This window comes from Salarias fasciatus, chromosome 20 (assembly GCF_902148845.1).
Source record: "Salarias fasciatus chromosome 20, fSalaFa1.1, whole genome shotgun sequence".
NCBI classification, from domain to species: Eukaryota; Metazoa; Chordata; class Actinopteri; order Blenniiformes; family Blenniidae; genus Salarias; species Salarias fasciatus.
The window spans coordinates 178,488-317,668 of NC_043764.1; the positions used below are offsets into that span (position 1 = coordinate 178,488).

Genomic DNA, 139,181 nt, shown 5'->3' on the forward strand with positions numbered 1-139,181 from the left:
TGTATCTGACCGATGTCATGTTTTGGTGCTCATTGTTTGTCTTTGAAGCACATTTCTAACTCTGTGGACAGCTGTGTATTTCTGAGGTCTTTGCTCTCCTCGTTACTCTGTTTGCATCTCCGAAATATTTCGGTCATTTCTGAAAAGCCTTTATGTGGTTTTGTGGACAAGCCTGTGTCTTTTGTAGTTGTTTGATATGTATTTGTGGTCATGATATCTCCATCATTTTGCCATTTAGTGCTGAGAAGACAGTGTTGTGTCAGTGGATTTGAGAGCTGCTGTTTACGAAGGCATGGCTGAATTCTGTTCCACGCTGAAACGTACATATTTCCCAACTCAGTGGTGGCTAAACTCAGCAGCTCTGATTCTTTTATCTGACATGCTGTGGCTAAGCCAGACGTTCTGTCCACTTTATAGAAGAAGTGTTTTCCCCTGCTGCTTACATACTGGAATTTCCCAGGTTGGGGATTAATAAAGTAACACTACTTTACTGGACTTTGCTGGTGAACTGAAGTTGTGCTCTGACTTGTGGTTGCAGCTTGCTGAGCTGAGGCAGGAATGTGAGGCCCGAGCCTTGGAGACCAAGGGAAACAAGGGGGAGCTGATTGCACGACTCCAAGCGTACCTGGAGGAGCATGGTAAGAGCAGCAGCCCTCACACTGTGGTCGTGACCTGCACCAGTCATGGAAGCGCTCAGTTAATGACCCTCTCTTTTGCACTTGTTTCTATTGTAATCAAGCCGTCGCTTCCTGGTTGTTGTCTCTCCTCCCTGTGTTGATCATTTCTCTTCCTTCTTCCCGTCTACAGAAGAGGATGTGGACGTAGACGACGTGCTGGCTGAGGAATCCGGGGTAATGTCACTTTAACCTCTCCAGTTTTGGCTTTGCACGTGTTGCCCCCCCCCCCCCCCCGTTGAAATTCTCACATGGCGGCCCTTCGCCACCTTGCACTCGGCCAGGGAAGCAGTCTGGAGCAGCACTCTGCGAACAGTAACGCCATGTGGCGTCTGCTGGACTCCTCCTGCGGTCACCATGGTAACTCCTGACCTCCCGCCACACTGGGCTGGCCTCTCAGCCCTTCCTGCCGGGGCGGCTGTGGCTCGGTTGGTGGAGTACTCGTCTTGTGAGGTTGTTGGCTCGATTCTCGAGCTCACCCTGTCCATGTGCCAAGAGCAAGACACTGAAGTTTGAACTGCTCCCAGTGAACGGATCGAGCGCCTTGCATGGCAGACGCCTCCGCTGGTGTGTGTGTGTGTGAAGGGGTGAAAGTTAAAGCACTTTGGGCTCTGCTGTAGCAGTGCAGAACATTTAGCACTCTCACAACCCAGAATCACTTTAAAACCATTTTTTGCTACATCAACCAAAATCTGGACTTGAATGACAAGTTTCTTTTAAAATCCCTGTTTTTCCGTTTTGTGTTTAAACAATGTTTTCTGTTTGTTTGCCTCTGTTTCAGGACTTCTCAAAAGTTGAGAGCACCAACAATGTAAATGTCAACAAAAGTGCCGACCCAGCGGACAGTGAGGGGTGAGTTCATCTCCACTCGCTCTGTCCTGGCTGCTGCTTTCTTGTGCAGCCACTTATCAAGAAGGTCCAGGACATAAAACCTGGCAGAAACTACTCCACACCTTGATTCTAGAAAGAAAATGACTGAAGTTTGTTTTTATATCTTGATGGATTTTCCTGTTTTCAGACCTGCTGAGAAGAAAGTGGTGAAAATAACTCCTCCATCATCTTCTAGTGAAGTACGTTCACCTGCACCGAGATCATACAGAACACTGATCTGATTTGGGTTTTGTACTTTAGTAAAGCTGCCGATCGGTACATGTCAGTGCTGAATGAATGCATTTAAAGTCCCACTCCAATGCTCTTTTGTAACTATTTAACGTTCTCAGGAGTGTTTCAGCAGTGGTTATGAAGTTTTTAGCCAAAATCCCTGAACGTTTGTCATTTTCCAGGCCTCTGTGTCTTCAGAGCTCCAGAGGTCATTAGCAGTGGGTGGAAGTGTCATTTGAATGTCTGTCCTGCAGAGACTACAGAAGAGAGCTGAGCGCTTCAACATGCCGGCGTCCTCTGAAAGTAAGAAGGCCATCCGTGCAGCCAGGTGAGGCCTCGCATCACACCGCTCCAGTGTTCTCTGTTTGGATGCGTTGAATCACAATTACCATCGGTAATGACTAGGGGTGTAAATACATGTACTAGTATTGAACCGTTTCGGTACGTGGCGTTCGGTTCGGTACAGGGCGGTGCACGGGTGAGTTCGCAGGCCAGAAGATTTTTTTTTTTCTTCCTTTGGCTCACAGGCCGGACGTTGTGTGTTTACGTTCTGCCGCTAACATGTGCAGCTACACCTGCAGCCCGTGCACGATGCTCCTGCTAGCAGCCTCGTCCTGCTTCACATGTCCGCGTGGCGCGTTGGTCCCGGGACGTGAAAACTGTCAGGAATTCCTGTCCGGACGTCCGTGCGCAGGACAGATTTTTGTGACGCGTTGCACGTGCGCATCGGTGGTGCGCGGCAAAGCAGACACAGACATGGGAAGCATGGACAACAACAAGAAAATGTAGGTTTTGCATTTTGTTCCCGTACCGTGTCGAACCGAACCGAACCGTGACCTCTGAACCGAAGTGCGCATCGAACTGACATTTTTGTGTATCGTTACACCCCGAGTCATGACACACTGAGGTGCTGCAGGTTGCTGTCCATCCATCTGCTACACCACCTCAGCCTGTTGGGGGCTGTGGTGAGAGCAGGCGAGGGTGGGATCACCTGGATAGGTCTCCAGTATTCACCAACATGCATGTCAGTGGTTTGTGGGAGGAAACCAGAGGAAACAGACACATGGAGGGAACATGCAAACTCCAGGCAGAAGGCCTACGTCAGCGTTTGAGCCTGAACCTTGTGGCTGTTGTTGGTGAGCTGCTGCAGAGACGCGCTGCTGGAACTCACTCTGTCGGATCGCCTCGGTGATCACATGAACCTAAACGCACTGGTCGTCTGCCAAGGTGAAAACTGTCACAGACTCCAGTCCTTTTCAACTGTATGATTTGTAGGCGAGTTTCAGAGTGGAAATGCAACAGCCGGGCTCAGAAATGTGTTTCCTCTCCGTGTACATCAGTGGCACTAACTCAGTCTGACCATGAATGTCCGCATGGTATTTGTTGGGATTCATTAAAGAGCTTTTGTAAAGTCCAGAAGCTCCTCTACATGCCCACAGTGTGTGTGTGTGTGTGTGTGTGTGGGTGGATGGATAAAATATCTCTGTCTCTCTCATTCTCTCTCTCTCTCTGTCTCTCTCTCTCTCTCTCAGGTTTGGGTTACCCACAGATGCCTCCAGTCCCTCTCCTGGTCAAGTGGCAAACAGTAAACCTGGAGTAAGTGCTCAGAAACGCTGCTGTGGTTCTGAGGAGGAGGCCGTGCTGACTCAGCTGTGTTTTGGTCTTCTGAAGGTGAATGTGGATCTGCTGAAGAAGAGAGCTGAAAGGTTTGGTGTGAACGTCTCCTCTGTTTCCCAGAAGGTAACTCTCGGTCTGTGGTCCAGTTGGAATGTCTTCCTGTGGTGGTGCAGTGCTGCTGCCAGCTGCATGTTTCAGAGGGCCTTTCAGGGATGGTTTTCTGGGTTTCTGTTCTGAGGTGTGAAGAGAAGTCATGGAATGTTGATACTTTGAGCTTCTAGAGCAGGGGTCACCAACACAGTGCCCGCGGGCACCAGGTCGCCCCAAGGACCACATAAGTCGCCCGCGGACCTGTTCTAAAAATAGCACAAGTCATGGTGAGCTGCGTCTAAAAAATGTTTTTTTTATTCGGGTGCTATTATTTTTTTAATCACACTTGCATTTATATTATATAGATTCAAAAATTACAATATTTTAAAAATATTTTCATTATAGTGACCTTTAGTTCATACGTCAGTGTTGTGTGCGTGACAAAACTAGAGGTTCCCCGACTAAGAATTTCCATAGTCGAATCTGATTCGTCCGATTCTGCCAATAGTCGACTGATAGTCCAATCTATCATCTTGTTTGGAGCAGCGCAGCACAGTGCAGAGCGGTGCTCACACAGCACACGGAGCGTCGGGGCGCCTATACCCACAGCCGGCCCTGATTGCACTAATAATAATAAAAAATACAAATAATCACAAAAAAAAAAAAAAACAGCGCAGGCAGGTAAAACAACACTTATGTTTTTCCTCCACACTGAAACACAGACGGGAACAAAGTGTCGGTGACTCTAAACATCCAACAAATGAAGTATAGTTCAAATGAGCAGAACCAAACCCTCTTCTAACAAACGGGCTGAAGCATGTCATTTATTTATATCTATAATCTCTGCAGATAAGCTCACATTTTTTGGCTAAACAGTTTCTCACATTATCTGCTCAATTAAATGAAAGGCTTAATTTCACTGTGTCGGTCCGTTTCGCAGCGCAGCATCCATGCAGAAACAAACACTAAATTAAATAGAATTAGCCTTTTAGATGAATAAAAATAATAATATAATACTAACCTAAAATATTACAATTAAACGAAATAAAAGCATCAGCATTAAAAATGAGAATTGAGTAACAGAACCGTCTTTTAATAGCCCAGTTATCTGGCTACTGACCCGTTTCAGGTGGAAAGCCATGTTGCTGTGAAGTGAGATGAAAGGACACAATCTGCATTTGACTTTTTTTGGATCATCTTTGACTTGGTCTGAAGTTCTGTTTGTTTCCCACATTGTAAGACTTTTAAAGTTCAGCCAAATCACCACCGAGACGCTGCTCTGTGACGGAGCTCTGAGCAAAATGGGATTGTGCCACTCCCCATGGTGGTTGATTCACAGACACTAAATAGACAGAATATTGAATAAAACCACAAGTTAAGTAAATTTTTCCACAGTATATTTGATAGGCTAACATGTATATCAAATAGGCTTTATATCATGTTAATTTGGGGGAAAAAACCAAGCAATTCTATGTAAAATCAGTCATTCAGCACCCCCATACAGCTGGAATGGAATGGTCCTCGTTTAATAATCACATTTTTTTCGATGCTTCGACTGCGTGAATCAGGCCCCTTCCAACGAATCGTCAAATCGTCGACTATCTGAGGACACCCCTAGACAAAACCAGTGCGCATGGAGAGTAAGCTAGCGGGCGCAGCGCAGATGGACACTGAATGCAGTTTTTTGACCCAAAAACATGGCAGAAAAAAGAAAAAAACTTATCACTTTCACAACGAATGGGAGGAAGAGTTCTTTTTTACAACTGTGAAAGAAACCTGCGTGTGTCTCATTTGCGGGGCGAGCGTGGCGACGTCAAAGCGGCACAATGTGGAGAGACACTTCACTACGTGTCATAGCAGCTACCATGCTAACTCCCCACCGGGAAGCGCACTTCGGGCGGAAAAAGCCCGTGAGCTAAAGGCGGCTTTGGGTAAGCAACAGTCTTTTTCACCGAAGCCTCGTTCAGAGCTACACACTTTCTGATGAAGAAGAAGGCATTTTCAGAGTTGTGAAAGAAGCAATGATGATAGTTGCTAACACTGTTTTCAAAGACGAGAAAAATGGAAACGATCTAATCTCCACTCTCTCCGACGTCCAACTGGGGGCATCTACGATGACTAGAAGAGTGTCCGCTATGTCCGATAATTTGGCCGATCAGCTGGACCGGGATCTGGCGAAGTGCATGTGGTTTAGCATCCAATGCGACGAGTCCGCAGACGGCAGCAGCACAGCGCAGCTGTTGGTTTTTATCCGGATGGTGTTTGAAGATTTCTCCACAAGAGAAGAGCTCCTGACACTACTGCCCTTAAAGACAACTACGAGGGGAGTTGACATTTATAACACGGTGAAGGAGTTTTTCGTCCAGAGAAAGGTCCCATTGGAAAAGCTGGTAGCTGTGACTACAGACGGGGCTCCTGCTATGATCGGCCGACAAGCAGGTTTCATCGCTGACCCAGACTTCCCGAAGTTTCTGCATTACCACTGCATCATTCACCAGCAGGCGTTATGTGCAAAAGTGATCGGCTTTGAGCACGTGATGACTCCCGTTGTGAAAATCATAAACAACAGCCGCTCCAAAGCGAAACAGCACAGGATTTTCAAGGTGCTATTGGAGGAGATGTCAGCTGAGTATGGAGACCTGCTGCTGCACACAGAAATCTGATGGCTCAGCCGAGGAAGAGTTTTACGTCGTTTTTTTGTCACTTTTGAGTGAAATCAAAGAATTCATGCAATCCAAAGGCGAAGACGTCTCACTGCTAGAGGACACAGAGTGGACACTTGACCTTGCATTTTTGACGGACATTACTGAGAAACTAAACCACTTGAACTGTGAGCTGCAAGGCAAAGACAAGACTGTTGTTGATATGATCAGTGCCTTAAACGCATTTAAAGCCAAGATGGACATTTTCTCTGTGGAGTTACAGAGAAAAAAAGTGCTGCACTTTCCGTCTGTGCAGTCAGTGCTGCAAGACAATCCTTCTGCAGCTGAGACATTTGACAAAGCGGCAGAAAAGTACTGTGGAGTCATAAACAGACTTGGACAAGAGTTTGGGAATAGGTTTTGTGACCTTGATCAGCTTGAGCCGTGTGTGTCATTCATTTCCCATCCTTTTATAAATGTGGACACAATATTCTTTGCTGAGCAACTAAGTGCAACGTTTAACTTGGATGCTGGACAGCTGGAGATGGAAATAATAACATTGCGAAATGACCTCCACCTCAAAGCCCACCAGGCTGCACCAAACTTTTGGTGCCTTGTTGACACAGAGAAGTAGAGTGGTGTGTGCACAGCAGCTATGAAGGTTGCCAGCCTGTTTTGTTCAACCTATCTCTGTGAATCAGCATTTTCTGACATGAACTTCATCAAGAACAAACACAGAACATGCCTCGCTGATGCACATCTGAAAGACTCGCTCACAGTTGCAGTATCAAGTTACACACCAGATTACAATGCACTGGTGAGCAGCATGCAGTGTCAGTCGTCCCACTAACAAAGAAACGGATACCAGATGTTGTCAGTGGCAACATTTCAATGCCGTGGTGAAATTGAATTAAAATATTGAATAATTGTGTTCAATTTAAAAGTGTGTTCAGGACATGTAGCAGTTATGTTGTTAAAAATGCCACAGAATTGATCATTAGTTCAAAATGTGAAAAGATTTATTTAAAAATATGTAAGTTGATTTTTTTCTTTAAAATGACAATTGATAAACATGGTGCAACATAGTGAAAATGGAACATTTTCCTCTAAGTTGTTGTGATAAGTGATCATCTGAAAATTTAACAATTACTGACATTAATAAAGTGCTGATATTGATATGTTTCCCACCTTGTTGTCATTGTTGTTAATTATTGTGTGAAATCATTAACGTGATCAGTGTCTTCACATAGATGAGTTCCATTAATCATTATTAATAATGCATAACTGAAGGCAAACTGAGCAAATTTGGTATTTCAGGAGAAGCCATCAAACTGGTAGCCCTTTGTACGACTCGGTACCCATGAAGTAGCTCTGTTTCAAAAAGGTTGGTGACCCCTGTTCTAGAGCATTTTAGCTGATTCTAAATGTTTCTTCCAATGTTTTCTAGTGCTATTTTTCTGTCCTTTGATCAACTTCCATGAGTTTTTGTGAAGATAGATTGATTTTTGAGAGGTGTGAAGGTGTGGCGTATGAGACAGGCAGTGCACTGACACCAGCCTGTTTCTCCAGATGGAAGAGGATGAAAAGCTGAAAAAGAGGAAGGAGAGGTTCGGGATTTTAACATCTGCTGGAACAGCTGCTGCTGCCGATGTTGAGGTCAGTGACATTCGATTCAAAGATACATCAAGAATAAATTTAGAATGCTGTGTAAAATCAAATCTTAGCATGTTCTTATGTTCATGTTGGTGTTTTCTTCTTGCAGGCAAAGAAAATGAAGCGAGCTGAAAGATTTGGAAAGGTGTAAATAACATTACAGAAGAGTCTTTGTTCTCCCTCCTTCCTACTTTTATTTTGTAAGCAGTTTTCCTGACTATTTGCCAGGGATTCTTGAAGATAAACGCCACAGACAGGGTTCCAATGAATCAAAAGTACATTTAAATACAGCCGAAAGTCCTGGTCTTTCTTTCTGCATCTGTATCGAGACAGCTGATCTGGTAATAATGGTCCTGCAGCATCTTCGCCGCTCCAGATGGGAACTCTCTTCACATGGCTGAGTGATGGCGACAGCCTTCAGACATGAGCAGGGTTCACCGCCACTGGCACATTAATGATGGGCCTTTTTCATGTAGTTACATACAGATCAAACTTCTTTGTTTTTATGCTCATAGTTCTTTAAACATAGTAGTTTGAGCTAATAAGAGAAAGGAACGGTAATTTACATTGGCTGTGTCACACTTTTGAATATTCAAGTATAAATGCCTCGCCAATTTAATTTCTTTATTTAATTGTGCTTCTGATTGATCATTTTTTGTCCAGCTTTTCATTTCTCAGTAGGGACTCTTTTGATACATGGTTTCAGTTGTTCTGTCCATTTTATAACATTTTGTGATTTAAAATAAATGTTTTCAATTTTTGATATTTGCCATCTTTGGTTTCCCGGGTGTTTGCATTGTGTCGTCTGTTTGCTCACATGAAAAGCCAACATGTCTCTGACCTCTCAGCCCTTTGGAAAACAGAAAACAGGAGCACAAGTATTTCATACACTGCAGAATTTGCAGGTTTTCATACTTACAAAGCACGTAGAGGTCTAATTTTTTTATCATCGGTACGCTTCAACAGTGAGAGATGGAATCCAAGATAAAATCCAGACGCACAATGTATGATGTTCGTATTTGATACATCGGAGAAGTGGAACTTAACACCTGGTAAGGAAAGCTTTGTAGTTCCAGAGCTCAGGTGTTTCCTGTTGTTCCTGATCAGGTTTGCATACACTCCTCCGGATCCTTCAGGCTCTGGTTCTGTTTCTGGGCCACGCTGGCTGCTGGGGTGTCTGGACGCTGGCTCGGCCGCTCCGGGCCTCCAGGGGCTCCGTCCTGAATTCCCCTGGTGAAGTGTTTAGGGTTGCTGTCATGCTTGAAGACCCAGCTGCAACCCATCTTCAGTGTTGTAATCCACGATGTTGTAGTGTGCTACATATGCTTTTCTTTGAGACTGGTCCAGCTCTCGGTCCTGGGCTGATCCTTTACCTTCTTCATGATCATTGATGCCCCACAAGGAGAGATCAGGTTGACCGTCATCCTGACTTTCTTCCATGGAGTTGTTACCTTCTCACCAAGCTGTTTGCTTGTTGTCCTGTCGTCCATCCCAGCCCTGTGCAGGTTTACAGCTTTGTCCCTGATGTCCTCACAGAGCTCTGGTCCTGGTGGAGAGGTGTCTTTCATACAGGTTATGGGTTCAAACAGGTGCAGTTATTGCAGGTCATGAGTGGAGAAAAGGAGGGCTTCTTAAAGAAAAACTTAACAGGTGTGTGAGAGCCAGAATTCGTACTTGATGGTAGGTGATCAATATGTGCATGTCATGCAATAAAATGCAAATTGATTTTTTTTTTTAAATTGCACTTTGCGATTTTCTTGATTTTTGTTTAAGATTTCGTCTCCCGCAGTTGAAGTGTACCAATGATAAAAATAAGTCTTGTACGTGGGAGAACCTGCAAAATCTGCAGTGTATCAAGCACTTGTTCTCCCCATTGTGTCTGGAAATGGACATTTTCTTTTGGACTGAAAGAAATGTGCAAGGGACAAATGATAATCCCTTGCTTGATGGAGTTAATGGAAGGCCTGAAACCTCCACGGCCAGAGGGGCATGTTGCCCTCCATCAGTCCAGTTGCACTGGTCAGGATGAGCGTGCACGTCGTGCTGCTCTGGAACGGGGTGGATGTTCCCATTAGTCAGAACCAAATATTGTTGCAGTGGCTCAGGCACAGCAGAAATACTGACAGTCTACAGTTTATTCAGAAATATACTCAAAACTTGTGCAAAAGACAAAATAAATGAATATATTGCAGTTTGATATCAGGACATTTCCAGAAACACAGAAGTCCTGAGGGGAGCCGTCCTGTCAGAGCGTGTGGTTGAAAACAGCTTCAGCACCTTTTGGCAAGAAGGAAGAACCCTGAGAATGAGGATCACCAATATGGTGGGCCGGGAGGTTCTGCTCTAGAGGCCACAGAACCTTGGTTCTGCTCCGGAGGCTGCAGAACCTCGGTGGGCCGGGAGGTTCTGCGGGAGGTTCTGCTCCGTAGGCTGTAGAACCTTGGTAAAATGGGAGGTTCTACTGTAGAACCTTGTTGATTTGGCTGGTTCTGGTCTGTAGGCTGTAGAGCCTTGGTGGGGTGGGAGGTCCTGCTCTGCAGGATCTTCAGCAGTTGCCCAGTGTACTAGCGTTCTTCTCCCGTGAGGAAGGAACCACCATTCCAGTAGTTTGGAGGGTATTTGTTGGAAGCGAGGCGAGCTGCAGCGTTCTGCCTTCTAGATAGATAGATAGATAGATATAGATAGATCTTTATTGTCACTACAAAAACATCTTCGGCAACAGGTACATACAGTGAAATATTGTTTGGCATCCGGCATCCTCTATGGCAGTGTGAGGATATTATAAAAAGCATATATATATATATATATATATATATATATATATATATATATATATATATATATATATATATATATAAAACAAAAGAGCAACCGAGAAATGGTGTGCAGAGCAAAAAGGAGAGCTGACACAAGGTAAATGCACACATGTACAGTGGCTCGGTGCTATATGGGTGACTGGGGGGAGCTGGAGGCAGTTGGGGGGGTAATCAGGCCGGGACGGGGGTGGGGGGGGGCAATGGCTTTCACAGCTTGTGGGTAGAAGCTGTTTCTAAGTCTGTTTGTGTGCCTTTTAATAGTCCGGTATCTTTTTCCTGAGGGGAGGGGAAGACCAGGAGGTGGGCTGGGTGTGTGGGGTCCCCTGCAATGTTGGAGGCCTTCTTCTGTATGCGGCCAGTAAAGGTGTTATTGAGGGGGGGTAGTGTGGTCCTGATGGTCTTCCCGGCTGCCCTGACGACCCTGAAGGTTCCTTCTGTCCTCTGCTGTCCAGCTGCCGGACCGCGCTGTGCAGCAGGACAGGAGGCTCTCCGGGGGGGCTCTCAGGAGCTGATGAGCAGCTGTTGGGGCAGGTGAGCTGCTTCAGCTTCCTGAGGAAATAAAGTCTCTGTTGTGCCGTCCCACCTGGCAGGAGGTGTTAACGGCCCAGGTGAGGTCAGCCGTGATGTGCACACCAGGGAATCTGAAGCTCTGATCGTCTCTACTTCCTCTCCTGATGCAGAGGGCCAGGTGCTCCGGGCGTTTGGTCCTCCTGAAATCCACAATCAGTTCCTTGGTTTTGTGTTCAGGTCCAGATTGTTATTGTGGCACCACCGTACCAGAAGCTGGACCCCCTCTCTGTAGGCCGTCTCGTCATTGTCTGCGACGAGTCCTACGACGGTGGAGTCATCGGCGAACTTGACGATGGTGTTGCTGGAGTGGATGGAGATGCAGTCATGGGTGAAGAGGGAAAAAAGGAGGGGCTGAGGACACATCCCTGTGGTGTCCCTGTGTTCAGGATGAGGGTGGAGGATGTGCGGCCCCCCCATCCTGACATGCTGTGGTCTGTTGCTCAGAAAGTCCCTGATCCATGCGCACAGTGAGCTGCCCAGGCCAGGCTGCTCAGTTTATTGACCAGTTTTTGGGGAACAACAGTATTAAAGGCTGAGCTGAAATCCACAAACAGCATCCTCACATACGTGTCCCTCTGGTCCAGGGGAGTCGGGGCTGTGTGGACAGTTGTGATCACAGCGTCTTCTGTTGACCGGTCTGCCTGATGAGCAGACTGCTGTTGGTCCAGGTCAGCAGGGACGGCGGATCTGATGTGAGAAATGATGAGTTTCTCAAAACACTTTGTGATGATGGGAGTGAGAGCAGCTGGGCCACAGGCATTCAGGCAGCTGACTGTCTTCTTCTGTGGTATTGGGACGATGGGGGCTGTTTTCAGGCAGGTGGGAATTTTGGATTGTTGGAGTGAGAGGTTGAAGATGGAGGTGAAAACCTCAGCTAGCTGATCTGCGCAGTCCTTGAGGATTTTTCCTGAACGCCGTCTGGACCAGGGGCTTTCCTCGTGTTGACTCTACGCAGAGTTGCCCTGACCTGGTTCTGGTGCGGCTGTATGGGGGTCCGCCGCCATCGCTGCAGGCTGAAGGGTGTCTCCCGGGTCGCTGCTCCTCCTGTCAAAGCGAGTGAAGAAGTGGTTCAGGGCGTCCGGATCGGTGCTGTCTGTGGAGGCTGTCGCTGCAGGGCTGTCCTTCATTCCCTGCCACGGGCCTCTGCAGTTGTTACTTTTGAAGTGCTCCTCAACGCGCTGCTGGTACCTGCGCTTGGCCTCTCTGATGCCCTCCTCAGGTTGCTTCGTGCACTCGTGTAGGCCTGCTGGTCCCCAGATCTAAAAAAAAAAAAGCAGCAGCAGCATTCTGCCTTCTTTTGCAGCAGCAGCGTGTTGCTCTTCTTTTTAAAACGTGAAAACTTGCAGTTTGAGCTTATTATTCGGATTCTAGATCTGTGAGCAGGCTGGAGGAGTCCAGGCTCTGATTTGTCTACAGAGAGCAGGATCAGATCCTCTCCTGGAGGCGGGGCTCAGATGGTCAGTGATGCAGTGATGCCTGTTTGTTTTATGTTCAGTTGTTGTTGTTGTTCTTTTTCATGGGCCTTAGAGTCTGAAATAAAGACTGATTGATTATTAGACGTCCAGTCACAGTTGGGTGACAGCTCCTCCCTCTGCTCCCCTGTTGCCATGGAAACCTGTGAATCGGGGCTCCATTGATGCTGTCGTTCCATAGTTCTGGCACATGTGCTAAGTTGAACATAACTAACTCAAATCAGCTGTTCAGGGACTGAAAACTGGTTTCCTGTCTCAGAATTGATCAACACAGATCAGGATTTGACTCAGATTTGTTGAACCGGACCCTGAAATTCACCCGGTGCATCCAACAGGCCTTCCTGAAGACATTTTTATGGACCCATAAAGGTCAAAGGGTGTGGCCATGGCAGCCTGCTGAACCATAGACATAATATAGAGCAGACCCCGCATCGGCCGCTACCACCAATGGGCACTGTCGAGAATTTGCGGCCGCCATCTTGGTCCGGTCGCCCGCCTCACTCTGCACCGCTGTTTGCCCGGAGCAGTGAAGTCTCAGCACATTAAATGAATCATAGTTCGCTCAATACTACGGTTTTTTTTTTTTTTATATAATCTGCAAGCGTCATTCAAAGAGGCATAATAGAGGCCACAATTTTTGGCGTTTTCAAATACTTATAATGAATAAAATAATATTTTAGAAGATGCCGGCAGAGGTGCAGATGAACTAGGTTCCTGCTATGTCTCAATAATTACTAATAACTGCTGGCCCTCAGCCTTAAGCAGCAATGATTTTGTAAACTTCTTTAATGGCAAAATCATAACTATTAGAGATAAAATTGAAAGCACTCTCCCCAAAGTGGTCACAGACCAACCAAACACAGCCTCAGATTTGTCAGTAGAACCTGACTCACAACTACGAGGGGGTACCCAAAAAAAACCGGAATTTGGTCAGAAAACAATAATAATAATGAGTTCCGACTTCTGGCCGTCAGATGTGCTGCAGGTAAGCCTCGTGCACATCTGTGAGAAATTTGAGCTCCGAGGGTGACACTGACGCCTGTCAGGAGCTATTTATAGCAACAGAGTGCAGAGGCAGTCTGCGATTTTTTCCAAAATGGCGACATTGACGGGGAAGCCAGAGCAGCGCGTAAACATTAAATTCTGCTTTCTGCTGGGAAAAAACAGCAGCAGAAACACTCACCTTGTTGCAGCAAGCCTACAAGGATGATGCTCTGGCGAAGAATCAGGTCCATAAGTGGTTCGGGTGGTTTAAAAAGGGCCAGATGTCGGCGCGTCAGGTGCGCTCAGCCGTAAAAACAATGCTGAGCTGCTTTTCCGCTGTCCAGGGTCTCGTCCACAGCAAGTTTGTCCCTCCAGGTCAGACTGTAAACCAGGACTACTACATGGAAGTCCTCAGACGGCTCCGTGAGGAGGAAGCGGCCCGCGGAGTGGAGCCCGGTTGATCCACCACGACAGAGCACCAGCGGACACGGCGCTGCGCGTCACGCAGTTTCTGGTGAAGAATGAGATGAATCTCCTCTCCCATCCGCCTTATTCGCCAGATGGAGCCTCGAGTGACTTTTTCTTGTTACCCAAGCTGAAGAAAGAGCTGAAGGGACAGCGGTTTGCAGATGTGGAGGAGGTGACAGAAAAATCGCAGCCGGCAAAAAATGGCACTTTTACGCGCGGGTCTGACGACGCATTGGTGAAGCGGGAGACACGGCTGGAGCGCTGCATTAATGCAGATGGGGATTATTTTGAAGGTGACGGTGGTGTTTTATTTTGAAATGTCATAAATAAAAAGTTATAATCAAATTCCGGTTTTTTTTGGGTACACCCTCGTACTTAGTTTCCATCCTAATGAACTCTCTGAGTTTTCCTCAGTTGTGGCCTCATCTAAACCTACAACTTGTACATAAGATCCAATCCCAACCAGACTGTTTAAAGACATTTTCCCCCTGATCAGTACATCAATATTAGATCAGATCAACTTATCTTCAGTGACAGGCTATGTTCCACAGGCCTTTAAAGCTGGTGTCCGGAGTTTCCGTTTGTTTCCAATGTATGAATCGTTTTTCAACAGAGCTTCAATGTGTCAGTGTGGTTCGATACTTTACTATAATATTAGCATAAAGCAATATAACCATTTATTTATGAGCTCCGCCTTCGTCTCATAGACCCCCATGTTATCTGAAAAAGCGCCGGTCAGCGTCAGCCAATTGATTTCTAGCTTCCGCCTTGTCCTGCTGTCAGTCAGTGTGGAGCAGCCAGAGAGCACGTCGCTCGCCCAGCAGAGGAGAGTTAGCTCTGCAGCAGATATATCCACCGTCTGCTGAACATCCAGGAAACAGCTCCACCTGGAGGACGCTGCAGGACTGGAGGCTCTCATTTTCACCCCACAGATAATAGCGTGCACAATTAAAGGGGCGTGGCTTGGTCGCTCATGAAAGCAGAGGGAGGGGGAACCTCCAGATGTTGGATTAAAAAAACCTCTCTCTTTCAAAACTCCGGACACGAGCTTTAAGGTTGCTGTGATTAAACCTCTCCTCTAAAGCCCCCCTTGATCCAGGTGTTCTAACGAGTTACAGACCAGTATCCAACCTTCCCTTTATTTCTAAAATCCTAGAGAAAGCTGTTTCGAGTCAGCTTTGTGACCATTTATATAATAATGACCTATTTGAGTCTTTCCAATCAGGTTTCAGAGCTCATCACAGCACAGAGACAGCTCTGGTAAAAGTCACTAATGATCTCCTCACAGCCTCAGATAGAGGACTGGTCTCTGTTCTGGTCTCTGTTCTGGTCTCTGTTCTGGTCCTGTTCTGGTCTCTGTTCTGGTCTCTGTTCTGGTCTCTGTTCTGGTCTCTGTTCTGGTCCTGTTCTGGTCTCTGTTCTGGTCTCTGTTCTGGTCTCTGTTCTGGTCTCTGTTCTGGTCTCTGTTCTGGTCCTGTTCTGGTCTCTGTTCTGGTCTCTGTTCTGGTCTCTGTTCTGGTCTCTGTTCTGGTCTCTGTTCTGGTCCTGTTCTGGTCTCTGTTCTGGTCTCTGTTCTGGTCTCTGTTCTGGTCCTGTTAGACCTCAGTGCTGCATTCCACACTGCTGATCCTGATATTCTACTACAGAGACCAGAATATACTGTTGAGATTAAAGGTTCAGCATTAAACTGGTTTCCATCATATTTAACAGACAGGTTCCACTTTGTTCATATTAATGACGACTCTTCAGCCCGGATCAGAGTTAAATATGGAGTCCCACAGGGTTCTGTTTTAGGACCTATACTCTTCACATTATACATGCTTCCTGTAGGAACATCATCAGGAAACACTCCATTAACGTCCACTGTTAAGCAGATGATCCACAGATCTACCTCTCCCTGAAACCAGACGACACCGATCAGCTGGTCAAACTGGAAGCTTGTCTTAATGACATAAAAACCTGGATGAGTGAATTTTCTCCTCCTAAATTCAGATAAAACAGAAGTTATTTTATTTGGCCCAAAACACCTGAGAGAAAACTGATCTAATCCAATACTGACCCTAGATGGTGTTGCTTTAACTCCCAGTAACACTGTGAGGAACCTGGGAGTGACCTTTGACCTTTAACTCCCACATTAAACAGGTCTGCAGGACCTCCTTCTTTCACCTGGTAATATTTCTAAAATCAGGAACCTGCTGACTCAAAGCCAGGCTGAGAAATGAATCCATCATCTGTTCCTCCAGAGCAGACTACTGGAACTCCTGTTATCAGGAACCAATAACTGCCTAAAAAGTCTCCAACTGGTTCAAAACGCTGCAGCAAGAGTTCTCACAAGAACCAGCAGGAGAGATCATATCAGCCCAATATCAGCTTCCCTTCACTGCTTCCTGTTAAATCTAGAGTAGAATTCAAAATCCTCCTCTGAACCTATAAAGCCCTGAAGAACCAGGAACCACCAGATCCTAAACGGCTGTTAGTCCCAGACCGTCCCAGGAGAACGCTTCCTTCTCAGAGTGCTGGTCTGCTGGAGGTTCCTGGTTCTCTAACAGTAGAACAGGAGGTGGAGCCTTTAGCTATCAGGCTCCTGTTCTGTGGAACCAGCAGAGTCTGGAAGGGAGGCTGACTCAGTCTCTGCTGTAAGACCAGGATGAAGACCTTTCTGTTCAATACAGCTTACAGCTAGGGGTCACACCTGCTCTCTCTCTCTCTCTCTCTCTCTCTCTCTCTCTCTCTCTCTCTCTCTCTCTCTCTCTCTCTCTCTCTCTCTCAACTATTATGTAACTGTTCTGTAAGGTGATGTTGGGAAAATGAGTCGTGAATTTATTGCATAAATCTGTGAACCTGTGTCCACTTCAATGGAAATAAAATGATCTCTCGCCCTCTCTCTCTCTCTCTCTCTCTCTCTCTCTCTCTCTCTCTTTCCACTGTGGGAGACCAAAAAGTCAGAACACCAGAACCCTGGACCAAGAGGCTCTGAGGTGGACTAGAGCCGTGCTTGAGGGATCACAGACAGAACATCAATCAGCTGATCCACTGAGACAGCCTGGATCCAGTGGGTGAATTCTAATTGGGCTTCAATCAAAACAGCTGCTCCCCTGATTAATGGAGGAACCCGGACCCAGTGGGTGTAAGGTTTACTGAACCCCGGGTTCTACCATGTGGAACCGGCTCCCAGTTCTGCTCCGTCTCTCGTTTCATTGTAATTTCATTGTATTGCTACATGTGACTGATGATGGTTCCTCCTGGAGCCTCTGGACCCTGTTTATATATGAACTGGATGTAGAGACAAGAACCTGTCTGTCCCCTCACCCCAACCGGGACAGCAGGAAGACCACCTCTGAGCCTGGTTCTGCAGGTTCCTCCTCCTCTGAGCCTGGTTCTGCAGGGTTCTCCTCTGAGCCTGGTTCTGCAGGGTTCTCCTCCTCTGAGCCTGGTTCTGCAGGGTTCTCCTCTGGGCCTGGTTCTGCAGGGTTCTCCTCTGAGCCTGGTTCTGCAGGGTTCTCCTCTGAGCCTGGTTCTGCAGGGTTCTCCTCCTCTGAGCCTGGTTCTGCAGGGTTCTCCTCCTCTGAGCCTGGTTCTGCAGGGTTCTCCTCTGGGCCTGGTTCTGCAGGGTTCTCCTCCTCTGAGCCTGGTTCTGCAGGGTTCTCCTCTGGGCCTGGTTCTGCAGGGTTCTCCTCCTCTGAGCCTGGTTCTGCAGGGTTCTCCTCTGAGCCTGGTTCTGCAGGGTTCTCCTCTGGGCCTGGTTCTGCAGGGTTCTCCTCCTCTGAGCCTGGTTCTGCAGGGTTCTCCTCTGAGCCTGGTTCTGCAGGGTTCTCCTCCTCTGAGCCTGGTTCTGCAGGGTTCTCCTCTGGGCCTGGTTCTGCAGGGTTCTCCTCCTCTGAGCCTGGTTCTGCAGGGTTCTCCTCTGGGTCTGGTTCTGCAGGGTTCTCCTCCTCTGAGCCTGGTTCTGCAGGGTTCTCCTCTGGGCCTGGTTCTGCAGGGTTCTGCTCCTCTGAGCCTGGTTCTGCAGGGTTCTCCTCCTCTGAGCCTGGTTCTGCAGGGTTCTCCTCCTCTGAGCCTGGTTCTGCAGGGTTCTCCTCTGAGCCTGGTTCTGCAGGGTTCTCCTCCTCTGAGCCTGGTTCTGCAGGGTTCTCCTCTGGGCCTGGTTCTGCAGGGTTCTCCTCCTCTGAGCCTGGTTCTGCAGGGTTCTCCTCCTCTGAGCCTGGTTCTGCAGGGTTCTGCTCCTCTGAGCCTGGTTCTGCAGGGTTCTTCTCTGAGCCTGGTTCTGCAGGGTTCTCCTCTGGGCCTGGTTCTGCAGGGTTCTCCTCCTCTGAGCCTGGTTCTGCAGGGTTCTCCTCCTCTGAGCCTGGTTCTGCAGGGTTCTGCTCCTCTGAGCCTGGTTCTGCAGGGTTCTCCTCTGAGCCTGGTTCTGCAGGGTTCTGCTCCTCTGAGCCTGGTTCTGCAGGGTTCTCCTCCTCTGAGCCTGGTTCTGCAGGGTTCTCCTCCTCTGAGCCTGGTTCTGCAGGGTTCTCCTCTGGGTCTGGTTCTGCAGGGTTCTCCTCCTCTGAGCCTGGTTCTGCATGGTTCTGCTCCTCTGAGCCTGGTTCTGCAGGGTTCTCCTCTGGGCCTGGTTCTGCAGGGTTCTCCTCCTCTGAGCCTGGTTCTGCAGGGTTCTCCTCTGGGCCTGGTTCTGCAGGGTTCTCCTCCTCTGAGCCTGGTTCTGCAGGGTTCTCCTCTGAGCCTGGTTCTGCAGGGTTCTCCTCTGGGCCTGGTTCTGCAGGGTTCTCCTCCTCTGAGCCTGGTTCTGCAGGGTTCTCCTCTGAGCCTGGTTCTGCAGGGTTCTCCTCCTCTGAGCCTGGTTCTGCAGGGTTCTCCTCTGGGCCTGGTTCTGCAGGGTTCTGCTCCTCTGAGCCTGGTTCTGCAGGGTTCTCCTCCTCTGAGCCTGGTTCTGCAGGGTTCTCCTCTGGGTCTGGTTCTGCAGGGTTCTCCTCCTCTGAGCCTGGTTCTGCAGGGTTCTCCTCCTCTGAGCCTGGTTCTGCAGGGTTCTGCTCCTCTGAGCCTGGTTCTGCAGGGTTCTCCTCCTCTGAGCCTGGTTCTGCAGGGTTCTCCTCCTCTGAGCCTGGTTCTGCAGGGTTCTCCTCTGAGCCTGGTTCTGCAGGGTTCTCCTCCTCTGAGCCTGGTTCTGCAGGGTTCTCCTCTGGGCCTGGTTCTGCAGGGTTCTCCTCCTCTGAGCCTGGTTCTGCAGGGTTCTCCTCCTCTGAGCCTGGTTCTGCAGGGTTCTGCTCCTCTGAGCCTGGTTCTGCAGGGTTCTTCTCTGAGCCTGGTTCTGCAGGGTTCTCCTTTGGGCCTGGTTCTGCAGGGTTCTCCTCCTCTGAGCCTGGTTCTGCAGGGTTCTCCTCTGAGCCTGGTTCTGCAGGGTTCTCCTCCTCTGAGCCTGGTTCTGCAGGGTTCTGCTCCTCTGAGCCTGGTTCTGCAGGGTTCTTCTCTGAGCCTGGTTCTGCAGGGTTCTCCTTTGGGCCTGGTTCTGCAGGGTTCTCCTCCTCTGAGCCTGGTTCTGCAGGGTTCTCCTCTGAGCCTGGTTCTGCAGGGTTCTCCTCCTCTGAGCCTGGTTCTGCAGGGTTCTGCTCCTCTGAGCCTGGTTCTGCAGGGTTCTCCTCTGAGCCTGGTTCTGCAGGGTTCTGCTCCTCTGAGCCTGGTTCTGCAGGGTTCTCCTCCTCTGAGCCTGGTTCTGCAGGGTTCTCCTCTGGGTCTGGTTCTGCAGGGTTCTCCTCCTCTGAGCCTGGTTCTGCAGGGTTCTCCTCTGAGCCTGGTTCTGCAGGGTTCTCCTCCTCTGAGCCTGGTTCTGCAGGGTTCTCCTCCTCTGAGCCTGGTTCTGCAGGGTTCTCCTCTGGGCCTGGTTCTGCAGGGTTCTCCTCCTCTGAGCCTGGTTCTGCAGGGTTCTCCTCCTCTGAGCCTGGTTCTGCAGGGTTCTCCTCCTCTGAGCCTGGTTCTGCAGGGTTCTCCTCTGGGTCTGGTTCTGCAGGGTTCTCTTCCTCTGAGCCTGGTTCTGCAGGGTTCTCCTCCTCTGAGCCTGGTTCTGCAGGGTTCTCCTCCTCTGAGCCTGGTTCTGCAGGGTTCTCCTCTGAGCCTGGTTCTGCAGGGTTCTCCTCCTCTGAGCCTGGTTCTGCAGGGTTCTGCTCCTCTGAGCCTGGTTCTGCAGGGTTCTGCTCCTCTGAGCCTGGTTCTGCAGGGTTCTCCTCTGAGCCTGGTTCTGCAGGGTTCTCCTCCTCTGAGCCTGGTTCTGCAGGGTTCTCCTCTGGGCCTGGTTCTGCAGGGTTCTCCTCCTCTGAGCCTGGTTCTGCAGGGTTCTCCTCCTCTGAGCCTGGTTCTGCAGGGTTCTCCTCTGGGCCTGGTTCTGCAGGGTTCTCCTCCTCTGAGCCTGGTTCTGCAGGGTTCTCCTCTGGGCCTGGTTCTGCAGGGTTCTCCTCCTCTGAGCCTGGTTCTGCAGGGTTCTCCTCTGAGCCTGGTTCTGCAGGGTTCTCCTCTGGGCCTGGTTCTGCAGGGTTCTCCTCCTCTGAGCCTGGTTCTGCAGGGTTCTCCTCTGAGCCTGGTTCTGCAGGGTTCTGCTCCTCTGAGCCTGGTTCTGCAGGGTTCTGCTCCTCTGAGCCTGGTTCTGCAGGGTTCTCCTCCTCTGAGCCTGGTTCTGCAGGGTTCTCCTCCTCTGAGCCTGGTTCTGCAGGGTTCTCCTCTGAGCCTGGTTCTGCAGGGTTCTCCTCCTCTGAGCCTGGTTCTGCAGGGTTCTCCTCCTCTGAGCCTGGTTCTGCAGGGTTCTCCTCCTCTGAGCCTGGTTCTGCAGGGTTCTCCTCTGGGCCTGGTTCTGCAGGGTTCTGCTCCTCTGAGCCTGGTTCTGCAGGGTTCTCCTCCTCTGAGCCTGGTTCTGCAGGGTTCTCCTCCTCTGAGCCTGGTTCTGCAGGGTTCTGCTCCTCTGAGCCTGGTTCTGCAGGGTTCTGCTCCTCTGAGCCTGGTTCTGCAGGGTTCTCCTCCTCTGAGCCTGGTTCTGCAGGGTTCTCCTCTGGGCCTGGTTCTGCAGGGTTCTCCTCTTCTGAGCCTGGTTCTGCAGGGTTCTCCTCTGGGCCTGGTTCTGCAGGGTTCTCCTCCTCTGAGCCTGGTTCTGCAGGGTTCTCCTCTGGGCCTGGTTCTGCAGGGTTCTGCTCCTCTGAGCCTGGTTCTGCAGGGTTCTCCTCCTCTGAGCCTGGTTCTGCAGGGTTCTCCTCCTCTGAGCCTGGTTCTGCAGGGTTCTCCTCTGAGCCTGGTTCTGCAGGGTTCTCCTCCTCTGAGCCTGGTTCTGCAGGGTTCTCCTCCTCTGAGCCTGGTTCTGCAGGGTTCTCCTCTGAGCCTGGTTCTGCAGGGTTCTCCTCCTCTGAGCCTGGTTCTGCAGGGTTCACCTCTGGGTCTGGTTCTGCAGGGTTCTCCTCTGAGCCTGGTTCTGCAGGGTTCTCCTCTGAGCCTGGTTCTGCAGGGTTCTCCTCTGAGCCTGGTTCTGCAGGGTTCTCCTCTGAGCCTGGTTCTGCAGGGTTCTCCTCTGGGTCTGGTTCTGCAGGGTTCTCCTCTGAGCCTGGTTCTGCAGGGTTCTCCTCCTCTGAGCCTGGTTCTGCAGGGTTCTCCTCTGAGCCTGGTTCTGCAGGGTTCTCCTCCTCTGAGCCTGGTTCTGCAGGGTTCACCTCTGGGTCTGGTTCTGCAGGGTTCTCCTCTGAGCCTGGTTCTGCAGGGTTCTCCTCTGAGCCTGGTTCTGCAGGGTTCTCCTCTGAGCCTGGTTCTGCAGGGTTCTCCTCTGGGTCTGGTTCTGCAGGGTTCTCCTCTGAGCCTGGTTCTGCAGGGTTCTCCTCTGAGCCTGGTTCTGCAGGGTTCTCCTCCTCTGAGCCTGGTTCTGCAGGGTTCTCCTCCTCTGAGCCTGGTTCTGCAGGGTTCTCCTCCTCTGAGCCTGGTTCTGCAGGGTTCTCCTCCTCTGAGCCTGGTTCTGCAGGGTTCTCCTCTGAGCCTGGTTCTGCAGGGTTCTCCTCCTCTGAGCCTGGTTCTGCAGGGTTCTCCTCCTCTGAGCCTGGTTCTGCAGGGTTCTCCTCCTCTGAGCCTGGTTCTGCAAAGGTTTCTTCCTTTTAAAAGGGAGTTTTTCCTTTCTACAGTCGCTTATGCTGCTCATGTGGATCTGTTGGGTTTCTCTGTAAAAGTGTCTAGAAACGACCATGTTGTAATTGGCACTTCATGAATAAAGCTGAATTGAATTGAATTGGTGGTTTTAATAGGCTAATTTAATATTTTTTATTTATATTTTGTTTAGTTTAAAGGGACTGAAGGCAAGACTTGTGAAAAACTACACATGCATTTCCAGTTTATTCAGTGCTAACGGGCCGTGAAGCCTTAAAAACCTAAAATAACAGGCCAATCAGCGTATCTGTCTGTTGCCTTATACAGGCTGTGTGCCACAGAATTTATTGCAGTTCGGGTTCCGAATTTCCCACGCAATCTTTGGGATGTGACGTAAATTGACGCTGTATGCGTGTTGCCGAAGGCTCTTGAACAGGAAGAACATGGCCGCCATGGACACGGAGTCACTGCTGGGATCAGGGGTGGGGTGGCCATCGGGAGGTTGGGGAGGTTTCCCGAATGGCCGGTGTGTTCCGGGCCGGTGGGGTCTATCTCCAGCTAACTCCAGCTGCATTTGGGAGTGAAAACGGATGCTGACAAAAATCACATAATGCACTGTGGTCCTGCTGTAAACCACGACGTAGTAAACAGCTTTAGTATCCCTGGTGCAGTGCTGTGAAGACACTGTCTGAAGTGTTTGTGCGCTCCCGTGCCGCCTCGGCTGGTGGCTGCAGTTCCCCACAGCGCCTATCGTGGCAGCACTGAGGTACATTTTGTAAAGTTGCCTTAAAGCTCGTGTCCGGAGTTTTGAAAGAGAGAGGTTTTTTTAATCCAACGTCTGGAGGTTCCGCCCTCCCTCGGCTTTCATGAGCGACCAAGCCACGCCCCTTTAATTGTGCACGCTGTTATCTGTGGGGTGAAAATGAGAGCCTCCAGTCCTGCAGCATCCTCCATGCTGAGCTGTTTCCTGGATGTTCAGCAGACAGTGGATATATCTGCTGCAGAGCTAACTCTCCTCTGCTGGGCGAGCGGCCGTGCTCTCTGGCTGCGTGCACACTTTGATTGACAACACGAGAATGCGGAAGCTCGAAATCTATTGGCTGAAGCTGACCGGCGCTTTTTCGGATAACATGGGGGTCTATGAGACCAGGCACCAACCTCCGCTCATAAATCGTGAAGATAATGTGGAAGTGCAAAAAAGCTGTAATTGCAGAGAAATTCCAGCAGGGGGCGATGATGCTGGTTTCAAAAAGAGCCCCGGTTCCCATTGGAACCCATTCAAAAATGCCGATTTTCAGAGTGCAAATAAACATATAAAGCGCCCGGTTTCAGGACACATTTTGGTCTCTATCACTAGTTTCTATAACCTGCTGCTTCACCAGACTCTGATTTTCACATAAATCATCTGATGATTTTATATTACCAGTTAAAGTTTTGCATAAATCGCCCTATCACAGCGCCTCCTCTGTCCACGTGATGCGGTCACGTGACGGGCGGGACCAATCACATTTACATCCGGTTTCAAATATTCAATGTGGAGACGTCCTGCTGGACTCGCTTGTAATCTTCAGAACGGCGGTTGAGAACTCTATGGGTGACGTCACGAAAGGTCTGTCCATTTATATACTGTCTATGTATGAGATGAAGGCGGGGCTCATAAATACATTTTTATATTGCTTTATGCTAATATTATATTGTAGTATGAACCAGACTGACACATTTAAGCTCTGTTAAAAAATGATACATACGTTGGAAATGAACGGAAACTCCGGACACCAGCTTTAAGTCCTTTTAATTGTATATATCTACACATGTTAGAATTTAATATGATGTCATATAGAAGCATGTCTGTCTATTTTAAAATGAAGACAAGACAGAAAGAGAGAGTTAGATAGATAGATAGATGGATGGAGAGAGAATCATAATAAGTCATTTATGTCCTGTAATCAACAGAATATTTCACTTCAACAATGCTAACAGCCTTATTGTGATGCACCTACTCTTTGGAGGAGATCTGGAAAGTTAAACTTAAAGATGGATGGAATGAGAACAAGAACAAGAACAAAAGCTAGGGAGCGTCACAGCACAATAGAAGAAATAACATACAATAACAGAAAAGATGAATACAAAAAGTTTAAGGTGAGAGAGCACCATATGAATGACTGGAGCCTATGGGAAGGTCGACCGGACCAAGACGGTGGCCATATTTCTCGCTACGCAGCACCCCGAGCGGGGTCTACTCTTTATTATGTCTATGTGCTGAACATCTAGTTTTTCACCATGAAACAGGATGTGACGTGTAACTCTGCTCTAGGCTACAACCTGTCCAGAACTTCATATACTGTATTGGCCCGAATATAAGACGATGTTTTTTTCCAGAAACTGCATCCTAAAAAGTGGGGTGGTGTTATAATCGCGGACTTACAGTAGACGGTCAATACGCATCCGCACCACTAGATGGAGCCAAAGTATCACTGAGCAGAGAGCGAGTGGAGCGATGAAATGAGATCAGATGATCTGATGAAAAATGGCGGATCATCTGGAACAAAGGGGCTGAACGCTGGACAACTGAGCAACAGCAGAGGAGAAGTTATGATACCAACTTTAACCTGATGGTGATCAACGCAGCAGAGTCATCAAACTACTGCCAAGCCGCCAGGAGGTCTGGTGGAGCAGAGCCTCGTTCTGACTGGAGAGCACAGAAAAAACACTCCAGATGCTAACGCTATGAGAAAAGCTTTCCTGGTCCTGAGAGACGCTTCAGAGAGACTGATAAAAGGGAGAGAGAAACGTCTCTGAAAGACAGACAGACGGAATGTCCACCACCAGAGCCTGATTCAGCTGAAGGAGCTGGACAGTTATTTACATCATTTATGCAGTTTGGACCCCTTGAGGTTATTTGTTGCTTATTGTTTCTTATTTTGAGAAAGAGAATATATTTTTTTATTTGATATCTCATGAAATGTTATCTCAGTTGCGAGTTTTTGAGTTTATAATAATTGTATAGTAAAAAGTTGTTTTATGAGTGACCGTACTGTATTCAGCATTTTTTTTTTTTTTCACAAAATGATCTTTGAAAAACAGGGTCGTGTTATAATCGGAGTCGTCTTATATTCGGGCCAATACGGTACTTCATCAAAGTCCTGCACTGACCACATCCATTCACTGACATAGTGCCACCTGCTGGCCACAGAAGAGATCACCATTTCCACTTTTATGTACTATTATTATTAGCTAGTTGACTGTATTATTCTGAAATGTGGTGATGTGAGATTCAAGATGAAAATAGTGGGTTTTTGCCAAATTGCAGCCTCTGGACTGTGGTGTGTCAGGGTCTGACAGACAGATCAACAACAACAATTTTACATCACAACAATACCGAATACCTACTTCAAAAATCTGGATAAATTGATATCTAGATTTCTGTGAAACTATAAAACTCCCAGAGTCAAGCCTAAGACTCTCCGTTGACCCACAAAAGGGGAGAGTTACATTTACCAGATTTTCAGTAACAAAAAGCCTTCAGCCTTTGAGAAATGTTTGGGAGGATTTATAATCTTTTTATTGTTGTACCGGTTGGTGACGTCCATGGTCAGAACTGGACATGGCTTGAATCTGCAATTCACTTCATATTTGGGTAAATAACCCAAAAGGTTAGGTATAATGTAACATAATATGCGGTCATGACACAATCTTGTACCAAACCTCCTGTTGTTAATTCTATTTTCCATGTCACCCTCTTTATTTCATCTCTATAATGCTCCTTTCACAGATGTTTGGGTGTTTCCTGGTATTTTATCTCTTTTATTTGTTTTCATTTTTCATTTTTATTTTATTTTATTTTATTTTTATTTCTTATTCATTTATTTTTTCATCTATTTAATTTATGTTTCTTTTGTTTGTATCAATTTAAAAAATTATATTGATATCATTATTGTTGTAGTCATCTTCCTATTGTTGTCTGGGGTGGGGGTGGCGTCACTTGCGTTCACTCTGCAATTCTGTACTCTGTTTAGAACATTTCAATAAATATATTGTTAAAAAATACATTACACACCAAATGTATACATGGGTGTGAGAGAGCGAGTGTTCAGTTCTGCTTGCAACTTGAATTGTTTGTTGATGTTGATGTTTCACAAGTCTGTTTTTCATGAGAATTGTTGACTTATGGGACTTATGATTGTTGATGCTTTACAGGACCTTTATTACCTCCGCCAGGAGGTTATGTAATCATGTCGGTTTGTTGGTTGGTTGGTTGGTTTGTTAGCAAGATCCCGGAAAAAGTAATTGATGGATTGCAATGAAACTTTGTGGAAAGGGGGGTCTTGGGCTAACTTAGAATTGATTCAATTTTGGTGATGATCCGGATCACTGTCTGGATCCAGGAATTTTTTAAAGGATTCTTTATCATTGAGAGACAGGGAGTCTTTCATATGGTTGGGCAGGCCCGCCGACAGGGGGCGACAAACGCCTGGTTCACACAAGACGCGCCGCTTCCAACGCAGAAGTGGAAATCGCTGCGCGCCGACGGTCAGATCGGCCATAGATATCATATAAAAACTAGATGCCTTAAGGCGGAGTCAGCAACGTCGTTCACTGGCGGCCATCGTAGGACAGTGGACCCCTCTGGGGCGCTCTGTGTAATCTAAGGGAAGGTGAGTGATTTACACTAATTAAAATACTCAACTCACTGAATTCTTCATGGATTTACAGACAGTTTGATTCATTACTAACATTACGTTGCTATGATGCAGACTAAATTTTAATATCACAACTTTTCTTTTTGCATGCAGTTAAATGCCTACATGTCTGACGTTTATAACAAACCAAGTCGTTTGAAAATCGATTGGAAATTGAGCAATCTATAGCTATTTCAAAGTTGACGCTCAATTGACATTAATGTGATGAGTGAGTGAGCGGCCCTGTACCAAGATGGCCGCCATGTGACGACGTTAGTCCCCACTGGGTCACAACGCGCATGAGCCATCTAGTGTTTCTATATATATCTATGAGATCGGCGCCCCCAATGACGTATAGAATTACTAGACCGCTCACTGCTCGGCGGACAGCAGCGGCGCCATGGCAAATCGGCGCTGACTTCCGGTAGTGGCAAGAAGCTGTGGGGCGCTGTGGAATCCGGGGTAAATACACTGACTTCAAGGCCTGCTTGTCATCACTGATGGGACAATATGTGTTATATTGTGGCTTTTACTGTTAGCAGACAGTAAATCTCTGTCCTCGGCACGCTGTCATGGCGATCACAGCATTGTTTAGCCCTCACATACAAGAAAAAACAAAGCATGTTTCTATGGCAACCACACTCATATGATAACAAACACAGAGCCTGTATTTAGAAATACAGCTGTATTTGGTATTTAGTATTTCATTTAAATACGACATTGAAACCAAGCGTAACGCAGCCACCGAGTTTCCAGTCAGTAAATAAAAAAAAACATTCAAGGAACAAATGTAAGGATTAAATTAAAGCTTAGTTGATTTTTTTAACCCATTTTGCAATTATCATTTCCGCTCTGTTAATAACTTAGCGACATGCATAATATATAAAATATTGAAACAATGATGTAAATTTTTAAAATAAAGTAACAATAACAAGTTGTGCCTCTCAGTTTAAGTTACACATGGAATCAGATTACATGTTTAGACTATTTACCGAATAATGAATCTAAAGTATCTTGACCTGATGAACACAGAGCCTCTTCAACGTTCTGCCTCCAGGAGGCTGCAGCAGACAGAGACCAGCACACCGTCATGACTGCTGCATGCTGATGAGGGACTGTGCCCAGAACTAATGCTTCATGCTTTCTGGAGCATCAGTGTTTCACTGCATGGGCTCTAAAAATAATTGAACCAATGCCGAATAAGAAAGTTAGTGTGTTAAACAATTTTTCTCCAATTCAAATGATTCAGCTGGACTTTCACAGCGGCTCAGACCCACAGACCTTGGACTGGTTGCTCTTTTCCTCCCACAAATATGCCCATAAAAAGTTTCTGGAGGACCAATTCTTGCAGTCAGAACACACACATTATTGATGCAATACATTAACATACACAGAGGTTTTCCAGAGTAAAATGTAAAAAATAAAGTAAGTAGTGTAATAAAAAATGAAGTCAATTTAATCAGAAGAGGTTCATCGAATACAATGGACACTCATTTCTAGAATAATTAAAACTGACTGAGTGAAACAGCCAAAGGAAGACAAGAAATGGAAAAAATGAAAGCATGAAACACAGTAATTGCAACAAAAAATAGAAAAGTTTATTTACAGGACATGACAGAAGTGCTCACTGACATATTGAACTGAACTGAAAGTCCTTTATTTGTCCCTCATGGGGAAACTGCAGGGTTGCAGCAGCAAAAGAACGCGGAAAGAAAAATAGAAAAATACAAAGCCAACCATACAAGAAAAAGTTAAATGCAATTTGTATGTAAAATTAGGATAGATATAATTAAATAAGTAACAGAAATATACTGACCGACACAACTAAATATTAAATATAAATTAAATATAATGTAAATACAAATTAAGACATATATAATTAATAGATATAAACTGACAGATATAAATTAAATAGAATTTACATAAAGATCTCAGACAGAAATAATGAAATAAATATCAGATATAAGATAACAGATATGGCAAGTGCTACGCAGTAATGTATGTACTTTTCAGTGTCAGATATGATCATGCCGTGCTTTTCACCTTCTCAAACAGATTTCTAGTTCATTTACACTTTCTGATGACAAAAACAGCCTTGTCACCCGTCAGCAGGTCAGGAGCTCCTGAGGAGAACCTGCTCGCTCTGCTCCTCTCTATTTTGTCCGCGAGCCGCGCCCCGTGCACCGCCAGTTGTAAAGCTGGACAGAGCAGATCGCACCACACAGGAAGTCGGGAACAGAAAATACGAGAGAATCCGGTCAATTTTCAAATTAAAATGAAGTAAAATAACATAAATTATGTTGCTTTTCAGTTTTCCTTTTCAGTTAAACAAACACACACACACAGGGAGAGAGGGCGACAGAGAGAGGCACCGAACGCTGCAGCACTTGCCTCCTATCACTCCCCCGATCACAATGTTGTGTGATTATATATATGCTGTTCTTATGGTTGTTGGTGACTGATTTGAGCTGTGGCGGAGGTCTGCGCTCTCTGAGTGCCAATTTCTAGTTTATTAGTTGTTTCCTTTTGAGACTAGTTCTGCGCTCCCCTGTTTTTGGCGCCCCCTGCTGGTCACCATGGAAACGGCGTTGACGTCCCCTCGGCTGTGACGTAGGATCCGGTGACGCGCAGAAATTTTAAACTCTCGTCCTTCTCAGTAATGGCGGCTTCGTTTCGTTCTCTCCCTGCAAGCTGTAACAACAAATGGTACTACACCCGACAGCAGATCGACAACAGCCCCTCTCGGCGAGCTGGACTTGATCCGGACAAGGAACTCTCGTACCGACAGCAAGCGGCGAACCTGCTGCAGGACATGGGCCAGCGGCTCAATGTGTATCTTTTGTCGTCTCGCCGGGTCCGTTAGCCTCTCGGCTAGCTGAATGTAGCTGTTTGTGAAGCCGGTTCTGACCTGTCGCGGGGTCGTTGGGCTTTTTGGTGGTTTTATCCTCGACACTTTCTTGATCTTTTACGTGTTTTGCGTCAGTTTCGGGCACGGATCGCCCGTTTCACTACTTGTATGATGGCTCGTTAGCATTACACCCGAACAGCGCGGTGAAGTGAAGCCACAGGCCCCTGTGGCCGACGGGCCTTCAGGACGTTAGCAGTTAGCTCTTCTGCTTTGCTGGACACACTAGAAGCAAGGAACAATCATAGCACAGTGTGTCACTTTAACTTTCACCACTTCTTAAACATGTGCAATTTTAGGATTTAGCCTTTTGCGTCTCATTTGAAAATGGCAAACGTGCCAAACACTGTCTGCTGTGGTAAGCTAGCTGGTGCTTTAACTTGATTTTTTTCTATTGCTAGGTTGATTATGGAAATAATAAACTAAGGTAATACATGGTTCTGTCTCTCAGTTACACTTGAGTGATCCAGCTTTCCACGTTTTGATTCGGATTTCAAGTCGGCACTCTTGTTGTGTTGTATGTCGTCCTTAACTCCAACACTTCAGGTCCCAGCTCACCATCAACACAGCCATCGTGTACATGCATCGCTTCTACATGGTCCAGTCATTCACCAGGTTCCACAGAAATGTAAGTATTGTTTCTCTCGTGTTCATATAGGCCTTCTAATACAGGTCTGCTTTAGTTTAGTAGATTTAAAAATGGTAAAATCAAACTTGTCATCAACTGTGAAAGATACTGTATGAATGCTTAAACATTGACAGTATTTATTTGGTGTATGTCTATTGTAACAGTTCAGTTTCTCTCAAATGTCTGTGTTTCTACTTTTTGATAGACTGATAAGTCGTTATTATTATTCTTTCAAAATATGCACCACAGGTGCTTGAACATAATTTCATTGCAAATGGCTCAGGCCGCAACACTGTAGGCATATGCATTTAAACAAGTGTGTATAACACTGGTTAAAAACAGCCCAGCAAATATTAGGGAAGTGATAATATGCCTGAAAATACTGTACTGGACTGTTGAGTCTGTAGCGTAGTGGAGCCTGAGCTGTCAAGCTGCATCAGAGCCTGTCTGTTGTTCACCTCAGACTGTTGCTTACGTCAAGCTGTTGTTCACATCTTACTGTTGTTCACCTCGGGCTGTTGTTCACCTCGAGCTGTTGTTCACCTCGAGCTGTTGTTCACCTTGGGCTGTTGTTTACCTCGTGCTGTTGTTTACCTCGTGCTGTTGTTTACCTCGGGCTGTTGTTCACCTCGTGCTGTTGTTTACCTCGTGCTGTTGTTCACGTCAAGCTGTTGTTCACGTCAAGCTGTTGTTCACGTCAAGCTGTTGTTCACCTCGGGCTGTTGTTCACCTCGTGCTGTTGTTCACCTCGTGCTGTTGTTCACCTCGGGCTGTTGTTCACCTCGAGCTGTTGTTCACCTCGAGCTGTTGTTCACCTTGGGCTGTTGTTTACCTCGTGCTGTTGTTTACCTCGTGCTGTTGTTTACCTCGGGCTGTTGTTCACCTCGTGCTGTTGTTTACCTCGTGCTGTTGTTCACGTCAAGCTGTTGTTCACCTCGGGCTGTTGTTCACCTCGTGCTGTTGTTCACCTCGTGCTGTTGTTCACCTCGTGCTGTTGTTTACCTCGGGCTGTTGTTCACCTCGTGCTGTTGTTTACCTCGTGCTGTTGTTCACCTCGGGCTGTTGTTCACCTCGGGCTGTTGCTCACCTCGTGCTGTTGTTTACCTCGTGCTGTTGTTTACCTCGTGCTGTTGTTTACCTCGGGCTGTTGTTCACGTCAAGCTGTTGTTCACCTCGGGCTGTTGTTCACCTCGGGCTGTTGTTCACCTCGGGCTGTTGTTCACCTCGGGCTGTTGTTCACGTCAAGCTGTTGTTCACCTCGGGCTGTTGTTCACCTCGTGCTGTTGTTCACCTCGTGCTGTTGTTTACCTCGTGCTGTTGTTCACCTCGTGCTGTTGTTCACCTCGTGCTGTTGTTTACCTCGGGCTGTTGCTCACGTCAAGCTGATGTTCACCTCGGGCTGTTGTTCACCTCGGGCTGTTGTTCACTTCGGGCTGTTGTTCACCTCGGGCTGTTGTTCACGTCAAGCTGTTGTTCACCTCGGGCTGTTGTTCACCTCGTGCTGTTGTTCACCTCGTGCTGTTGTTTACCTCGTGCTGTTGTTCACCTCGTGCTGTTGTTCACCTCGTGCTGTTGTTCACCTCGGGCTGTTGTTTACCTCGGGCTGTTGCTCACCTCGTGCTGTTGTTTACCTCGTGCTGTTGTTTACCTCGGGCTGTTGTTCACCTCGGGCTGTTGCTCACCTCGGGCTGTTGCTCACCTCGTGCTGTTGTTCACATCGTGCTGTTGTTCACCTCGGGCTGTTGCTCACCTCGGGCTGTTGCTCACCTCGTGCTGTTGTTCACCTCGTGCTGTTGTTCACCTCGGGCTGTTGCTCACCTCGGGCTGTTGCTCACCTCGTGCTGTTGTTTACCTCGTGCTGTTGTTTACCTCGGGCTGTTGTTCACGTCAAGCTGTTGTTCACCTCGGGCTGTTGCTCACGTCGGGCTGTTGTTCACGTCGGGCTGTTGTTCACCTCGGGCTGTTGTTCACCTCGGGCTGTTGCTCACGTCGGGCTGTTGTTCACCTCGGGCTGTTGCTCACGTCGGGCTGTTGTTCACCTCGGGCTGTTGCTCACCTCGGGCTGTTGCTCACCTCGGGCTGTTGCTCACCTCGTGCTGTTGTTTACCTCGTGCTGTTGTTTACCTCGGGCTGTTGCTCACGTCGGGCTGTTGTTCACCTCGGGCTGTTGTTCACGTCGGGCTGTTGCTCACGTCGGGCTGTTGCTCACGTCGGGCTGTTGTTCACGTCGGGCTGTTGTTCACCTCGGGCTGTTGCTCACGTCGGGCTGTTGCTCACGTCGGGCTGTTGCTCACGTCGGGCTGTTGCTCACGTCGGGCTGTTGCTCACGTCGGGCTGTTGCTCACGTCGGGCTGTTGCTCACGTCGGGCTGTTGCTCACGTCGGGCTGTTGCTCACGTCGGGCTGTTGTTCACCTTGGGCTGTTGTTCACGTCGGGCTGTTGCTCACGTCGGGCTGTTGTTCACGTCGGGCTGTTGCTCACGTCGGGCTGTTGCTTACGTCGGGCTGTTGCTTACGTCGGGCTGTTGTTCACGTCGGGCTGTTGTTCACGTCGGGCTGTTGTTCACGTCGGGCTGTTGTTCACCTCGGGCTGTTGCTCACGTCGGGCTGTTGCTCACGTCGGGCTGTTGCTCACGTCGGGCTGTTGCTCACGTCGGGCTGTTGCTCACGTCGGGCTGTTGCTCACGTCGGGCTGTTGCTCACGTCGGGCTGTTGCTCACGTCGGGCTGTTGTTCACCTTGGGCTGTTGCTCACGTCGGGCTGTTGTTCACGTCGGGCTGTTGCTCACGTCGGGCTGTTGCTTACGTCGGGCTGTTGCTCACGTCGGGCTGTTGCTCACGTCGGGCTGTTGCTCACGTCGGGCTGTTGCTGACGTCGGGCTGTTGCTGACGTCGGGCTGTTGCTGACGTCGGGCTGTTGTTCACGTCGGGCTGTTGTTCACGTCGGGCTGTTGCTCACGTCGGGCTGTTGCTGACGTTGGGCTGTTGCTCACGTCGGGCTGTTGTTCACGTCGGGCTGTTGCTCACGTCGGGCTGTTGTCAGCACAGAGGACTGTCTGGGATGTGAGAGTGTGCAGTCTCTAATGTTCTGGGCTCACAGCAGACAGTGTTTGCCGCCACATCTTTGATAGAAGGAAAAGCAGTTCTGGTAATCTTCCCTGCCATCCTCAGCCACTCTCTGGAGGCTCTTTCAGTCTGCAGGGGAACAGCTGCCGCACCATAAGCCCCTTTTCCACTGCGCAGCTGGTGACGGTACGGGTCGGTCTGGTAGGATCGGGTCGGTTAAAGCGTACCAGGCACAAATCACGTGTCGCGTTTCCATTTGCGGGGTTCCTGTTGGAATGTAGGCGGGGTGATGAACGGCCACAGGAAGTGACGTCATTACGCACCGGCAAACGCGCCGGCAAAACAAGACATCAGACGGAGGAGTGGAGGAGCTCTGAGCAGCTCTGCTCAGCTCGTAATGTTTCAGGACAGAATAAAATTACATTTCAGTGGAGCGTGAGGCTGTGTTTTGGTCGTGGAAATTCGGTAATAAATTATGAAGTCATTGAAAATCAGAGGTGAGAAAGTGTCTGAATCCTGTTGACACTATATAGATATTATATTATGGTCACTGTAGAACCCCGAATCAACCATGGACACTTTATTATCCACACATTCTGTTGCTCTAAAACATACCTGAACATATTTCTATACATTATAGCTCCAGTTTTATTTTGGTAGTAGTAGAAGTGTTATAATTTAGATCTGTTGTATATTAAGTTAGATCTTTTCGTCTTTTAGATTTCTATTACTTATTTGCAAATTTCATTTATTAGCAGCCGTTTGTTCTATGAGCCTCCAGAACTGAATGTCTCCATGGTGAGATAAATAGTCCATTCTGTTCTATATGAAGCACAGATCTGCTCACATCTGGGTAAAATCCATTTTTTTCTGACAGACAGAACAGTTTGCTGTTAAAGGTTTAGTTTCAAACCAGTCTTAGGAATTGTGCAGAGACTACATGCTTGTTAACATGAGGCCGGCTCAGAAGAAGAGCTGGTTGATGACGGGAGAATTGTTTTAAAAGGCTGTATTTAGTGACAGTTGTGTTTAAAGCTGTACCAGGGTAATATTGAATCAGTACTGGCTTCTCCCTACATGGAGATGACTCTGGCTCCACCTTACCTTTGGCTCTTCAACCAGCAGTCAGACTTTAGTGTATGTTTCCATAAAGCAGCCTGTTACTGTAACGTGTCGCAGTGCAGAATTGTCTGAATAATCACCATATAAAATATTCAAAACATCACCACGTACAACCTTTACAAATGAGTTATTTCATCTCCATTCAGCACCACTACTTAGAAAAAATGCCAAATGCAAAAACACTGCTGTGCTTGTGTTGAGCAAGAACCAGTGAATTCAGACACATATGGGTGTGAAAACTGTTTTTATTGGAAAGGACATCAACACCACCAGTTGTTGAGTTGCTCCTGTGGGTTCTCGGAGTCTGGACCTGCAGAGAGACCCGCTGCAGGACCGTCTGAAGGCCTGGCTCTGCTGCTGCTGAGAGGCCAAACCAGCCTCATTCAGCCTCGCTGCCCTGCTTCACCTTCAAGGAGCTGCAGGTTGAGACGCCGCTCCTCCTCCTGCTGCTCCTCCTGATGGACATGCCGTTCATCACGCTGCAGCTCCCAGCTCACCTGAAGCCTGAATTTCTCTCAGGGGCTCCGTTGGGTGTGGTTGGTGCTCCAGCCTCCTCCAGGGTAAAAAGCAAAGGGGGAAAGAGAGCAGTTAAGCAAGGCACTGCCACCCACCCCCTGCATCCACTAGGGGTGTAACGGTACACAAAAGCCACGGTACGGTACGTACCTCGGTGTAAGGGTCACGGTTCGGTACGTTTTTCGGTACAGTGGGGAAAAAGTAAAAAAAAGGTCACAAATGTACCAGAACATTTTTCCCAAGCTTTCCCATGCGACACATTATTGGCCCAGTTTACATGGTGTTTTTTCAATCCGATTGTAAACAATAGTATTAAACGCGAGTGTGTTCATGTGCAGCATACAAAGCATCCACCATGAATCCTCGTTTGCAAGGACCCTGTGACATGCGCACAACGTCTCACGAGGAACTTGCAGGTCTTCCTCTCTGCAGCAGCAGTCCTCAGCGCCGAGCAGAGAGTTTTTATCTGCTCAAATAATGTCCCAAAATCTCCATGATCCGCTGCTGAAGGAGCGGCTGCTCCCCTGACCGGAGCACCGCCGAGCGGAGCAGCACGTCTCGGTGTGAGCTCTGCGCCGCATGCCGATGTTTCGAATTAACTGGTGCCCGTGTTAACTTGTGACCAATAATGACTGAAACATCTAGTCGTTCTGGCGAACGTCGGTTATCGACCGTTACAGTGAGTGTATACCTTTAAAGTCTTTTGTGAGTCTTACTTTAACAACTGCTGTAATCAGCAGGTGTTCACACAGACCTCCGCCGTCATTCGTTAACACGGGAACCGGTTAATCCATAACACCAGCCGGCGATGGCTCGTATTCTGCTATGGAGCTCTTTATACAACTCGCTGTTGCGCGATTTGGTTCCATCTCGCCTCTCCAGTGTTTTTTCTGTCGGGGTTTTTCACTGAAAAAGTGTTTTTCCACCACCGTGGCGTTCTCTGCTGGTTTTTTGACTGTGCTGCTTCCTGTTTACTGGCACGTCACACTTCACTCCGTATGAGGGAACGCACGCAGAACAAATACTCCCCCGTTTAATCCGCTCCGCCACACGCTGCAGCTCTCATTCCGCTTGTACTTTCTTCTTTGTTTGTTCATGTTTGGACCTGCTTGTTCTACTTCTTCTTCTTCTGTGGTAATGGTGGTTGCCGGCAGCTTTTAGGCTCATTACCGCAATCTAAGGTTGGATTTTTTTTTTTTTTTTTAACTCACTGGTGTATTCGTCGTGTGATTGTGTGTGCCGAACTGTGACCCCCGTACCGTTACACTCCTAGCATCCACCCATCAGACCCTGTGGTGGCAGGTGGTGGAGACGTTCCTGGACAGTAACTTACATTCCTGGATGTAATTCCCAGGGTGTAAATTATTTTGTTCGCCGTTGTCTTTACCTGTTGTTTGAACCCTAGTTTGCCGTCAACAGTTACTCCTAGATATTTCACTTCATTAACTGTTTCTATTTTAGTTCCCTGTATTAACACAGGAGGATTGATATCATCTCAAGAGGTGCTTTTTGAAAAAAACATACTGACTGTTTTTGATACATTAAGCGCAAGTTGTGAGTTGTGCAGCCACTCTGAAATCTTACACATGGTTGATGACAACTCTTGAGCTGCTAATGATTTGTTTTTTGCATGAACATAGATGACCACGTCGTCAGCATACATCTGGCACTGTACATTAGATGGACAACTATCAGGAAGGTCATTAATATACAGACTGAATAATAATGGTGATAGGGCAGAACCTTGAAGTAGTCCCAGATCATTATTACAAATCGTTGAAGTGGAATTTTGTACTTTAACATGCTGTATTCTATTTATCAAGTATGATTCCATCCACTGTACAGTGCGAGAAGAAAAATTAAATTGAAATAGCTTATTGAGGAGGATCTAATGGTTGACCGTGTCAAATGCTTTCTTAAAGTCCAGAAACACTGCTCCGACAACACCGCCCTTATCCAAGCTCTGTTTGATATTCTCCGGAAGAAAGCACACAGCCGTTTCTGTGGCATAATGCTTTCTGAAGCCGAACTGCATTTGGTTTAGATTAAACACACTTTGATTGAGATGATTCATAAGTTGTTCTGTTACACGTTTTTCTATTAGTTTTGAGACAACTGGTAGAATGCTTATAGGTCTATAATTACTGAGCTCACTGGGATCCCCCGATTTAAAAATCGGTGTAATCGTTGAGATCTTCCAGTAATCTGGGAATGTACTCTTATTTATTGAATCATTTCTAATGCTTGTGAAAGGGGCAATAAGTGGTTGTTTGTGTGTTTTGATGAACATTGTGTTTATCCCAAATGCATATTTAGCCTTAGAATTGCCTAAACCACCAATGAACCTCTCAACATCCATATAACAAACTGCACGCAAATCAAAAGCTGCTGCATTTATATTGGGAGGCTCCACTACAGAGATGGTGCCAGTGTAAGATTGTAAATGGACCCCCATAGAATATGGACCCCCCCGATGGAAAATGGACCCCCCTCCAAATTTAGGGAATGGTTAACTTTTTTTAATTATTTTTGGAATATACACACACACACACACACACACACACACACACACACACATAATGAAAACAAAACATTTAAAAAAACATTTATTGAGGTATATACCGTATTGGCCCGAATATAAGACGACTCCGATTATAACACGACCCCTATTTTTCAAAGATCATTTTGTGAAAAAAAAAAATGCTGAAGACAGTACGGTCACCCATCAAAGAAATTTTTAATATACAATTATTATAAACTCAAAAACTCACTACTGAGATAACATTTCACGAGATATAAAATGAAAAAATAAGAAGGCTCAAGAGGTCAAAACTGCATAAATGATGTAAATATCTTCCCAGGTCCTTCAGCTGAATCAGGCTCTGGTGGTGGACATTCCGTCTTTCCGTCTTTCAGAGACGTATTCACTCACCTAGGGCTGAACGATATATCGTTATCATATCGATATCGGGATATGAACATTCAGGACATTGCTTTCTCAAAATCGACGATATCAAGATTTCCCCTGCTCGCCCTGCATGTCAGCTCGCCCGTGCACAGGTCAGGCCAGCCAACCACAAACCTCGTTTACTGGTTGACAGCTGATGGCAGCCAATGAGAAACATCAGAGGGAGGGGCAGGAGGGAGACGGAGACCACACTCACATGTGCTACAGGCGGCGGAGAAAGCAAAACAACAACATGAGAGCTGAAGAGAGCGCGGCTGCAGAATCTGCACAAACGAATTTGGTGGTAGTGGCAGTGAGTTCTCATACAAAAAAACCCCTGCATTTTTTTTACATCCTTTTGTATTATCAGGGCGCGAAATTCCCAATAAAAAGGTGGCGGGGACCAATTGAGATGGAATCTCCGCCGGTCTGGGCGCCATATCAGCAGGTCCGGACCGCCTGTTGGCTTTTTTTTATCATGAAATTGCGTTGCTTCTCTTTTAATGAATCGATCATAACCAACACGCTTCGTTACTCTGGGATTCCATTTCTGCATTCTTCTTCTCTGTGCTTCACTCTGCACTATGCATCTAACGACCACAATGCGCCCTCTGCTGGACTGAAGGAGGTACTGCTTGATTCCGGCGCTGCTGTGAATTCCAAACAACAAATACTTCAGAACACGATGACAGCAGTGGGTGTAAACAGTAGTAACTGTGAATATGCAAATCTGCCAAAACAGTTATTGATTTACTGCGATACTGCAGTTCCCCAGCCCTGAATGAGGCCGTCACTGCTGCAGAACAACATCAGTGAACATCAGTAAGAGAGGTCCTCCAGGGTCTGATACATACAGAGACAAAACCTGGTCAGATTAAGACCTGAATAGAATCAGAATCTACACCAACATTCACAGCCATCAGCAGGATCTTAGCTAAAATATTTAGTTTCAATTGGATGCAACTACATTATATGAAATGTGGTTTGTGCTGGTATGGATTCCAGGGTTAATGTACCACCACCACCAAAGGAACTAGTCAAAGCTGGGATGCTTCAATCAGCAATTAGCAACATGCATACCTGCACCAAAATAAATAAAAATCATTTTATAAATTTGCAACTGAGGGCGGTCCATATAGCATGAGAAGATAAACCATCCCAGACACAGAGCAGCAGATAGATATCAACAGAACTAAACAAGCACAACAAAATACAACAATTTAATTAAAAAATAATTGTTGGATCCTGTTTTTGATCAGCATTTTACAAAATTGAAAATTAAGGACCTGTGAAAACTTGTGAGGACCTGTTAACATTTTCTGGGGACCTGCTGAAAATATTTGGAGGGCCTGTTAAAATGTTGACGAATTTCATGCCCTGTATGTTTTTATTTTTCTGAAAAATGCTTAACTTTCACTGAATCCATTTTAATATATCGTATCGATATCGAGATATCTGGCATGGATATCGAGATATGAAATTTTGCCCATATCGTTCAGCCCTACACTCACCCTTCTATCAGTCTCTCTGAAGCGTCTCTCAGGACCAGGAAAGCTTTTCTCATAGCGTTAGCATCTGCAGTGTTTTTTCTGTGCTCTCCAGTCAGAGCGAGGCTCTGCTCCACCAGACCTCCTGGCAGCTTGGCAGTAGTTTGATGACTCTGCTGCGTTGATCACCATCAGGTTAAAGTTGGTATCATAACTTCTCCTCTGCTGTTGCTCAGTTGTCCAGCGTTCAGCCCCTTTGTTCCAGATGATCCGCCATCTTTCATCAGATCATCTGATCTCATTTCATCGCTCCACTCGCTCTCTGCTCAGTGATACTTCGGCTCCATCTAGTGGTGCGGATGCGTATTGACCATCTACCGTAAGTCCGCCATTATAACACCACCCCACTTTTGAGGATACAATTTCTGGAAGAAAACATCGTCTTATATTCGGGCCAATACGGTAACAAGTATTATACATAGTATAATATTATACATGCAACGAGATCACTGATATTATGATGAAATATCACACTGAATGGCAAATTACACTGTGCTATACATAGTTCAAAAATACACCAATATCACAGAGATTATAGTGAAGAAATATGACACTGAATGGCAAATTAGAAAGAAAAAAAAATTAAAAAAAGGGCTAGATGTCCTCATCCCAGTTGTCCTGCTGCTCGCTGATGTACTTTACAACTGCATTGCAAAATCTCTGGTTGAATCGCTCAGTCTGGCCGTTCGACTGTGGGTGGTAGGCGGCTGTCTAGCGGTGGTCGATCTTGAGACGTCTGCAGAGCTCTTCGTTGGCACAGTTGCAGAACTCGCGGCCCTGGTCTGTGATGAGGACTTTGGCGTTGGAGTAGCGGCAGACCAACTTCACTAAGACCTTGTAGGGTACGGCCTCCGCTTCAGGCCACTTGGTGAGGCAGTCGGTTATCACAGCGATATACCGGTGACCGCTGGCTGATGGGGGAGGGGCCCAACCAGGTCCATACCAAACTGAGTGAAACTGGTGTCTGGAGGAGCGATGGGCTGTAGGACTGCGGGGACCTGGCGAAGATGGTTGCTGCACTGACAGTCATCACATGAAGCTGTATGAAAAAAAGAAGAAGAACTATAATACACAACAACAACTACATAAATTGACATAGAAAATGGACCCGGGGACTTTCAAACATAAAATACCAGGGGGTACATATTCCATGTCATAGAAAAAGGACCCAGGTACTTTTAAACATTATAAAATACCAGGGGGTACATATCCCATGCCATAGAGAATGGACCTGGGTATTCTAAAACATTATAAAATACCAGGGGGTACATATTCCATGCCATAGAGAATGGACCTGGGTATTCTAAAACATTATAAAATACCAGGGGGTACATATTCCATGTCAGAAAATGGACCTATCTGCAATTACTACATAATTTGACATATTTAACAAGTGGATCCATAGATAAGTATAAAACTCTTACCGATAAAGTTTGTGATGTCGTTGCACTGAGGGCCAGGCCAGAAGTAGCTGCTCATGATGAGGGAAGTGGTCTTGTTGACCCCCTGGTGACCTGCTGTAAGGACAACGTGGCATACCTGGAGGATGGCCTCCTTCTCCGTAACCCTGATGACACGAAGGTGCTTCTTGCTTCGGGTGAATGTAGTGAAGAGTACCATCTAGTAGTACATACTTGTTGACCTTCTTTTTGAACTTTTTGAACTCATTAAAATTAAGAATGACTTATTTTGGGGCAGCTTCAACTGTTGTCATATGACGGGTCTTTGTCATTCAGAGGGTTATATTTTAAAAGTTCATGCAAGAGCTAAAATATACCACAATAAAGAAATCTTGTTTTCAAAATGTAGTTTTGTTTCTATTATATGTGTGTATAATTCAAAACTTAAAAAAATGATTAATTCCCCAAATTTGGAGGGGGGTCCATTTTCCATAGGGGGGGTCCATATTCCGCTGTGGAATGTGGTCCTTTTTCCAGGGGGTCCATATTCCATACTACACCGGCCATTTGTGATGCGCTTTGTGTCAGTTTCTTAACAGAGTCCAGAAAATAGTTGTTAAGAACTGTAGCTATCTGTGTTGGGTCATTGGTCAAATTTCCTGTCAGTTTCCGGATATGTGTCCAAACCTCTTTGGTGTTACATTTTGCATTTTTTATGGCATTTATAAAGAAATTTGCTTTAGCATATCTAATTTCTTTGGCCACTTTATTTCTAATACCCCTTTCCGACTGGCCAAAAAACCTGTTTAAACCCGCTAAGTCGTGGCAGTGGGAAAAGGTTTGACCCGGGATTTCGACCCGGGTCGTTCACCCTGCAATCGACCCGGTAAATTCCCGGGTCAGCTTTCTACCGGCTTTTAGTGGGAGGGACTTACATGATGACGTCGACGCAGCGCGGCTAAGTTAGCGCGCTAGTTGTTGTTTCTGGACACAGCGTGAGATTTCCTTCGTCAAGATGACCCAGCAGTGGCAAGAGAGCGAGACCAGAGAGCTTCCCCTGATCCGTGGGGAGGAGGAGATTCGTCTACAGGTGACAGGGACTGTTTTCCGCTGCATTGTTTACTTTCGTTTTGCTCCGTCGTGCTGATGATGTCATCAACGTGGGACACCATCAGTGCGGGAAAACGCAGCGACGCGGCTCGCCAGCAGGAGGTGAGACGCGGGTCTGCAGGCGGTGGGAAAGGCGTCTAAAAAGGCGACAGTTAGCGGGTCGCAGACACGGGTCGACCCGCTAGCTGCAGTGGGAGAGGGGGATCAGTGAGGTGAAAATTTGCCTATCAGTACTTATTTTTGTTTTGAGAGCAATCTTCAAAGCTTCATCACGTTGCTTCATTAAACCACAAATGTCTTCATTGAGCCAGGGCAGATGTTTTTTCTGAGGTTTGGCTTTAAATGTTTTTTGAAATTGACTTATGGTTTCTTGAGTTGTTTTTGTGAATTTTTTACACTTTTCGTCTAAATTTTCTTGTAAAAGATGTTCAGACCAATTTATTCCATTTAGAGCAGTTTCTAGATTCTTTATTTGTGATTTTGTAATTTTTAGTTGTTCACTGGATTTGTTAAAAGGTCGCATGCATCTATTTCTGGATAATTTTCTTGAAAAAGGATTAGATTATGATCTGATAAACCTGTAATCATATTGTAAGTTTTGTAAATTCTATCTTTGCTATTTGTGAAAATTAAATCAATACAAGTTTCTGTAAATGTACCGATTCTGGTTGGACCCCCTATTACTTGAAAGAAGTCTTGGCTATTTGAAATTGATTTGAGCCTTTTCCGTTTTGATGTCATCATGTCAAACAAATCTCTGTTTTTGTCTAGTTTCAATGTCCCCTGCTGCTCTTCAGTGAGATTTGGAAACATCATGATGTTAATTTTCATTTGAATACTGGTTTTCGGTCAAAGGTGAACATGACAGGAAGCACCGTAGTGGTGTGGGCGGAGCTTATCTGCCAGCTGTTAGCTTATCTTGGGGTTTGGGGCAATTTGTTTCAGTGAATAAATGCTCAAACAGAGATGCTAAAATTAAGGAACCAAAAGAGCAAAGCCCTCTACTCTGATGTAAACTAGGGATGGAACGATTACCGGTAAAAATGGTAAACCGCGGTAAAATGTCTGACGGTTAATACTACTGTTTCAAATTTTAATTACCATGAAACCGTGTTTGATTTCCACAATCTGGAAAATCTCAGAAATAGGCCCACTACTGCTGTGAGAAGTGCAGCAACAGCAGCCGATCGGACACCGCCTCTGCTCAGTAAACAACTGGTCAACATGGCGGAGAGCAGTGCTGCCAGCAGTGCAGAGATTTTTCCACCGACCAAGTTCGAAGTCTGGACGTACTTCGGCTTTTTTAAAGAGGCGGAAGGGAGACTGGTCCAAGACAGCAACCAGTCTGCCGAAAACGCCACAAAAAAGTATCGGCAAAGGGTGGAAACTGGTCCAACATGATGGCTCATCTACGGGACCGCCAGCAGCAGCCGCAGCGAGTTCAAGGTGAGTTAACTTGAAATGAAGCATGCTGGGATCAGGAACTTGAAAATTGAGCGTGTTCGTCTGGTTTCTGCTCCGGCTCAATTCAATGCTAGCTGCGTGGCTAAAGCTAAATGCACCAGCATAGAAACAACAGCAGGTTAATGTTCAGAAGACAGCGTTACGTGTGTGTGTGTGTGTGTGTGTGTGTGTGTGTGTGTGTGTGTGTGTGTGTGTGTGTGTGTGCGCGCGCACGATGATGAATAATTGTAACTATTTAATAATAACCATTCTACATTTGCTGTACTCTTATTTCAGAGGGCTGTAGCAGACAGAACCAGGACGAATCCTCCAGCTTCTACCTCTTCGGTCACGGCCGTTCGAAAGGAAGCTGCTTAAAACTCGCCACAGACCTCACAGCAGCTATCTGATATTTTATTTTATTTTTGTTATTTTGATTGTTCTTTCTACAATAAAATGTTGTTAATTGATTGAAGTGTGCCTGTGAGTACTTTTTTAACATTTTGAACATATTTCACAATACCGTGATAATATCAATAACCGTAATGACTTTGATCACATTTATCGTGATGTCAAATTTTCATATTGTTACATGTCTAATAAAAACACAGCAATCTGATCCAGCAGTAAGAAATATAAAGATGAAGCAGCTCATATGCAAATGATAACTGAATGGCGGTCTGCGATGTGAAGCAGCTGGTGTTGTTCTTCCCTGTCGACCAGGTCATTGCTCCAGCAGCCCTTTTCCTCGCTGCCAAGGTGGAGGAGCAGCCCCGGAAGCTGGAGCATGTGATCAAAGTGGCTCACGCCTGCCTCAATCCTCAGGAGCCTTCCCCAGACGTGCGCAGCGATGTAAGTGTAACTGAAGGACACGTTTGTGTGCATTAAGATGCAGGACTGAGGGATTGAGCAATGCTAACAGCACATTTAATTATTTTCTAACCTGTTCTGTCCAGCATCAGTGCAGCAGAACGGAGGTTCTGCTGCTTGAAGCTTCCAGACTGACTGACTCTTTCAAGAGGAGCTTCTAAGTATAAAGCTCCCCTTGATGACATGATTTCTGAATCATTATATGATTTCTAAACGGAATGTAGAGAGGGAAGAGAGCAAAGATTCCACCATCCTTCAATTAGAACCCACACTGCAGAACCTGAACAGAGAGCTTCCTACAGACTGTAGTTAGAGGATATCGCTGCTCGTTGTTACGGCACGTTTAGAGTTGAGTTAGGCTACGTTCACACTGCGGGCTGAAGTGACCCAAATCCGATTGTTCTGCACCTGTGCGACCTGTATCGGATCTTTTCATGACAGTCTGAACAACACAGATCCGATTTTTTCAAATGCGACCCAGGCCACTTGGATATGTGCTCCTGAATCTGATACGTATCTGATCTTTTGCTATGCGACTTCAGTCTGAACGGCCAGGTCGCATTTATCCGACCTACACGTCTCGATATGGGGCGCCAAAGACGTGAGTCTTACCGTGAGTGTTAAAAAAAAAAGGCGCTCGCACATGTACATTAAAGCTCGTGTCCGGAGTTTTGAAAGAGAGAGGTTTTTTTTTAATCCAATGTCTGGAGGCTCCGCCTCCCTCTGCTTTCATGAGCGACCAAGCCACGCCCCTTTAATTGTGCACGCTATTATCTGTGGGGTGAAAATGAGAGCCTCCAGTCCTGCAGCGTCCTCCAGGTGGAGCTGTTTCCTGGATGTTCAGCAGACGGTGGATATATCTGCTGCAGAGCTAACTCTCCCCTGCTGGGCGAGCGACGTGCTCTCTGGCTGCTCCACATGTTGACTGACAGCAGGACAAGGCGGAAGCCCGAAATCTATTGGCTGACGCTGACCGGCGCTTTTTCGGATAACATGGGGGTCTATGAGACGAAGGCGGGGCTCATTAATACATTTTTATATTGCTTTATGTTAATATTATATTGTAGTATGAACCAGACTGACACATTGAAGCTCTGCTGAAAAATGATTCATACGTTGGAAACGAACAGAAACTCCGGACACCAGCTTTAAGGGAGTTCTTTCATCCGAAAAGTATTATTGAACTCCGTATCATTAAAGCCTCTCATCACTGTCCCACCACTCCCGGCTGCGTTTCTCCGCTGTCCCACAAAACGCCATGCTAAAAAACTCGGCTCTCTTCCTTCTCATTCGCTAAATTCTGCAGCGCCAGGACAACGGGGAGGAAAATAATAATATCAGTACGCGCATTCTCTCTCTCTCTTACTCTCTCTCTCGCTCTCTCTCACACACACTCACACACACACACACACACACACACACACACACACACACACACACACACACACACACACACACACACACACACACACACACACACACAGAAGGAGCTCGGCGCGTCTGATGAGAAGCGCTGCGCTCAAACGATTGCTCAATGTTTCATTGTAAGAACGCATTTGATCAGTTCTTAAATAAATCATTGATGCATGAAAAGCTGCAGATTCTGTATGTTGTTTGTGGATTCCGCAAACACTGAAGTGCTGCTGCGAGACGTCGTTCTGTCCTCTTCTGCGCATGCGGGACACTTTTGGGTTGTGTTCCGTTCAGACGAGAGATCACATACAAGTCGCATTTTATTGTAAATGTGAACGAACTGGCAAAAGAATCGGATTTCACAAAAAATCCGAATTGAGCGTTAAGAAGCGCTGATAAGTTAAGAGCGTTGAACGTAGCCTTAGTGAACTTCTCAGGCGCTTTAGTTTGGATGTGCACAATTTAGCTTCTCATTCCTGAGTTTGACTTTGTGTGCAGTTAATAGTTTAGGGTTGAGACTGTTGATACAGACGGCGGATAAAAAGATGTGCCTGTGCAGATTTGCAGTCATCAGGTAACGTCATGTTGAACACTTCTCAAACAAGAGTGTCTGTACTTGCTGAACGACTGTCATTGTGTCTTCGCTCATTTGTAGACTGCCTCAGCTCACCAACAAAAGGCTTCTTTCAACCTGTGCTTTTCTGCTAACCCTATTTTAACGTCAGCGTCTCCAGCTGTCATGTAACCTGGGAAAACCTTTGAGTGGTGGTTGTTCCTCACACTGACTGTTACTGGACGAAGCTTGCGAGGCCTCTCAGTGAGTAACGTCCTGTCCTCTCAACCTCAGGCCTACCTGCAACAAGCCCAAGACCTGGTCATTCTTGAGAGCATTATTCTCCAGACCCTGGGTAAGTTGGGAAGGAGGGCTGGGCTCCTGATTTCCCTCCAGAGCTACTGTCAAACTAAAGCCAACCTGTTTGGGCTCCCTTAACAGAAAACTGCTGTGCAGCAGTGGAAAGTTCATATTCCACAATCAGGCTTTGTGTTTGTGTCAACATCTGGAACTGTAAAGGCTCGTCCATGCTTCCCATGTCCGCATCCGCTCTGGGGCCTCCGTGCACCACCAATGTGCACGTGCTTCCTCCCATACTGCGTTCTGGGCTCAGCTGTGCCCATTCCATGCAGGGCTCTGATCCAGGCCTCCTCAAGAAGCTTTTCCGGCTCTACAGACAGTTTATCTGCTCCTTTATGATAGATTATTTAGAGAAAATTAAGCACATACATTGTCAGTACGTCATCATTTAGTGTCAGAGTTTATTTAGACTTTTCTTCTGTTTCTGAATCGCGGGGCGGCGCCCGAGCGATCAGATGCTTTCACTTCTGTCACAGACCTTCTCCTCCCTCCAGACAGTCTGCTGTCTCCGTCCTCCAGTGTCTCTCTCTCTCTGGGTGTGTCTGAGTGGAGCCATCAGGCTGGAGCTCCGCCTACCGTCACTTTTACCGTCATGTTCTGTTTGCTGTGGCACTCTGGCACATGCGTATACCGGCACCACCCTCGCAGCGCCATCACAGAATCTGGCTGCTGCGTGGACGTGCACGGATCGGTCCGCTCGGGCCCTAGCTGACAGGAATTCATGACGATTTTTACCTCACGCGGACGACCATGGACATGTGAAGCATGGACGGGCCTTAATACCGCTCATTCACCCTCTTTTCAGTGGTCTTATTTTAATACATTCAGAACACAGAGGACATGTTTCCCAGGCTGTTTGGTGTTGTGGCTTCTTTATTTTCAATGTCAGTGTTAACTTTGTAGGATAGACAGCAGACGCTTGTAAATGACTGAGGTCTACTGCTCATCCTGTAAATGCTCACTTTTGCTTTACAAATATGGGAGAATTTAAAGGTGCATTAAGAAGTTTTTCAACTTTAAAGATACTTATTTTCCACCATAAATATGTTACAAATATTGAATGATGTGCACAATGTGCCCTGACAGATTCATTGCCGGCACCGCTAACAGCGCTAAATTGTCACTAGAAAGTCACAGTGCCGGTCCGGCACCAGAAATTTTTTGGGGAGAATTTGAGAGGAATGACGTAACGCGCCTCCCGCTGGCCTGATATCCTTAGGTTTCGTTTTGTCCGCCATTACTTAGCCAGATGCTTAGTAGCAATAACTGAACAGTTTTGAGGATGGATCTTCCAGAAAGTAAGAAAAGACCGGCTTCTGGCGCCGCAGCGCCACACAGACCCACCAGGCAGGAGAAACCTCAATTTCACTCAAGCGCTACTAAAAGAGAGCAGACCTGCCAACCTGTACGCATTTTGCGTAGCAGGTACGCAATTTGACATCAAAACACGCTGGTACGCTCCGCCTCATTAAAGTACGCAAAAAGCTGCAGACGTCAGTGAGCGCTGTTATAAATGCGGACCGTGGACGTTCTCATGTCTGACAGCACGATGCAGCAGCAGGGCTCTGAAGTGTCACGCATTTCAGTGTGTTGTCACACATTCACGGCACACATTGTATTTGTCACGCTGAAAAAGAATACCGGTAAATTAGGCCGGTGCGCCGCAGCTCTGGAACCGGGAGGAAACACATGTGCTCCCCTCGTAGAGCTGCGACGTTCAATGAACGAGTCGTTCGTTTGAACGGCTCTTTCAAGTGAACGACGAGAGCCGGTTCTCAGCTGTCTGCGAGCTGTTCCTTTGTGCAAATTGTCCTCGCTTCCTTCACGTGTCTCCTGAGTGTCTCCTGAGTGTCTCCTGAGTGTCTCCTGAGTCCCTCCTGAGTCCAGCTGTCTCCGCTGCTTTCGTGTGAACGACCGAGTTTCACTTTTCCGCAGCAGCTCCAGTCACCTGAACGCAGCAGCAAACTAGAGGAGGAGGAGTGTCGCGAAACCGGAGCGGAGCCGGTGTTTGGAATAACTGAGTCCCTTTTAACTGGCGACTGGGTTTCTTTCACGTCCCTTGTTGCTGATAGATGTTAAAAACCAGACAAAAAGCCGTTCAGACCTTTTATGAGTCTGATTTCAACATCTGAGGCTACTAGCAGCAGCAGCAGGAAGTGCTAAAGGAAGTCAGTCACCAGGTAACAAGGACACCAGTTAATTTGAAACACCGTATTCACGGGTTTATAAAGGTTTTAGTAATGGAACACACGCGCACACATGCGCACACACACACAGCAAAAAATGCTTAGATAAAGGACATGTAGCAGCATTTTGAAGCTCTTTTCTGGGGACAACGTGCACGGTCAGCCGCAATGTAATGTGTATCAGAAAAACATCTGCTAAATCTTTGCCAATAAACAAATTAAAGAACCACATGAGAGCTTAAAACTGACAGCCCCCCCCCCCCCCCCCCCCCCCCCCCCCCCTCCCTCCACTCCCTCCGGTCGACAACTGTTCCGGCAAGTGGTACTCAAAAAATTTCACCAAGGTTGGCAGGTCTGAGAGAGTGAGGAAGGAGTTCCCCTCTTCCGTGGACGTACATGGACGCAAGCCACAGACATGAGTGTTTCACTAAGCTGCAGTTACGCCCAAGGCCTGCAGGGGGTGCTGTTTTGCATAAACCGAACAAACCCCTTCATGCACCTTTAAAAATAATCTGCAGTCCTCATATAAGGCAAACAGATGTCTCCGTTTTTTGGGATGCATCTGTTTACGGACTGTAGGGAACGGCAAGGGAAGGTCAGGGAGGGCAGGGGAAGGTCAGCAAGGTCAGGGAGGGCAGGGGAAGGTCAGCAAGGTCAGGGAGGGCAAGGGAAGGTCAGCAAGGTCAGGGAGGGCAAGGGAAGGTCAGGGAGGGCAGGGGAAGGTCAGCAAGGTCAGGGAGGGCAAGGGAAGGTCAGCAAGGTCAGGGAGGGCAAGGGAAGGTCAGGGAGGGCAGGGGAAGGTCAGCAAGGTCAGGGAGGGCAAGGGGAAGGTCAGGGAGGGCAGGGGAAGGTCAGCAAGGTCAGGGAGGGCAAGGGAAGGTCAGGGAGGGCAAGGGAAGGTCAGGGAGGGCAGGGGGAGGTCAGGGAGGGCAAGGGAAGGTCAGGAAGGGCAAGGGAAGGTCAGGGAGGTCAGGGAGGGCAAGGGAAGGTCAGGGAGGGCAAGGGAAGGTCAGGGAGGGCAGGGGGAGGTCAGGGAGGGCAAGGGAAGGTCAGGAAGGTCAGGGAGGGCAGGGGAAGGTCAGCAAGGTCAGGGAGGGCAAGGGGAAGGTCAGGGAGGGCAGAGGAAGGTCAGCAAGGTCAGGGAGGGCAAGGGAAGGTCAGCAAGGTCAGGGAGGGCAAGGGGAAGGTCAGCAAGGTCAGGGAGGGCAAGGGAAGGTCAGGGAGGGCAAGGGAAGGTCAGGGAGGGCAAGGGAAGGTCAGGGAGGGCAGGGGGAGGTCAGGGAGGGCAAGGGAAGGTCAGGAAGGTCAGGGAGGGCAGGGGAAGGTCAGGGAGGGCAGAGGAAGGTCAGCAAGGTCAGGGAGGGCAAGGGAAGGTCAGCAAGGTCAGGGAGGGCAAGGGGAAGGTCAGCAAGGTCAGGGAGGGCAAGGGAAGGTCAGGGAGGGCAGGGGAAGGTCAGCAAGGTCAGGGAGGGCAAGGGAAGGTCAGGGAGGGCAAGGGAAGGTCAGGGAGGGCAAGGGAAGGTCAGGGAGGGCAGGGGGAGGTCAGGGAGGGCAAGGGAAGGTCAGGAAGGTCAGGGAGGGCAGGGGAAGGTCAGCAAGGTCAGGGAGGGCAGGGGAAGGTCAGGGAGGGCAAGGGAAGGTCAGGGAGGGCAAGGGAAGGTCAGGAAGGTCAGGGAGGGCAGGGGAAGGTCAGCAAGGTCAGGGAGGGCAGGGGAAGGTCAGGGAGGGCAAGGGAAGGTCAGAGAAAGCAGGGGAAGGTCAGGGAGGGCAGGGGAAGGTCAGCAAGGTCAGGGAGGGCAAGGGAAGGTCAGGGAGGTCAGGGAGGGCAAGGGAAGGTCAGGGAGGACAGGGAGGGCAAGGGAAGGTCAGGGAGGACAGGGGAAGGTCAGGGAAAGCAGGGGAAGGTCAGGGAGGGCAGGAGGGCCGGTCTCCTCCCATCAGACCGTCAGCTGTTTGCTCTGGCGTTCTGTGGTGTGGGCCGTGTTGAGAGGAATTCTGTTCTAAGGAGAGAGTGTAGCCTGGAGTGTGTGTGGAGCTCCGAGAGGAGCTGAGCTGTCCTGGACCTGAGAGTCGACCTGTATTCACCCCTGATTGGCTGGACAGCGCAGGTCTTAAAAAAAAAAAAAAAAAAATCCCTCCTCAGAGACAGTCTGAGCTCCTCTGCTCAGCAGTGCTGAAAGTGAGGGGCCGTTTTTCCTCCATGAAGACCCGGGCCTCCTCCTCTCCTGCCATAACTCTCAATATTCTCGAAGTTTTCATTCATTCATCTCAACTATTAGTTATGAAAGAAGGGAGAAAGAAGTCCTCATGAACAGAAAGGGAGTCAGTTCAGGAACCATCATGAAAAACAGTGGGTCTGGCCAGGGGTGGGGGAGGGGCGTGAATGAGTGAACTGAGGGATGAGCTCCTCACTGATTCACAGTATGAATGAACACATGCAGATTCCTGAGAGCTGTGGCGGAAAGCCGTTCAACGCCACATTTGACTATGTGAGACTCTGAGTGTGAGGAAGCTAATGCTCTGCTGGAGAACTGACTGGTGTGTGTTCTGCTCCCTTGTACACACACACACACACACACACACACACACACACACACACACACACACCCCAGATCAGAAGAGGAAGCTCTGGTGCAGTCAGTCTTTCGTTGTCTTCAGTGTGTGGTCTGTGGATGGGTGACGGTGTGCCTTGAAATGATCTTTTCCTCATGTGCCATTCCTTGTTTTAAATGAAATTAACGTTGTCTTACAATGATGTGACTTCCTCTTACCAAGTTTCCATTTTCCCTTTTTAATCACAGCTTTTGAAATCACCATTGATCATCCGCATACCCATGTGGTGAAGTGCACTCAGCTGGTCAGAGGTGAGGATCAACTCTTGAATTCCGTTCAGTTGTGGGAGTGTGAGGGAGAGCTGACTCCCAGTTCTGCCACAGCAGTCAAACCTGGCGTGCTTTAAATTCAGCAGCTCCTGATACGAGCAGCTTTGTTTCCTTCCAGATAAACTGACTTTGATTTACGACTTCAGGACTCTGAGCAGCAGTGCTGAACGGGGCTTAAAGAGCTCCGTCATTTGGAACACATGAGGGGGAGAAACCCAGACATGGCACATACCTTACCGGTCGGAGCTGGAATTGTCCAAACCACAAACCTCTGTTGAGGGCAACGACTGCCCAGGATGAGCTTTAAACCTTATTTTAGTAACAACTACTGTTTCTATTACACACAGCACCGTGCACATCTGGACCAGCTGTCAAGTTGTTGTACTTCTGATGTGGCGAGCGCACAGGGAAGCTGCCTTCTCTAAACTCTCCTGTTTTGTTTGATGAGTCTCATGAAATCACAGTAGAACATATTAAAGTGGCTCCTCGACAGCAGCTATCCAAACCAGCGCTATCGGCCGCATTTTGCCAGTGAAAGTCATTATATGGTCCTGAATACTCCTGAGGTCCCAAACCCTCCACCCTGGGCTGCTGTGTGTGCTGTGTGCCATCTGGCCTGTCATCATATATCTGTGGATGTAGATTAGTGCTGGGCACGTTTTTTACTGCGTTAACACGCTGCTTCCTCAACGCCGAAAATTACTTTATCAGGTGTTAACGCTTTTTTTTGTTTTTTCTTGTTATTTTGAAAGTTCATTGCTCACTGGCTCTGGAATGATTATCCTGCCCCAGCCGAGGGTGGGGAATGGACCGTCCTTTCCGGGGTTGAGCGCCTCCCCCCAGCGATCCCGGCAGGAACTCTCCGGCTCCTGCTGAGCGTCAAAAAACACGACCGCAGTGCTTTTTGTAGTGAAACACGGTCCTTTCCTCATGATTTGCAATATTGAACTTGGCAGAGTTGTCAGAAAAATCACTAGGGAAAGGCTGGTATAAGGCACAGACTGAAAGAAGGAGCGCTAATAGGAAAACAAATTCAAATGAAACTTAAATGACGTTTTGCCAGCGCAACGTTTCGGCCCGCTGGGCAGTCTTCAGGCGTGAAAACACGGAAAATGAAGTAAATTTCTCTTCAACACACAATCTGTGAATCGATATAATATACGAGGGGGTACCCAAAAAAAACCGGAATTTGGTCAGAAAACAATAATAATAATGAGTTCCGACTTCTGGCCGTCAGATGTGCTGCAGGTAAGCCTCATGCACATCTGTGAGAAATTTGAGCTCCGAGAGTTACACTGACGCCTGTCAGGAGCTATTTATAGCAACAGAGTGCAGAGGAGGTCTGCGATTTTTTCCAAAATGGCGACATTGACGGGGAAGCCAGAGCAGCGCGTAAACATTAAATTCTGCTTTCTGCTGGGAAAAAACAGCAGCAGAAACACTCACCTTGTTGCAGCAAGCCTACAAGGATGATGCTCTGGCGAAGAATCAGGTCCATGAGTGGTTCGGGTGGTTTAAAAAGGGCCAGATGTCGGCGCGTCAGGTGCGCTCAGCCGTAAAAACAATGCTGAGCTGCTTTTCCGCTGTCCAGGGTATCGTCCACAGCAAGTTTGTCATTCCAGGTCAGACTGTAAACCAGAACTACTACATGGAAGTCCTCAGACGGCTCCGTGAGGAGGAAGCGGCCCGCGGAGTGGCGGAGTGGAGCCGGTTGATCCACCACGACAGTGCGCCAGCGGACACGGCGCTGCGCGTCACGCAGTTTCTGGTGAAGAATAAGATGAATCTCCTCTCCCATCCGCCTGATTCGCCAGATGTAGCCTCGAGTGACTTTTTCTTGTTCCCCAAGCTGAAGAAAGAGCTGAAGGGACAGCGGTTTGCAGATGTGGAGGAGGTGACAGAAAAATCGCAGCCGGCAAAAAATGGCACTTTTACGCGCGGGTCTGACGACGCATTGGTGAAGCGGGAGACACGGCTGAAGCGCTGCATGAATGCAGATGGGGATTATTTTGAAGGCGACGGTGGTGTTTTATTTTGAAATGTCATAAATAAAAAGTTATAATCAAATTCCGGTTTTTTTTGGGTACACCCTCGTAATCAATATAATCAATAAAAGGACTTTCAATTCAATCCGGGCCCAGCGGACCCAGCGGACCTTCTGGGCCCAGCGGACCCAGCGGACCTTCCGGGCCCAGCGGACCTTCCGGGCCCAGCGGACCTTCCGGGCCCAGCGGACCTTCCGGGCCGTGTGTGACTCACCGCTCATGTGCATCACGCCAGCAAACAGCGAGACTCATTCGGTGCACCGCAGGTCTGTTGCCCTGTAACCCCCAAATTCCACAGCCTCCGGTCGGCTCCGTCAGCGGTCCGGTCCGGTCTAGTCTGGTCCGGTCCGGTCTGGTCTGGTCTGCTCCGACCGCCGCAGCAAATGCGTTGCTATTTTAATGACTGTAGCTGATGCCACAGCCTCCGTTTGGCGCCGTCTGGCTCCGCTCAGCTCAGCTCCGCTCCGTCAGTCCAAAATAGAGCAGAGGTCTATTTGTCTCTCCGGTCCGGTCCGTCCAGGTCTCCGGACGCATAAATGTCCACAGTTCAGATGCACCAAACAGGAAAGAGAACTCCAACAACCTCCGGCTTTATACAAAATAAAATCATTTTGTCTTTATTAAAAACTTTAAACTGTTTAAAGACGTTTTATTTGTCCCCACATTAATTTTCAGATATATCAAGAATACACGTACCATACTGATTAAAATATACACTTTGAAAAGCGGGCAAACAAAAACTAAAACACACTTTAAAGTTTTATTTGACAAACTTCTGTTTTGCCTGTAATCAAGCTGTAGTGGAACGTTTCTGAATGTTTACACAGCTGTATATATGACCCGTTTGCAGGCTGTTGTCCATAAATTTCGTGTTTTCTACAAAATACATATTCAGGACCGTGAATGCATTTTATTCTGAAAGGCCCAAATGTCAACATCCTGTCGCACGAAATTCAGCGTGTTGAAGCACAACAGCCAGGATGAAGAGACGCTGATTCTGGAAGTGGAGAATCATAAAGTTTGATCTGACCCCAGTCGTCCTTCCTGCCAGGACGTACAGAGAAAGACGCCGGTGCTTCCCAGACTGCTCAGCTCTGGAGGTCGGTGCTAAATAGCGCACGGCTTCCCTGCTTCTCCGGCCGGCGGAACAGAGACGCAGCGGAGCAAAGCGGAGCGGTGGGGTTTGAACACCCGTAACTGTCCAAAATCAAGTAAACGCTCCCAAACTGGCAACGTGCGTGGCGGGTGCACAGGATGTGAGCAATGAGCACACACCTTCACAAACAGCTAACAAACAGCTAACACCGGCTGAGAAATTACTCACTATTATTTACTTCTTTTTTTTTTTAATACAACAAGAAACCGTTTCCCACAGTTCACAGCAGCAGTTCTCAAACTGGGGTCCCTGGACCCCCAGGAGTCAGCAAACCATAGCTTGAAGCCATAAAAAATGCCAAATTAATAATGAATTAATCTCATGCTGTAATAGTAATGAAAGATGCGTCTCTATGTCTGGGTAGCAGTACACCAATAAACTCCTCCCCCTTAGCTAAGGACCAATGAAAACTCTGACATGATTGCGATGCATCGTATGGTTACGTGTGTTACGGCTCATGTGGTATCTGGTTCATTACTGGCATCGTTCACAGCTCAACTGCACTGCAAAATGTGAGTTAATGGTCTGGAAATAAGACTGGATCTGGATTTCACTGGTGAAGTTAAATGTCTTCTTCTTGGACTTGATCAAAAAAGATTCTGCACCTTCAATAATATTACCAGTAGGGGTGTAACGATAACCGATTTTGGATCGGTTATCTTTTTGTAGCGTAAAAGATCCGAGTGGATCGGACCACGGAGCCGAGATCGGTTCAGATGCATTAAGAACGGTCCGATGGCCCGGATTTATGTCCGCGCATTGGTTTTATAAATTCATTTTTATAAATTAAGTACATGTTGCGCCCAGTATGTATACATAAACGCTGCCTCCGGAGCAAAACGGCGTCTCACGTCGCCGCCATGTTCCTGCTTTATCTCTGATCTGAAAAGAGCCTGATTGTGACTTTGGAACCTGAACGCCTCACAGCTGAGCGACCGTCACCTGCTGCATCCGAGAGCAACACGATGGTCACTGAGCAACAAGCTGCAGATAAAACAACCATCAGAACAGTAAACAGCCACGCTAAACCCAAAAAGGAAACCTACCAGAACAACGTTTCCCTCCTTCTCTCTAAGCCGCCGCTGCGCCGCTCACACACTTCCTCTCAGAACTGAACTGTCTGTCAACAACACCTTTCCCGTTCTGTCTCGAGTTTAAATCTTCTTTCCACCGTCTCAGAACCTGAGATGCGTCCCGTCGACTGATGTTGAAGCATGAAGGAATCGTTCAAATCCAGCTAGTTCGTCTGTGGCTAACAGCTAAGTTAACCTCTGACTGCAACGTTTCGCAGCAGGACGCTTTTGTGAAGTGTCCCTGAACGCAGCACGCCGCAGGCCGTTCACTGAATGGGAGGGTTTCAGGTGTTTCACAGGTGATGAAGGCGGTTCAGGAGGAGCTGGTCCTGACAGGCTCATCGACGGCGTTACTGCCTCTGTGGAGCAGCTGCCTCACATTCTTAAAATCATCTGTTCGGCCAGATATGATTGTTCGCGGGCCACTTTTTATTTATATTTATCATTATTTAATTTATTCATATTTATATATTATTTGTATTTATTTATATAAATGATATTTATTTTATTTTGTAATAATTTCTTTTTTGTATCTATTTTTTCTACCGTAGTTTTTTTCTTTGGGATTGTGTTTTAAGCACAGGCAGAGTTTGAAGTTGTTGAAATGACTGTAGTTGTTGAAGTCTGTTTTGGTTTACTCTGAATACAAAAAATAAACAGAAGCTGTTTTGAAGTTTAATTTCAGTTTTTCTCTCTTAGTTACAGAGTGCCTGACAGTTACAGTAAATTGTCAATTTGAATCGGATTGGATCGAATCGAATCGCTAAATGTTTTTGAGGAATCGCCCTTGAATCGAATCGTAGCCTGTGAATCGAGATGAATCGAACCGTTTTGTGGGTCAAAGATTCACACCCCTAATTACCAAGTAACTCTCATTTAAACTGTTGTATTGGCAAATTCTGTGACGTAGTACTGAAGTGTCCAGATTGGTCGGTCTGGCAGATCACGGTGTGATTTCAGCAGAGCAGGGTCAAGCTCTCATGCCTGCTGGAGCATCATGTCGCCATACTGCTTTTCAGAGTCCTGATTTACTCCGTCAGTGTCAGTTTTATCTGGAAGGAAACTACGCTGTTGGTATCAGAATGTTGAATGTATTGCCGGCCAGGTTTCAGTGCCGTTATCCTTCCTGAGGCAGCCTGGGAACATCCCAGCTCCCCCTCCTGTTTCACAAACATTTGGACCGCTGTGTGTGGAATGGTTTTCTTCGGGGTTTTAAGTGTGTCACTTTGTTTTGTTGTTGTTCCAGCGAGTAAGGATCTGGCTCAAACATCATACTTTATGGCCACCAACAGGTATATTGAGTCTTCTGTGTCAACCGTGAGGACTCGTGTTGTCTCACTGTGTGCAGATAGCGCAGCGCCTGTAAAGTTCTGTTTCCCCTGAAACTCAATATGCTGAATATCTGCTCTGTGCTCCTCTGTTTGCTGCCGCCCTCCCGGACACACCCTGCCATGCAGTCTGCACCTGACCACGTTCTGCCTGCAGTACAGCCCGCCGGTGGTGGCCTGCGTCTGCATCCACCTGGCCTGCAAGTGGTCCAACTGGGAGATCCCCGTGTCCACGGACGGCAAGCACTGGTGGGAGTACGTTGACCCCACGGTGACCCTGGAGCTGCTGGATGGTACGAGCCTGTATCTCATCATTTCTCTGTCGTTACAGCTCCTGCTGCCACCGACTCGTTTTCTAATGAGTCATCTTTCAATCGTTTTATTGATTGACTAATCTAAATGACCATTTTTCTGTAGTTTTTTTTTTTTTTTTTGTACCAAAATGAAGTGATTGCTATTTCCTTTGTCTTCACTGTGTTATGTGTCCAGAGTGTTTTTTTGGTCTGGCATAGAAAGTAGGGCTGCCACAAACGATTATTTTGATAGTCGACTAATCACTGATTATTTTTTCGATTAGTCGACTTATCGCATCATAATAAATTAAATGTAAAACATAGTTTATGGCAACACCATGAAGCTGCTCTTATATAAGCATAATTAGATTTCATCTTTAAGCGTTTAAGGTATATACTAACTGAAGATAAAGACAATTCAGATGATACTTCATTAAACCTTTACTGAAATGCAACAAACACTTGTTTAAAGGGACTTAAAGTGATACTTCAGCATTTTGGCAAATGGGCCCATTGAGCTCAACTCCTCAGTCCTCAGAGCAGCAGACTGACTGTTTCTGTGAGGCGAGCTGTTGTTTATTCAGAGGAGAGTCGGGGAAGGTTTTCAGGACGGACACAATGGAAGTGGACGGTACAGTTGTTTCCCTCGTCAAACTCATCAAACACACAATCCAACAACCCCACAACACTTTGGTGGACACGTTATAATCCTCACATTCACTACGCTGTGGAACACCAACAAATAATACTGCAGCGTTACGACACTGAAGCAAATACTGGGAACTACTTTTTCTTTTGAAATCACTACGCCCAGACGCCATGTTTAGTAAGTAGTTCCGTCTCAGCAATCTTCGCAGAAACAACTCAATCTGGTCATTTTGCATTAATATTTCACAGCAGTGTGCTCTGCGGCGTCGTGGGGAGCAGAAAGTTTTCAGTGCGACTCGATCACAGTGTGAAAATGTCTGAGATGACAGCAGGAGAGGGGCGGAGCCACTGGTGTCTGAAGGAACTGGAGCTCAGCTGTTTGGACTCTGGGTTTGAAAAAAAAGACGTGGAGCCAGATGTAGATGGTGTCGCCGTGCAGCAGCCAGATCCAGAGGAAACACGTCTGATTTGTACCAACACCTGAAGACTCACCGCTACACGTTACAGAAACGTGGACGAGTCATAGGTTATTCTCTCTCACTCGATCGCCCCACAGCTCAGCCTTCATCCAGCATGTGATGCTCTCTCTCTCTCCATGAAAACATGAAGCTGCAGCCCAGGAATGTGAGGGAAGACGACCCAGAGTAGGATTACTAAACTGAGCGTGATCTAAGAATGTTACAGCAAAAAGGATTCATTTTTTTACCCTTTATCTTCAGAGGCTGGCGAGTTTGTTTTTTTTTTTTTTTTTTTGCAGTTGAAGTTGGTTTCACGGTGGTGCCTATTTGCAGTTCTGGATTTTAATTTCCATTTATTTCATGTTGGAAACTGTTTAAGTAATTTTCTGTGAACCATGCAAGCAAGACCAGTATTGAATTACAATTTCGACAGCACTGGGTTTTTATTATTTTATTTCATTTTTAAAACAACGCACTTTGTTTTTCAAACGTGATGCAGACACGCAAGGTGGCGTCTCGCTGCCGCTGCCTGGAGATTTGTCAGGTTAGTTTACATTAGGTTATTTTATGTGTCAATTTGAGCAAGACCATGTAAAAGTAACAAGAATTTTTTTAGACTATAATTTTAGCCGTTTTCCGCATTTGAAAGAATAAAATGTGAAAATCACAAATCGAATGCAATCGCATTATTAATCAGAAAAATCACAATTAGGTTTTTTGTCAAAATCGTGCAGCCGTAGCGCTTACAGCGACAATTTATGTCACATCCCCACGATTGCGTGGGAAATTCGGACCCCGAACTGCAACAAATTCTGTGGCACACCGCCTGTATAAGGCAACAGACAGATACGCTGATTGGATTGTTATTTTAGGTTTTTAATGCTTCACGGCCCGTTAGCACTGAATAAACTGGAAATGCATGTGTAGTTTTTCACAAATCTTGCCTTAAGTCCCTTTAACTGTGTACCATAAAGTGCAAATACTTGACTAAAGTAAGGAAAAGGCACTTGCCTAAACAACAAAAATAAATCCTTCATGTCAATTTTGGGGTTTTTTTGTTTTGTTTTTTTCTGAATTGGCATCAAGCAGAGCAACAATGAGGCAGGCTCCTGTAACTACGGAATTATTGAAGTTTTCATCTCACTGACTCAAAACAAAAGTGCATTTAGTGTTCAGAGCTCAACTGTATCCAACTTTATTCCACTCTGACTCTACATAACCCCAAACTCCACAGGGCTCTGGCTCACCGCCAGGACAGTCAGCATTTCTACATGTTGCAGACAGGCTGCTCTCTGGGAGCAGATGTTCTGCTGCAGAGAGAATCCGCTCCGATGGGGTGAAGCTCTGAAACATAACGGTGGAAAACATCAGCGCCACGTCACTTCTTATTAAAACACATCACTGTTAGAACGTTACAGAAAACATGAAATATGTGCAAAAGGCAGCTGATGAATCAAGTCGTCACCGCTACTGTTAACGTTGACAGCTATGAGTAAACAGCAAGTTAGCGCTCTATGCTAATATCATTAGCTTACCGAGACGACGGTCCCTCTTCATCGTCGTCCCGAGCCACGCCGTGCTTCTGTTTCGGCTGCTCATGCATCGCCGTTGTGCTGCCGTGGAAGGCAGCTTCTGTCCTGCAGACGCTGCATGGCACTTTTCTCTGAGGTTTTCTTGTCATGCTCCCCCACTGTGGAGCTCCGCTGCCGCCGGGCGGCCATGACACCAGTCTGGTGTCGCTGCAGCTGACACGACTGCGCATGTGTGTCAAATACAGAAAGGCAGACGCGGCAGTGGAAGGTACCGCGGCAGTTTCGAGACAAAAACAATAGTAAAAACAAAATAAAAAATGACTCGTCGACTATTAAATTAGTCATCGATGATTTTAATAGTGAACATAATCGTGATTAATCGACCAATTGTGGCAGTCCTAATGGAAAACACTGCACCAGACAGCAGCAGACTGGGTGGATGTGTCACTGGTGGACACCGGCTGGAGTTTACACACATAGTTGTACTTCAACTCCACCTCACAGTTGCAGTGTGTCAGTCAGACTTGAATGGTGTTTTTAACATGTAACATCAGTGGTGTGTGAGCCCTGAAGCTCTGTAGCATGCAGAATGGCTTGGACTTACGCAGCTGCACCTGATTGGACTAACACGTTGCTCTGGAGTTCAAACCAGGCTTCATCACAAACTTCCTCGTTTATGACTAAAACGGCTCAGTTTGTGAAACATCTGACGTGACGTAATTAGGATGAATCGTCTCATTGTGGAGCTGAGACATTTTACCCCAGTTTAGTTTGTCAGGTCTCTCCTCTCTGTGCTCCATTTCCATAAATATGGCAGAATTTAACTTTATACAAATGAACTGAGGGCAACTCTGGAACGACACCGAGGTGAAGGGGATGAGGGAGACTGATGGAATCCCTGCACACAAAACCATGACTTGATAGAAGAGAATTTCTGTTGAAGAATTCTCATTGTCCGTTACACCAAGCATTTGTGGCAACTCTATTGGCAACTTTGGCTGGAAAGCCGTTGTCAGAATAGCTTTGCAGTGGAAGGAGAGAAAGACACGTTCTGAGGAAGACCTGTTAAACTGCACGCTGTTTATCTTCTCCAGAGCTGACACATGAATTCCTTCAAATTTTGGAGAAGACACCAAGTCGGTTGAAGCGGATTCGAAACTGGAAGGTAAACATTTCGCTCTCTGATTGTTTTTGTCATGTGCAAGTGCAGTAATCTACTTTTCAGAGCCAAGGCTACAAGGTCACAGGTTAAAATCACAGGGATCTTTTAAGTTCAGGTCTTTGTGAGACTCTTTGCTGTGAGGTTTGCTTCCAGGCTGTGTTCCATGCCAAAGTTGGACTAGAAGAGTCAGCTCTATTTTTCAAATGATGATGGGAAAACTAACTTATGCAGAGTGACTAAACTCAGCCCGGTGTACAAAACTAAGTGCAACACAGTGTATGCTCCTTTATTGTGGCCTTTGTACCAGCTGAGAACCCACAAGCAGAATGCTGGGCGACATCACGGTCCGTTGTAAATGTATGCAAAGGGCCTTTTGACCTGCTCATAGTCTGGCTCGTCACCCGGGACCCTTTTCCATGGGAGACTAGCAGGGCCGTGAAGCTCCTGGGATCGTGTCACTCGAAGTCCCCCACCAAGATAAGGTGGTGGTTCAGGAGTTTCAATTATTGAGGGAAACACAATTCAGTTGTGGCAGTAGTTTGGGCATCCAGCAGACTCAGTTTCCACTCATAAACATACCAAGGTGGAGAAGTATTTCTTCCCGTGTGACCCTGAGATTATACATCAATAACTGTATGTGGTGATGTGAAGGTTGGCTGATCGACTCTTCCACAGATTGCATTCGTCCGTGCTTTGACAGACAGTGCAACTGAAAGGTGCCGAGTCAGCAGCCAGCAGCAATGGAATGTTGGTACTGCTGCAGTGGTGAACCTGAGCAGTGGGGCGTCACCCGCCCAAACTCCCCTCCACCGCTCCGGATGCCAAGACCCACACCCGCCCAGCTACACCCGAAACCCAGCCGGCTCCAACACTGCCGGGCGGTCTGCCGTTACACTAGGGACGGAGCAGAAACGCCGCATGTCCAGTGTTGCATGTCGTGTTAGCTTTGACAGAAATTATTCACATAAAATAAACATCTTCAGATCTCACTCAAGAATAACGGAACATTTAAAACGGACAAACTGGGGCGGAGTTTTATCTGGTGAGATATTAGATATGGACTACAGATCCAGATTTTTTTCATTGGTCCCACAGCGGGGAAATTGACCGTGCACAGCAGCAAAAGTCAGCATAAAGTCAGCACAAAAAAATGCTAAACACAAAGTCAAATAAAAAATGGTAAAAATATGGAATACACATATAAAAAAAGAACCCAAGAAAAGGTGCAAATGGTGAAAAAGAGTGAACAGATTAATATTAACGGGCAACTCCGGTTTTTTGACGTCTGGACCTTATCTATAGATGTGTCATGCTCATATACTCACTCAGACAGACATGGTGCAGCTCGGAGTCCAGAAGTTATTTAGATCCAACCGATGTAGCGGGGGCCACGGCAGGAGGCTTCAGCGCGGGACATCATCTCTGCAAAATCGCTCATTTCGGCTATATTTCTTCATCCATCACCAGTGTTTTCATAAAGTCAGCTCGTCTACCGTCTACAGGTGGGTCAGCTGACAGTTTTCGCTAACTTAGCCACAATTAGCTCGGATGGGAACGTTGGAGCTCCTCTCCCCAGCAGAGAGGCACTTTGAGTCGGCCTCGGCTGTCTCGGCGCCCCGGCGTCCGACTCGCCGGGAGGCTGCGTAAAGTCAGCAAACAATGTTTGTCTGAATGAGTATATGAGCATGACACACCTAGAAATAAGGTCCAGGTGTCAAAAAACTGGAGTTGCCCTTTCACAGCTTTCATGATATTTTAGTAAGGAAAACAAAATCTGTTATTAGAAGTGGTCCAAACAGAACCAGATATAGGTAAGGTACTTTGTCATTATACAGGGAATGTACAACAAAATTCTTTCTCTGCATTTAACCCATCCTTTGATGCTGCTGAAGCATTCTGTAAGGAGCAGTGGGCTGCGGGGAGCGCCCGGGGACCCATCTCCAGATGTGGAGTCAGGCTAATGGTCAGAATCACCTGACTGGAGGATTGACCTGTCGTGCATGTTATCGGTTGCATGATTAATGTATGTGCGAAGTTTCATTCAGATCGGCGCATGTTCGTCCCACTTCCTGTTTCCAGCAGATGGCGCTGTGATTATTATCATATGGCTGTGATCAGATGTGATCAGACTGCGTTTTGGTGCCAAGTGTGAAGTTTGAGCCCGATTGGACCGAGCGCAGTGTTTTCACAGTTCACTTCCTGTTCCATGGGGGTCTTGATCAGGGCGGGAAGCTGACTGACATCCATTTAAACAATAAAGCTTCCATTTTGAAGGGTTTACCAGCAATTTCCAGTTTACAAGGATTACATGTTATCATAGAAGGACTTATTTGAAGCAGTTCTGTTCTGGACACCCGGGTGAGCTGGGGAGCCAGGTTTAGCTTCACAGCAGCAGGCAGCTCTGGAATGGAGTCACATGACTCGGTGACTGAGTGAAACTGTACTTTTCTTTGTGAAAACAGCTCTCAGGAGCGAAATTTGAGGATGATTTGTTGAAGTTGGATCATTTCTGACAGGGGCGTTTGTTTCCTCTCAGGAAAGTCATTCTTTACCAGGGTCAGTCCGATCTTCAGTCTGAAGCAGCCTCGGTGTGACCAGGTCAAACCTCTCCCTTCAGGTCAGGGGGAGGAGGCTGGCCAAGTCTGAAGTGTGTGCGGCTTTGCAAAGCTGCTCCGGCATTTTGTTCAACACATCTTATTTTCAACATCCTGAGCCATGTTCACCATGGAGGAGATAACGTTCAGAAATATTATGTTCAGAGGAAGACTGCAACTTCCTGCTGGGTGTAGGACGGTGGTGGCAGTGCCTGATTGTTAGGCCCTGATGAGACGAAGTGAGTGACGTTCCTGTGGACGATAGCCTCATAGCCCCCCAGCCTCATAACCTCAAAACCTCATAACCTCACAGCCTCATGACCTCATAGCCTCATAGCCCCACAGCCTCATAACCTCAAAACCTCATAACCTCACAGCCTCATGACCTCAAAATCTCATAACCTCACAGCCTCATGACCTCACAACCTCATAACCTCAAAATCTCATAACCTCACAGCCTCATGACCTCACAGCCTCAAAACCTCACAAGCTCATAACTTCACAGCCTCACAACCTCAAACTCAAAGCCTCATAACCTCACAGCCTCATAACCTCACAGCCTCATAATCTCACAGCCTCATAACCTCACAAGCTCATAACCTCACAGCCTCATAACTTCACAGCCTCACAACCTCACAGCCTCATAACCTCACAGCCTCACAACCTCAAACTCAAAGCCTCACAGCCTCATAACCTCATAGCCTCATAACCTCATAGCCTCATAACCTCACAGCCTCATAACCTCACAGCCTCACAGCCTCACAACCTCACAGCCTCACAACCTCACAGCCTCATAACCTCACAGCCTCACAACCTCAAACTCAAAGCCTCATAGCCTCATAACCTCATAGCCTCATAACCTCACAGCCTCATAGCCCCACAGCCCCACAGCCCCACAGCCTCATAACCTCACAGCCTCATAACCTCACAGCCTCAAAACCTCACAAGCTCATAACCTCACAGCCTCACAACCTCAAACTCAAAGCCTCATAGCCTCATAACCTCATAGCCTCATAACCTCACAGCCTCATAGCCCCACAGCCCCACAGCCCCACAGCCTCATAACCTCACAGCCTCATAACCTCACAGCCTCAAAACCTCACAAGCTCATAACCTCACAGCCTCACAACCTCAAACTCAAAGCCTCATAGCCTCATAACCTCATAGCCTCACAACCTCTCAGCCTCACAACCTCACAGCCTCACAACCTCTCAGCCTCACAACCTCACAGCCTCATAGCCCCACAGCCTCATAACGTCACAGCCTCATGACCTCATAACCTCACAGCCTCATAACCTCAAAGCCTCATAACCTCACAGCCTCATAACCTCACAGCCTCAAACTCAAAGCCTCATAGCCTCATAGCCTCATAGCCTCATAACCTCATAACCTCACAGCCTCAAAGCCTCACAGCCTCAAAGCCTCACAGCCTCACAACCTCACAGCCTCACAACCTCACAGCCTCAAAGCCTCACAGCCTGGAAGAATACGGTAATTCTAACTGATGGTCTTTGTGGCTTCCAGGCTGGAGGTCAGACACCAAAAGTGAAGCCCAAAGTCCAAGAGGAGGGAGACCAGAGAGACGCCATGATCAGCATGATCTCCATGGCCTCGTCCGAGAGCACGGTGGCCGGGCTGATGAGCCTGTCGGCGCCTCCTTCGGCCTCCTCGTCCTCCTCCGGCGGGGAGAAGGACAGGAGCGTGTCCGGCAGCGCTCCGTCGTGGAGCGGGAAAGGTCCCGGAGCCGAGCAGCCCAACCACGAGGTCCACGCCCCGGCCAAGGTCTCGCTCAGCGAGTACCGAGCCAAGAACGCAGACGTCCTGGCCGCACAGAAGAGGAAGCTGGAGAACATGGAGGCCAGCGTAAAGAGAGAGTACGCCAACGCCGCCCAGGCCCTCATCGGTCAGCAGCAGAGGAAGGAGAAGCAGCAGCATCATCACCACCAGCAGGCCAGCTCCTCCTCAGATGGGGCCAACCCTTCCCCCATCATCCTGAAAATCCCCCTGGAGAAGGACAGACATGACCGGAGCTCTTTGAAAGTCCGCTTCCCTCTGGCAGGAGGAGGAGGAGGAGGAGGAGGAGGAGGAGGAGGAGGGGGGGGGCGGCAGTGCCCGAGCAAGTCAGGATCCAGATATTAAAGTGAGGATACGAGTGCCTGAGAAGCAGAGGGGGAATTCTGGGGAGGAGAGCAAGAGCAGGGACAAGCACAGGGAGCGCTCCAACCACCACCACCACCACCACCACCACCACCACCACTCCTCCTCCAGCAGTGCCTCGCTCTCCTCTTCACACAAACACTCATCCAGCTCCGGTGGGGCACTAGGAAGCAGCAAAAAGGTCCCCAGCGACTCCTCCAGAACCAGCTCCTCAACTTCCTCTGCTTCTCGCAAGAGGACGCACTCCCAGGATCCCTCGGCGGGATCCCACCCCCCCTCCAAGGTCAGCAAGTCGTCCAGAAACCCTTACCAGCTCCCGTCCCTGTCTTCCTCCTCGGGGCAAACTGTGGGGCAAGGCCCCGACGTCCTCCCCTCTCTGGGCCTCCCCCACCATCAGGGGAGCTACTCGCACGCTAAAGGCGACAAGACGGACACCAATGGGCACGGCGGTGCGGGCAGCGCCCAGTCCAACGAGTACCAGGACACCTTTGAGATGTTGAACTCCCTGCTGAGCGCGCAGGGTGTCCAGCCGGCCCAGCCGGCCATGTTCGAGTATCGGTCCCAGTACGGGGACTATCGGTACGGCGGCGGCTCCAGAGGCACCAACCCCAGGCCCCCGCCCCTGCCCCTGGAGCCCCCGCCTCCACTGCCACCCTTACCCAAATGAGCTCCCCGCCAGGAGACCTGCTTCACGGACACCATGAACCCATCCTGTTACGTAAAGTACTGTATTCCTGTTCTCAGTTTCACTCACCCAGCAGTTCGATCGGCTTCAGTATGACAGCAGAGAAATGTACCCGTCACTCAAGAGCTTATCCTTTCTCAGTGTACTCATGGGGCAACAAGTGAGGTTTTAAAATTGTGAAGAGAAAAGAATTTACGGGAAAATGTACATATTTTGTTCTGTTCTGCTTAGTTGAACTGAAATGTGATGATGGGACCTGATTTTAGAGGAAGTCAATGTCTTGAAACCGTCTTCTTACAGCTGTCTTCTTTTTATAATGTTTTTATAGTGTGTTATTTATTAATGGAACTCTTTTAAGATTGGAAAAGAAGCTGTCCCCCTTTTCTACCTTTTTAAGGCTCCTCCTCTGTATGTACTTTCAGGGTCAAGGGGCATTTCCTCATCATGACTATACAGGCGGAGGTCAGAGTGCATGTCTCCAAAGCCATCGTTTCAATATGATTCTCCTTTTTTCTCTTTCTTTTACTTTCATGTTTTCAACAAGCAGCCATATAACCTCAAAGGAAATAAATTCCCCTCCCTCTGCCGGTTAAAGTTGGTATTGCTGTATTGTTTCACATGCACAGATTTTAAAATGTAAAAAAAAAAAAAAAAAAAAAAGGGGAAAACAGGTGTAAATTATGGAAGCTCTAGTTTTTGGCTTTCAGTGTTGCAGTCATTGTTTTAAATGGTTGTAAAATAATTTCTCATATTTACACGAAGTTCATACCAAGGACATTTATCTGTTCAGAGGTTTTAAACATATCTACCTGGTGTGATCACAACGAAGGAAGTGCCAACACAAAAAAAAGCCCTAAAGGAACAAAAAGTATCAGGTTTAAGTTTGACAGCTTCGTTTCCTTGAAAGGACAGTGTGTCATAGTTGTAAATTACAAATAAGTTATGAAAAAATAAGCTAATAAATTCTAGGTATGATCATGTAGTTCCACTGTTTCTGCATCTCCTTACATATATTATTGTCGAACTAATCACCTAGCCCCAACCTGTCTTGTCTTATAATCTGGCATTCAGCCAATAAAATAGTAAGTGAACAATAAACGAAGCAGCTTTTTAGAATCAGTAAATAAAAGCTGCACACAGCAGTACAGCGACTCACTGGTGCCACCTAATGTGTAGCGCACACTGCACCTCTGAGGACGTTTCTGGGCTTCCACAACTCGGAGGGAAAAGAGAAACTGTCAGCTTGTGTGGAGAGAGATGTTTAATCTATTTTCACATCAGTGCTACCAAAAAAGTCACCCTGAAGTTCCTTTGAGAACAGATTTGACCCTGTTGAGCACAGTGTGTAGCAGGAACAATATCTGGACAGTGGCTCTATTTACAAGAGTGCAGGTTTTGCAATGTGCACTGTATTCACTATCATGATTTCCTCAAATCAACTGCTTGTTTTTCTTGTTTGGGTTCTTTGGAATATGTCTATTTTCCATGTACCTGTTCATGCCTGTCAGCTCACACAGGTTTGGTTCAGTCCTCCCTGACTTCATATCCTCACATAAAATCAGTGTTTTCAAATTTTAAATTCAACTGCAGTCCATGTCTTCATCCAAAATGTTTGCATGTGCTCTTCTAGATGTGTAAATTTGCATAATATGGCAGAAAAACAGAATATAGATTCACCTCCATATGACAAGGTCTTCAGCATGATGTCCAATACTGTCTAAAAAAGTCTGATTCATTTTTAAAGAATGTTGACAACAAATGCAGGTCATCACCTGTAAATTTAATCCATATTGAGCTTGATATGGGTTTGACTTTGTAGTGTTACTGCTGTTAACCTGCATTCTCGTCATTTGGTAATCAAACTGTTTAGGCAGTTCAGTGTAATGCAGTTCTTCAAACCAGCCATGTAATTGCAAAATATTTTTTCCACTTGATGTCTGGGAACATGCTGGATAATAAAGACAATGTTCCTTGCTCAGGCAGCAGGGGTTTTATTATTTGCTCTTTTCTTATAACAGGGAAACGGTAAATGCACTGAATATTTATGTGAGTGGGTTTACCTACAATGCAATTGACAAAGTATTCCTTGTCTGGCCATTAGGACAGATATCTTTAAAAAATAATTTGTTTTTAAACTTGTTTTTTGATTGGGTCAATTATTCTAGTTGGATAATTAACTCGTTGGAAAGAGATATTAATGAATTTAGGACACTTTTATGATCTGAGAAGAGAACAGGACACTCATACAACTCAACAATGCACAAATCACTACTATAAGTTACATGTGTTTTAGTGACTCTCAGGTCTGAAAAGAAAGGTTTGTTTTTCGGCTGAAAAGGTTTATGTGCACACTGTTCATTTTGATATGTGGTTGCTTTATTCTCAAAGTCAATAAATATTTTACGAAACCTCCTTGCCTGGTTGTTGTGGAGCAACCGGTTTTGATTGGGGATCTTCTGGACCAATGAGCTGCCAATGAGGGCGTTGAATCCTGACCAATCGGAGCTCAGGGTGGGCGGGATTTCAGGGATATTTCGGTGCCTTGTGGAACATCAGACCCAGCGCGAGGAGACGTCTGAGAAGAAGGTAAGATGGCTACATTAAGACACTGAATGGGGCAATCGCATGTGTTCCGATAAGGGATATGGTTCTGGATTCGACAAGGGGAAGTATCTGGGACCACGAGCCGTGAAAGTTCCTATTCCAGCCTCCAGTTGTCAAGATTAGCGTGTTAGCTTGTGTTGGCGTCGTCTGAGCCAAGATGGCGCCTCCGGAGCAGTGACGCAGTCTGGAGGCGGGCTGAAGCGCGCGAGGCTGCCGCTGGAAGCGCCTTTTTATTTAAACCAAAGTTAGTTCCTGCAGGTATGTGGTTGCAGCGACGGTTGTAGGTGTTGCAGTCATTAAAGGGCTAACGGCTGTGAGCTCGTGGTGAACGGGGCCGTTGGCGACACTGTGGAGCTACCTGACACGCGGTTCGGTTTAACGCTCCACTTCTTGCAGACGGAGTCGCGTCATAGGTCATGTGACCGCCCATAGCAACCGTCCTCAAGGGGGGAAACTACAGCCTCGCGCTGTTCACTGTGTCTTGTGCGTTGCGGTTTTAGGTGTTATTGTAGTGTAATTTTACATTTGTTCAGTGCGTGGAAGGTCTTGTCGGCTATAGATGGCCTACACATACTACGACAAGCTTTTTGGGGATAGTTTCGCCCGATATAGAACAAAATTGGACATTGTGGGTGTAAAAGTGCCCCTTCAGACTCCCTGCTGACGAGCAGCTGACGGTATGTGGGATTTTTTTTTGGCAATTCATCTGTGAAGAGGCACTGTGTGAACAGCCCTGTCTGCTCCGCTCCGTCCGTGTGTGTATAATTACCTCATGCAACAAAGTAGTATCATAGTATTGTGAATAGGGCTGTCCCAAACGATTATTTTTCTCCCGATTAATCTATCGACTATCTTTACGATTAGTCTAACGACTAATCTAGTCTAACGACTTTTCACATACTCAAGCTATTATTTTTTTGGTTGATGATTATTAATTCACAAAGACACTTCAGAACAGTGTTTTTAATTATTTGTTTATTAAATAAAAACAATTTGAAATTGAATGAAGAGTCACATCTCTTTTAGGCAGGCATCATGACGTGTGAACAAGAATGAGGTATTTCTGTATGCATTACAGTGAAACAATGTGTGAGCGCATGTTCAGCGGCCCAAGTAAAAGAATTAGCAAAAATAAATAAATAGCTCTTAAACACAAAGTCCAATGAGGTCAAATACTGAAGACATTAACTCCAGTGCAAGTGAATACAAACAGAACTTTTTCCAACAGGATTTACATCAGTTTCTCTTCTCTCAACTCTAGTCTCTCTTGATTGTTCTCTCTCGGCATTGAAGTGAAGGAATGTGAGCACGTCTACATGCTTCGGTGTCAGGCTTGCTCTTTTTTTTGTAACGGTGTTCCCAGCAGCTGAGAAGAGACGCTCAGATGGTGTTGAACATGGCCTGATGATTTGCTTTTCTGTCTTATGCTTATGTGTGATTGATCATGGCCTGTTGGAAAAATTCAATAAAGTTTAAAAAAAAAAAAGAAGTAGTTGCGGGAACAGCCAGGTATGATCTGGCTATCAGAGCCAGGTTGGGAAACGTTTCTTTGTCCCTCCACCACTGCAGTGAGCCGAGGCTCTTATTCTTTTTAAGTGACTGTTGTTCAGTTTGTTTTAACCTGAAAAATAGAGGGATAAAGCAGAGTGCATACTGAAATATTACCACAATGATTTTGAAAAGGCACACATTATATATTAGTGCAGTCTTGGAGACTTTTTTTTTTTCTTAAACCAGCGAGAGCAGCACATCGTCCTAAATAATAATATCTGCATGCTGTGCTGCGCCCGAGGTCTGCACAGAGACGGTGAGGCCGACAGCTGTCCGGAGCAGCAGCGGAGTAGAGATATAAATAGATGCCACATGTTACTGTTTATGGGAGCATAAAGCAGCAGAACCAGTAACGTTACCTATAAGCACCAACACAATTTGACTGGAGTGAAACGGCTCTGCTAACGTTAGCTACATAATGCACAACGCTGAAACACTGTAACTTTGACCGCAACCCGCTGCTTCTAGAAATGAAACTTAACGATGCACGTTAACACGTCATGTTAGTTAGTTAGATGGACTTACGATCCTCCAGCAGTACACCTGGGTGACGTCGCTTCAGGTGTTCGTTCATCGCTGCTGTGCTGCTGTGGTACGCCAACTCGGCTTTGCAAAGGCCACAAACAACCAACTCGTTTGATTTTTCTTTGAGATATGTCCGTACTTTGGACTTTCTTGATCGCTTTTTTCGCTGCGTCGCGGCGTCGCTCTCCTCTTCCCGGCCCGGAGCCTCCGCCATTTCTGCTGTGCGCACTTGTTTACATGTGACGGTGTGCACGTGTCGACGTGTTTACGTCATTCGACGGTATAGTGTGCATGTCGACGTATTTATGTCATTGACGACGTCGACTACGTCGAATAATCGGGACAGCCTTAATTGTGAACAAAGCGCCGGTCAATTTACGTTCAAGTGTAATTGTGCTATAAAAAAAACAGTGAACACCAGACATTTTCCTGAATTTATAAAACCCGCCGGACGCCCCGGACAGGACGTAAAAAGTGGACATGTCCGGGAAAAAGGGGACGCTTGGTCACTGTACTCTGTACTGTATACAGCCCAGGTTAGAGGAGGAGACAGTGCAGGAGGAAGAGGAGGAAGAGGAGGAAGAGGAGGGCAGGGTGGAAGAGACAAAAACACTGAAAAGGTATCAGGAGTAATAAATACATACATGACATAAAGTGAGCTGAGAACACATATGTGTAATGAGATCTTGGGTGCCAAGTTGTTGTGGAGAGGGGTCAGGCCATTTTCTGAATTCCATGTCGACTTTCTATTTATAGCTTGCAGCCACAGTCGGCGCCTTTCTGGTTCCACACATTCATTCACTCGGTATCATATAAAAAGACAGAGTAGGATTTTTTTCTTTGATTGTTGGTGCAGCCGACCACACAACAACTTTTAACCATCTTAGAACTTCCCCCGTATTGTACGTCTTTGCTCTTTCTAAGCGAGCGGAGACGATGGCTTTCCCCTTTGCACTGGTTGCTATGGGCGACGGACCCGGATGTTGGCCAAATGCCCGGCTGTCTGTCTGTATGAATAGTTTCACTTGTTCCTGTGAAACCTGCGTGGATATCACGCGTCTGCTCTGCGGACCGAGTAGAAGAGCGTTGCTGGAGCCCTGCAGCGGGAGTCTTCAGGTGATACCGCTGCGGGCCTTCACCATAGGAACAGTTCTTTAGAGGAACAGCGGAGCTTTGTCCTTTATCAGGCCGCTTGGCTCTCTGACACAGGTCAATCACTTCATTCCTCAATGAACCAAGTGCCACTTTTTAACATGTACACTGTGTTGAGTCTTCATCAGCACTTCTTTCCATTTTGATAGATATTTGTTTTTATTTGCTCGTAAGAAACTCCTCAATTTAACCCCGACTCTCCATTAATACAAACAATAACACTAATGGATTTTATTTATAACGCACTTTACGTTTGTGGGCAAATCTCTAAGAACAACAATCAAGAGGACATTAAAGGCAATAATAGAAGAAACCATTAAGACAGTAAAAACAGTCAAAGCAATCAGCAGTAAAATCACTCAGAAAAGGCAGTGCAAAATACAAAGGTTTTCAGCTCTTTTTTTTTTTTTTTGAAAGAGTTCACCGTCTGGAGCCTGAGGTGGTCAGGGGCGGCGTTCCACGGACGGGGACCCCCGTGGTCCTGAGCCGAGTCCTGGGCGGTGTAGACGGTGCAGCTGGCCGGGCCGGGTTCTGGGTGGAGGAGTTCAGTGAGATGGGTGGGGGCTGCTCCGTGCAGACGGTGGTGGGTGGAGAAGGACTCTGAACTGAATGCGAAGGTGAACAGGAAGCCAGTGCAGAGAGTGAAGGATGCGCTGATGTGGTCTTGTTTACGCCCATCATCAGGACCCGGGCAGCGCTGGTCTGGACATACTGAAGCCTTTGCAGGCTCCGGCCAGGGATCCCGACGAGTGTGTTAGACCTGGTCTCAAAGGGAGGATCGAATCTTTTCCATTCGATGACATTCCTTAAACTTTATTAGAACTGTCTAGGAGACAAAGACATCCTGGACAAAGTCTGGACGGATGCTTTGAGTAATATACACAGATCCAATCCACTTTTATTCATAGAGCACATTACAAAACAGAAAATTAAACTGATAAACCACGTAAAGTGAATAAAAGACATAATTAAACATGGAAAAATAATTAAAGGACATAGAGGACCACAAAAGTCATGCCAGGTTAAGGGCTGTGAAAAAACAACATGGCAGTATATTGTGATGCTCAGCTACCCAATATATCGATTTAACAGTTATTAACACTGTTTTTTATTATAATATTTATGTTTTAAAGGCACTGTGGATACAGCAGGACTTTTGACCCTCTGCTCTCGTGGACTCAGATTAAATCCTTCATGTTTCAGAGACTGGATTAGTTGTACCGGCTGCAGGTGATAACGCTTCGTTGAGCCAATCGGGGAAACGAGGAGAAAACAGTTACTTTGAGACATTTGGAATCTGGTACTTTTGACTCCGTCCGCCCTCTGAATAATCAATATCATCTCGTGTTCCTGTACTGCAACTGGTGTTGTTTCTTTGTTCTCTTTCCAGAATTTCCTAGTTTGGGCTTCAGAGAGTAACACTCCACTGTTTATTTCTCTCTGGTTTTAAAGGTGCTGTAGGCCTAAGCAAGATGGCGATTTGAAACCCAGCACAGCCAATCCTGTCCTGTTTTCTCTGACATCACGCCCTTACGCAAGTTAAGCCCCTCCCACAAGAATGTGCGACGAACGCCCCTCGACTAATCACGGTTAGAGCCTCAGGGGCTCTTCTGATTGGTCAAAGATACCTGGAGCTGTGGAGATTCCTTTTCAGCTCAGAACAGAGACGGATGGAAACGCTGCGCCCTCGCGGTAGAGCAGTGATGCTGCACTCCTAAAGGATTATCACTGGATACTCTGACATTTAATCCAAAGAAAATACAGAAACATTAGCTCTGACTAGCAAAATCCTGCCTACAGCAGCTTTAAGTTAACTATATAATATGATAATGTATCAAGATAAATCACAGTACCTGGATACTACGACTGGTCCCGAATATAGAGCAGCTGACGTCACACACCCGGCCTCGCAATGCACGCTGGGCAGTCGCCGCCATGTTGGAGTGAAAACAGACATTCAGGCTCATGACGCTCTGTCACTATTCCAGAGGATTACTTCCCTAATTTTGGTCAGAGGAGCTGGATAGATGGAAAACGACCACAAAACGGTGAGGACATAAAACATGGTGTGTTTGGTTGAACAGCTGTGAGGTTTGGTGAAGAAGTGTGAGAAACATGATCTGAGCTGCTGCTGTGAATCGTGAAGCTGGGTTCTGGTTGGTTCTGGTCCTTACTGGAGGCGGTCGGCTCAGAAGAGTCCTCCTGCTGTCTCTTGAAGTTTCATATGGGACCCAGCACGTTGGGAGGAGCAGACGGATCTGGCGATTAGAGAACAGTAAATGTCTGCGTTCTCCAGATCGGGAGTTCTGGAGTCTCAGCCATGGATTCGTTGGAGAGCTGTGGGAGGGCGGTTTTTATCTCTGGACCTTTGCCGAACTTCTTCAGGGGCGCTGAAAGCTTCTCCAGACTGCTCAGCCTCAACACCTGGCTCCAGCGCTCCTGCTCAGCCTCCAACTTTTATTTCATTGACAATTTTAACCTTTTCTGGAACCGCCCAGCTTTTTGTCACCAGGACGGCCTTCAGCCGAGCCGCTGGGCAGCTCCAATTTAGCAGGGAACATTCAGCAGGCAGTCCACCCCCCCCCCCCCCCCCCCCCGCTGACTGACTACCTGGAAGCCCCCCCCATCCACCACACACCACACACACACCTTCACTGCCCCCGGACACACCACACACACCCCTCACACACCTTCACTGCCCCCGGACACACCACACACACCCCTCACACACCTTCACTGCCCCCGGACACACCACACACACCCCTCACACACCTTCACTGCCCCCGGACACACCACACACACCCCTCACACACCTTCACTGCCCCCGGACACACCACACACCATCCACAGCGTCCCAGTTATCATCTCCTCCAGACACCACATCCCTCGGACTGTTTTTAAACGAGAAAGGACTCTTTTATCAGTGAAACTTCACCGAGAGCCACATCCAGCCCGCCCACCACCATTAAAATGGCGCTGCTGAATGTGCGCTCTCTCTTAAACAAATCTTTTATTATTAATGATCTTATTTTAGATATAACTTGGACAGTCTGCTTTTAACTGAGACATGGCGGCTCTGATGCACCTGTTCTCCTCACTGAGGCTTCCCCACCAAGTTTTAGCTTTTTATCTTCAACCAGACAGGCTGAGAGGCTGGAGGGACCGCTTCCATTTTAAACAACTCATTTAGTGTGTGTGCAGCGGCTTTTAACAGTGTTAGCTCCTATGAGCACCACGCCTTTGTTTTAGCAGTCCCCCCATCCTGCTGAACAGAGTCCAGACCCCCTCAGTACTCTAGACCCCCTCAGTACTCTAGACCCCCTCAGTACTCCAGACCCCCTCAGTACTCCAGACCCCCTCAGTACTCTAGACCCTCTCAGTACTCCAGACCCCCTCAGTACTCCAGACCCCCTCAGTACTCTAGACCCCCTCAGTACTCTAGACCCCCTCAGTACTCCAGACCCCCTCAGTGCTCTAGACCCCCTCAGTACTCTAGACCCCCTCAGTACTCTAGACCCCCTCAGTACTCTAGACCCCCTCAGTACTCCAGACCCCCTCAGTACTCTAGACCCCCTCAGTACTCTAGACCCCCTCAGTACTCCAGACCCCCTCAGTACTCCAGACCCCCTCAGTACTCCAGACCCCCTCAGTACTCTGGTCTTTTTATCAGTGAATTTTCAGAACTTTTAACAATAATTCATTCTAAATATAACAGAATTTTAATAACTGGTGATTTTAACTTACATGTTGACGACATCTCGGACTCTATGTCCAGAGAATTTTTAAACTGTTTAGATTTGAAACAGCATGTCACACAGCCAGCTCACAACAGAGGACACACCCTGGACCTGGTTCTAACCCGGTCTGTCCATCAGTGTGTCCTCTGGTGTTGACCTGGCTGTGTCTGACCACTGCTGTGTGTTTTTTAACATCACCAGTTTTAACCAGCAGGGGGCCCCGGTGAGAGCAGTGAGGAGACCCACCTTACCTCTGAAGTGGCTGCAGATTCTATAGAGATCTTACAGAGCCCTCCTGCTGTGATTCTACCTGCACCCTGTGATTTTATCGTCGACGATTTTAACAGTAAACTGAAGTCCAGTCTGGACTCAGTCGCTCCACTTTTAACTAAAACTATCAAGGGCCATCCCAAACCCCCGTGGAGGAAGATTGATAAAATCATCACACTGAAAAGAAGCTGCAGGAGAGCTGAAAGAAGGTGGAGGAAATCCAAGTGGACTGTTCATCACCAGATTCTACGTCAACAACTCAAAATCTACAATAATGCAGTGAAACAGGCTGAACTTCCCTCTTCTCTCAACGTATTCCAGACAGTAAAGACAACCCCCGCTTCCTCTTCTCCACCTTCTACATTTTAACTGGCACTAATTTTAATAAAGCTTTTAAGGAGCGACAGACGCTCTCTGTGAAGACTCTGCAGACCACTTCAGAACTAAAATCCTGGACATCAGGTCCAGTCTTTTACCTCAACAGGTTTTATCAGTGAACACAGCTGAACCGTTGTCCATGCCTGAGGACACACTGGACAGTCTGGACCTGGTTGATGAAGGACTCTTGGTCCAGTTTTCTCCCAAGTAAAATCAACAACCTGCCTTTTAGATCCCATCCCCACCACTGTTTGAATCACTTTATGGATTCCTGGAGGAACAGATTTTAAATATCATGAACTGCTCTCTTCAGACGGTGTCTTCCCCACCGCCTTTAGAACGGCGGTGGTGAAGCCCCTTCTGAAGAACAGCAATTTAGACCCCAATGTTCTTAACAACTACAGACCAGCATCCAACTGACCATTTTTAAGTAAAGTTTTAGAAAGACTGGTTTTTAACCAAGTCAATGACTTTTTAATCAATAACATTTTAGAAAGACATCAGTCTGGTTTTAGAGTGAACCACAGTACCGAGACGCCCTTTAAAGATTTTAAATTACATCAGGTGGAACTTAGATAATAGAAAGCTCACAGTGTTGGTTCTGCTGGACCTGAGTGCCGCCTTCGACACAGTAGACCACCACATTTTAATAAACAGATTGAGTCACCTGGTGGGCCTCTCTGGTACTGTTCTTAGCTGGTTCAGGTCTTATCTCACATATCGATGTTTTTATGTAAGTATTAGGGATGGGACGAGATCTCGCGAGATCGAATGCCGCGAGATTAAGTATGTTTATATAAGGCAAAAACTCTTTATTAACTGGAATATTGACAGAATAATACATTACATGGCGCACAGCCATATAAACACGTGCAAAACCCTGAATATGCTCATATTCATATTTAAAAATCCGGTCGAAAAGGACATGAAATACTGTTCTGCGCATGTTCTATCTGCAGGGAATCTTGGTCTTTTGAGTCCACAAACTACTTCTGATACAGTTTAATTGATACGACGTAAAGGAAGTGTGCGGAAACGATCGTTCAGTTCTTCTCTTTATTGAAAAAACGGTGCATCGCATCAATGCACATTTCACCACGTCTTACCGGCTCACACTCTTTTTCTAACAGCATGCAGAGAGCCTGCAGCCTGCAGCCCTTCTTCCTCTGTGGTGTCTGTGTAAAATAAGGTTGAACATGCAAACAGCGCACCTAGTGGCATGAAGTGCAAATGCAGTCATGGCGTCGTCTGTGCGCCGCGGTTTGAATGGGAATAGGGGAACTAGGCGGCCGCCTCGGGCGCAGTGTAGAGCGGAGGGCAACGTGGCCGGACAAGGGGCGCTCCGACCCGACACTCCATGCTCCCACGCTGCATGTGAGTACCGCGCTGCCCCCACACCTCAGCACCAAACCCCCCACACCTCAGCAGCAGCAGCCCCCCCCCCCCGGTGTCGTGTCGTCTCGATCTCGTGGACTCAATCTCGCGAGACATCTCGTCCCGTGAAATTCGTGTCTCGTCCCACCCCTAGTAAGTTTGGATACTTGTTCCTCAGGAATCCATGAAATCAGGTGTGGGGTTCCCCAAGGTTCAATTTTAGGTCCCATAGTTTTTAATCTCTACATGCTTCATCTGGGGACGTCATCAGGAGACACGGCATCAGTTTCCATGGCTACGCTGACGACACTCAGCTGTTCATCGCCGTGTCTCCTGGTGACTCCGGGCCAATAAAAACCCTTTTTAACTGTATTTCAGACATCAAGTCATGGATGCAGTGAATTTCCTGCAGCTCCACCAGGACCAGACTGAGGTTTTCGTTATCGGTCCTGAAGGTCGGAGAGAGAAAATTTTATCTAAATTATCAGATTTTAAACCAGAACAATCGGTTAATAACCTGGGCGTGATGTTTGACTCTGAGCTAAGTTTTATTCCACACATTAAAAACATAACTAAGATTGGATTTTATCATCTGAAGAATAAAGCCAGAGTCGCCCGTTTCTCTCTCAGGCCAGCAGGAGGCGCTAATGCAGCTTTTATCTCCTGTAGATTAGACTGCTGTAATGCCTTGCTCTCTGGTCTTCCCAAAAAGAATATTTCAAACCTACAGTTATTACAAAACTCAGCCTCCGTGCTGATGAGGACCAGGGGGCGGAGCCACATTACACCGGTTTTACAGTCGCTGCATTGGCTCCCTGTCCGCTTCAGGATCGATTTTAAGGTTCTCTTATTAGTTTTTAAATGTGGTTGCTCACAAATGGGTCAAAAGCTATTTAAAAGACAGAAAACAATTTGTTCAAATCAACAATATAAAATCTAAAAATGGAAACGTAACTTGTGGGGTTCCTCAAGGATCCGTCCTTGGACCAGTACTCTTTCTTCTCTATATCAATGACATTGACGCTGCTTCCAGCTTATTGAAATGCATCTTGTTTGCGGATGATACTGCTTTGTATTATGCTGGAGACAATATAAATGAAGTATTAGAAATTGTGGAAAAAGAGTTTCAGAATGTTATAAAATGGTTCAACGCTAACAAACTATCTTTGAACATCAGTAAGACCAAATATATGATTTTCAGTTACAGAAGGACAGACGTTGACACAGCACTGACAGTGGAAGGTATGGAGATCGAAATAACAAAGGAAATTAAGTTTTTAGGTGTATTGCTGGATGAACAACTAACATGGAAATCCCATATAGAGCACGTTAAAACTAAGATTTCTCAAACCATTGCTGTTCTGTACAAATTGAAAGAGTCGCTTCACAATAACTCTTTGTTTCTGTTGTACAGTTCATTGATCATACCATATCTGACCTACTGCGTTGAAGTCTGGGGAAATGCTTGTAAGACCTACATTGAACCACTCTTCCTTTTACAGAAACGAGCGGTTCGTGTGGTGAATGGAAGTGGTTACAGAGACCACACTAACCCAATATTTATAAAATTGAAATCCTTAAAAATTAAAGAATTGGTAGAACTCAACCTTCTTAAAACAATGTATAAAGCTCCCCGGAAAAAGTTACCATTTAATTTACAGAATAGATTTGCAAAGCGAGACAGTCAATATAGATTAAGAGGAACTGAAGTTTTCAAACGACCAGAATCAAGAACCAAATTGAAGGAAAGATGCATCACAACAAAAGGAATCAGTTTATGGAATAAACTTGACAGTGAAATGAAGAGGTCTCAGTCCATTCACATCTTCAAGAAATGTTTAAAAGCGCAGTTATTGGGAGGGAACGACTCTGTTTTAAAGAATGGTCAAACTTAGAATGATTGTTTCTTTTGAAAATATTTCATTAAGGTTTTTTTTTTTGTATTTACATTTTGGGAAATGGTTGTATTTGATCTGTAATTATTTGTGAAATGGTCGTATTTGTATTTTGATTTAGTGAAATGGTTGTATTTAATTTTGTATTTTTTTTTGTGATATGTTAACAAATCTTGATAAATTATGTTGATAGGGGCAGACATCGTAAGTCTCACTCTTTCTGTTCCTTTTCATTTCTTTCTTTTAAAAAGAATGAAACAAATAAAATCAATCAATCAAATGTCTTAATGGCCTTGCGCCTTCTTATCTGGCTGACCTGTTTTTACCCTATCGACCCTCAAGGCCCTGAGGTCCTCTGGCAGCAGCCTATTGCGTGTTCCTAAAGCTAGAACCAAAACCCATGGCGAGGCGGCTTTTCGCCACTGCGGCCCCGCCTGTGGAACAGCCTGCAGCAGAACCTCAGGACCGCAGAGACTGCTGATAGTTTTAAAGGGAGGTTGAAAACACACCTTTTTAATCTGGCTTTTAATTGACCTTTTATACTTCTTATCGCCATCATTTTTATTTTTGGTCATTTTAATTTTTAATATACTTATCCTATAGTGGTGTGTATCGCCTAGTATCTGGCGATACGATTTGTATCACGATTCATGGGTCACGATTCAATATATCCCGATATATCCCGATACCAATGTTCATGACGATTATTGCGATACTTTAGGAACAACAAATTTGTAAACTAGTAGTACTTCATGAGAAACTTGTATGAAACACATTTTATTCATCCCAAATGCAACAGAAGCACTCAAGCAACTATATTTAACAGCAAACAAGTTGCAGGCTACTTTTTCATTTAAACAGTAAATAAAAATAAAGGCTACATATACCTTCAATAATGTAACATGTTTTGAGAAAATAAAGTGTAATCATTGTAAAACTTTGAATTGAATTAAATTGAAATTCCTTTATTTGTCCCACAGGGGGAAATTGCAATGTTAAGCAGCACAGAGAAAAGAAAGAAACAGAAAAGAAATGCAAAATATGAGAATTTACAAGGTCCAACCATACATAGAAAAATTAACTGTAAATTTAGGATCAATATAATTAAATAACAGATACAAACTAAATGACATAATTTAAATATAGTTTAAATGTAAGTTTTAGACAGATATAAAGAAATAACAGATATACACTAACAGATATAAATCAAATATAAATTAAATATACATTTAAGACAGAACACATATGTAAAGTATAATAACAGATGAGTTACATATTTAAATATACATATAGGACAGACATATGTACAATATTATAGAAAAATGTGAGACATGAGAAGACAGACACACAGGAGTGTCATTTAGGACAGTGTGTGGTGTTTGGACTGGTTGGAGCAGTGCTGGCTGTAGAGTCTGATGGCAGCAGGGAGGAAGGACCTGCTGAGGAGGCAACGCTCCTTCTCACACCTGGGGGGACGCAGCCTGTCCCTCACAGCTGTCCAGGTCCCTCAGGGTGTCCTGCATGGGGACATCCTGCTCAAATGCATGTGGGTTGGTGGTGTTTCCGCGGTATTTGACTTTTGCAAAGCACATTTTACAAACGGCGTGGCTCTTATCTGTCCCTCCGTCCTGGTTGTAAAAGCCACAGTGCGTCCAGATTCCAGCTTTATAAATATTCCTCGGAGCGTCTCCCACTTCCTCCGCCACGGGAGACTGTTGTGTGATCAAGTTACCGCGAGACGGTAGTGTAAAGAAACCACCGGGAGAGCTCTGGCGAGATGCTGTTCTTCTCTGGCGGACTGGAGGCTCTGCAAAGCTCTTGGTGTGGTGTGCTGCCAACTAGTGGCCAGGAGTAAAAGTGCAGCACACAAAAAGACGCCGCAATGGATATTTGCCGGGTAAATAATTAAAAATCGATATAGACGTATTTTGAATCGATGCGAGAATCCCGTGACGTCATATCGCGATATATCACCAAATTGATTTTTTTAACACCCCTATTATCCTATTTATTCATTCTATTTTTACTATGTACTTTTAATTTATTTTATTTTCTATTTTATAATCTTATCTTACTTTTTATTTTTTTATTAGCTTTGTATCATGTCTTTTTAACATCTGTTTAACTCCAGTGTTTCCTCAGGGGGGTCCTTCACACCGGGAGTTGGTCCCGGTCCTCTGCTGGGGTCGCTGCGCTCGAGTCCTCTGGTCCTGGCTGGCCTGGGGGGCTCCACACCTTGGTGTGCGGGATCCCGTTGGTCTGACGGGGTCGGGGGTCGAGCACTGGGGCCCCAGTACTAATGACCTTCGCCTTCTCCTGGTGTGAACGGCCCCACTGGTAGTGTTTTCCCATGGTGCTTAGTGCCATGCCATGTCTCCTCTGCCTTGCTATGGACATAAATTGTGTGTGTGTGTGTGTGTGTGTGTGTGTGTGTGTGTGTGTGTGTGTGTGTGTGTGTGGTGTACACTTATTGATGGTGCGGTTTTTATTTTTATTCTTTTGTTTTTTTTTTATGACTGTTTTTTTACCGTTCAGCACTTTGCGTTGTTTTTATTATCATGAAAAGTGCTATACAAATAAAGTTTGATTTGATTTGAAAAGTAAATTATCAATAATGATTAGGGCTGGGTACCGTTTAACGGTACCTCAGTGGTACCGGCCGAAAAACTTCAGTATATACCGGTACCGAACAAGAGACGTGCGTACGGGTATCAGTTCCGGCTCTTAAAGTGACAGCGCGGTCAATAAACATGCGCAGAAACGATGGTTCAGTTCTTCTCTTTTACTGAAAAAACGCTGCATCCATCATTGAACATGAGACCACGTCTTCCGGCTCTCACTCTTTCTAACAGCATGCAGAGAGCCTGCAGCCTGCAGCCCTTCTTCCTCTGTGGTGTCTGTGTAAAATAAGGTTGAACATGCAAACAGCGCACCTAGTGGCAGGAAGTGTAAATGCAGTCATGGCGTCGTCGGTGTGCCGTGAAGGAAGGAACCGAAAAAAAGTGTTGTTCAGGAACCGGTACCGTACGCGAGGCATCGAAAAAGTACTTATACCCGAAAAATATGCACCCGATGATACCCGGCCCTAATAATGATCGATATCGATCAGTATGAATTGTTTTCATGGATATGGTGCAGCCCACATGTCCACTCCTCTGCCAAACTTGCCAATGCATCTTAATCCCAAATGTAGAGGAAGTAGTCACACTTTCCAGCAACGTCAGACTCGTTTCCCATAAACACCTTCAGAACCAAAAAACACCCAAACATAAATGTGTGTCTTGTGATTTCCCTCTAGGCGTGAAATGAACAGGATACGAATCCACGTTTTGCCCTCAAGTCGAAACCGGGTGACCCAGACCCCCCGACCTCAGGAGCCCCTGGCCTGCTCCTTCACACAGCGACCGTGCTCCCAGCCACGCCTGGAGGGCCTGGACTTCTGCATCAAACACATCCTGGAGGACAAGAACGCTCCGTTCAAGCAGTGCAGCTACGTCTCCGCGAAGAACGGCAAGCGCTGCCCCACTGCGGCTCCCAAGGCCGACAGGAAGGACGGGTGAGTGGAACGCCGCCGCCGCCGCCGGTGCCAGGGGGGCTGTTGCCAGTGTTGATGTGGACCTTTAATTCCAGGAGTGGGGGGCGTACTCCAGTACTTCACCCATTTTTCTCTGTCTGTTCTGCAGGGTGACGTTCTGTGCAGAACACGCCCGCAGAAATGCAGTGGCTCTCCGAGCTCAGATGAGAAAGGCGTCCTCCGGTCCTTCCCCAGAGACACTCTTGTCTCAGCTGAGTGGATACAGCCGAGCAGACACCCCCGGTCCGGATGGAGGACACTCGGAAGCTGCTCGCGCTCTGGGTACAGTCCTCTCTCTTCAGTTCTGCTGTGGAAGCGTCTGTAGCCACAGGGCTTGGTGTTGGTATTGACGGTGGGCGTATAGGGCCCTTTTGTTCCGGACCATGGCTCACTTCACGGACTTTCTGGGAAAGTCTGCTTCACTTGCTCCCTGAACTCTGATCTGGATCAAACAAGTGAACTCAGGTTCCCTTGAAAACGTGGCTCCTGGCTCCCTGACGAGCTGTCCTGAGTGGATGTAGCGAGAGGACGTGATGAGGAGTGCAGTGCATGCTGGATAACGAATCAGAAGGAGCAGTGCAAAAAGTGATGTGGTCGGGTGTGAAGTGTTGAGGAAGTGTCAGGGGAGTGCTGGGAGTGTCGGAGTGTTGGGGAAGTGCTGGGAGTGTCGGGGCGTTGGGGGAGTGTCGGAGTGTTGGGGGAGTGCTGGGAGTGTCGGGGCGTTGGGGGAGTGTCGGGGCGTTGGGGGAGTGTCGGGGCGTTGGGGGAGTGTCGGGGCGTTGGGGGAGTGTCGGAGTGTTGGGGAAGTGTCGGAGTGTTGGGGGAGTGCTGGGAGTGTCGGGGCGTTGGGGGAGTGTCGGGGCGTTGGGGAAGTGCTGGGAGTGTCGGAGTGTTGGGGGAGTGTCGGAGTGTTGGGGGAGTGCTGGGAGTGTCGGGGCGTTGGGGGAGTGTCGGGGCGTTGGGGAAGTGCTGGGAGTGTTGGGGAAGTGTTGGGGGAGTGCTGGGAGTGTCGGAGTGTTGGGGGAGTGCTGGGAGTGTCGGAATATTGGGGAAGTGCTGGGAGTGTCGGAGTGTTGGGGGAGTGTCGGAGTGTTGGGGAAGTGTTGGGGGAGTGCTGGGAGTGTTGGGGGAGTGTCGGAGTGTTGGGGAAGTGTTGGGGGAGTGCTGGGAGTGTTGGGGGAGTGTCGGAGTGTTGGGGAAGTGTTGGGGGAGTGTCGGAGTGTTGGGGGAGTGCTGGGAGTGTCGGAGTGTTGGGGGAGTGCTGGGAGTGTCGGAGTGTTGGGGGAGTGCTGGGAGTGTCGGAGTGTTGGGGAAGTGCTGGGAGTGTCGGAGTGTTGGGGGAGTGCTGGGAGTGTCGGAGTGTCGAGGAAATGTCTGGCGAGTGTCGGAGGAGTGTTGGGGGTAGTGTTGGGGGTGTGGGGGCAGTGTTGGGGGAGTGTTGGGGGAGTGTTGGGAGTGTTGGAGGAGTGTCGAGGGAGTGTCGGAGGAGTGTCGAGCACTGCTTGAAAAGACCTGTATTCAGGCCTGATTACAGCAACACACCCCTCCTGTAGTCAGGCATATGAAGTTGTAATGCAGGAGCCTGAGTACACCTGAATACGTACCATGTTAAGGGCTCGCATACAGCCTTGAAAAGGTGTGAAATGTTGACACCTCTTGAGCTCCACAATGGTCAGTTGCCATGGAGAATAATCCCCCGGTTTCTTGCAGGGGGGCATTAGCATCTCACACCTTGGGCCTTATTCTTACATCTGATTGGTTGTTTCGCCCTCACTGGCCCTACCGCCATTGATCAGATATGTAGGGGGATTTGTTTGGTTTGCATATATTAACTTTATTATAGTTAAATTTATCATAAATGATTTAATGTAGTTATAATTCATGTAGTCTTATATAGAGGTCGACCGATACGGGTTTTTTGAGGGCCGATGCCGATGTTTTCCAAATTTGGGCAGCCGACGCCGATATGCATAGCTGATTTTTCCAATTTGATATTTAGGCTGATTTTTTGATAAAAATATATATTTATCACATTTTTGTGAAATGCAGCAATTTCTGAGCAACTAAAAGAAATCTATTACAACAAGTGGTGTCCAGTCCTCTGAACATTTATTCAGCTTTCAAAACAATGAAATATGTTGTCTGAGTGAACACACAATGCAACAAGCAGCAGTAAACATTCACACTCTTCTGAAAGTGTCAAAAAAGAAATTTAAACTTTAATGTAATTTGAACAAAAGCAGTCAGAAACAAGGCTGTAAGAAAAGCCATACATACAAATAAAAACAGAACTCCGGTCAGGCGTTATGTGGAGGAATTTGCGGGTGGCTAATACATGCTTCAGAAAAAGCCCCATGATTGATTATTTACTCTTTTATTTACTCTCGCCATTTCCTCCTATTTACTCTGTTCTGTTGTTAACTCCAGTAGTGGTGTGTTTTCAGCAACAGGGCTGAACACGCACAAGTAGAGTCAGCTCAGACCAGCTGACCTCTACTGCTGAAACTGATCACCAAGTAGCATCTGAAGTTAACGACATGCAGGGTTCCTCCAGACCTTTTCAGTCCGGGCGCCCTGCCCACGCTGAACTGTGCAGCGACCGGACGACGGAGAAAAAGAAGAAAAAAATAACTCTCCGACGGTCGAACACGGCAGCATTAGCAGCGTTAGCAGTGTTAGCACCGCGGCACGACGCGCTCCCCGGCCAAACTTGTTTTTCTGCAGTAAACACTGATCTGCTGCAGACTGGAGCCACAGAGCCGCAAAAACGTTGAAACGTTCAACAAATCCATTCCTCACTGTAGCTGCAACAGATGCAGCTTTTCCCACAGCCTGGATTCCACCGAGCACGCTCCGCTCTGACGTAACTGAATGCAGCAGCGCCACAGGGGTCCTTTCTTGAGCGGCAGCTTTAGCTGCCCGCACATGTGCCTGATCAGAAATTGCGTCATTTTATACAACTGATCAAAAATCGGCTTTTTAAAAGAAAATACGGCCGATGGCCGATGGAGAAAAATGTCCAAATATCGGCCTTATATATCGGCCGGCCGATAAATCGGTCGACCTCTAGTCTTATACACTATATCATAAATAAGAATGACATTATCAGAGCATAAATTTTTATTTTGTGGTTAAAAAAAAACACTGTATACAAATGTGCATCATTACAGTCCGATGCATAAAAACACAATGAAAAAAACAATATAAAAACAATTTACTGTTTACTGACTGTGCTGCAGTGAAAAAAAAAAAAGTATGCACAATCTGTCCCACAGCGCAGAGCCACCACAGGTCACTCCTGTGCTGCTCTGCAGGCGACTCTCTGGTGATGGTCGGCCGCTTATTCTGTATCGGCCTCCAGTCTATTCTGCAGCGCAGCACACAGCGCTGACAACTTTGCTTCGAGGTGGAAGCCGGACCCACACAGGCTTGTCATCCAAGATGGCGTCCTCCTCCTCTGACATGAGGTCAATGGATGCCACTTCCCATACGCCCTCTTCGTCGCCACGGATGACGCCACCTTTGATTTTGAAAAGCTGCCAAAGCACAGAGAAAACAGACATTTTAGCACTGAGCAAATTAGATTGTGGAGAGTCAAAGAAAAGCATGGACAGGTGCAGTCTTCACTTACTCTTCTCCTCCTGTTTAGCTGCTGCAGAAACCCTGCGCCTCCCCGTCTCCTCAGGAGGATCATCTCGGCTCCTGAAAGTCAGCCGGAGTGTTTCAAAATAGGTTTTGCAGCAGGCTAAAGAGGAAAGGGTTCAATTAATAATGCAATTGGTCACATATATTAGAACAGCTCAGTAGATAAGGAGGAAAACTTATGTTCCTTCCTAGTTTAGTTTTAGTGGCATCAGACAGTTTCACTCACCTCCTCAGGCTCCACGTCTGGGTGGCCAATGAAAGGTCCTGTGCCAGAAAGGTGGTCACCTTAGAATAGTGGGGTGAAGACACACTGGAAAACAAATGGAGCCTGTGATTAGGAGGAGGGAATGGCCTGCTGACTGCTGACTGGCTCAGCTGAAACAACACTTTCAGAATTTAATATTACCCAAACACACATTTGTGATCACACCTTAAATGTGCATCATAACATTTGCTGGCATCACGTTGGGCCTTGTGGAGCCTCCTCACAGCTTCCTGAGAAAGAAGAATGAGAAAATGTTAAATACTGAACATGTAGTAAAGTTGCTTAAATAATAAAAGAATCACCGTATAGCTCTCAAAGGCCACTTACAGAAATGGTGCCAGTGTGGAACCACACCGCAGTGTGGGAGGTAAGTTCAGTTGAATTCCTTTTCTTGGTTCCGGCTCGCCTTCGGGTTCCTTGGATCCATCAATTCAGCATTTTCTGAAAAGCCGCCTGGTATTCAGCACTGGTGTCCTCTCACGTCGACTTCTGGTGTCGTTGATGCCCTCTCTCTCTCTCTCTCTCCTCTCTCTCTCTCTCTCTCTCTCTCTCTCTCTCTCTCTCTCTCTCTCTCTCTCTCTCTCTCTCTCTCTCTCTCTCTCTCTCTCTCTCTGCATCAAGCGTCACTTAATCAAATCTTCTCCATCACTGAAAAAAAAAAAAAAACCCTGACCTGTAGGACAGGCCACATTCATTCATTCATTCACTTTAGTTAAATTCACCACAGGCCATAAATCCTTTGCTAAAATAAATAAAACATGACCCGTACAAAAATTCCAATAAAGGTACAAAATAATACTTTCCACTTTTAAACACATCAAATAAACTTACAAAAAAATATTTCTCATGAAAGATAACTTTATCAGTATAAATCAATTAACAATTAACTGAAATTTAACCTGTAAGCATCAATTCCTTGGATAGAATGATGAATAAGTGAGCTTCTTTTTTTCTTTCCTTCACACACACACACACACACACACACACACACACACACACACACACACACACACACACACACACACACACAGCATTACATTAGCAGTTACCTGCTAAGTTACCTCTGCAGCTAGCACGTGTTAGCTCGACGCTCTACGGCCCAAAATGAAGACTAAACTGACCGTGCAGCGGGTGGCTTCAGCTCGAGACTCTGGGGAGTCGGTCTGCAGTGTTCCGAGTATTTCACTCTCTTTCCTGCTCTTTTGAAGATGATTTCAGGAGGAACTCTCCCTGAAGCCGGCGTGGTCTCCTCTGTTGTCTCTGCAGCATGCGCCTGCGCCTGCGTGCAGCTGCAGCCCGTGACGTCATCACGCACTGCGCCGTGGTGCAGTTAACCCCATAAATGCCAGCTCTCACTTTCACATGCAGATATAGAATAAATAAGACTTTTTCTCTTCTTTTCCTTTAAAATCTCCCTGCATTTATTAAACCTGGGTTACACTTCCATTGTTTACTGCAAAATGATCATATATGATCAATAGATTGCAGATGACCTGCATAAATAATGGGTTTTTGGGGACAATGATTCTGTCTGGCAGCCTCTTGTACTCTCCATTGACCTCCCCCACCACACCTCCCATTCCAGAGCATTTGCAAAACAAAGTGTGCCCCTGCATCTCCAAGCCCCCCTTCCCCTCCCCTTCGCTAAGTCAATTTACTGATAGCCCTCTTTAGTTTTAATATAGATATTTATATCTAACATAAGGTTGAGGGCTAGTATGTGTAGAGCATGTGAATTTAAAGTTACAATAGGAAAACATTGTCAGATTTCTCTGGAATACTTCCTTGGAACAGAACTCAAACAGGGCTACAGCAGGGCTGTAACTGGCTGTAACCCTTACATAAAACCATAAAACAAGTTCAAATTTAAATTTTAGGAGACATCTTCAAATACAACTAAGTATGTATGGATTCTAGACAGTGTGATGATCCTGAAACATACCACGTTTAAGCCATTTTACTCCAATTTGATGAATCCAGTCCAATAAAATTGAGTGATTTTGCTCTTTTAAAGTTTTGGGAGAGTGTATGAAGTATTGAACTCAGTGATCAACAGAGTGAGAAATTGGACCCAATGGCAATTTTAATTTTGTAGAACTGCAATAACAAAATATATATATATTGATATAAATTTTTATGGATATTTGAAATGTTGAAATGCTTGTAAGTCTTGGAGACCCCCCCCCCCCCCCCCCCAAAAAAAAAAAAAAGCATATATCTTCAAGTGAATTAAACTATCTCTGCTTTTGGTGCTTTTTTTGTAAATGAAGTGGACCTGTTGATGAGACAAAGAGAGGAAGGATCCATCACACAGCCCCCTGCTGACATTGATCAGCATAAGAAAGACCAAGTCACACCTAGCAAGGCAGACTCCTGAAAGTGGCTGTCTGCAGCCTCTTGCTGGCACATGAGCTGTATACCAGCCGTATCCTCTTCCTGGGTACTCCTGGATACAGCACTTTTTATGCTGTGGAGGGAGTGTCGGGGGAGTGTCGGGGGAGTGTCGGGGGAGTGTCGGAGGAGTGTCGACGGAGTGTCGGAGGAATGTCGAGGGAGTGTCGGGAGTGTCGGGGGAATGTCGAGGGAGTGTCGGGGGTGTGGAGGGAATGTCGGAGGAGTGTCGGAGGAGTGTCGGAGGAGTGTCGGGGGAGTGTCGGGGGAGTGTGGAGGGAGTGTCGGGGGAGTGTTGGGAGTGCGGGTACTGACTGCTGCCCACTCAGACGGCTGCTTGTTTGCTTGGGGTGAGATGTGTGCTTTGGTTTCTTTTTCGTCGGGCTTTGCTTCCTCTCTGCTCCCCGATGGGTTGGTGACGCCTCATGACGTTGGTGGCGGTCGGTGACAGTTGGTGGCGGTACTGTTGGTGGCGGTACGCTTGGTGACGGTCGGTGATGGTTGGTGGCGGTACAGTTGGTGGCGGTACGTGGTGGTGGTGGTACGGTTGGTGGCGGTCGGTGACAGTTGGTGGCGGTACGTGGTGGTGGTACGGTTGGTGGCGGTACGTGGTGGTGGTATGGTTGGTGGCGGTACGGTTGGTGGCGGTACGGTTGGTGGCGGTACTGTTGGTGGCGGTACTGTTGGTGGCAGTACGCTTGGTGACGGTCGGTGATGGTTGGTGGCGGTACAGTTGGTGGTGGTACGGTTGGTGGCGGTACGTGGTGGTGGTGGTACAGTTGGTGGTGGTACGGTTGGTGGCGGTACGTGGTGGTGGTACAGTTGGTGGTGGTACGGTTGGTGGCGGTACTGTTGGTGGTGGTACGGTTGGTGGCGGTACGTGGTGGCGGTATGCTTGGTGACAGTCGGTGATGGTTGGTGGCGGTACGTGGTGGCGGTACGCTTGGTATCAGTCGGTGATGGTTGGTGGCGGTACGTGGTGGCGGTACAGTTGGTGGCGGTACCGTTGGTGGTGGTACAGTTGGTGGCGGTACGCTTGGTATCAGTCGGTGATGGTTGGTGGTGGTACGTGGTGGCGGTACAGTTGGTGGCGGTACGGTTGGTGGCGGTACGGTTGGTGGCGGTACGGTTGGTGGCGGTACTGTTGGTGGCGGTACGTGGTGGTGGTACGGTTGGTGGTGGTACGGTTGGTGGCGGTACGGTTGGTGGTGGTACGGTTGGTGGCGGTACTGTTGGTGGCGGTACGTGGTGGTGGTACAGTTGGTGGCGGTACGGTTGGTGGCGGTACGGTTGGTGGCGGTACGGTTGGTGGCGGTACGGTTGGTGGCGGTACGGTTGGTGGTGGTACGGTTGGTGGCGGTACGGTTGGTGGTGGTACGGTTGGTGGCGGTACTGTTGGTGGCGGTACGTGGTGGTGGTACAGTTGGTGGCGGTACGGTTGGTGGCGGTACGGTTGGTGGCGGTACGGTTGGTGGCGGTACGGTTGGTGGCGGTACGGTTGGTGGTGGTACGGTTGGTGGCGGTACTGTTGGTGGCGGTACGTGGTGGTGGTACGGTTGGTGGTGGTACGCTTGGTGGTGGTACGCTTGGTGGCGGTACGCTTGGTGGCGGTACGCTTGGTGGCGGTACAGTTGGTGGCGGTACTGTTGGTGGCGGTACGCTTGGTGGCGGTACGCTTGGTGGCGGTACGCTTGGTGGCGGTACTGTTGGTGGCGGTACGCTTGGTGGCGGTACGTTGGCGGCGGTACGTTGGCGGCGGTACGCTTGGTATCAGTCGGTGATGGTTGGTGGTGGTACGTTGGCGGCGGTGACCCGGATGAGCAGCTGCTGTAAGGCGTGGTGGTTTCCATGTGGTTGGTTCGTTGGTGTGACAGCAGCCTTCCACAGCTTTGTGTCGCTTCACTTTGTCACTTTCCTTTGTGCAGATGAGGACAGTTTGAGTGAGGAGGAGCAGGGACCTCTGGTGCTGGACCAGACCTGGAGAGGAGATCCAGACAGCGAGGCCGACAGCATCGACAGCGACCATGAAGACCCACTAAAGTAAGCCCAACTACTGCAGGTCTCGTTGTTGTTAAAGGTGCAATAAGGAATACCACGTCACACACCCCCCCCCCCCCCCCCCCCCCCCCCCCCCCCCCGCCCCAAATCTAGAGCTGCAACTCCTGCATTTGGTACTGTTAGCATGCTAGCACCCGTCAGCACACTAGCATAGGGTCTGTTAGCAACTGCAGCCAGCAACAAATTAACATTTATTACCACATGAAGACACAACAGTACCAAAAACTAGTACCGTTGAGTCTCTGATTCCCAGGTACCAGGACTCGATACCGTATCGGTACCTGTCCCTAATGTCCAGGTCACGGTGCTTTCAGGAGATACTGTTGTTCCAGTAACATCTCTGTGGAGGAAATAAGTGTTGAAGTGTAGAGAGAGTGAGAGACTAAACCAGAGCTGTTCCAGGGAAAACCAACATGACTGGCATCATACTGCAAAGAGAAATGCTCTCTCAGCCCTGAGAGAAAAACAGCAACGAAATAGATTTACTGCTGACAAAATACTGTCAGCACTGTCTTCATGTTCATGTGGCTTTTGTCTGCAGCCCTGCGCGTTCAGGTCCTTTCTTCTTCTTTTTCAGTATCGTGCATGATTATCTTTTTTCTTCTTGTGGCGTCACAAGCGTTTCTCTGCACATTCTGCCTTATCAAAGAGATGAATGCAGTCTGTGCCTTGGACATTGAAGACTGGACTTCATTTCTCTCCTGGAGACATGCAGGTGTGTACACCGCAGAGGAAGTGGCGCTCATCACTCGAGAGAAGCTCATCCGGCTGCAGTCACTGTACATCGACCAGTTCAAGCGCCTGCAGCACCTGCTCAAAGAGAAGAAGCGCCGATATCTGCACAACCGCAAGGTGGAGCACGAGATGCTGGGTAAGCTTCCCTTTCTACTGTGTCTGTGTGTGTGTGTGTGTGTGTGTGTGTGTGTGTGTGTGTGTGTGTGTGTGTGTCTTTGTGTGTTTGTGGTCAGCTGTCCTGACTCGGTGTTTGCTGGGTAATGACAGGCAGCAGCTTGCTGACTGGGCCAGAGGGTCTGTCCCTGAAGGAGAGGGACAACCTGAAGAAGCTCAAAGCCCTGCGCCGGTACCGCCGCCGGTACGGCGTGGAGGCCTTGCTGCACCGACAGCTGAGGGAGAGGCGGCAGGCGGTGACCGAGGGAGCTGCTCAGGTGAGGAGCTTTAGTCGTGCCGGAACTCGTGGGAGTTTAGATTGAATTTACTGATGGTTTTTCTTAAAGCTCCCATATGATGCTATTTTCCAGTCACGTCATATAGGTCACAGACGCTCAGGAACATCGTATCTAAGTTTGTTTGCCCCAAATTCATCCTAAGTTGGGAGTTTGAGCGGTCTGAACAGTGGCTCTGAGGAGCCCTGATCGGAACAGCCTGGACTGCACTTGAACGCATCTCAACGCATTTCAGCTTAAAGCTCGTGTCCGGAGTTTTGAAAGAGAGAGGTTTTTTTAATCCAATGTCTGGAGGCTCCGCCCTCCCTCTGCTTTCATGAGCGACCAAGCCACGCCCCTTTAATTTTGCACGCAAATTATCTGTGGGGTGAAAATGAGAGCCTCCAGTCCTGCAGCGTCCTCCAGGTGGAGCTGTTTCCTGGATGTTCAGCAGACGGTGGATATATCTGCTGCAGAGCTAACTCTCCCCTGCTGGGCGAGCGACGTGCTCTCTGGCTGCTCCACACTTTGACTGACAGCAGGACAAGGCGGAAGCTCGAAATCTATTGGCTGACACTGACCGGCGCTTTTTCGGGTAACATGGGGGTCTATGAGACGAAGGCGGGGCTCATAAATACATTTTTATATTGCTTTATGCTGATATTATATTGTAGTATCGAACCAGACTGACACACTGAAGCTCTGCTGAAAAATGATTCATACATTGGAAACGAAACTCCGGACACCAGCTTTAAATTTCACTTTCATTTTCAAAAATGTGGTGCAGCAACACAAGGAGGAAAAAGACAATTTTCAAATGTGAGCGTCTTCATGAGGCTACGGCAACACATACTACTGTAAAAACTCTTCACAAAGTGAAAAAGGCATCATATGTCCCTTAATCAGAGCAGCGTTTGCAAACAGAAACACACAGCATAAGAGGAATGTTCCGGGGCTGTGTGTCACTTGTCTGGGGCGGCGTCACCACCCCGGAGGAGGAGCGATTTGGGCTTTTGACGTCACAAACTAGAGAATTCCCAAACTGCCCGTTTGAGCACACATTTATATGCGGTCATACTTCGGTTTGCGGAGCGGGAGCAAATATATAACATACCGGAGAGCGGCCACGCACACGGCCAGGAGAGCACACACAAATCTTGTGTCATCATTTAAAGTCTGGCACGGCGGCCTGATAACAGACAGTGTTCTCACCATAACAGTCCAGAACACTCCACATCAGGCCATGTCCGGATTCTCCTCCTCCTCCCTGTTTCAGCTGAGCGGCACTTGCTGGTGTTATTCGGACTCGTTTTGAGTCATCATCGCGTTCCCCTTCCTTCTTTTTAAAAAATGACAGTAAATTTAACTGTCTTTTAGACATGTCTGATTCGCCCTTTGCTTCTCTCTTCATGAATAATCTCAGATGCAACAACTTCCTGTCAGAGGCGGGTTTGATTCACTGCGTCAGCAGATCTGCGGCTCTTTTAAATGACTTATTTTTTTAACCTTTAATTGTATTAAACAATCTGAAATTAGTAACAGTTGTTCTGTGAATTAATGTTAGAATATTATTATTTTATGCAGTTAGCGTGATTTCTGAGCACAGGTATGGGGAGCTGAACTCTCCCACAGGCATCTCCCCACTCTTTTCTTAATGTTCTCTCCTGAGGAGAGCTGTGGATGCTCACCACACTTCTTTTAATTCCCTTGTTTTCTCAAAATTACATCCAAAAGTGACGCAATGTGGCATTTTGTTCAGTTGTAGCTGACGAGAGAAGTACTTTGTGAGTAATTTGTGGCTTTGCTCGGTGAACAGACAACTACCTGACGTCATCACTCCCAGAATGCATTGCGCGGCCAAAACATGGCCGCCACCATGTAAGCAATAATCCTATAAACGAGTGGCATTTTATAACTTATGCATTATGTTTATACTTTTCTAACAGCGTATTTTAAGTGGAGACATCAGCGACAACATTTGTAGAGCTAATAGACATTTTAATCGGGGTTCGCTTTAACACTCACAGAGCACATACTGAACTTTCTAACTAACATATTGGATTGTCCATACAATTTACACAGCTGTCGGTGCATGTCCCTGTCATCAGGGAGGTCACTGCAGATACCCAGGTATTTCAGCTCAGTAGTGACATTAAGAACGTCGCCACACAGTGTGAACTTCGGGAATGCTACATATTTTTCATCATTTTTCATTCTCACAATCATTATTGAGCTTTTTGCGGCGTTATATTTGATGTCATTTTCGATGCCATATTGAGAACAAATATTCAGTAGCTCCAGAAGTCCCGCACTGTATGGACAAAACACCACCAGGTCATCTGCGTACATAAGGTGATTCACCACAGAGCCTCCGACAGCACAGCCAGCATTACAATTGGTTAACTAGGTTGAGAGCTGTATCCAGTCTCTCCCAACTAGGGATGAGCCGAATGCTCGTTTTAAACGAGTGCTCGTTACGGATAATGCATTTTTTCCGAATCCGAGTACAGCCCGAGCATTGTCCGTCATGATTCGTCCTCGTGCCGATGGGAGATCCTCACTGGTCCTTCATTCTGCTCCTGCTCCACGAGACGACAGGATCCTGTGAGAGAAGCCAGTCGGAGCTGATAAATTAAAAATGCAGTGTTTTATTTCTTTGTAGCTGCATTGTGCCTGAGGAAACCTTAGAAGGTCGAAACGTCGGGTGATTGTGCTGCTCGGGTTTTTTTTTCGGGGGTTTTTAAGTTTCGTTTTCCCTCGCGTTTTTTTTTCTTTCCTTTTTTCTCTTCTTTTTCATAATAATCTGGGCTTGTGCTCCACTGGGAGGCTGTGATCTGTGGCAGAGAGATGATACCTGGACCGAGGTCCACGTCCCGGTCCACGTCCCGGTCCACGTCCCGGTCCACGTCCCGGTCCACGTCCCGGTCATGTCCTGGCACTGCAGCCGCGGACAGGACCAGGAAGCTCAGCAGGGGGGATGAGAGGTTTCCCTGGACGCCGGGAGATTCCGGTGGGGATCGTGGGGGAGGCATTCATACAACTAAAATATTCATGTTCTGACTCAATAAAAAATACTTTTTCTGTAAATAGTTCCTTTACTATTGTGACCAAAACATTCAAATTTTATTTCTGAGGCTTTTGTGTGAATAAATAAACTTTTATATAACTTTAAAAATATTCATGTTCTGACTAAAATAAGAAAAACAAACATCTGTACACTGTATCACTGAGACTGTTCTGTAAAGAGTTTTCAAAGGAAGAATCAATACAGCAACTTCTGAGCAATCCATATCAATTTCAGACTTAAAATAGTGCAACAATTTCTGCCCCAGCCCGATTCCAGTTAAACCACGCCCACTTCCGGTTTAGGCCACGCCCCCTCCGAGTACAGATACGGATACAGATCATTTGGATGGGTGAACAGATACAGATAGTGGTGTGCTCGCTCTTCCCTCCTCCCAGCTTTATTTGGGCTGAGCTACTATTAGCTCTTGGTTTGCGAGCCTCGTAATATCGCCGGACAAAAGTTCCCTCTGGCCAGAGTTGGGCTTCATATAGTTCAGCTACTTCATGGCACTCTGCTGTTACGCGAAATGGAAGAAAATGGGTTACTGGTAGACTGTTTTCTTACGAGTCACCATCTTGGCCAGTTTCTCTGACAGGTAAGCGCTCAGAGTGTCGGCGTCTATTCAGGAGAAAGTCTAGTGGCAAATACACTCAGCAGTTTAGCTTTGGTCACTGGGATGTTGCTTGAGTTCCCGGGACCAACCACTCCCGTTTTTCTTCGCTGTTCCTTCTTTGGTGGGGTTTGGAGGGCGGAGCCGTGCCGCGTCACCGCTGCAGTTCCCGCCTCTTCAGCACCGTGCTCCACGCCGGTGACCGGGCTGCGGGCTTCGTGTCGTACCCCCCTTCTGCCGGTGGCACAGAGGCAGCTTCTCCCCAGGCTTGTCCGGCGTCTCGGGGCGCTTGGACTGGCGACGCAGCCTCTCCGCCGCCGTCACGCGTAGCTCCATGGCCGCCGCGGACGTCCTCGCACTCTCATTCTCACAAGTCTGAGTTTCCAAAGTCGTCCTCAGGCAGGACACTTCCCGACTCAACTGTTGGACTCTGCTGAATAACGCAGACGCGTCCACATGGTCCAGTCCTACAGGAGGGAGTCCATCCAGATTGTGAGATACAAATCTGGGAATGTTACTGCCACACTCATTTAGCACTTTCAGCCAGTCTTTTATATTGTTCACATCCTTCTGAGGGCCTTTGTGCTTTACGCACCGTGTTGTTGTTGGGCACATTTCAAATGGCGCTCGCTTGGACTCCTCAATCCATTCCGAAGAAAAGTTGTTTGAGACCAATGAAGCAATTTCGTCAGCTGGCAATATTCTGATTTTAACAACCATGAAATTCATCAACTCATCTTCAATAATCACTTTGCCGTCAATAGTTTTGTACACACAAATCTCAGTTTTTGCACGAGGGCATCCAGCTGCACCCGCACGCACAGCCACACCCGCCGCCATGTTATCTCATTGATCTATCAGCTAGCTTTAGCTTCTGGTCGAGGCTCCGCAGAAAACTTCCAGCCAACCGGGAGACTCTGCTCCGTCTACCCGACAGGCTGCTGCTTCTCCCGGCGTCTCCCGGAGGCTCCGGCCGGCTCCGCTCAGCTCCAAAACTTCCCTCCTCCTTCACGAGCCGTTTCAGGCCTGCTGAATGTTTGATTACTGCTACTAAACCATTGTAAAGTGAATTTAGCATAATATGGGAGCTTAACAGTTTCTGTTTGAGTGAAAAGTTTTACATTCAAGAAGAGCTTCATATGACCTCCTGCTGTGAACCCAGGATGTGAACAGCCCTGCTCCACAGCGGTGTTCTCCCAGGAGCACATGTCCAGGGGGGAGTGTCGGCTGACTGCTCCTCAACTAACACACTGTACCTCAATTCCACTAAATCACTTCACCTCCAGGCGACTCGCCGCACCTTCAGTCGGCTGCACGCAGCTGACCAGAAACGCCGCAGGTCTTGCCACAGTCTGATCTGACACTGACCTTCCTCTGTTGCAGCTCGGCTCCAGAACAGCCGGTGAGAAATGCGTTTCTTTTGTGGAAGGAGCTCGATGTGCCAACGCCTGCCTGCCGATGGCGCGACACTGCCTCGCCCGTATCCTCACTGACTGATCAGCTCCAGCTCCTCATGCTGTGATTCATGCCAGAACATGAGGCTAGGGCTGAACGATACATCGTTATCATATCAATATCGCGATAGGAACATTCAGGACATTAGTTTCTCTAAATCAACGATATCAAGATTTCCCCTGCTCGCCCTGCGTGTCATCTCCATGCACAGGTCAGGCCAGCCAACCACGAAACTGTTTACTGGTTGACAGCTGATGGCAGAGGGCGGCTGCAGAATCTGCACAAACGAGTTTGGTGGTAGTGGCAGAGAGTTCTCATAAATAAAACTGCATTTTTTTTACATCCTTTTGTATTATGAGTTTATTTTTTTTTCTGAAAAATGCTTAACTTTCACGGAATCCATTGTAATATATCGTATCTATATCGAGATATCTGGCATGGATATGGAGATATGAAATTTTGCCCATCTCGTTCAGCCCTACATGAGGCTTCATTTTCTTCGGACGTGTTTTGAATCCCAGCTGTCCTGTCAGTGAACCGGTCTTTTCACTGTGGCCCCGATCAAAAGCGGCAGCTTGCAGAAGCGTTTTGATTCAATGGGAGCCAACATCGACTCCTTCCTGTGGTCGGCTGATTTTTCTCAGTTTTCACGGGGTTAATGGGTTCAGGTGAAGAACGGCGTCCTTCGACTCTCACTGTTAGACCAGCTCACAGAGAACAGTCTCCTGCCTTTCAGAATGTTCTTTTAACTGAATCGAAGTTAAGTTTTCCTCTGCGGAAAAATAAAGAGCCATTATTCAACTGCAAGTCCAGATTTTTCCACCCATCCCTCAATCTTCTAAACAAAGTTAGCAAGCAAATCCATAGAGAACCACTGGGACTGGTGACGGACAAGAGAAAAGATCAGGGCTTCGAGTACAACAGCACCGAACTGTAACTTAATGAGGACTTGGACTAGGACGGCTCAAAAGTCTTAAAAGTCTGCCTCTGGCTTTCTCACGTCGAACACACCTAATACAAACTCCGTGCAGGGGGCGTCGGTTACTCCTCTGACCGACAATGCACTTCAGCCAATCAGCGCTTCAAAAGAAATACGTCATCAAGATGCGTTAGCGTCTCTAAGAGTTAGCTTTAGCTCATTAGCTCTAGCTTCTCTACACGCAAAGACACGTGAAAACGTCTTTTCCTGTTAGAAACTCTCCAGGCCAGACCCTTCAGACTCTGGCTCTGCTTGATTGTTGTAATTCTTGGTATTTTGGCTGTAACTTTACTTATTGCAGCTTTCAGACGATGGTTAAAGTCCGTAATCTCTGCTACGCTCGGAGATGACGTCACTTCCGGGTTACCCTCCGGAATTCGCCAAAAAAATTTGAAAACAAAAAGCGGCAAGGCTGATTGGCTCGGCCGTTTCATGGCCGAGCCGCACTCTTTGTATTGGCTCGTCCCCAGACCCCCCAGCTACTAAATCCAAGTGTGGATGTGGAGTGGGCGGGGCTAAAGAGGAGCAGCTTTACCTCTTAAATAGACAGAGGATGTGTTAACGCTTTTCAAGTTGATCAACTGAAAACTGGCAGGTTTGTTAACCCAGCCCTCGTGTGTGTAGAGCAACAAACTGAGCCACACCAGATGTGTGTGTGCTGCTGGACCAAAGAGCTGCAAACACAAACCCTTGTACCCCATAGCTGAGGGGCAAAACCTCACATTCTGCACTTGTTGTAGCTCCAGACTGTATCGTGGCCAATTGGAGAAAAGTCACACGTGGAGAACATGCAAACCCCACAGACAGGAACCCGCCCCACACTGCTGTGAAAGCCGTGGCAGAGACATTTCTTCAGGGTTGTTGTGATTGTCCCTGACCGCCACTCCCTCAGACATCTACCAGGACAGCAACCAGGTGCTTTTCAAGGTGTGTCCGGGCCTGAAAGACGCTCCGTGCAGCCGCACCGTGCACATGGGTCAGTCGGACGACCCCCGCTGCCCCCTGCACCTCCGCCTGGCTCCGCCCATGTTCCAGCCGGAGCAGGAGGCGCCGCCGCAGGACCACTTCACCCCCGCCGGCAAAGACATGTACCTGAGTGCCGCCGAGCTGCAGCCCACCGAGAGCCTTCCCCTGGAGTTCAGCGACGTACGCACAGCCCCGTGTGTGTGTGTGTGTGTGTGTGTGTGTGTGTGTGTGTGTGTGTGTGTGTGTGCGCTGCAAGAAGCCTGCAGCCGACACCTGCTATCATCCATCATGCTACTTCAGTCACTGTCACTGTGTCAGTTGCTGTCGGTCTGTCGCTGTCAGCCGCTGTCAGCCGCTGTCAGCCGCTGTCTGTCGCTGTCTGTCGCCGTCTGTCGCCGTCTGTCGCCATCAGTCGCTGTCTGTCGCCGTCTGTCGCCGTCAGTCGCCGTCTGTCGCTGTCTGTCGCTGTCTGTCGCTGTCTGTCTGTCGCCGTCTGTCGCCATCAGTCGCTGTCAGTCGCCGTCTGTCGCTGTCTGTCAGTCGCCGTCTGTCGCTGTCTGTCAGTCGCCGTCTGTCGCTGTCTGTCAGTCGCCGTCTGTCGCTGTCTGTCAGTCGCCGTCTGTCGCTGTCTGTCAGTCGCCGTCTGTCGCTGTCTGTCAGTCGCCGTCTGTCGCCGTCTGTCGCTGTCAGTCGCCGTCTGTCGCTGTCTGTCAGTCGCCGTCTGTCGCTGTCTGTCAGTCGCCGTCTGTCGCTGTCTGTCTGTCGCCGTCTGTCGCTGTCTGTCAGTCGCCGTCTGTCGCTGTCTGTCAGTCGCCGTCTGTCGCTGTCTGTCTGTCGCCATCAGTCGCTGTCAGTCGCTGTCTGTCGCTGTCTGTCAGTCGCCGTCTGTCGCCGTCTGTCGCCGTCTGTCGCTGTCTGTCAGTCGCCGTCTGTCGCCGTCTGTCGCTGTCTGTCGCTGTCAGTCGCTGTCTGTCTGTCGCTGTCAGTCGCCGTCTGTCGCTGTCAGTCGCCGTCTGTCGCTGTCAGTCGCCGTCTGTCGCTGTCAGTCGCTGTCTGTCAGTCGCTGTCAGTCGCCGTCTGTCGCTGTCTGTCAGTCGCCGTCTGTCGCTGTCAGTCGCCGTCTGTCGCTGTCAGTCGCCGTCTGTCGCTGTCAGTCGCCGTCTGTCGCTGTCAGTCGCCGTCTGTCGCCGTCTGTCAGTCGCTGTCTGTCGCCGTCTGTCGCTGTCAGTCACCATCTGTCGCTGTCAGTCGCCGTCTGTCGCTGTCAGTCGCCGTCTGTCGCCGTCTGTCGCCGTCTGTCGCCGTCTGTCGCCGTCTGTCGCTGTCAGTCGCCGTCTGTCGCTGTCAGTCGCCGTCTGTCGCTGTCAGTCTCCGTCTGTCGCTGTCAGTCGCCGTCTGTTGCTGTCAGTCGCCGTCTGTCGCCGTCTGTCAGTCGCTGTCTGTCGCCGTCTGTCGCTGTCAGTCACCATCTGTCGCTGTCAGTCGCCGTCTGTCGCTGTCAGTCGCCGTCTGTCGCTGTCAGTCGCCGTCTGTCGCTGTCAGTCGCCGTCTGTCGCTGTCAGTCGCCGTCTGTCGCTGTCAGTCGCCGTCTGTCGCCGTCTGTCGCCGTCTGTCGCCGTCTGTCGCCGTCTGTCGCTGTCAGTCGCCGTCAGTCGTTGTCTGTCGCCGTCTGTCGCCGTCAGTCTCCGTCTGTCGCTGTCAGTCTCCGTCTGTCGCTGTCAGTCTCCGTCTGTCGCTGTCAGTCTCCGTCTGTCGCTGTCAGTCTCCGTCTGTCGCTGTCAGTCGCCGTCTGTCAGTCGCTGTCAGTCGCCGTCTGTCGCTGTCTGTCGCTGTCTGTCGCTGTCAGTCGCTGTCTGTCGCTGTCAGTCGCTGTCTGTCGCTGTCAGTCTCCGTCTGTCGCTGTCAGTCTCCGTCTGTCAGTCGCTGTCTGTCGCTGTCTGTCAGTCGCTGTCTGTCAGTCGCTGTCTGTCAGTCGCTGTCTGTCAGTCGCTGTCTGTCGCTGTCAGTCGCTGTCTGTCGCTGTCAGTCGCTGTCTGTCGCTGTCAGTCTCCGTCTGTCGCTGTCAGTCTCCGTCTGTCGCTGTCAGTTGCCGTCTGTCAGTCGCTGTCTGTCAGTCGCTGTCTGTAGCTGTCTGTCAGTCGCTGTCAGTCACTGTCTGTCGCTGTCTGTCACTCGCTGTCTGTCGCTGTCAGTCGCTGTCTCTCTCTGTCAGTCGCTGTCTGTCGCTGTCTGTCTGTCGCTGTCAGTCGCTGTCTCTCTTTGTCAGTCGCTGTCTGTCGCTGTCAGTCGCTGTCTGTCGCTGTCAGTCGCTGACTGTCTGTCGCTGTCTGTCAGTTGCTGTCGGTGTGTCGCTGTCAGTCGCTGTCTGTCGCTGTCAGTCGCCGTCTGTCAGTCGCTGTCAGTCGCTGTCAGTCGCTATCTGTCAGTCGCTGTCTGTCAGTCGCTGTCTGTCAGTCGCTATCTGTTGCTGTCAGTCGCCGTCTGTCAGTCGCTGTCAGTCGCTGTCTGTCAGTCGCTGTCTGTCAGTCGCTGTCAGTCGCTGTCTGTCAGTCGCTGTCTGTCAGTCGCTATCTGTTGCTGTCCATCGCTACTGGGTTTTTGGTGTTGAGCTGGACTCTCGGTGTTGCCAAGGGGTTGTTTGATCAGGGACCAACAATCAGCTGCTGTTGTGCTTTGGTGTTGGACGCTGCTGTCCTCAGCTGAAGGACAGACGGGTGACGTGCTGAGTTCTCTGCAGGACCTGGATGTGGAGGGGGACGGCATGCAGGGACCTCCGTCCCCGCTGCAGTTTGACACGGCCCTGGCTCTGGAGGACCAGACCATCAGGGCCATCGCAGAGGCACCGATGGACATCCTGACGGGAGACGACCCGGATCAGGTGGACCTGGACACCTCCGGACAGGAGCTGTCAGAGAGGGACGTGGACGCCATCATGGACGACCAGGTGAACGTCCACTGTGGAATCGAGGTCCCTGTGAAGCACAGGATTTCTGCTCTGGATTTCTGCTCAGGCCTTGTTGATTTGACGCCAGCAGCCTCAGGCTGCTGCTCGCCATGGACGGTCTCCTGGACCACTGCTTCCGTCACGATCGTCTTCTTCTTCTCTGTAGCGTTGGACGATACGGCGGGTCCAGGTCTCTGTCTCAGAGTCTCATGCCATGGACTGAGACTTCATCTGCGCACTTTACTTTTGCTGGATTGTTTTCAGTGGAATCTTTTCCAACTTTGGAAACAGGGTTGAGGTTTCTCCCACCTCTTCCCTCCATGTTCCACTGAGTGCGCCCCCTGCTGGCTGCACACTGACTGTACGCCTCAACGGCAAGAAAAAAAGAAAGAAATGTTAAAAACAAAGTGGAGACCTGGTGTGGGTGGAGAACGCTGCAGACCCAGGCTGAGAGGTGGAGGCTTTCTGCTGTTCCGGTTCGGCGAGGGGACAGGAGGCGAGAGACGAGTAGGACAGACACATTGATACCCCTTTCCCCCCGGCCAGCACCCTGTTTAACCCCCCTGACACCCGGCTCCTGGCAATGGGAAAGGGTTTAAATAGCATTTCAACCCGGGTTTTAATGGCTGGCCTCCGACGAGCTTCAGTGGGGAACCCAGACCCGGGTCCCTACGTTAGCATGCTAGCTGTTTCTGGACACGGCGTGAGATAACCTTCAAGATGAGCCAGCGTTGGCGAGACACAGGGATCAGAGACTTCTCTTGATCCGTGGGGAAGAGGAGGTTCCTCGACTCCTCTCCGTTGTTCGCCTCACTGTCCTGTGCTGATGATGTCATCAATGTGGGACACCATCAGCAGCTCGCCTGCAGGCCGTTAGACCCTGGTCTGCAGGCAGTTCTGATTGCTGAGGAGCCTTGGGGATCCTGGGGGACGGAGAGCGAGAGAACCAGACACGGTGCACGCCGTGTGCCACCCCTAAACAGGACTTCCCCAGACCTTCAACACGGTGGTGGCCTGCATGGCACGCCGCACGCTGCACGCCGGACACCGGATGCAGTGGCGCTCACCGCTCCTTTAATGATGCATTTAGAAACAGCAAGTGTCCCAGAAACCCTTCCTCTCTGCAGCTCCTGAAAGCGTAAAGCCAGCTGAGGCCAGCGGCCTCAGGTTTCAGGTCTTTCTTTTCTTTAAAGCTGACCCTCGTGTTGAGGGTTGAGCCGCTGAAGCCTGAAGCAAACAGGAATATGATGATGGTTAAAGGCGTCATTTGAAAATGCTGTTGAAACTTCATGTTGGACCTTCTCCCCAGGTGGTGGCGGAGGTGGTTGGAGTCGAGGAAGACACCACCGACGGGTCGCTCCAGGACGTGGACGCCGCCGCCGGCGCTCCCAGATGACCGAGCTTTCCAGACCCGTTTGTTGACATTGTGGTTCAAACAAGATGAGGCATTTTACCACTGCAGGGGAAGTGTGTGCGTGTGCGTGTGCGTGCGTCTGCATGTGCGTGTGTGTGCTGACTTATGTTCCTGATATTGTGAAATAACACTTGAATGTATTTGATTGGTCAGTCTGGAGGTTGTTGGTCCGCAGTCCTCCTCTCCAGATGCTTCATGGTTTATTGAGTCATTCCGGTCATGTTGTCTTCCTCTTCTCCTGTGAAGTTCCTGTGAGAGTAGAAGCCGGATAAAGGTCCATGTTCACTCCCGTCTTGGTATATATACATATATGTACATTTCAGTTCCTTTGCCCTGACTGCAGGTCTGTTTTCTGAATAAAAGGTATTTTCTGATACGTCTCCTGGCCTTTCCATCATTACCACACTGTGGACTGCTCAGAGCTGCAGAGGAAAACTTCAGTGACCCCAGTCCAGCTCAGGTCTACGTCAGGCCGGGTCGGGTCTGGCATCTGGACTACAGCAGGCAGCAGGGCCGTCACTGCTCCTCAGCCCAGCAGGAGGAGGGGGGGGAGGAGCAGAATGAGCTCCTCAGGCTGAACCGGACAGACGGTCTGGTCTTCCTCCAGCAGTGAGAACCGCTTCAGCCCCATGAGGTGAGTCTGAGCGGGACCCGGTCCGGTTTTCATGGTTTCACGCCGCATTATTGTCATTGGCGTGGACACCAATCTTTGATTAAGTAATAAAGCAACAAATGTTCGATCCATAATATGGCTCAAATCCAAAAACAGGACTCAACATAGTTCTAGGCTTTACTTCTTATTGTCTCATGCTAGCTGCTGCCAAAGCTGTCCGTCCCTGGGAGAGGGATCCCTCCAGACTGTGGTTCTCCCCAGATCTCTTCTTCTCCCACTGGGTTTCTGGAGGTTTTTCTTGCCGGATGTGAGGGTCTAAGGCGGTGGTTGCTTCGTTTTGTCTCGTTACTGTGAATTTGACATATTAACATTCTGCTTATTCACTGTTTTTATTTTACCAACCAATGTAACATCTTGAAGCCTCTGAGGCAGCTGCTGTTGTGATACTGGGCTGTACAAAAATACATTGACTTCAATTAAAAAATTTATTTTCAACCAAAAAAAAAAAAAATTATATCTATATTTATATGCGATTTTTTGGGGGGTATCAAATATTTTTTGGGGTTTGAACAAGTTTTTTCTTAGAAAAGTTTTTTTTGTTGTTTTTTTTTTTGATTGAAGTGAAGTTTTTTTCTGATTGAAAACATGTTTTGCGATTGGAGCAACTTTTTTTCTGATTGAAAAATAAAGAAACAAATTTACCTCCATACCCCTCCGCCTGCGATTGAAGTGCCCCAAAAAACACAGTGGCCCCACACCAAATCTCCCCTGGTCTATAGTCTGGTCTGTACTAGGGTGACCATATTTTGAATTTTAAAAAAAGAGGACCTGCGGGGTCGGGGGGCACAAATTCAGACAGGCTTCTCGGAGGTTGATGAACATGCAGAAATATGCTGCAGTGATGCAAAATTAACTTCTTTAACAAAATACAATGAAATGTAAAAACTTGTAACAATATAATGGCTCTCTTACACTCTACAAATATTAAATAATGTTCTCAATATGAACTCTTCTGTTAGAAAATCCAGCTTCAACATTTTATTTCTTAATAACTGTAATAAGATAGAGGAATGGAAGAGTCTCACCAAAATACTAACTTAAACAAAAAGGATAGATACTGTCAATCTTTAATTGTTTTCTTCATCCTGCTTTTCTTCTACATTCTATTTTTCATCTCGATATGTTGGAATTCTTTGCGCCTGCCCTTGGCAAGGCGCAAAGATTACTATCCTAGCCGGACCTCGTCAAGTGTCGACATTTTAATACGACTGATTCTTCTGCCACAAAAACTTTGCCGGATAATTAGTCTCGCACCGTTTGGAGTGGCACCACAAAAGTCACATCAAAACGTGTGTAAATTCCGGGAATGGTGTGCTATGACTTTTGTCAGCGTTTGGTGAAAAATCGCCGAGAAAATAAAAAAAACCCGGCATTTTCGTCCCATTCATTTCCCATAGACTTTTTCCAAAAATCACAAAAAATTCATCCCCGAACAACTACCAGCGGATTCACCATACTTTCACATAAAGATGTCATTTTTTCACCAAAACGTAGGCATTTTTATCCTCTACGCAGACACCAAAACCTCATTTCAATATCTTCAGAATTTCAGCCGTTTTTGAAGTTCATAATGGGTGTGTATTGGAGAAGCGAGAGCGGGAGAAAGGAACTGAGAGTGTGAGAGGCTCTTGATTTAAACCAAAAAATAAATTCTATTCTCATCCTTCTGGCCACATGTATGGCTCAATCTTCACAAATTATAGCTCAAAACGTAGGAATTTTTCTTGTGACACAAATAATTGAGTCCCTTTGTCTCTATCTCAAACGGTTCTCTCTCCAGCTGCATTTGTTTGAGGAGAGTGCAGGATTTTCTCCCATCCGCTCCAATGCATTTTGGAGACGCCTGAATCCAAAACTTCACTCATGTTCACACAGTCGCTGTGGCTGAATGGAAGATCCTACAGACATGACATTTTCAGGACAAATCCATGAAAGGCTTGTGATTCACACTGTGAAAAAAAAATTTCTATTTTGCCTCTCGGTCCCCGAGAAACGCCATTTCTTCAACCATGCGCACTGCATGAAAAACTGCTGATTCACTGTCATGGCTGGAGACTGCAGCTCGTCTCCGTAGCAACAGTGGTGCGGCTGCACAGGCTGTCATGGCTGCTGCCCGCTCACAGCTGACCGGAGGAGTGTGGAGGACTTACACAAACACACTCAGACTCCGCAGCAGGTTGCAGGCACAAAGCCACAATTTCCGTGGGAATTGTCTAGTTTTTTTTGCAGTTCATCTGAGAAGCTGCTCTGAAGCTTAGCATTTCCTGCTCCGCTGTCGAATTAAGTAGAGAAGGAATTCATCAGTTCTCCATGAACAGTGTCGTAAACAGTCGGAATGTATTGATCTCATACCTTGTATTAACGGGGTTAATACATAGAATTTAGATTGTTCTTTGATCCCACTGTATAGCGATAGGAGGCGCTAATGCGCCTGCTGAAATGGTGCCATCCGCCGTTAAACACCACAGAAGAAGAAGAAATGCCCTGCTCTCTGAACAGCCATAGATATCTTAAAGAACACCCGACGCCTCCCGGCAGACTCCACGACGTCCGCAGCGGGCGGCCATCTTAGTACGGGAAAACCTAGAGAGTTTCTGTGGACCAAGGTGAGGCTGGTGATCTGTGCAGCGTTTATACTCTAAGTTCGCGGAAGTTTTTCAATGGAACATCTTAAAGCACTAAAAGGCAGCTGCTGTTGTGACTCTGAGTTATATAAAAATAGATTGATCAAGAGATTCACTCAGTTGTCTTTTGTTTACTTAATTATGACTGTAATTCCATTATTTGACTTGGGACTTTCTGAGCTCCTTTTATACACTTTTGCAAAGCCTGATTCAATAAAAATGTGTGTACTGGTGCACAATTTCATGTTTAAACAATCTATGGGGGGTATTATACATACACAATAGATTTAATAATGTGGAAGGTTACTGTTTAATGTTATATATTAATAAATATAATATAATATATGCAATATAATGAGGTTCATGAGATTTAAGTATTTCTGAAGTTTCAGGTGGGTGAATAGTTTATCTTCAGCCTCCACTGCAGCCCTGCCACATCTTAAAGTATTTTCATAAAAACTGAAAATATGGACATGTATGGTTTGTCTAAATTATTCATAAGAGCTATAAATACATCTCAGTGTGAGGATTTGAACATGGAGCCTAATATGAAGAATATTATGAATATTCAGGATATGATATATATTTACCTCCGCCACGGAGGTTATGTAATCACGTCGGTTTGTTGGTTGGTTGTTTGGTTTGTTAGCAACATTACGGAAAAATTTATGGACGGATTACAATGAAACTTTGTGGAAAGGTGGGTCTTGGCTAACTTAGAATCCATTAAGTTTTGATGATGATCAGGATCACTGTCTGGATCCAGGAGTTTTTTTAAAGGATTCTTTATCATTGAGAGATAGGGCAGTCTTTCACATAGTTGGGCATAACTTAAAGGGATGTGGATCGACCGGTTTTGTTAATTCGTATTTAATTTCTAGCCCCCCCTAGAGGGCCTCTACAGGATCACCGGCACTGAAAGCTTCTTAGATCTGTGTCTTTTACTGCGCCGCTTCCTTGTTTTTCCTCCTTCCTCTGAAAGCGCTCTGTTCAGTTGACTCCATCCGAGTCTCATCCGTGTGCGCATTCCACTCGCTGTGATTGGTCAAACCCACTTTGCCAGTACAGAAGCCGAGATAACTGACAAGCGTTGCCATATCAGCTGTTTGTGAAATGGCACATTCCTCAGAAATCCATCCTTAACTTTTGAACATGTCGTGCCTCTTCTGTGGAATCACTTCCATTTCATTTTGCGTTGCGTTCAAGGACCTCCTCAGCAGTGTGGCGCATTCAAAGACAGTTGGTGACGACTGCTGGCTCTCCTCTGGGACTCAGACATGTAAACAGCTGATTGTAAAAATATTTATTTGCTTCTTATTTATGGGACGGTTGTGTTTTCACTGACCTGCTGCTCTGATAGTAAACCTGCTGCGTCTGGGTGTAGCACACGATGTGCCGTCATGCTAGGATAGCTCCGATGCTCCACAGACAGGCTGCACTGTGTTTTCCTTTCAGCTTGTGATCTGTGACTTGTGATCCCACACTTTGCGTCCCAAAACGCTTCCTATTATTATTATTATGGTAGAAAACATTCCCCCCTTGCCCCGTGTGGCAGATAACCCCGCTATTTACTCGCCAAACAGAAAATTCATCTGCCGTTGGCGGCTGTTACTTTCAGACGTTGGTGGTAATTCTAATTTTTTGCGCTATTCCCCTATCAGCTGATGATTCCGCGAAGCGCCCAACCTTACCATCTAAAATAACTTTTATAGCTAACACAGAATAAACACAGGACACTGAAAAGTTCTAACTTACTGCTTCTGCAAAACAGCGGCGTGCAAAATGCCGTCGGCAGACAGAGACTGGAGGATTTGTCTTCTTCTGACCCGGAAAAAGAAATAATTCCCACTGCTGCCTGGCGACTTCGTCCTCAGGAAAGCCAAATAAAACTGCCTTTCCAGGATGTCCAAATAAAGATTTTCTGGGAGCCATGTTGTCTGGATCTAACACCAACACACTCACCAGGCACAGAGAACCAGGGCGGGTCTCAGCATGACCATATAAGGAAGTCTGGATCACATCTACGTCTCAACGGTCCGGCTAGAAAACCCTCAGAGAACCAGAGCCTTCACAGCCAGGCGGAACGTTTTCAGGGCTTGCGGGAAAAGACATGAACCGCATTACTGGACACTTTGACTGCCACAAACGATTATTTTGGTAGTCGACTAATCACTGATTATTTTTTCGATTAGTCGACTAATCGCATAATATCTAATTTAAAGTAGAACATAGTTTATCGCACCACCATGAAGCTGCTCTTATATAACCACTATTAGATTTCAGCTTTAAGTGTTTAAGGTATATACTAATTAAAAATAAAGACAATTCAGATGAGAGTTCATTAAACCTTTATTGAAATATGCAACAAACACTTGTTTAACTGTGACTATAAAGTGCAAATACTTGAGTAAAATAAGGAAAAGCCACTTGCCTAAACAACACAAAAATAAATCCTTCATGTTCATTTTTTTTTCTGAATTTGTGTTTGGCATCAAGCAGAGCAACAATGAGGCAGGCACCTGTAACTACGGAATTATTAAAGTTTTCATCTCACTGACTCAAAAAAGTGCATTTAGTGTTCAGAGCTCGACTGTATCCAACTGTATTCCACTCTGACTCTACATAATCCCAAACTCCACAGGGCTCTGGCTCACCGCCAGGACAGTCAGCATTTCTACATGTTGCAGACAGGCTGCTCTCTGGGAGCAGATGTTCTGCTGCAGAGAGAATCCGCTCCGACGGGGTGAAGCTCTGAAACATAACGGTGGAAAACATCAGCGCGACGTCACTTCTTATTAAAACACATCACTGTTAGAACGTTACAGAAAACATGAAATGTGTGCTGAAGGCAGCTAATGAATCAAGTTGTCACCGCTACTGTTAACGTTGACAGCTATGAGTAAACAGCAAGTTAGCGCTCTATGCTAATATCATTAGCTTACCGAGACGACGGTCCCTCTTCATCGTCGTCCCGAGCCACGCCGTGCTTCTGTTTCGGCTGCTCATGCATCGCCGTTGTGCTGCCGTGGAAGGCAGCTTCTGTCCTGCAGACGCTGCATGGCACTTTTCTCTGAGGTTTTCTTGTCATGCTCCCCCACTGTGGAGCTCCGCTGCCGCCGGGCGGCCATGACACCAGTCTGGTGTCGCTGCAGCTGACACGACTGCGCATGTGTGTCAAATACAGAAAGGCAGACGCGGCAGTGGAAGGTACCGCGGCAGTTTCGAGACAAAAACAATAATAAAAAAAAATAGTCGACATAATCATGATTAATCGACCAATCGTGGCAGTCCTACTTGACACTTTGGCGTCGTTTCATATTGGTATCAGACAATTTAATACTGTTTACAGGTTTAAAAAAGAGGTCCACTGATCAACCTTTAACAATAAATGACAAGGGGGCTCAGCATAAAAATACAGTGTCGGTTCTTCAGTGACTCTAATGGTGCGTTCACACCGGACGCGAATAGCGCGGCGCGATCCGCCCCTGGTCGGCCGCGTGTGCATTTTGTGACCCAACAGCGGCTGCCGCTGAATTCGCGTCTCTGTTGCCGGCGGTCTTTTCAACAATGGCGGATGAGATGGAAACATTGGCTTTTCTTTATTTGCTAAATAAAGCCCGACAACGTCGTCGTGGCGAGTCCAGGCGACGTGTCTGGATTCAGAATATTTTGCAGAGGCGTTCAGAGTACGGTGAGTTTCACCGCTTACTCCAGGAGCTGCGCCGGGATGAAGGACGCTTTCAGCGGGACTTCCGTCTCTCCCGGTCCAGTTTGACGAGCTGCTGTCCCGCATCGGCGCTCGCGCCTCCTACCAGGACACCAACCACAGGCGCTCTGTTCCACCTGATGAGCGCCTTTCCATCTGTCTGCGGTAAGTGTGCTAAACCAGAACTAAACCACGTCATTACTTGCTTTGAAATACAGTTCAGACGTCAAAGTACAATTTAAACCGTTCACTACATGGAAAGTCCTAATTCTGCTCTTAATACGTTCATATTTGAGCCTTTTGATGTGTCTTTTGTCAAAAATCTGATTCCTTTCAACTGAGAAATTTCCTGCATTGTGTTTAATATTTTTTTTTCTGAAAAATCTGCTTTTAACAGAAATAGTTTATACAAAAATAAATCATATAGCTGTCATTGGTAATTTGAGGGGGGGAAATTGGAAAGGTCCAAATACCTAAATATTACTTAATTCCAGGGATGTGTTTGTAAAATTTATTTATTTTTGTCAACTTCAAATGTTATAACTTCAAGATGAAAAAAATGCAAGATCCCACCCCCAACAAAAAATGAAAATAAAGAAGAGAAGAAACGAAAAGAAAGGGAAACGGGCAAAATAATCTGATCCATCAAGCACCTCTATAGTAACAGCGGGATGTGTAGTTTATGTGCAGATATGCTGGCTGCTGCTTTTTAAGAAACTATTTACAGCTTCCGACACGGACGGCCCTTTAAATATTTATTATGTAGATAAATCATTTGTGCAGCCGTCTGGACAGGATCTGGTGTTTCTGTTCATCTAATTTCCAACTGATCGCGGATGCAGAGCGCAGGGGAGGAGTTTTTAATCTCCTGCACCGTTCCTCAGTCTGTCTGCTGAGTCAAACCGTTGTGAGAAAAAAGCACATCACATGAGGACGGAAGCGTGAGGACGAAAACCAGCAGCCGGGTCTAAACCAGGTCTAAACCAGGTCTAAACCAGGTCTAAACCAGGGTCTAAACCAGGTCTAACCCAGGTCTGAACCAGGTCTAAACCAGGGTCTAAACCAGGTCTAAACCAGGTCTAAACCAGGGTCTAAACCAGGTCTAAACCAGGGTCTAAACCAGGGTCTAAACCAGGTCTAAACCAGGTCTAAACCAGGGTCTAAACCAGGTCTAACCCAGGTCTGAACCAGGTCTAAACCAGGGTCTAAACCAGGTCTAACCCAGGTCTAAACCAGGTCTGAACCAGGTCTGAACCAGGTCTAAACCAGGGTCTAAACCAGGTCTAACCCAGGTCTAAACCAGGTCTGAACCAGGTCTGAACCAGGTCTAAACCAGGGTCTAAACCAGGTCTGAACCAGGTCTGAACCAGGTCTAAACCAGGGTCTAAACCAGGGTCTGAACCAGGTCTAAACCAGGTCTGAACCAGGTCTAAACCAGGGTCTAAACCAGGTCTAACCCAGGTCTAAACCAGGTCTGAACCAGGTCTGAACCAGGTCTAAACCAGGGTCTAAACCAGGTCTAACCCAGGTCTAAACCAGGTCTGAACCAGGTCTGAACCAGGTCTAAACCAGGGTCTAAACCAGGGTCTAAACCAGGTCTAAACCAGGTCTGAACCAGGTCTGAACCAGGTCTAAACCAGGTCTGAACCAGGTCTCAGTTGCTTTTCATTTTACAGGCCCAAGATGAAACATATGTTATTATTTCTATCACGTTATTAAAATGAATCTGTTGTTTACTTCCAGGTTCCTCTCCACTGGTGACTCCTACCGGACCATCGCTGACAGCTTCAGGGTGGGGGTCTCCACTGTCTCCACCACCGTCCCAGATGTGGCGGCAGCCATCTGGGACGGCCTGGTGGAGGAGTCCATGGCTGTGCCTGGAGCTGAGGAGTGGAGGTCCATTGCAGAGGAGTTGGAGGTGCGGTGGAACTTCCCTCTGTGCTGTGGCGCTCTGGATGGGAAGCATGTCAAAATAAAGGCACCTCCCAACTCAGGGTCGCTCTTTTACAACTACAAGGGGGGCTACTCCATAGTCCTCCTCGCTGTAGTGGACGCCCATTACAGATTCCGAGTCATCGATGTTGGAGGGTACGGCAGATCGAGCGATGGAGGGACCCTGGCCAGCTCTGCCTTTGGTCAGGCTCTGCGTGAGGGCTCCCTGGATCTGCCTGGTGACCGGCCCATGCCTGGAGCTGAGCACAGAGGACCCCGGCCACATAGCTTTGTTGCAGATGAGGCCTTTCCGCTGCGCAGGAATTTAATGCACCCCTTCCCTGGACGCGGCGGCCTTTCCCGTGAGCAGCACATCTTCAATTACCGTCTCTCCCGGGCCAGGCTGGTGGTGGAGGATGCTTTCGGGGTTTGGTCTGCACAGTGGAGGATGTTTCGCCGTGAACTGGAGGTCCTCCCAGAAGTTGTGGAGAAGTGCGTGAAGGCCACATGTGTTCTCCACAGCTTCATGAGGATGCGTGGGCCAACACCTGCTTTGAGGAGAGCTCCAGCCCAAGGGGAAGAACCACTCCCAGGTGTGAGGCGGGTGGGAGCCGACAGTTCCACCAGAGAGGCGATGGAAACGAGGGAGGTGTTCATGGCCCACTTCAGCCAGGAGGGATCTGTGCCGTGGCAGCCAGCGGAGGAGTCGGTCCTCCACACCACTGACCCACAGCGGTTCTTTTAAGAGCCACCCAAAACAAATAAAGAGCAGGCAGTCTCTGTCTGTTTATTGCTGTCTGACTTTAAAAATGTATATTCACTAATTAATATTTGACATGGACAGCTATAATGTCATGTTTTCTAAGCACATGGTTATGCTGCATGTACTGTTGTTCTTTTCACGTCTCTTCCTTTTTGCAGGTAATTACTGACTCCACTGCTGTCTTCAAGGTCATCACGTCTAATAAGGTGAAATTAATAAAACATTCAAAACAACTTTACCTTTTGTCCATCCTTCCTTTGTGTTTGAATGATTAGTATTTTGAAAGGTAAACCTTTTAAACCAACCATAAAAATGCTGTTCTTGAAGTACCAAACCAAGTCTTGATACCAAAGAATATTTAATTCGAATTATTATTACACAGAAAACTATTTACATATTTAAACATGGGGCGGGAATGAAAAGAAGCTTGCTTGGAGGAGGTGCTGTGGAAAAAATGAGGGACACGTAAAGAAGTCTTTCCTCTCCTGCAAAAGATGTCACCTCGTTTGGTAAAAAATTACTCTGAAGGCTCCAATTGTTCCAAATTCAGCGTTACAGTGCTGTTCTCATAAAGTATTTTGTGAATTTGAAATTTGACAAAATCTTTGATTTGAGGTGGCACTTTTTGCAGGAGAGGCCCCAAAGAAAGCAGGAAGTGGTCATCAGGTGTTGTTGGACCAGACAATCGCGCCTCCCTGCCGGCCCTCAGTTCCTCCATGATCCGGCATTCATACTCGGACGGCCCTGGAGAGAACCGGGGCCTCCTTCTTCGCCTCTTCTTAGGTGGGCCTTAAAAAAAAACAAAGCAATGAGAATGTTAAAAGCAGAAACAAGCTTCACAAAAATATGAAATAAACAATAAACCTGCACACATTCTGTTTATGAAGTTATTAAGGACGGATTTTTCAGCAAATCACAAGCAAAATCAAGAAGGCAGATGAGAAGTTTGGTAAAATACCTAAATTCAAGTAATGAAACATTTCATTGGATGCATGCTCACCTGCAGCTGCAGCAGCAGGGTCAGCCAGCACAGAGGTGGAAGCAGCAGCAGCAGCGGGGGACTCTGGGCCAGGCAGCGGGGGACTCTGGGCCAGGCAGCGGGGGACTCTGGGCCAGGCAGCGGGGGACTCTGGGCCAGGCAGCGGGGGACTCTGGGCCCGGCAGCGGGGGACTCTGGGCCAGGCAGCGGGGGACTCTGGGCCCGGCAGCGGGGGACTCTGGGCCCGGCAGCAGCGGGGGACTCTGGGCCCGGCAGCAGGGGACTCTGGGCCAGGCAGCGGGGGACTCTGGGCCCAGCAGCGGGGGACTCTGGGCCCGGCAGCAGCGGGGGACTCTGGGCCCGGCAGCAGGGAACTCTGGGCCAGGCAGCTGGCTACTGCTGCTGCTGCTGCTGCTGTTACTGCTGATGCTGCTGCTGCTGCTTCCTGCTGCTCTGCTGCTGCTGCTGCTGCTGCTGCTGCTTCCTGCTGCTCTGCTGCTGCTGCTGCTGCTGCTGCTGCTTCCTGCTGCTGCTGCTGCTGCTGCTTCCTGCTGCTCTGCTGCTGCTGCTGCTGCTGCTGCTGCTTCCTGCTGCTGCTGTTACTGCTGCTGCTGCTGCTTCCTGCTGCTGCTGCTGCTGCTGCTTCCTGCTGCTCTGCTGCTGCTGCTGCTGCTGCTGCTTCCTGCTGCTGCTGCTGCTTCCTGCTGCTGCTGCTGCTGCTGCTGCTGCTTCCTGCTGCTGCTGTTACTGCTGCTGCTGCTGCTTCCTGCTGCTGCTGCTGCTGCTGCTGCTGCTGCTGCTGCTGCTTCCTGCTGCTGCTGTTACTGCTGCTGCTGCTGCTTCCTGCTGCTCTGCTGCTGCTGCTGCTTCCTGCTGCTCTGCTGCTGCTGCTGCTGCTGCTTCCTGCTGCTGCTGTTACTGCTGCTGCTGCTGCTTCCTGCTGCTGCTGCTGCTGCTGCTTCCTGCTGCTCTGCTGCTGCTGCTGCTGCTGCTTCCTGCTGCTGCTGCTGCTGCTGCTGCTGCTTCCTGCTGCTGCTGTTACTGCTGCTGCTGCTGCTTCCTGCTGCTGCTGCTGCTGCTGCTGCTCCACTGCTGCTGCTGCTGCTTCCTGCTGCTCTGCTGCTGCTGCTGCTGCTGCTTCCTGCTGCTGCTGCTGCTGCTGCTTCCTGCTGCTCTGCTGCTGCTGCTGCTGCTGCTTCCTGCTGCTGCTGCTGCTGCTGCTTCCTGCTGCTGCTGTTACTGCTGCTGCTGCTGCTTCCTGCTGCTGCTGCTGCTGCTGCTGCTGCTGCTGCTGCTGCTGCTGCTTCCTGCTGCTGCTGCTGCTGCTGCTGCTGCTGCTGCTGCTGCTGCTGCTGCTTCCTGCTGCTGCTGCTGCTGCTGCTGCTGCTGCTGCTGCTGCTGCTGCTTCCTGCTGCTGCTGCTGCTGCTTCCTGCTGCTGCTGTTACTGCTGCTGCTGCTGCTTCCTGCTGCTGCTGCTGCTGCTGCTGCTGCTCCACTGCTGCTGCTGCTGCTTCCTGCTGCTGCTGCTGCTGCTGCTTCCTGCTGCTCTGCTGCTGCTGCTTCCTGCTGCTGCTGTTACTGCTGCTGCTGCTGCTTCCTGCTGCTGCTGCTGCTGCTGCTGCTGCTCCACTGCTGCTGCTGCTGCTTCCTGCTGCTCTGCTGCTGCTGCTGCTGCTGCTTCCTGCTGCTGCTGCTGCTGCTGCTTCCTGCTGCTGCTGTTACTGCTGCTGCTGCTGCTTCCTGCTGCTGCTGCTGCTGCTGCTTCCTGCTGCTGCTGCTGCTGCTGTTGCTGCTGCTTCCTGCGGCTCTGGGCTGGACCCTGCTGCCTGATCCCCCTCGGCCCCTCCCCGGGACATGTTGCCCGATGTTTCCCGGGGGGTGATGAAGGGCTGGAGGAAAGACAGGACAGCAGGTCCTTCCACCTCTGTGCTGACTCTGCTGCTGCACTGCTTCTCCTCCTGTCTCTCTCCTTCCTGCTGTCTCTGCTGGACGTGTCCCTCAGTTCTTTCCACCGCTTTTTGCAAACTTCAGCTGAATAAACACACATTGACTAGTGAACGGAGAACGAGCAGTAGCATTGTAGCTAACATTGTGCTAACCAGATTTCAGTAGCTACACATATTTACAAGGCGCACTCATGTAAAAAGTGAACAAAACTTAACCCGGGACCCGACCTCCTCACTAATCTTCCTCCAAGCAAGCTCCTTTTTATTCCTGTCCCGATAAAAATACGACGAAGGAGCTCAGGGCGAGCGCAGACCGCTGTTATCAGTTTCTCCTCCATTTCTGGTGTTTCGCTGGTGCTCCGGTCCATCATAAACAACGTCATATGGAGCGGCTCTGTGATTGGTTCGCCGCTCGCGAATTCACTCAAAAGTTCAACTTTCCCAACTTTGAGAGGCGCGAGTAGAGCGATCCGCTCAATTCGCTGAAATCGCGCCGCGTGACCGCTCGCCGCTTCCTGGCCGTGCAAAAACCATATATTTTCTCAGTAAAGCGGCCGCTCTCGCCACGCTATTCGCGTCCGGTGTGAACGCACCATTAGAGAGATCAGCTGCTGATCCAGATCAGGAAGTTTTCCGGATACCAGGATCCAGAACAGACAAAAACAGGGGGGTTCCGGAGTGTCAGTCACTGTGAGGAAACACTGAGATATGAACATGCAACAAGCAGCTTTCTCCCAGACATTGTTTGTGTTCTGGAGAAATACAATGTTTTTCAGTATATATGGTGTTTTTATTGTTGTTGGTGACTGATTGGAGCTGTGGTGGAGGTCTGCCTCTCTGAGTGACACATTCTAGTTATTACATATATTTAGGGCCTGCCATGCTCATCAAACATCTGTCTTGTCATTAACAGAGATTTGATGTTTATTACAAACCAAAGCGTTTGAAAATTGGTTGAAATTTGAGCAAGTTATGGCTTGTTAAACAGTTCATGTCTCTTCAACACAATGTAATGAGCCAGATTCTCCTACAAAGATGGCCGACCTCTGCAGACGTCTGACTTCATTGACCAGCAGCGTGACGAGGCATCTGGTGTTCTATAAGACATCTATGTGAACAGCACCATCTTCTCTGCTCCATCTGTGTGTGTGTGTGTGTGTGTGTGTGTGTGTGTGTGTGTGTGTGTGTGTGTGTGTGTGTGTGTGTGTGCACGCACGTTTTTCTATTCTTGTGGGGCCCAAATGTCCCCACAAGGATAGGAAAACCTGCTCGATGTGCCTTGTGGGACCTTTTTCCGGTCCTCATGAGGGGAAACAGTGTTTTCTTGACCATGTTGTTACTGAAAAAAGTAAAAGTGCAAAAACATTTCTTTAGGGTTAGGCTGTGTTGTGGTCTGGGTCAGGGTCAGGGTCAGGGTCAGGGGCTAGGAAATGCATTATGTCAATGAGTGTCCTCACGAGGATAGAAATACAAACCTGTATGAACCAGGCTCAGAGGAGGAGAACCCTGCAGAACCAGGCTCAGAGGAGGAGAACCCTGCAGAACCAAGCTCAGAGGAGCAGAACCCTGCAGAACCAAGCTCAGAGGAGCAGAACCCTGCAGAACCAAGCTCAGAGGAGCAGAACCCTGCAGAACCAAGCTCAGAGGAGCAGAACCATGCAGAACCAGGCTCAGAGGAGGAGAACCCTGCAGAACCAGGCTCAGAGGAGCAGAACCCTGCAGAACCAGGCTCAGAGGAGGAGAACCCTGCAGAACCAGGCTCAGAGGAGCAGAACCCTGCAGAACCAAGCTCAGAGGAGCAGAACCCTGCAGAACCAAGCTCAGAGGAGCAGAACCATGCAGAACCAGGCTCAGAGGAGGAGAACCCTGCAGAACCAGGCTCAGAGGAGCAGAACCCTGCAGAACCAGGCTCAGAGGAGGAGAACCCTGCAGAACCAGGCTCAGAGGAGGAGAACCCTGCAGAACCAGGCTCAGAGGAGGAGAACCCTGCAGAACCAGGCTCAGAGGAGCAGAACCCTGCAGAACCAGGCTCAGAGGAGCAGAACCCTGCAGAACCAGGCTCTGAGGAGGAGAACCCTGCAGAACCAGGCTCAGAGGAGCAGAACCCTGCAGAACCAGGCTCTGAGGAGAACCCTGCAGAACCAGGATCTGAGGAGCAGAACCCTGCAGAACCAGGCTCAGAGGAGGAGAACCCTGCAGAACCAAGCTCAGAGGAGCAGAACCCTGCAGAACCAGGATCTGAGGAGCAGAACCCTGCAGAACCCGGCTCTGAGGAGGCTGTCTGCTGTTCCAGTTGGGGTGAGGGGACAGAAAGACAGACTGGGGTCCTCCTTGGACTCATCTCGGCTCTGGGTGAGCAGGTGGATCAGGACTGGAGGCTTCAGATCACAGACCTGGAGAATCCTGAGGACAGAGGGACAACAGGAGGGACACTGGCAGTAATGAGACAAGTCCAGTGAGCAGGGACAGAAGAGAGAGAAGCTCGGTGTCGGTTCTCCAGCAGCTTCACTAACAGAACGTTCCAGTCGGTCCTGCAGAGATCGGGTCCGCCTCCCTCCCTGGTTCCACATGACAGGAGCCTGCTGGCTGAAAGCTCTGCTCCAGTTCTACTGTTGGAGAACCTGATGTGCTCTCCTGCTGCTGACCAGGCTCAGACCCCGGATCGGACCCCGGATCGGACCCCGGATTGGACCCCTGGGAGATCTCCCAGCTTCTATCAATGACCTGTTGGGGGCAGCATTGTGCCTTTACTACATGCAGTCTGCCATAAACTGACAAGGAGAAGACGCAGCAAGAGGCGTCCTCGGCGGCAGGTGGCATGTGTAAATTCATAACTCGGCACAACACGGGAGATTCCGGGTTGGTGGGGGCAACAGTGGCAGTAGACGGAGGCGGGGGCAGCGGTGGCAGTAGGGGGTGGTGGGGGCAGTGGTGGTTTTTGGCAGTAGCAGGGGCAGCGGTGGCAGCAGTGGCGGGGGTAGCAGTGGCCATAGGCGGTGACGGGGGCAGTAGGTGGTGGTGGAGGCAGTGGTGGCAGAAGGCTGTGGCGGGGGCAGTGGTGGCGGGGGCAGTGGTGGCAGCAGGCGGTGGCCGTAGGCGGTGGCGGGGGCAGTAGGTGGTGGTGGAGGCAACGGTGGCTGTTGGCGGTAGCAGGGGCAGCGGGGGCAGTAGGGAGTGGTGGGGGCAGCGGTGGAAGTTGGTGGCGGCAGGGGCAGTAGGGAGTGGTGGAGGCAGCGGTGGCAGAAGGCGGTGGCGGGGGCAGTGGGGGCAGTGGTGGCAGCAGGCGGTGGCTGTAGGCGGTGGCGGGGGCAGTAGGTGGTGGTGGAGGCAACGGTGGCCGTTGGCGGTAGCAGGGGCAGCGGGGGCAGTAGGGAGTGGCTGTAAGCAGTAGCAGGGGCAGGGGCAGCGGCGGCAGTTGGCGGTGGCAGGGGCAGCGGCGGCAGTAGGCGGAGATGGGGGCAGCGGTGGCAGTAGGCGGAGATGGGGGCAGCGGTGGCAGTAGGCGGTGGCAGGGGCAGCGGCGGCAGTAGGCGGAGATGGGGGCAGCAGTGGCAGGGGCAGCGGTGGCAGTAGGCGGTGGCAGGGGCAGCGGTGGCAGTAGGCGGTGGCAGGGGCAGCGGCGGCAGTAGGCGGTGGCAGGGGCAGCGGTGGCAGTAGGCGGTGGCAGGGGCAGCGGCGGCAGTAGGCGGTGGCCGTAGGCGGTAGCAGGGGCAGAGGGGGCAGTAGGGAGTGGCGGGGGCATCAGTGGCCGTAGGCGGCAGCTGCAACCGACGCAGCCAGAATGACATCGGGATCTTAAAAAGCCAAGCGTTGGAGATTCCCGCCCCCCAACACACACACACACACACACACACACACACACACACACACACACACACACACACACACACACACACACACACACACACACTTCAAATGGTTTGCTTGGCAGCATTTTGGGTCCCAGTGGAAATAATGAGCAGCGCAGAGTGACAGGAAAGACAGGGACAACATGGAAGCAGTGTAAGACAAGAAGCGACCACGGCAGCGAGCAGCGGCTCTGAGGCAGGACTCTGGTTCAGCTTCTACATTTAGTGTTTGCACCTGAAAAGAAATGTTTCATTTTATTTGTGGAAAGAAGTTCATGCTGGGGTCATGGATGGATGTAAATTATCTCACGTTTCAAAATGTACCTGTGTTGTTGAGTGACTGTGAAGTGAAGGAACTCTACTTTTCCAGCCAAATCTTGTCTCTTAGTTTTCTTAAAGGTAAAGTGGAATCCTGGTCCAGTCTGGTCTGGTCATTGTGACCCTGATATGGTCTTGTCTCGTCTCGTCACGCCTCTGTGGATTACAGGCTATTTTATTAAATGTGTGGTCATCCAACCAGTGATCGATCTTGGTTTTTGGGGCAGCAGAATCCAGAATTGCAGAGTATGTGGAGTAGAAGGTGGCGAGCAAGCCGTCTGGAGACAAGAGAGGAACCAGCCCTATCCCTACCCCTAGCTGCAACCGCTGATCTGCTGGACTGAAGCAGCTGTCTCGAGTCATTTGCTATATGTGTGCGCGGGTTTGGCATTTTTTTCTAGGTCTCTCACTTCTAATCATGACTCCCTCTGGAACCGTGATCTGAATTGATATATCTTTTTTTTTTAACCCCCCCCCCCCCCCCAAAAAAAAAAAAAAATTCTGTTTGAGTTTCTTTTTTACCTCAATAAATGTTTTTCAGAATCCCAGTGGGGGTAAACACAGACTTGGCGGTGATTGGCCGGTCCGTCCCCTCCGCCGGTCTCTGTCCTGAAAACAGCACTTGCAGCTTTCAGAGGATCGACCCGACTACATCTGGTGAGAACAAACCTGCTTTACGGCGCTCATACGGGAGGACAAGGGTAAAAGTGCGTAAAACAAACATGAATCCCTTGCTAGCGTTAGCAACGCCACCCTGAGCTCATGATGGCAGAACCAAGAAGACAGAAAAAACCTTTGGAATGAGAGTGGGACACCCTCTGCACACGGGGGCAGGAGTTAGGGGGGGGGGGGGGGGTGATGCGGAGAACGTTTACGACAGTGAGCTTTCACAGGAGACCAGTAGGCGGAGTGTGAGAGCAAAAGTTGCATAGTTCTGTTTTAACTCTGTTCCTTTCAAGACTGAGCATCGTGATTGGCTGCCTGGGCGTCTCTAAGCCCCAATAATTTCCTTGTACTTGTTGCAATGATAATAAAGTTCTATTCTACTTTATTCAGTACTGGAACACAGATTCTAAATCCAGGGAGATGGTCTGGTTCCTGGTGGGACTGACCTGCAGGTTATAAGATGATATTTTTTTCCAGAAATGGTATTCTCAAAAACGGGGTGGTGCTCTGATGGAGGACTGGATGGAGCCAGAGTCCCGGGGAGCGGGACTGCCTCTGCTGCATGCAGTGGCTCCGCCCCCCGTTAGGGGGAGCTAGTGAGCTGGACAGAGTGTCAGCCTGCAGCAGTGGGAGAAGAAGACTGAGCAGTGTGGCTGCTGCTGGTTTTTCTAAGCTTCATTTCAAACAGCATCCAGAATACCTGCCTGTCAGTACTCGAGTATACTCAGCTGATGTTCAGGATGGAGGTGGAACTGATACTTGTGAGTTTGGCCGGTTTTTTTTTAGGTTTTAATGCAGATGCTAATTCCATTAGCATGTCAATGGCGTTTCCTTTAATAGTTAGCATTGAGCTAGCGGCTTTGATTTTAAATACTGACTTGTTTTGTTTTCAGACAGTGATGTATGCTGTGATATATCTTTTGTATTTTTTCACTTCTATGTTTATCTGGTTGGTTTCAGTTTTCCAGCCTTCAGGAGAAAGTAATAAAAGCTCAGAGCAGCTGAAACCTGCTGCTTCCTCTCTGAAGAACTGTTCTCTACAGGCCAGACTGAACCCAGCATCCAGGAGGCTGAGTTATTCATGTTCATCAAGCTGAACAGAGCTGCAATTTGATGGTTATAAAGTTATTTGCATCATTAATGCAGTTATTAAACCTTTGAGGTTCTTTTTTTTTTAAAATCTGTTATTAGAGATTTACAACTGTTCACACAGAATGACAGTGTGGAGCATAAATTGCAGAATAATTATATATATACATGCATGCATATGTATCCATATATATGGTACATGTACAGACTAAACGTAGTGCCCCTAATGTTTTCCCCCCTTTTTTCACCCCCTCTCTTCTCCTCCCCCTTTTAAAGATGAGAGGTAAATAATAATCATTACCATGAGAAAAAGAAAAAAAAAGAAAGAAAGAAAAGGAATAATAAAACGAAACAAAACAGGGGAATGGGGGATTGGGGGGAGACCATTTTGTTCCTAGTTCAACTGTTTACGTGTTTGTGTTTGTCAAAGTATTCCAGAAAACCACCCCATGTCAAATAAAAATCATTTTCTTTTCCTTTTAATTCATACCTTATCTTTTCTAGCTGAATATGCTTCATAACATCATGTAGCAGATTAATATAGGTGAGAGGGGTTTTTTTTATTATTCCAATTTCAGAGGATCAGTCTTCTGGAAAGTACTGTAACAAATTTTACAATTATTTTTTGTCTGCTCGAAAGAGTAACCGTCACAGGAGGTACTCCAAATAGTGCAAGTACAGGGTCAGGGTGCAATTGTATTTCACAAATATTAGATAACATACCAAAAATTTTAGTCCAGTACAGCTTTATGTTTGAGCATTTCCAGAAAGTGTGTGCCAGTGTGGTTTGAGCTTGGCCACATCTGTCACATGCAGTGTTTACTCCATGGAACATTTTGGAGAGTCACACTTTAGAGAGGTGAAGCCTGTGCAGGACTTTGAATTGTAACAATCCATGTCGGGCACAAGTTGAAGATGAGTGAACATTTTCTTGAGCCCTGGTCCATTGTTTAGCAGTGATGACAATTCCCAAGTCCTGTTGCCACATTTCTTTTAGATGATCAAGTGAAGGTATATACCGTATTGGCCCGAATATAAGACGACTCCGATTATAACACGACCCCTATTTTTCAAAGATCATTTTGTGAAAAAAAAAAAATGCTGAAGACAATAAGGTCACTCATAAAACAACTTTTTATTATAAAATTATTATAAACCCAAAAACTCACCACTGAGATAACATTTCACGAGATATAAAATGAAAAAAAATATTACTGTATTGAGTAAAAAATATATTCTCTTTCTCAAAATAAGAAACAATAAGCAACAAATAAGAACCTCAAGGGGTCCAAACTGCATAAATGATGTAAATAACTGTCCAGCTCCTTCAGCTGAATCAGGCTCTGGTGGTGGACATTCCGTCTGTCCGTCTTTCAGAGACGTATTCTCTCTCCCTTCTATCAGTCTCTCTGAAGCGTCGCTCTCGGGACCACGGAAAGCTTTTCTCATAGCGTTAGCATCTGTAGTGTTTTTCTGTGCTCTCCAGTCAGAACGAGGCTCTGCTCCACCAGACCTCCTGGCGGCTTGGCAGTAGTTTGATGACTCTGCTGCGTTGATCACCATCAGTTTAAAGTTGGTATCATAACTTCTCCTCTGCTGTTGCTCAGCTGTCCAGCGTTCAGCCCATTTATTCCAGATGATCCGCCATTTTTCATCAGATCATTTGACCTCATTTCATCACTCCACTCTCCCTGGTCAGTGATACTTTGGCTCCATCTAGCGGCGCGGATGCGTATTGACCGTCTACTGTAAGTCCGCCATTATAACACCACCCCACTTTTGAGGACGCAGTTTCTGGAAAAAAACATCGTCTTATATTCGGGCCAATACGGTATTCCTTATCAAGCAGTTCTGTACAGATTATGGAAACTGAACTATCTTCAATGGGTCTTGTGAGAGCACAGTGTTCATTCTGGAATCAGGGGGCTGATAAGGAAAGGATGGAAATGATGTTTTTGTAAAGCTATGAATTTGTAGATATTTTAAAAAAATCTGTGTCTGACAGTTGATATTTTTCATGAATTTGAACAAAAGTTGCAAACACTCCTTCAAAAAATAAATCTTGCATGGAGGTTATTCCTTTAACTTGCCATGGAAAATATGAGATTTCATTAAAGCGATACTTCAACATTTTGGCAAATTGGCCCATTTAGGGCAATTCCCTCGTCATTTAGAACAGCCTACTTACTTTTTTTGTGAGGGCGAGCTGTTGTTTATTCAGCGGTGGGTCTGAGGAGAGCTTCACGGCGGACATAATGGAAGTGGACGGTACAGTTGCTTCCCTCGTCAAACTCATCAAATACACAATCCAACAACCCCACAACACTCTGGTGGACACGTTATAATCTGCACATTCACTACGCTGTGGAATATTAATGCAAAATTCCGAGATTGAGTGGTTTTTGCGAAGATTGCTAAGACGGAACTACTTACGTAACATGGTGTCTGGGCGTAGTGATTTCAACAGAAAAAGTAGTTCCCAGTATTTGCTTCAGTGTCGTAATGCTACAGTATTATTTGTAGGTGTTTCACAGCGTAGTGAATGTGTGGATTATAACGTGTCCACCTGAGTGTTTTGGGGTTGTTGGATTGTGTGTTTGATGAGTTTGACGAGGGAAGCAGCTGTACCGTCCACTTCCATTGTGTCCGCCGTGAAGCTCTCCTCAGACCCACCGCTGAATAAACAACAGCTCGCCCTCACAAAAAAGTAAGTATGCTGTTCTAAATGACTACCGAATTGCCCTAGATGGGCCAATTTGCCAAAATGTTGAAGTATCGCTTTAAGTGTTGCTGTAAATACGTGATTTTGTGTAATAGGAGTCAGTATTGAAGCATCATTCCATTTAAAATGTTTTCTTATTTGGAACCAAATCTTAATAGAATGAGAAACTACTGGATTTTTAATTTTTGGAGTTGTTATCTTCTAAGAAGCATAAATCAATGCTTGTAATGAAGTTGGATGACAACTTTGATTTTCCATCTCAACCCAATCAGCCCCTCTAGAATTACACTAGAAAGACAAAGCTCTGATATTGCAAGACCAATAATAGAACCTGAAGCGAGGCAATCCCATCCCCCCATGTTCTTTCGGTCTCTGTAAAAAAGATTTCTTAATCCTAGGGGATTTTTTTTATTCCAAATAAATTTGGAGAATAATCTATCTGATTTGGTAAAGAATCCTTTAGTAGTACAAATAGGTATGCATTGGAATTGAAATTAAAACTTGGGCAGAATATTCATCCTTATGTTGATTCTTCCTGCTAGAGAGACTGGGAGGTTGCTCCATTTTTCTAAGTTTTGTTTTGTTTACTCAAACAGGGTTAAATAATTATGCCTACAAAGACCTGAAAATTCTTGTGTTATGTTAATCCCCAAATATTTACAGTTGGTTGAGATTGTAAATGGGTAAATGTTAAAGGCAGACTTTGGTTGTTTGGCTGAGTCACTAATTAAGAACAAAACACTTTTAGAAAAATTTATTTTATAGCCTGATATCACTCCAAAATCTTTTAAAATTAACATTATAACAGGGAAAGATTCTGTAGGATTTGAAATATATAATAAAAGATCATCAGCATATAATGACACCTTGTGTTCTGTTTTTCCCCTGAGAATACCCGAATATTCATCATTTGTTCTTAGTGCAATAGCTAATGGTTCAATTGCTAAGGCAAAGAGTAAAGGAGATAGGGGACAGCCCTGCCTTGTTGAGCATTCTAGAGGAAAGTAAGATGAGTTTATATTATTTGTCTGAATGGAAGCCTGTGGGTGGACATATAATAGTTTGATTAAGGACACAAAGGAGGGGGCGAATCCAAACCTTGACAGGGTCGAGAAGAGATAATCCCACTCGATCCTATCAGAGGCTTTCTCCGCACCCAGGGAGAGCAGCAACTCTTGTGTTTGGTTGTCTGATCTTTTAGTATAAATAATATTCATCAATCTTCTTAAATTATAAAATAAATGTCTGTCTTTTATAAATCCTGTCTGGTCTTGAGATATAATAGTGGGAAGGATATTTCCCAGGCGTGTTGACAGAATCTTTGCAATATTTTATAGTCAACATTAAACCGACACTAAGGAACTTTTCAACCTTAAAGGGCAACTCCGGTTTTTTGACACCTGGACCTTATTTCTAGGTGTGTCCTGCTCATATACTCACTCAGACAAACATGGTGCAGCTCGGAGTCCTTCAGAAGTTATTTAGATCCAACCGATGTAGCCGCACTAGCGGGGGGGCCACAGCAATGGAGCTTCAGCGCGGGACATCATCTCTGCAAAGTCGCTCATTTCGGCTGTATTTTTCCTCCATCGCCAGTGTTATCATAAAGTCAGCTCGTCTACCGTCTTCAGGTGGGTCAGCTGACAGTTTTCGCTAACTTAGCCACAATTAGCTCGGATGGGAACGTTGCGGCGCTCCTCTCCCCAGCAGAGAGGCACTTTGAGTCGGCCTCGGCTGTCACGGCGCCCCGGCGTCTGACTTCCAGGGGCCGAGTTGGAAAACGGCCCTCAGCTGCTCCACGGAGGCTCCGGACACCGGCGAAGACGCACGGCTCACACGCCGCCGCTGGGCCGCTGGACGTCTCTCCTCGCCGGGAGGATGCGGAACTCTGCTCCCCGGCAGATGCACGCTCCACGCCGGCCGCGGGACGCACGACGGCCCGCCGCGCTGAGGCCGGAGCGCTCTCCTCGCCGGGAGGAAGCGTATCTCCGCTCCCCGGCGGATGCACGCTCCACGCCGGCCGCGGGACGCACGACGGCCCGCCGCGCTGAGGCCGGAGCGCTCTCCTCGCCGGGAGAATCCAGATCTCCGCCGCCCGGCGGATGCGCGCTCCAAGCCAGGCCGCGGGACACCGCCGGAGGCCCCCCTTCCGACCAAAAGGCAACCCAGCGCCGATGGATGAAGAAATACAGCCGAAATGAGCGACTTTGCAGAGATGATGTCCCGCGCTAACGCTCCGTTGCTGCGGCCCCCGCTAGTGCGGCTACATCGTTTGGATCTAAATAACTTCTGAAGGACTCCGAGCTGCACAGTGTTTGTCTGAGTGAGTATATGAGCAGGACACACCTAGAAATAAGGTCCAGGTGTCAAAAAACCGGAGTTGCCCTTTAATAAAACATTCTAATATCTTTTGTGATGATACATCGACCTACAGCTAGCTGAATGACCCTCTGTCGCGGCCTGAGGGCGTCAGTATTGCTTCACTTGGACTGAGCAGCTGTGAGGAGGGTGGGAGGAACCCTGCACACTAAAACTCTCCAAATGTCCGGACTGCTTTACGGCGTGCGTCACATCATGATATAACATTGTTTATCCACCATCAGATTCATGACCTCGTCGCTATCCGTCCTTCACACAGCCACTGGAAACAAATGAAGGTGAGTTCAGTCGGACAGCACGCCACCGGGAGCAGCATGTTACCACGCCACGCTAGGCCTCATGGGAACTGTAGTATTCCTTCAGGCAAAACACTACCGCTTTGTCCACTGGCGCCGCCAAAATCAACGAAAACTGAAAGTTCCTTAGTGTTGCTTTAAGTAAACTTATACAGGACTGTCTCAGAAAATTTGAATACTGTGATAAAGTTCTTTATTTTCTGAAATGCAATTAAAAAAACAAAAATGTCATACATTCTGGATTCATTACAAATCAACTGAGATATTTCAAGCCTTTTATTATTTTAATATTGCTGATTATGGCTTACAGCTTAAGAAAACTCAAAAATCCTATCTCAAAATATTAGAATATCATGAAAAAGTATACTAGAAGGCTATTTAACTAATCACTTGAATCGTCTAAATAACTCGAAACACCTGCAAGTGTTTCCTGAGCCTTGAAAAACACTCAGCTTGGTTCAGTAAACTAAATCACAAGTATGGGGAAGACTGCTGCTCTGACTGCTGTCCAGAGGACCATCATTGACACCCTCCATCAGGAGGGTAAGACACAAAAAGACATTTCTCAAAGAGCAGGCTGTTCACAGAGTGCAGTTTCAAAGCACATTCACAAAAAGTCTGTTGGAAGGGAGAAATGTGGCAGGAAACGCTGCACAGCCAAGAGAGATGACCGCAGGCTGGACAGCATGGTGAAGAAGAGCCGCTTCCAGAATGTGGGGGAGCTTCAGAGACAGTGGACTGAAGCTGGAGTCCAGGTATCAGAAGCCACTGTTCACAGACGTGTCCGGGAAATGGGCTACAATAGCCGTGTTCCACTCGCTCTCTGCTCAGTGATACTTTGGCTCCATCTAGTGGTGCGGATGCGTATTGACCATCTACCGTAAGTCCGCCATTATAACACCACCCCACTTTTGAGGATGCAGTTTCTGGAAAAAAACATCGTCTTATATTCGGGCCAATACGGTACTTCAGAACACGATGACAGCAGTGGGTGTGAACAGTAGTAACTGTGAATATGCAAATCTGCCAAAACAGTTAATGATTTACTGCGATGCTACAGTTCTCCAGCCCTGAATGAGGAAGTCACAGCTGCAGGCATGGGCGCAAATACAGAACAACGTCAATGAACATCAGCGAGAGAGGTCCTGCAGGGTCTACTGGTCCTCCAGGGTCTACTGGTCCTGCAGGGTCTACTGGTCCACCAGGGTCTACTGGTCCTGCAGGGTCTACTGGTCCTCCAGGGTCTACTGGTCCTCCAGGGTCTACTGGTCCTGCAGGGTCTACTGGTCCTGCAGGGTCTACTGGTCCTGCAGGGTCTACTGGTCCTCCAGGGTCTACTGGTCCTGCAGGGTCTACTGGTCCTCCAGGGTCTACTGGTCCTCCAGGGTCTGATACATACACAGACAAAACCTGGTCAGATTAAGACCTGAACAGAACCAGAATCTACACCAACATTCACAGCCATCAGCAGGATCTCAGCTAAAATCTGTAGTTTCAACTGGGAGCAACGACATGATAAGAAATGTGATCTGTGCTGGTTTGGATTCCAGGGTTAATGAGCCGCCACCACCAGAGGAACTAGTCAAAGCTGGGATGCTTCAACCAGCAATTAGCAACATGCAGACCTGCAGCAAAATAAATAAAAATCATTTTATAAATTTGCAACTGAGGGCGGTCCATATAGCATGAGAAGATAAACCATCCCAGACACAGAGCAGCAGATACACAGAAACACAACTAAACAAGCACAACAAAATACAACAATTTAATTAAGAAATTATTGTTGGATCCTGTTTTTGATCAGCATTTTACAAAATTGAAAATTAAGGATCTGTTAAAACTTGTGAGGACCTGTTAACATTTTCTGAGGACCTGCTGAAAAATATTGGAGGGCCTGTTAAAATTTTGATGAATTTCATGCCCTGCAGAGTGTACATTTAGTTACATCTGGTGTATCATTAATAGCTAAGAATGATTCAATATGCTTTTTAATTTCTTCCTGTCCTGTGTTGTCCATTAATAGTTTATTAAGTCTCCATTTCTTTGTGGTTTTTTTATGCAATGTCAATTTGTAACAAAACAGGGCTATGATCTGACAGAATAATTGTTTTATACTCACAATGCTGAACTTTTGATGATAAATCTCGATCTAATAAAAAAATCAATCCTGGAAAAAGAATGATGCACTGGTAAAACGAAAGAGTATTCTTTTTCATCATGAAATAAAGTTCTCCAAGGATCTATGAGTTTGTAAGCATTCATGAAGGTAGCTGATTTTGATAGAGTCACTGCTCTCTGTGAAGATCAATCTAGTTGCGGATCCAATATTAAATTGAAATCCTCACCGATAATAAGTTTGTGCGTGTCCTGAGGAAAGAGAGCGTACGAACTGGTCGTCATCAATATTTGGAGCGTAGATGCTTATTAATATGATAAGTCTTGTTTCACTCTATATCATTTGCGAATATACATTCTTTTCACCCTTTTCTATATTAATAACGGGTTTCTGCACTGCTTCTTATGATTATTTTATCTTGTGTATTCTGTTCACTATTCTGTGTTTTAATCTTGTGTACTTTGATATGTGATGTTTGCTTTGCTCTGGACCCCAGGAAGACTAGTTGTCACCCAGGTGACGACTAATGGAGATCTAATCTCTAAATAAATAAATTATAAAGTGTTCCTATCAAAATTACATATCTACCTCTACTGTCTGGGATTACTTTGCTCATGATAAAAAGAGTTGTTGGTTTTTTTTTTAATTATTATAGCTGCCCCTCTGCTTTTTGCGTTGAAATTAGAATGATAGATTTGCCCTAACCATTTACTTCTAAGTCTGTTGTGGTCTTTATCTTTAAGGTGAGTCTCCTGAAGGAAACCAATATCTGTCCCTCGTTTCTCTAAGTGGGAGAGAGCATTGCCTTGCTTCACAGCACCATTGATTCCTTTGCAGTTCCAAGAAATGATCTTAATTGCATTCTGTAACATTCTTGTCAGTCAGTGATAGAATGGAAAAAATACACCAGTAACCCCCCCCCCCCCCCACCACCACCAGCAAAAAGGGTAGAAAAAAGGAAAGGGAAGAAGAAAAAAAGTGCAAAAACGCACCAAGTAGAAAAAACCCCACATCATATACATCAAAGAAAGCGTAATCTGGCCTACGGCCCTGAACTCCAACTCACTCAGTTTTCCAAATATTTTAGAAATATACCTTCTGCAGCCACTGCAATAAAAGTAAACACCTAAACTTGAGAGGTAAGAAAACTCTCTTCTATGATTTCCCATTAAGTTCCTCGTTTTAATCTTTGGATGTCATACAAGACCCCTTTTTAAATTTGTATGTGATTAACTTATCTGGAAGGTAACTTGTTTTTCCTTCCATTTTTTTCCCTTTTTTTAATTTTGTTTCCTGCTTCTGAACAAGGCAGCACAAAACACCATGCTCTTTCCTTATTTACCAAAATCAACAAAGAGGATTAAAAAACGAAAAAAGAAAAAAAACTGAATTAGAGAAGAAGAAAAAAACAGTATTAGTAATAGTACACTCACTTGTATCCAAAATAAGGTGTCAGTTCCACGATCTTCTCTTAAACCAAGGAAGCAATATATCCATTGATCAAACTCCCGATTTCTCAACTCGTCCTCTGTGCACAGGCGTCACATTCCTTCTTAGGCTGTCGTGATTTCTGCGACAAATTTTTCAGCCTCCTGTGGGTCAGTAAACACATATCTGGATCCTTTTGCCGTAATCAACAATTTTGCTGGGTAGAACAAGCTGTAAGGGACATCCGAGGTGCGCAACTTGGCTTTAACATGCTTGAACGATGCGCGGAGTCTGGTCACTTCTGGGGACGTATCCGGAAAGATGTGCACTGGGGAGCCGTTGTACAGAAGTTGGCCCTTCTCCCTGGAAAGTTGGAGGATCTTTTCTTTACCCGTGTAATAATGCAGGCGGACGAGAAGTGCACGAGGGCGCTCACCGGGTCCAGGTTTCGGGCCAAGAGTTCTGTGCGCACGGTCAATGATGAGTGGGGAGCGGAAGTTTTCTCTTCCCAATATCTGCATCACAAGGTCGACCACGAAGCGTGTAGGATTGCTCTTTTCTGAATCTTCGTCAACTCCAACAATCCGGATGTTCTGTCTGCGGCTTCTGTTTTCGAGATCCATGCACTTTTCAAGCGCTTTTTTGTAATCATTGGACAGCCTTTCGTTTGCTTTTTCAAGTGCCACAACCCTATCTCCAACATCGGTGAGCGACTTTTCCATCTCACGCTGTTTATTTATCGACTCACTTTGGTTGTCTGTTAATGTCTTCATCTGTGAGGAAAGCTCACCTCGGAGGTTGTTGATATCCTCTTGGGTTTTTTGTTGAAGCGCAGCTATGTCTCAGCGTAATTCTCCATGCAAGGTCCCAATTTGTGTTTTTATGTCCGCGGACAACTCCTCACAAAAAGATCTCAGTGCGTTTTGCAGTGTCCGTAGAGTAATAACCGACCCTTCCGTGCGTTCTCTGGCTGCTTGAGTGGTTTCCACTAGAGGTCGACCGATTTATCGGCCGGCCAATATACAAGGCCGATATTTGGACATTTTTCTCCATCGGCCATCGGCCGTATTTTCTTTTAAAAAGCCAATTTTTGATCAGTTGTATAAAATGACGCAATTTCTGATCAGGCACATGTGCGGGCAGCTAAAGCTGCCGCTCAAGAAAGGACCCCTGTGGCGCTGCTGCATTCAGTTACGTCAGAGCGGAGCGTGCTCGGTGGAATCCAGGCTGTGGGAAAAGCTGCATCTGTTGCAGCTGCAGTGAGGAATGGATTTGTTGAACGTTTCAACGTTTTTGCGGCTCTGTGGCTCCAGTCTGCAGCAGATCAGTGTTTACTGCAGAACAACAAGTTTGGCCGGGGAGCGCGTCGTGCCGCGGTGCTAACGCTGCTAATGCTGCCGTGTTCGACCGTCGGAGAGTTATTTTTTTCTTCTTTTTCTCCGTCGTCCGGTCGCTGCACAGTTCAGCGTGGGCAGGGCGCCCGGACTGGAAAGGTCTGGAGGAACCCTGCATGTCGTTAACTTCAGATGCTACTTGGTGATCAGTTTCAGCAGTAGAGGTCAGCTGGTCTGAGCTGACTCTACTTGTGCGTGTTCAGCCCTGTTGCTGAAAACACACCACTACTGGAGTTAACAACAGAACAGAGTAAATAGGAGGAAATGGCGAGAGTAAATAAAAGAGTAAATAATCAATCATGGGGCTTTTTCTGAAGCATGTATCAGCCACCCGCAAATTCCTCCACATAACGCCTGACCGGAGTTCTGTTTTTATTTGTATGTATGGCTTTTCTTACAGCCTTGTTTCTGACTGCTTTTGTTCAAATTACATTAAAGTTTAAATTTCTTTTTTGACACTTTCAGAAGAGTGTGAATGTTTACTGCTGCTTGTTGCATTGTGTGTTCACTCAGACAACATATTTCATTGTTTTGAAAGCTGAATAAATGTTCAGAGGACTGGACACCACTTGTTGTAATAGATTTCTTTTAGTTGCTCAGAAATTGCTGCATTTCACAAAAATGTGATAAATATATATTTTTATTAAAAAATCAGCCTAAATATCAAATTGGAAAAATCAGCTATGCATATCGGCGTCGGCTGCCCAAACTTGGAGAACATCGGCATCGGCCCCCAAAAAACCCGTATCGGTCGACCTCTAGTTTCCACCACGTTGTTGTCCTCTGATGCCGCTTTAGCTTCTGTAGGTGTTGGCGCTAACTGGCTAATTTTGGTGTTAGCCTTTGCTGGAGTTGCCTCTGTCATTTTTTATGAGAGCTTGCGAGTTGCTGGTTTGGGTGACATTGTTAGAAAAGGCCAAGGATTTTAAGTATACCAGCAGATTGTCTAGTTAGCTTGGTTTAGTAGGGGTAAATCGTTATTTAAAGCGGAGCTGCACAAACTCACGTCCTCACTCCATTGGGCGGACACAGGAAGTCCCTGAACCTTTGAGGTTCTTAATTGTTGCTTATTGTTGCTTATTATGAGAAAGAATATATTTTTAATTTGATACCGCAATAATTTTTTTAATCTTAAATGACGTGAAATGTTATCTCTGTTGTTGAGTTTTTGGGTTTAGAATAATTGTACAATAAAAAGTTATTTTATGAGTAACCTTATTGTCTTCAACATATTTTCATTTTCACAAAATGATATTTGAAAAATAGTCGTCTTATAATCGGGCCGATACGCTAGTTCTAAACACTCATAAATGATCGCAATGCTTTATAACCCACTATACAGCACAGGGTTAGGGTTAGGGCCTGATGCTATAAAGCAGTGAGATCATTTATAACTATAGTTATACAGTGCTATAATGTACTTAGAATGTGTTATACAGGGGGGCTTCAAGTAAAGAGTTACCCACACAACTAATCAGTAGGTTTGGATCCACCTCAGTGAAGGGCTGTGTTGGAAGCTCTTCCATGAAGTGGGCTCCAGTCGCAGCCGCCCAGTCCTCTTCTGCATCCGGATGTTTAGTGCCACTTCAGTTTTTGTCACAGGGTGTGTGTGTGTGTGTGTGTGTGTGTCCGTGACTCAGTGCATCTGGTCCCTGAAGGGGTGTGTCCTGCCTCTCCTGCCTCCTCGGGCTCCCGTTCAGTGTTTTTAATGCCGCTAGTTTCATGCTTTGGCTCTCAGTCTGGGCCTCGTGACAGCGTCTGCGTTCTTCTTTGTTGGGTGTTCATTTCTGTCGACGGTTCCTGTGAGCTCTGGTTTGAGAAGCGCCTGTTTCATAAAGTCAGTAGAAACACAACATGAGCCGATTGTTGAAAGTTCTGAAAAAACCACATTGAACCGGTGATATTTAGCTTCTGCTGAGCAACCAAGATACGACAACACCTTTCAAGGGCCAAGGCTTGACCTTTAACCTCTCTGTCCTTTTGAAATGCAGCCAGTTTCAGCGTCCAGCAGTTCGCCTCAGGTCAGACGGGGCCTGTTGAACTAAGATATGGCAGCACCGCCTTGTTTAGACTGGAGACCATTTGTGTTGATTTTCTGATTTTGTGAAAACTGAAGCAGCTGTTGTTGGAGGAAAAGAAGTGCAGCTCAGCTGATGAGAGGCTGAGACTGATCTCTGGGTGCCATGTTGGATGAGTCACTCCTGGCTGATCCGGTCGGACCGATGGACAGAACCTGTCTTAGTTTTGGGGACACTGAGAGACGTGGTCTTATGTAATCCGGACATGAGGGAGACGCAGTGCTGTAGGATTGAGCCTCGCTCTTCCTCTTTCCGTGGCGTTTGCATCGTGTTGAAGCCGCCACACGTCTCGTCGGGGTTGATGAGAATCCCGAGAACCGGTCTTCAGCAGGGTCAGGAACCTTCAGGAACCTGGCGGTGGGGCGGGGGACGGCAGGCCTTCCATGTTGGCAGTGACCGTGGTTCTCTGCTGAGCTTGAGGGGATCATGTGAGCGACTCTCATTCGGGTCATGTTGGCCGCTTGACCTTTGACCCTCTTAAAGGGGAAGTGCTTCTGGTCTGGTCTGGTCCCGCTGAGGCTGAGCTGTGGCCCCCGGACGGCCCCGTTCGGGTCTTTGAGGAGTTGTTGCTGGTTGACCGGTGGAGGACGTCCCTGCCTGTCTGCCTTCGCTGTGGAGAGCTGTAATGAGGCTGCTGCCCCCCACACACACACACACACACACACACACACACACACTCTCTGGAACTCAGTGAGTCAAGGTGGCAAAAGAGAAATCTCAGCCAAGGATTAATAAAGTAGGATTAGTTCACTTTGGAATTTCCTAAAAATCAAAGATGATCGTTGAAATTCAACATTTTTGGACCAACAGAGTCTAAAGGACACTTATTGTATGAACGAAAGGAAACTTGTGAAATGTCTTATCTTTTATCATCGGTCCTCAGATTCATCATGACCTCCACACAATAGAGGACTACCTTGAAATGACTTTGTTTTCCTCACGAAAAACCTAAGACTATTTTTGGTAACACTGAACTTGAAGCATACCTCCATAACGCATAATAAGTACATTTATAAAGCATTTTAATGCCATTATAGCACGTGTAGCAGGGATGCAAACAATTAATCGATTTTCACTTAATTGTTGATAAGAAATTACTCGATTAAAATAAATTACTTGCAATTATTTGCGTTTTGAACCTGTAATTCCCTTCAAGCCCGCATGAGGGCGCGCTTGACGCCAGACGTCTTTGACACACAGGGTAACACAGAAGAAGCCGGCGTCTGACGACAACAACAAGACAGACGAGAAGCGGTGAGCTGGCAGGATGAAGGGACAAGACGGAGCTCGGTTTGGAACCACTTTCAGTTGGTTCATGACGACAAAGACGCCAAATGCACAAACTGTGGAAGTATTTTAAAGTACAACTCCTCCACAACTTCGCTAAATTATCTCCTCAATACGTGACATTTAGCCGTGCTGTGAGGAGCGAGCAGCTCAGCCTGCAATCACCGCAGCGTCGGGACGGCGAGTGCTCATATATTGAAAAACGTTTAGATAAGTCTCACGCTTTGCAGTGAGGACCACCATGGCATGGACATTTCCATTTGGTTTCTGGGCGCATCCGTTATTCTCAGGGACGGTTTTAGTTGTTGACAGGCAGCCTGTGTTTTAATGTAAAGGAGGATTATAAATGGTGCTAATAGTCCAATTGTGACTTCATTTCTTTTCAGATTTATGTATTTTATTATACTGCTAAATAAGAGACTGTGCACTAATTTATTTTCAAGTTAAAGTCACCTTTATTTTTGTTCTATTTGTTTTACTTCTAACAGACGGTGCACTTATTTATTTTCATGTTTCAACTAGCCTTAAATTAGCCTTGTTAATGCATTGTTCTAGTTGTGAATGTGTTGTTCCCTGCTGTTAAGAATAAATGTTTTATTAAGGAATATGATTTGCATTTTCTCTTTCATAAGAAAGACAGCATTTTTGTAGAAAGGAACTGATTGATTCAGAGGGAAATTCAGCCTTGCAGAAAAATTGCCGTTTATCAATTAATCAATAATCGATCGATAAGATGAAACAACTATCGATTAATGAATTACTCGATAATTTGCTTCCCTAATGTGTAGCTATAGTTATAAACACTCATAAATGATCACAGTGCTTTATAACATCAGGCCCTGACCCTAACCCTATGCTGTATAGTGGGTTATGAAGCATTGTGATCATTTATGAGTGTTTATAACTAGCGTTATACGGTGCTATAGTGGCATTATAATGCTTTATAAATGTACTTGTAATGCGTTCTGGAGGTGGGCTTCAAGTAAAGTGTTACCATTGCTTCTGTTTTTGGGGGGTGAGCTAGGATAAAGCAGCACCCAGACCCCGGACGCCCGACCCCTCCAGAGGAGGCCTTCCCCCACTGCTCTCAGCCTTCTCCTGATGTCAGATCCTCAACTTGTCTGATCAACTGTCCAAAGTAGCCTTAGATGTAGTAAAACCTGAACTCGTTGCATGTTTCAGATGCTTTGACTGCAACAGGCTGTGAGGAACATCTGGCTGCAGCTTGAGTTGATTAAAGCGTTTCCGTGTTGCGAGACATGAAGACGTCCTCTCAGTTCACAGATTAGCAGCTTGGCTCAGAGGACACAGTGGCCAGCACTGCCATATGTGCCGCTGATAAGAGGATAAATGGCCAGCTCTTTCTGAATCTGTGATTTTTGATGGGACGCTCGGCGTCTGTCCTGCTTGTCTTTCTTTGCTGTGGTTGGGTTTGGAATGTCAGGACTGCTGGTGCAGGGTTCTGTCTGGGTTTCCCCTCATCCTGTCTGCGCTCTGGAGATCTGGGACACTTTCTGGATTAGACTGACAAAGGCTTGAAACCAGCAATATTCCCATGTGTGCCCCAGGGTTCAGGGCTTTGATTTGACCCGAGGAAGTGTGGCGCAGCGTCCAGAGTCGATCCGGGTCAGGTCTCCTGTCGGCTCAATTCAGGTCACACTCTAAAAAAACACCACTTTTCTGTCCGAGCTGCAGACCTGCTTCGCATCCCACAGTGTGAGGCTTTCGCCTGACGTCCTGCATCATGTGACGGCTGATAGGCTCCTCCCCCTCTGGCACGCCCTGCTTTGGTGGTGTTTTGTTGCAGGTGTTTTTGTTTCTGTCGTTGATGTTTCGGTGCTGTAGATGTTGGTGTTGTTGCACATGCTGCTCCTGCTGCTGCTGCTGTTGTCGCAGTTGCACTTGTCTTTGCAAAGTTGTTGATTTTGTTGTCGTCAGTGTCACACTTGTCAGTAGGCACGTTTACATGCGCCCGT

At 47.5% G+C, this 139,181-nt stretch overlaps 3 protein-coding genes across 4 annotated transcripts in view; all 3 read left to right on the forward strand.

Moving 5' to 3' along the window:
• sarnp (SAP domain containing ribonucleoprotein) overlaps positions 1 to 8,549 on the forward strand; it is a 9,480-nt gene extending 931 nt beyond the window's left edge. The window contains exons 2-10 of the mRNA XM_030119746.1: positions 539 to 638; positions 808 to 851; positions 1,456 to 1,526; positions 1,693 to 1,744; positions 2,030 to 2,103; positions 3,308 to 3,371; positions 3,447 to 3,515; positions 7,694 to 7,780; positions 7,887 to 8,549. Of these exons, the coding sequence (XP_029975606.1) occupies positions 539 to 638; positions 808 to 851; positions 1,456 to 1,526; positions 1,693 to 1,744; positions 2,030 to 2,103; positions 3,308 to 3,371; positions 3,447 to 3,515; positions 7,694 to 7,780; positions 7,887 to 7,928 (603 nt within the window). The 3' untranslated portion in view covers positions 7,929 to 8,549. The remainder of the gene's footprint in view (positions 1 to 538; positions 639 to 807; positions 852 to 1,455; positions 1,527 to 1,692; positions 1,745 to 2,029; positions 2,104 to 3,307; positions 3,372 to 3,446; positions 3,516 to 7,693; positions 7,781 to 7,886) is intronic.
• A 20,970-nt stretch (positions 8,550 to 29,519) lies between these two features.
• On the forward strand, positions 29,520 to 67,832 carry LOC115407797 (cyclin-T1). Its single transcript, XM_075410470.1, is given in 10 exon segments — positions 29,520 to 29,698; positions 30,318 to 30,399; positions 44,272 to 44,400; positions 46,679 to 46,739; positions 51,732 to 51,794; positions 57,333 to 57,378; positions 57,544 to 57,707; positions 61,440 to 61,510; positions 65,626 to 66,177; positions 66,179 to 67,832. Coding segments are annotated over 10 exon segments (2,088 nt in total). The 5' UTR covers positions 29,520 to 29,525; the 3' UTR covers positions 66,926 to 67,832.
• A 1,637-nt stretch (positions 67,833 to 69,469) lies between these two features.
• Positions 69,470 to 105,336, forward strand: kansl2 (KAT8 regulatory NSL complex subunit 2). 2 transcript variants are annotated; one of them, XM_030118294.1, is made up of 10 exons: positions 69,470 to 69,529; positions 83,728 to 83,985; positions 84,113 to 84,285; positions 92,230 to 92,344; positions 93,070 to 93,233; positions 93,365 to 93,528; positions 98,586 to 98,682; positions 100,529 to 100,782; positions 103,340 to 103,546; positions 104,856 to 105,336. In XM_030118294.1, the coding sequence occupies exons 2-10, from the start codon at positions 83,735 to 83,737 to the stop codon at positions 104,940 to 104,942; spliced, it is 1,512 nt and encodes a 503-aa protein (XP_029974154.1). In that variant the 5' UTR covers positions 69,470 to 69,529; positions 83,728 to 83,734; the 3' UTR covers positions 104,943 to 105,336. The 2 variants fall into 2 exon arrangements, with proteins under 2 accessions (XP_029974154.1, XP_029974155.1); XM_030118295.1 differs by lacking the exon at positions 69,470 to 69,529 and adding an exon at positions 74,803 to 74,823.
• Positions 105,337 to 139,181: the final 33,845 nt, after the last annotated feature.

What these genes read in the sequence shown, in the direction of transcription:
- kansl2 (XM_030118294.1), top strand. Translation starts at nt 83,735, where the DNA reads ATGAACAGGATACGAATCCACGTTTTGCCCTCAAGTCGAAACCGGGTG. An exon ending in AAGGCCGACAGGAAGGACGG is followed by an intron (nt 83,986 to 84,112) that starts GTGAGTGGAACG and finishes TCTGTTCTGCAG; the next exon opens with GGTGACGTTCTGTGCAGAAC. An exon ending in TTCCCCTGGAGTTCAGCGAC is followed by an intron (nt 100,783 to 103,339) that starts GTACGCACAGCC and finishes AGTTCTCTGCAG; the next exon opens with GACCTGGATGTGGAGGGGGA.